Consider the following 108593-nt stretch of genomic DNA (forward strand, 5'->3'; position numbering starts at 1 on the left):
TATCAGGTAAAGGCCAGTGTGAGTAACAGAGTGTATCAGGTAAAGGTCAGTGAGTGAGTAACAGAGTGTATCAGGTAAAGGTCAGTGAGTGAGTTACAGAGTGTATCAGGTAAAGGTCAGTGAGTGAGTAATAGAGTGTATTAGGTAAAGGCCAGTGAGTGAGTTACAGAGTGTATCAGGTAAAGGCCAGTGTGAGTAACAGAGTGTATCAGGTAAAGGCCAGTGAGTGAGTTACAGAGTGTATCAGGTAAAGGTCAGTGAGTGAGTAATAGAGTGTATTAGGTAAAGGCCAGTGAGTGAGTTACAGAGTGTATCAGGTAAAGGCCAGTGTGAGTAACAGAGTGTATCAGGTAAAGGTCAGTGAGTGAGTAACAGAGTATATCAGGTAAAGGCCAGTGAGTGAGTCACAGAGTGTATTAGGTAAAGGCCAGTGAGTGAGTAACAGAATCAGGTAAAGGCCAGTGAGTGAGTAACAGAATGTATCAGGTAAAGGCCAGTGAGTGAGTAACAGAGTGTATCAGGTAAAGGTAAAAATCAGTGAGTGAGTGAGTAATAGAGTGTATCAGGAAAAGGCAAGTGAGTGAGTCACAGAGTGTATTAGGTAAAGGCCAGTGAGTGAGTAACAGAGTGTATCAGGTAAAGGTCAGTGAGTGAGTAATAGAGTGTATCAGGTAAAGGCCAGTGAGTGAGTAACAGAGTGTATCAGGTAAAGGTCAGTGAGTGAGTAATAGAGTGTATCAGGTAAAGGTAAAAGTCAGTGAGTGAGTAATAGAGTGTATCAGGAAAAGGTCAGTGAGTGAGTAATAGAGTGTATCAGGTAAAGGCCAGTGAGTAAGTAACAGAGTGTATCAGGTAAAGGTCAGTGAGTGGGTAATAGAGTGTATCAGGTAAAGGTCAGTGAGTGAGTAACAGAGTGTATCAGGTAAAGGCCAGTGAGTGAGTAACAGAGTGTATCAGGTAAAGGTCAGTGAGTGAGTAACAGAGTGTATCAGGTAAAGGTCAGTGAGTGAGTAATAGAGTGTATCAGGTAAAGGTCAGTGAGTGAGTAACAGAGTGTATCAGGTAAAGGCCAGTGAGTGAGTAACAGAGTGTATCAGGTAAAGGCCAGTGAGTGAGTAACAGAGTGTATCAGGTAAAGGTCAGTGAGTGAGTAATAGAGTGTATCAGGTAAAGGTCAGTGAGTGAGTAACAGAGTGTATCAGGTAAAGGCCAGTGAGTGAGTACCAGAGTGTATCAGGTAAAGGCCAGTGAGTGAGTAACAGAGTGTATAAGGTAAAGGTCAGTGAGTGAGTAACAGAGTGTATAAGGTAAAGGCCAGTGAGTGAGTAACAAAGTGTATCAGGTAAATGTCAATGAGTGAGTAATAGAGTATATCAGGTAACGGTAAAATTCAGTGAGTGAGTAATAGAGTGTATCACATAAAGGCCAGTGAGTGAGTAATAGAGTGTATCAGGTAAAGGCCAGTGAGTAACAGAGTGCATCAGGTAAAGGCCAGTGAGTAACAGAGTGTATCAGGTAAAGGCCAGTGAGTGAGTAACAGAGTGTATATGGTAAAGGCCAGTGAGTGAGTAATAGAGTGTATAAGGTAAAGGTCAGTGAGTGAGTAATAGAGTGTATCAAGTAAAGGTCAGTGAGTGAGTAATAGAGTGTATCAGGTAAAGGCCAGTGAGTGAGTAACAGAGTGATCAGGTAAAGGTCAGTGAGTGAGTAATAGAGTGTATCAGGTAAAGGCCAGTGAGTGAGTAACAGAGTGTATCAGGTAAAGGTCAGTGAGTGAGTAATAGAGTGTATCAGGTAAAGGTAAATGTCAGTGAGTGAGTAATAGAGTGTATCAGGAAAAGGCAAGTGAGTGAGTCACAGAGTGTATCAGGTAAAGGTCAGTGAGTGAGTAATAGAGTGTATCAGGTAAAGGCCAGTGAGTGAGTAACAGAGTGTATCAGGTAAAGGTCAGTGAGTGAGTAACAGAGTGTATCAGGTAAAGGTCAGTGAGTGAGTAATAGAGTGTATCAGGTAAAGGTCAGTGAGTGAGTAACAGAGTGTATCAGGTAAAGGCCAGTGAGTGAGTAATAGAGTGTATCAGGTAAAGGTCAGTGAGTGAGTAACAGAGTGTATCAGGTAAAGGTCAGTGAGTGAGTAATAGAGTGTATCAGGTAAAGGTCAGTGAGTGAGTAACAGAGTGTATCAGGTAAAGGCCAGTGAGTGAGTAACAGAGTGTATCAGGTAAAGGCCAGTGAGTGAGTAACAGAGTGTATAAGGTAAAGGCCAGTGAGTGAGTAACAGAGTGTATCAGGTAAAGGTCAGTGAGTGAGTAATAGAGTATATCAGGTAACGGTAAAATTCAGTGAGTGAATAGAGTGTATCAGGTAAAGGCCAGTGAGTGAGTAACAGTGTATTAGGTAAAGGCCAGTGAGTGAGTAACAGAGTGTATTAGGTAAAGGCCAGTGAGTGAGTCACAGAGTGTATCAGGTAAAGGTCAGTGAGTGAGTGAATAGAGTGTATCAGGTAAAGGCCAATGAGTGAGTAACAGTGTATTAGGTAAAGGCCAGTGAGTGAGTAACAGAGTGTATTAGGTAAAGGCCAGTGAGTGAGTAATAGAGTGTATCAGGTAAAGGTCAGTGAGTGAGTAATAGAGTGCATCAGGAAAAGGTCAGTGAGTGAGTAATAGAGTGTATCAGGTAAAGGCCAGTGAGTAAGTAACAGAGTGTATCAGGTAAAGGCCAGTGAGTGGGTAATAGAGTGTATCAGGTAAAGGTCAGTGAGTGAGTAACAGAGTGTATCAGGTAAAGGCCAGTGAGTGAGTAACAGAGTGTATCAGGTAAAGGTCAGTGAGTGAGTAACAGAGTGTATCAGGTAAAGGTCAGTGAGTGAGTAATAGAGTGTATCAGGTAAAGGTCAGTGAGTGAGTAACAGTGTATCAGGTAAAGGCCAGTGAGTGAGTAACAGAGTGTATCGGGTAAAGGCCAGTGAGTGAGTAACAGAGTGTATCAGGTAAAGGTCAGTGAGTGAGTAATAGAGTGTATCAGGTAAAGGTCAGTGAGTGAGTAACAGAGTGTATCAGGTAAAGGCCAGTGAGTGAGTACCAGAGTGTATCAGGTAAAGGCCAGTGAGTGAGTAACAGAGTGTATAAGGTAAAGGTCAGTGAGTGAGTAACAGAGTGTATAAGGTAAAGGCCAGTGAGTGAGTAACAAAGTGTATCAGGTAAATGTCAATGAGTGAGTAATAGAGTATATCAGGTAACGGTAAAATTCAGTGAGTGAGTAATAGAGTGTATCAGGTAAAGGCCAGTGAGTGAGTAACAGAGTGTATTAGGTAAAGGCCAGTGAGTGAGTAACAGAGTGTATTAGGTAAAGGCCAGTGAGTGAGTAATAGAGTGTATCAGGTAAAGGTCAGTGAGTGAGTAATAGAGTGCATCAGGAAAAGGTCAGTGAGTGAGTAATAGAGTGTATCAGGTAAAGGCCAGTGAGTAAGTAACAGAGTGTATCAGGTAAAGGTCAGTGAGTGGGTAATAGAGTGTATCAGGTAAAGGTCAGTGAGTGAGTAACAGAGTGTATCGGGTAAAGGCCAGTGAGTGAGTAACAGAGTGTATCAGGTAAAGGTCAGTGAGTGAGTAATAGAGTGTATCAGGTAAAGGTCAGTGAGTGAGTAACAGAGTGTATCAGGTAAAGGCCAGTGAGTGAGTAATAGAGTGTATCAGGTAAAGGTCAGTGAGTGAGTAACAGAGTGTATCAGGTAAAGGTCAGTGAGTGAGTAATAGAGTGTATCAGGTAAAGGTCAGTGAGTGAGTAACAGAGTGTATCAGGTAAAGGCCAGTGAGTGTGTAACGGAGTGTATCAGGTAAAGGCCAGTGAGTGAGTAACAGAGTGTATAAGGTAAAGGCCAGTGAGTGAGTAACAGAGTGTATCAGGTAAAGGTCAGTGAGTGAGTAATAGAGTGTATCAGGTAAAGGCCAGTGAGTAACAGAGTGCATCAGGTAAAGGCCAGTGAGTAACAGAGTGTATCAGGTAAAGGCCAGTGAGTGAGTAACAGAGTGTATAAGGTAAAGGCCAGTGAGTGAGTAATAGAGTGTATCAGGTAAAGGTCAGTGAGTGAGTAATAGAGTGAATCAGGTAAAGGTCAGTGAGTGAGTAATAGAGTGTATCAGGTAAAGGCCAGTGAGTGAGTAACAGAGTGATCAGGTAAAGGTCAGTGAGTGAGTAATAGAGTGTATCAGGTAAAGGCCAGTGAGTGAGTAACAGAGTGTATCAGGTAAAGGTCAGTGAGTGAGTAATAGAGTGTATCAGGTAAAGGTAAATGTCAGTGAGTGAGTAATAGAGTGTATCAGGAAAAGGCAAGTGAGTGAGTCACAGAGTGTATCAGGTAAAGGTCAGTGAGTGAGTCACAGAGTGTATCAGGTAAAGGCCAGTGAGTGAGTAACAGAGTGTATCAGGTAAAGGCCAGTGAGTGAGTAACAGAGTGTATCAGGTAAAGGTCAGTGAGTGAGTAATGGAGTGTATCAGGTAAAGGCCAGTGAGTGAGTAACAGAGTGTATCAGGTAAAGGTCAGTGAGTGAGTAATAGAGTGTATCAGGTAAAGGTCAGTGAGTGAGTAACAGAGTGTATCAGGTAAAGGCCAGTGAGTGAGTAATAGAGTGTATCAGGTAAAGGTCAGTGAGTGAGTAACAGAGTGTATCAGGTAAAGGTCAGTGAGTGAGTAATAGAGTGTATCAGGTAAAGGTCAGTGAGTGAGTAACAGAGTGTATCAGGTAAAGGCCAGTGAGTGTGTAACGGAGTGTATCAGGTAAAGGCCAGTGAGTGAGTAACAGAGTGTATAAGGTAAAGGCCAGTGAGTGAGTAACAGAGTGTATCAGGTAAAGGTCAGTGAGTGAGTAATAGAGTATATCAGGTAACGGTAAAATTCAGTGAGTGAATAGAGTGTATCAGGTAAAGGCCAGTGAGTGAGTAACAGTGTATTAGGTAAAGGCCAGTGAGTGAGTAACAGAGTGTATTAGGTAAAGGCCAGTGAGTGAGTCACAGAGTGTATTAGGTAAAGGCCAGTGAGTGAGTAATAGAGTGTATCAGGTAAAGGCCAGTGAGTGAGTAACAGAGTGTATCAGGTAAAGGCCAGTGAGTGAGTAACAGAGTGTATCAGGTAAAGGTCAGTGAGTGAGTAATAGAGTGTATCAGGTAAAGGTCAGTGAGTGAGTAACAGAGTGTATCAGGTAAAGGCCAGTGAGTGAGTAATAGAGTGTATCAGGTAAAGGTCAGTGAGTGAGTAACAGAGTGTATCAGGTAAAGGTCAGTGAGTGAGTAATAGAGTGTATCAGGTAAAGGTCAGTGAGTGAGTAACAGAGTGTATCAGGTAAAGGCCAGTGAGTGAGTAACAGAGTGTATCAGGTAAAGGCCAGTGAGTGAGTAACAGAGTGTATAAGGTAAAGGTCAGTGAGTGAGTAATAGAGTATATCAGGTAACGGTAAAATTCAGTGAGTGAATAGAGTGTATCAGGTAAAGGCCAATGAGTGAGTAACAGTGTATTAGGTAAAGGCCAGTGAGTGAGTAACAGAGTGTATTAGGTAAAGGCCAGTGAGTGAGTAATAGAGTATATCAGGTAAAGGTCAGTGAGTGAGTAACAGACTGTAACAGGTAATGGTGTGTCTGACCAGCTAGCTGTGCCTCTGGCTTGTTCCATCTGGGCCGGCCTTCTAGCTGCTACCGTAGGCGCACACCAGGCTGAATAACCCTGGTGAGTCGGTACAGTCAGCAGCTGCCAGCGCCGAACCCCTGGCAGAGGATTAACTAACCCGGAAACCTCAGCCTGTCTGAGTCTGGGCCTGTGGAACCCTGGGTGGAAATTCCACCTAAGGTCTCTGGACCATCCACTGCAACCAGGACCACCTCCAGTCATCTTGACTACGTCTTGCCAGTGGGTACAGATGGGGCTGGTCGAGAGAGTGAGGTTGACGCTGAGCAAATCTCCTTCACTGAAATTCAAGTTCTCTGCACAGATCATGGCACCATACCACCGTCATTTATCCAAATCCTGTGGCAATGTGCAAGCAACGATGCAGCAGACAGGGATATGCTGGAGGCTGTAGCTGCAAACCTGCACGCAGGCGGCTCAGGATATTAGTTGTTCCCTCATTGGATTGAAGCAGCAGTGAAGTCCGGCAGCACCCTGAGCGACTGAGGAGCTCTATTCAGGATCACACTGCTCACCTCCATAGTGAGGAGAGGGTTAGAAAAGGTACCCTAAACATTATCGGCTTCAAAACATCCTGGTCAGCGTACCGCAGCTGGCGGGATCCCATACCTGCAGTCGAAAAACAAAAAAAAATGAAAAAGTGATACCACTCACTGTTGGCGCCTGGAATGTGCACACTTTGATGGACACATCTGGATCAAAAAGACCTGACAGACGCACCGCCTTCGTGGACGAGGGCAGGAGGAGAGACGTGATGTGGGTGTCAACCAACTGGCAAGTCTACCCAAGGGTGTAAACGACCGTTTAATGACTCTAAAGCTCCATCTATTGGGTACAAAGGAGGCCACCATCATTAGTGCCTATGCCCCTACCATGACCAACTCTGACAAGATCAAAACCAAGTTTTATGCTGACCTGGAAGTCATCATTGCATTCCAACTACCAAAGCGCAAGAGAACTTCATGGATGCATCCACGTTCACTTCACTGGCACTTGATTGACTACGTCATCCTGAGGCGGAGCAACCGGCACGATGTCAGGGTGACCAAGGCTATGTGTGGTGCTGAATGTTGGACTGACCATCGTCTCATCATTTCCAAACTTTCAGACACCCCCAAGGAAAAAGACGTATCAAGCATCTTAACATCACTCGCCTACAACAGGAACACATCAGACTGGCCTCTGTTGAGGCTCTAGACCATCGCCTGGAGTCTCTGAGCTTTAAGCATACAGATGCTGAGGCAGACTGGACTGCCCTCAAGACCGTACTGCATTCTACAGCCCTTGAATCACTTGGTGTTCACACACACGTATACATCAAGATTGGTTTGATGAGAACGATGCAGAAATCCAAGCACTCCTTGATGAAAAACATCGCCTGCATAAAGCGTACCTGAATGACAGCAGCTCAAGCTTAAAGAAAACTGCCTTCCTCAACATTCGCAGGGTTGTCCAGCAGAGACTCAGAGTCATGCAAGACACCTGGCTGTGCACAAAAGCTGAGGAGATTCAGTCCTATGCTGACAGTAATAACACCAAGCGCTCCTATGACGCACTCAAGCAGTTCTATGGTCCACAACACTCAGGAACTTCACCTCTCCTGAATGCAGACAGAACAACACTCCTCACAGAGAAGGACAAAATACTTGCAAGGTGGGCTGAACACTTCAGCGCAGTCCTCAACCAGCCATCATGCATAAATGAGGAGGCAATTGCGAGACTGCCTCAAGTTGAAATAAAACAGTCCCTTACTGTTCCACCTTCCATTGAGGAAACCAGGAAAGCCATAAGCCTCCTCTCATCAGGCAAAGCTCCAGGGTCCGATGCCATCCCAGCAGAAATTTACAAGGCTGGAGGGCCTCGCTTAGTCCAGAAACTGACCGACCTCTTCCAGTCTCTGTGGAAATTAGAAGCCATTCTCCAGGAATTCAAGGATGCCTCTATAATCTATCTCTACAAGAGGAAAGGCAATCGGCAGGCCTGCGACAACCACAGAGGCATCTCCCTACTACCAATTGCTGGCAAAATCTTGGCAAGAATGCTTTTGAACCGTCTAAATGTCCACCTAGACCAGGGTCTGCTGCCTGAGAGTCAGTGTGGTTACAGAAAAGACCGCAGAACCACTGTGTGGTGTGGGGATGGCTGGTTTAAGCAGCCACACCTGCCCTGGGTCAAGCTAATTAGACCTGGCCAATTGGATAATTGGTTAAGAATTAGATAATTGGTCAGGCTAATTGGACCCAGGAACAGGAGTGGCTGCACCTGTGCGTAGTTAAGTAATCACTGCGCACATGTTAAATCTGCCATCCCCACTCACACGGGGAGCTTCTCTGTCATGACAGTGTTTAAGATCTGCTCACTTGGCTGTAACATCTTGCCAAACCCTCGGAAATAAATCTGGACTGTTGGAACATCATCTCCCTGTGTCTCTGTGCTGGAGGGCCCCAAGGAAAGCCACTTCGGTGGCCTGTGGCAGGCATGTTTGCCACACACTGACTTAGCATTTACTGCCTGGCAGCTACAGGAGAAATGCCAAGAACAAAATGCTGATCTATATATGGCATTTGTTGATCTAACAAAAGCATTTGACACAGTCAGCTGGGAGGGCCTATGGAAGATCATGGCCAAGTATGGGTGTCCAGACAGGTTCATAGGCATAGTACACAAACTCCATAACAGCAGTGAGGATACTGCAAGTACAGGGTGAGCAACCTCAGTGACATGAGACAGATTATGTGCTCTCTTGGCCAACATAATTATTTAAATCCAAGAAATCAGGAAAGTTGACCAAGCCTAACAAGAGGAATGCTGTTTGGGGACCCAGATAATTAAAGGAGCACAGAGGTATACATGTGCAATGTACACTCATATGTGTGAGTCTGTGCTGAGACACTCCCTGGTTACCATGGGGTGTGGATGCTTACAGGCACTCTGGGCACTGTGCCGACACCCATCAGGCTCTGTACCTGCACCTGTACGGCCTGTTAAACCTGTCAGAGGTGTCGCACTACAGCAGGTGTAATGGGAGCTGGGGATGAGTCTGGATGCTAGAATGGGTCTATCCGAACAGTGTAGGAGCAAAGTATCATGGGACCACAGTGAGGGGGGCAGTGATCTTGTTCAGCCCAGGGGGCCAGGATTTCTCTGTGAAAGTAATGATTTTTGGGCTTCTCAGCACACATAATGACATCATAAACCTGCAACCTCGAAGGACTGTGCTGAAATGTTTGAAGAATAAGCTTCCTAAACACCCTGAAACTCCACTTCAGGTTTGCCTTCGGGAAGTGTGGAAAATATCATCCACACTACATATTATAGCAAGTTATTTTGAGAATATGAGAAATAATTTCATACATCAAAATGTCTAGGATGATTTGTGAATTTTAATGATTTTGTGTTTCAACCTCAATGCTGTAATCAAACTAATCAAGCTGCACAGCTACTACAAGGATTGCATCTTTTGTATCACAAACCAAAGACTTGGCACCCGCGCAACCTTGTATGTTCCTGGTATCCATTGCACGAGAGGCAGATCAGGAAGCATGATGGTCAGGAATTATACGATCGGCCTTCAATTTCGCCCATTGATTCTCAATGCGTTGGTTGAACTATCATATATTCTCAATGGTTCATCCAACGCATCTCTCAGAAACACTCACACCAGAAAAATCATGCTAGCTGGGGATTTTGTTTACTTATTCATCATAATATTTTTAACACTTAAACTATACAAGAAAATAGACATTCCTATTAACTGTCCACAAAAAAGTTCAAACTGTCACGGGTGGAATCCATGCTAGTTAACTTCCGCTGAATAATTAACTGGAAGCTGGCAAATAATAACTGCAGTTGAAAAATGACAGTCTGAGATCAAACTCTGCCTCTCAAGAACTGGATCAAGGGCCCTGGAATCCCAAATATTGTGTGTTCCAGTCAGACCACGTAACACCAGGTGTGTGTTGTATGAGTGTCTGAGACGTGTATTATGCTCTGGTGTGTGGCACAAGCACTTAGATCATGCCTTTGCTCTGGTAGACACAGTCACAGAAATAGGTTTAGTAAGTCCATAATTGGGATCTATGGTTTCAATGTCACATAGAATTTAATGACCGCACTGATGTGAGCAGGGGTTAAATTGGGATTTGGGAGGTGGGTGGACCCTGAGATCCGGTGAAAAAAGGTACAAACCAATGAATGTCTCAGCTCAAAATAGTTGTATCTTTAATGTATTGTGCACATAATTGTAATTAAGGAAAACAATGTTTTAAAAAGAATGTATACTATTGATGCAAGTTTTTATATAATATATTTCAAGTTTATTCAGTTTCATTAATGCTGAGAATTTTTTTTACCCACGAAAATAATCGGTCATCCTCCTCTTGTCCTCACTTTCTTCCTCCTTTATCCATCTTAAACTGGTGAGGCGCAAAACTTTCCTTCCATCCACCCGCGTCCACCCCCAATTTAACCCCTGGATGTGAGTACAAACCAGATACAATACTCCCTGGGTCCTTTTCCTGTCGGCAAGGTCATTCACAATGTGAAAAGATTTTTTCTGCCTTTTCACCAGTAGCAGGATTGCTCTACTAAAACAGGACAGGAACCAGCCCCTGAGGGAAGGGCAGCAGTAAGAGTATATCCATCATGGGGGGGGGGGGGGGGGGGGAGAAACTCAATACAGAATGTTCACTTATCCCCCCACTCTCTCTGAAAAGAGGTAGCGCCTTTAGTTCTCTGAATGTAAGGGCACGTTTGTGTCCTCCAGAGAAAGACAAAACTCAAAACAAAACAAAGACAAAAAGACAAAAAAAGATGTGTAACAGCATCGCCAGTGCAGAAAGTATAAAAGTTTTGCCAAAAACATATTCATTTATATTTAGAACATTTTGACCCCCATTGATTATTTCACGTTTTGCTGTGTTTTTAAGACAAATTTAAATATATTTACTTTTTCTACTCCTCTATAAGCAACTCTGCATAATGTCAAACTGAAATCAAGTATTTAGGTGTCTTCAGAATGAAATAAAAAATCAAACATTGAAAATGACTTAATTGATAAATATGCACCCCCTTTGCACTAACTTTGAGCCAAGTGTATTCAATTTTTCTGCGAGATTACATTAAATGTGCAAACAAAGTCAACCTGTTTGGTTTCAAATCCACATTTGTACAGAATTCTGTACAGAATTTTGAAATAGTGTTGTTGAATGCATGTTTTGGATCATAAATGATATTTTAAATGTAATATGTTGGTTAAAGGGAAACATATCTGTATGTATTCAAACTAGAATCAGAATCGTATTTTATTGCCAAGTACGTTTACACATACGAGGAATTTGGGTCAACACACCGAGGCAGCCATCTGCGGCGCCAACTTATTAGATGAGAAATGAGAGAACAGGAGGAAGGAGGAGGAAAAAAAAAACAGTCCTTTCAATGAAACGAGAGGGCACTCGTTTCATTGAAACGAAGAAAAACCTCAGCACATAGCAACATCATAAAAACATTACAAACATTACAAACATTACAACAAAACTCGAAGACTTGCACATGTGGTAGGGGGTAGGGTGTCGGGGAGGGGACGTGTCGCAGCACAGACACTGGGGGGAGCGCGCAGCCGCTCAGGCGCATCGCATCAACCCTCAGCAGACTGCACTGTAACGGGGGAGGGAGGGGGGGTGGGAGCCAAGAAGGCGTTGAGTAGGAGGTGGTGTGTGTGTTATCTTCATGTGTGTGTGTGTGTAAGTCCATGGACTTCATCTCCACCACAGTCTCAACATTGTCTCTGCCGTCTGATACTGATGACGAGGACACGGCCGTTGCCGTGGAGACGACCTCGAAGAGTCCTGATCCAGAGACCAAGTTCCATAGGAGCAGGGAGGTGGGGGCAGGGCCGAGCATCTGTCTGCATAACAATCCAGGAGAGTGGAGAGATATCAGCCTTCCAAGGCCGATGTAGGGGAGCCAATGAGGATAAGGATTGTTTTGGGTTCAGGCAGACTTCTGCATTTTTCGTCTACCTTTAGTCCTGTGGTTCTCTCAGCGTTGTTCCAATCATCCGAATTAGTGGCCCATTTCAGTGAGCTGAACCGACAACTTCTCCAAGTTGGTATCCGTCATGCGAATTTGCGATCCAATCGCATCCAGTTTGCGATTGAGCTCGCAAATCGCTTGAGTCTGAGTGTTGACAGCCCTGCCCGTTCCCTCAATGGCGGGCAGCTTCCCAATTAGTGCTGCCAACGCCTTTGGCATTTTGCGATAAATCAGGATGCTGCCAGCTCCAAACAGCAGAAAGCCTGTTATCATAATTCCAATCAAGTAAACGTCTTCAACATCCTCAACGGAAAGGATCGACAGGCACACGACCCTCCACTCCTTCCAGGAGTCCATCGTGTATCCGGCTGAAAACGTTCCGTCAGGGCAAGAGGGCTCTCCCTGACCCGTTCTTCTCGTCGAGAAAATACTATCAATTGCGTTGAGAGACCAGTTGATCAGATCCATGCTTTTAGGTTTCGGAAAGGTGTGTTTCGGAAAGGTGTGTGGTAGATAGCACTGTCACCTCAGCAAGAAAACGAGTCCCAGCCAGGGTCTCTCTGTGTGGAGCTTACATATTCTCCCCATGTCTGTGTCTTCCTCCCCCAATCCAAAGACATTCAGGTTAGGCTAATTGGAGAGAATGGTGTGTGGCCTGTGATGAATTGAGTCCAGAGCGTATTCCTGCCTCTTGCCCAATGCATGCTGGAATAGGCTCCAGCCCCCCATGACCCTGACCAGGAATAAGTAGGTTACATAATGAATGCATGGGAAATACTTATATCCAGAATGATTTACAAGCCAGTAAGATAAAGATAATTTTAGCTATATAGGATGAATTGCAGGAATAATAATATGAACATACAAGTATGTACAGAACAGCCAATAAGCTCAAATATGCAACTGCAAAATATGACTGTACAATCAACAGTGTTATAATATTGGTAACAATGAACCTAAATAGCATGAGCACATCGTGAGCTTTGAATTATAAGGTTCTATCTGACTTTTTTGTCGAAATTGTAGTATAGTGCCTACTCCAGATTGGAAAATGTGTATATTCAATGTGTGTAGTGTAATGCACTTACCTTGAGTTTAGTGGTCCCCACCAGGGTGGGCGCTGTGGGCGCTGTGGGCACTGCCTTTCCTCGGAATTCCGACACTAACCTGCTGAAGAAGAGATGCAGCATTCACTGTTAGTAGCATGTCTATGTTCTCAATTGAAGTGCAAAATATATAATAAGACTCGGACATCTCATTTCAAATTATAACATATTTTTGGCGACGAGATAAACTGGAGGTGCATGCGGATGACTGAGGATTGAGGGAGAGAGTCGGTGGATGCGCTGGAGACTGTGCCAGGCAAGAGACGCAGGTCTGAAGTTGAATGGAGGAGAGAGGGGAAGGAGTGAGAGAAATGGGCGCGATTGGGACATTGAAGGCATTCGATTCCAAGGTACAAACATGGGATGAATATTGTGAAATTTTGGAGCGGTTTTTCATAGCTAATGATATTGATGATGCCGTTAAGAAAAGAGCAGTGCTGATCAGTGCTGTAGATCCGGCGACGTATGGGCTAATTAAAAATTTGCTAAGCTCAGAGAAGCCGAATGAGAAAAGTTTTGATGCCCTAGTAAAGCTCCTGAAGAGCCACTTTAATCCGAGACCTAGCGAAGTTGTTCAAAGGTTTAAATTCGACTCTTGTTCCCAACAGCCTACAGAGACAGTGACAGAATACGTAGCCGAATTTCGGAAGATTACGAGTGACTGTAATTACAGCGCCACTTTAGAAACCATGTTGCGAGATCGGTTGGTGTGCGGCATTAAAGATGACAGAACGCAGAGGCGGCTGCTGGCTGAGCAAAACCTAACGTTTGAAAGTGCTTTGAAGATTGCATTAGCAGTAGAGACTGCAAATAAAAACGCTCAATACATACAAAGCAAGCCAGATGCAGTGACCTGCCACAAAATTCATGAGAAAAACAGAGGCCCAAATCAGTATAGAAAAAACAACCGTGATCCAACTAATGAATGCTACAGATGCAAAGGCAAAGGACATGTTGCAACTGAATGCAAGTTTAAACAAGAGAAATGCCATAAGTGTGGTCAAATTGGCCATATAGCTAGGGCATGCAGAACCAAAAGCACTGGTCAGGTAAAGAAAAGAGCAAGTGTCAGAAAAAACCAAAACTCATAGAGCACATAAAATGGAAGATAATACAGAAGATTCAGATGAGACTGAACAATCTTTTTCGCTGCACAGCGTACAGGATGAGGGACTTAAAAGAGTAAAACCGTTTCAAGTGTGGTGGAAGTTGAAGGGCAGCCTATGGCATTCTAAATAGACACCGGAGGCAGTGTAACCGTAATGAGCGAAGAAAAGTTCAAGGCTCTGTGGGAAAGGGCAAAAAACTTGAAATTGAAAAAAAACAATGCGTTTGAAAACGTACACAGGGGAGCCCATCAAAATCAGTGGAGTAGTGTCAGTCAAAGTTAAGCACCAACAACAGATGAAACATCTTCAAATGGTGGTGGTTGCAAGAAAGGGACCCAGTTTGCTGGGACGTGATTGGCTAAAAGAAATCAGAGTTAACTGGGCAGAAGTCAAGTACATGCAAAGTGATGCACTGTCATTGAGTGGGGTCCTCCAGAAGCACAAAAGTATATTCAAAGAGGAGTTAGGGAAGCTGAAAGGAACTACTGCGATCATACACATTGCAGAAAATGCCACTCCCAAGTTTTATAGACCTCGCTCAGTGCCATATGCCATGCACTCGAAAGTGAATTAAGAAATTGAGCGCTTACAGAAAGAGGGCATCCTCAAACCTGTCAAATATTCAGAATGGGCAGCTCCAGTGGTACCAATCCTGAAACGTGATGGGAAGATTAGGCTTTGCGGAGAAAATGACAGTCAACCAGGTGGCCTCACTTGACCTGTTCATGTCATTGGTGGGTGGACAAAAGTTTTCAAAATTGGACATGAGCCATGCGTATCAACAAATTACACTGGATGAAAAATCACAGAAATATCTGACGATAAACATACAGAAAGGGTTGTACACCTACACGTGCTTACCATTTGGGGTCTCATCAGCACCGGCGATTTAACAGCGAACAATGGAGAATGTGCTCCAGGGAGTGCCGCAGGTGGCCGTCTATTTGGACGACATCTTAGTCACAGGTGCAACTGAGCAAGAACATCTGCAGAACTTAGATGAAGTACTTAAGCGCTTGGAGGAAGCTGGTCTGAGATTAAATCGCACTAAGTCTTCATTCATGGAGCCAGAAGTGGAATACTTAGGTCACATAGTAGACACACAGGGCCTACGACCCATGGAAAATAAAATAGACACAATTGAACAGGCACCAGCACCAACAAACATCACTGAGCTAAAAGCATATCTAGGCTTACTTAATTACTATGGCCGATTTCTACCAAACCTGGCAACCACATTGGCATCCCTGTATCAGTTGTTGCGAAAAAATCAGAAATGGAGATGAGAAAAGCCACAGGATGAAGCTTTCCGAAAATCAAAAGTCATGCTGAGATCTGCAGATGTCTTTGTACATTACTCGTCCGACCGTGAGCTCATACTGTCCTGTGATGCCTCATCTTATGGAGTGGGTGTCGTCCTAGCACAGCAGATGGAAGATGGCAGTGAGCGACCATTGAGTTTTGTGTCGAGAACATTAACTGAGGCGGAGAAGAGATACTCGCAATTGGACAAGGAAGGACTTGCTGTTATTTTTGGAATACAAAAGTTTCACAAGAGTTTGTATGGACGGTCTTTTACAATCTACACAGACCAGAAACCATTGATCACATTGTTCAAGGAGAGAAAACAAGTGCCGCAGATGGTTTCACCCCCAGTCCAGCGATGGTCTCTCATGATGAGAGCCTATGAGTACAAGATCCTGTACAAACCTGGAAAACAGCATGCAAACAGGGACGCGTTTAGTAGGCTCCCATTGCCTAAGACTGGAGAGGAGTCAGAAACAGCAGACCATTTGCTTATGCTGGATTTCCTGGACCCAGCACCACTGACTGCAGCACAAATCAAGATATGGACAGCCAAATATGTTATCTTATTGCAGGTACTGTGAGGGAGTGAGGAATCTCGGAAACTAAACGCGACTGAGCTATCCACCTGAGCGGAATAACCACTAAGTCTTGTCGAGACAAAAGGATAGGGGGAAAAAATAAACGAAAAGAACAATACTCCTAGGGGAGACTATCTCAAAGAAAAAGCTTTAGGGGCCCGAGAACAGGGTGAAAAAACTAAGGCTTAAGGAGTATTGAGTAAAACAGAAACAACAGTCTGAAAGAAAGGAGAACGTGAAAACTTTAATAAAACAGCCCTCGCCCAGAGAACTGTCAAAATAATCACTAGAGAGTAGTACAAAGGAGCAAGGACAGTGGTGCTAACTTTGTAGCCCACAATCCAATCACTTCCAAGTTCAGTTCCGCAGTAACTCTTTGCATGAACAAAGGACGCAAAAGAGGAACTGATCTAGTACTGAACAAACACAGAATCTCTTACCAAACAGACCAAGTTACCGACTTTTGTGTAACGCAAGTGACACTAAATCAAGGCTTAATGGTTTGCTTGGGGTTTAAATAGAGCTCCAACAGGTGCAAATCGTAAACAAAGATTTGCACGCCTATAATTCAATGAGAAAGGCCGTAATAACTGAAGAAAAGGCGCAGGACAAAACCAATGGCCGTAATAAATGAAGAAATGACGCAGGATGGAAAAGAAATGGTGATAACACCCAAAACCATGACAGGTACATGACTACATCTTGAAAGGATAGCCAGTGGTGACAGATCCACAAATGTAACCGTATTATTCATACAGGCTTGCACTCAGTGCGCGCGATGGATGTGTCTTGTGGGGGTCAAGAGTGGTAGTACCTCCTCAGGGCCTCAGTCTGCTACTGAAGCAATTGCATCAAACTCATGCAGGGACATCTAAAATGAAAGGACTGGCAAGATCTTATGTGTGGTGGCCGGGAATGGACCTGCAGGTGGAGGGAGAAGTGAGTGCATGTGAAGAGTGCCAAAGGAATGCCAAAGCACCACCATTGGCACCACTCCATCCCTGGGACTGGGCAGACAAGTCATGGTCCAGATTGCACGCGGATTATGCAGGCCCATTTTTAGGGAAAATGTTTTTAGTGATAGTCGATGCTAATTCAAAGTGGATGGAAGCACATGCTATGAGCTCGTCAATGTCACATGCCACAATTGAGAAAATGAGACAAACCTTCAGTACTCATGGCCTACCTGAGTGTCTTGTCACGGACAACGGCGCGTGTTTCACTGGGGTGGAATCCTACAGCAGAATGGCATTCGGCATGTCACCGCTGCCCCGTATCAACGGTTTGGCAGAAAGAGCGGTGCAGAGCCTGAAGACTGGATTAAAGAAAACACCAGGTGACACCCTTGAAACAAAATAGTCAAGATTCCTATTGAACTATCGAATCACACCCCATGCTCCTGCAGAGATGCTAATGGGACACAGACCAAGAATGACCTTTGATCTTCTGATACCGGATCTGAAAGCCAAAGTCCAGGCTAAACAACAGCAACAAAAGGAAAGTCATGACCGATGCACCAAAATGAGGAACTTCAAGATATGGCTTCCTGCTGTCATCCAAAGCTGCACAGGTCCAGTATCCTACTCCGTATAGGCAGTATAGGCAGTAGTCAAAATTTACGTTGACCTGTTGATCAGATTAGAGCACTATACATCACAGCACAACCGACACTGGAACCAGAGCAAACACCGTGAGAAGCAGATGACAGTTCAGTGGAGGAAGAGTCTGTTCAGCCTTGCACATCCTCTGAGGCCCAGGACACCTCCCAGGTGTCATACCGCCAAACACCTGAAAAGACTGTCATTCCTTCACCTACCTGTCCTGCAACGCAGCGCCAGGGACCAGAGACTGTTGTCAGACGTTCTGAGAGAGAGACACCTTCCCAGGCATCTTCAGGACTTTGTGAGATAAGGGGTTGTTTGTAAAAACAAAAAACAAAATAAGTTGTTGATATGTGTTACAGCATGACAGATGTTGATTTAAGTAAAGAAGATCTTAAGCATAGTAATGTTAGTGTATGCTGTGGGGGAGTTTACATTTGAGTTGATTAAGACATGTTGGACATAAAAAGATTGTTCGTGCTACAGGGGAGTGGGTGTCAGCCTAAGGAGAGGGGGGTGTAGTATAGTGCCTACTCCAAAGTGTCCCTGAGCAAGACACCGAACCCCCAATTGCTCCCAATGAGTTGACTGGTACCTTGCATGGCAGCCTTTCACCATTGGTGTGTGAGTGTGTGTGTGAATAGGTGAATGAGAGGCATCAATTGTAAAGCGTTTTGGGTAAAAGTGCTATATAAATGCAGTCCATTTACCATTTACCAATCCAATCACACACTTGAATCAATAGAGACGGACCAATCAAAAGCTGCCTCTTAGCTATGTTTTGTAGCAGCATGTTATGCTCCCTTAGCAAACAGCATAATGGCGCGCAAGCCAAAACATAAGGAAAACTTTTAACTAGTGATGTTTTAACTTCTGTCAGGGTCTGGGGTGGGACTCAGAAGCGGACCAGAGTTAGTAGAAGATGCGATTTATTTTGCGAAGCACAGAATCAGAAGCAGTCTCTTAATCAAGTACAGGCAGGGGTCAAAATCCGGGAAATCAAATAGACAGGGCAGAGGCACAAAAACGGGAACCGGGGGGCAGGTCGATTAAACAGGCAAGGGACAAAAATACCAAGGCAAGGAATAACACAGGCAGGCTAAACTCGAGGTCGGAAACAAACAAGCAAAAGTCGAAAAACCAGGAAGGACAAAAACACTAAACAAGGCTGGAAAAGCTATTCGAAAAATCAGAAAAACGATCTGGCAAAGAAAAAAGGTGCACACAGAAACTAAATAGCAACGCCAATGAGTGAAGATGGGATGCAGGTGAGGAAGGTAAGTGGAGGCTTGATTGCAGATGCGGAAACCGGTGGAACTGGGGCGGGGCGTGGGCGTGGACAGGAACCAGGAACCTAAGGGGGAAAAACAATAACAAACGCACACCCAAGCACACGAACACAGAAAACACAACTGCAAGCGAAAACAAGTAAACTGAAAATAAAAATAAATAAACACTAGAAAATAAAAAATAAACAAAACTAAAACGGAACACAAGGAGAATCAGGCAGGATTCCTGACAACTTCACTTTTTAATGCTGAGAATAGTACTGAAATGTGAGTAGGGATTAGGCAACACTACAAAGTTATTAGTATAATTACTAATGATCGCTAACGTTAATGCTAGCTAGCTAACGCTAGTTAATAAATGAGACAAAGTTTTAAAAAAATGATACCATGTCATTCTACAGTCAATATCTGGGACTAAATATTGAATAAATATACTACCTTACCATTAGTTTTACGCATAGAGATGTCCCTTTTGAGACTGCGTGGTCATATATTGTCTTGGAAATATATGCGCATTTGTGATGCCTAGGTACCTTCCAAAATAGCTGTGCGTAATACCACACGTGTTGTTTACGGCGTTGTCGCCCTTTTTAGTACAGTCTGGCTTGATTGACAATTCATTTATTCAGTAGGTGAGAGTATAAGCTTTCTAACGATGTATAACATAGCTACTGTTTTTGCTTTTGGAACAGCGTTTTATAGGTCAGCGTAACCAAAGTTTTTCTAATCATCGCATTCACTTACCCATTCACTGTATGGTAGTAGTAAAAGACGCTGAACCTAATGAAATGTTGTCAAGGATTTTTCGTAATTTCTTGGAAAATACTATTATTATTATTGAGGACTTCTGGGCATAGCTAAGCTATATGTTTGCTGATAGACCTAGCTGACATCGTTTTCTGGTGTAAGACAGAAGCGGATAGAAATGTATCATTGATTTACTGTCTCTATACTGAAAACAGATAAGATTTCATCATTGCTATGTAAGTATTATTGCTCAAAATATTTCGGTTACATACGTTATTTTTGAAATTGAGTGTCTTTAAAGAGGTTAGTGGTATTTTATAATGAGGATATTTCACACTGTAATGCAAGCGTTCCTTGGTAGTGTAATAGTTTTTGTGATGCTTACAGCAGTGAGCGTGTTGGAACATTGCCAAAACGTGGTGGATGGTTGAATATTGTTTTCATGTCATCCCATCCCCACACAAGAAAACATACCAAAGTATAGAAATACATACAAGAGTTAATTATGACACATACAGTTGCAATCAAAATTATTTAACCCCTGTGGAAACTGTAAATATTTGTAAATGTATGCTTTTTGGGGGACTTGAAACTAAAAAAAACAACATGTATGTCACTTGTGTGTTCTGTTAAAATTCAAAATAAAAATGTATTTTTTAAGATTTCCGAGTAGCATGTAAATTTTGTATTCCAGCCATATCATAAATATTCAACCCCCAATCAATATCACCATTTTTAAAATATTTGCTGGTCTGTAGAGTGACTAAATTTTGTGGAAACACCTTAGGGAATCCATAACAATACTGTTTGCTTCACCTGTAATAAACATATAAATCCTACCGATGCACTTCTTCACATCAATTTGAAGCTGACTAGCAAACATGCCAAAGACAATGGAGCTCTCTCAAAAGTTAAGAGAAGAAATTATTTCATTGCATAAAAAAGGCAATGGATACAAAAAAGATCTCCAAGATATTGAAAGTTCAAAGAGACACAATTGGCAGCATCATAAGGATGTTTAAAAGTCATGGAATAGCAGTAAACCTACCTGGACGTGGAAGGAAGAGTAAAGTTACATCAACAGGCATCAGGCACATCGTAAGAACTGTTGAGAAAACCCCTCATATTACTGCCAAAGGCTTACAGGATGACCTTTTGAAAGCTGGAACAAAAGTATCAGTACAGACGATAAGAAGGATATTGAACAAGCAAGGCCTTCATGGCCGGACACCTCGCTGCACTCCACTCTTAACCAGTAAGCATATGAAAAATTGACTTGAATATGCAAGACGTCATTTAGATAAGTCTATGGAGTTTTGGGAGAATAATTTATGGAGTGACGAGACAAAACTGGAATTGTTTAGACCCATGGATAAGCCGTATGTCTGGCACAAGAAAGGTGCAGCTTAGTGACAAGAAGAACACCATCCCCACAGTCAAGTATGGAGGCGGGTCAGTCCTTTCGTGGGGGTGTTTTGCTGCTTCTGGTACTGGCAATCTTCAGCGTGTGACTGGCACCATGGATTCCTTGAAATACCAGGCCATTCTGGAGAAGAATGTGATGCCCCCAGTGCATAAGCTGAAGCTTGGTGATCATTGGACTTTGCAGCAAGACAGTGATCCCAAGCATACATTCAAGTCAACCAAAGCTTGGTTCAGGGAATAATCTTGGAATGTCCTTGACTGGCCTTCTCCCCAGATTTAAATCCCATTGAAAATCTTTGGTGGGATTTGAATAAGGCAGCGGCATCACGAAAACCAAAGAATATCGGTGAACTTGAAGCATTTGCACAGGACGAATGGGCCAAGATTCCAAAAGAGAGGTGTCAGAGGCTTGTGAGCACTTATAGTAAGCATTTATTGGAAGTTATAAAAGCTAAACGATGTTCCACAAAGTACTGATTTTGGGGTTGAATAATTTGGTCATTGATTTTTGAAATTTCATTTTTTTCCTTATAACAAATAGTAAACTCAGCTATATGTTTTCAAAATCACTTGAACATGTTCTAATAAACATGCATTTCTGTTTACAAAGGCCTTAGTTGATACATTGTCATGAAATTTAATTCACATCACAAAGACATCTTATGGGTTAGAGGGGTTGACTGCAACTGTATATATAAATTTAAAGGTACATCAATTGTTCATGTATCTCTATCAATGGATGTTATTATACATAAAATTATACAGATGGGTCGTTCAATTAAGTTTTTAACACGGTGGGTATGATGAGGGGTCTGGAGGCGGGGGCAATTTTATATTTCTTATAATTCTGTGACTTTGTACTCTATATTTCAATAAAGAAGTAATACAATTTTGTCTTCTGGGATTTCTCTGAATAGAAAATATTGAACACATTATAGAATAGAATACAACGTTATTGCCTATGTGCATGGTTTAAAGTCCTGACCCTCGCCTACACTGCAGCGAACAAGACAGCCCCTATCTACTTGCAGGACATGATTTGATCCTATACGCCTGCTTGACCACTCCACTCTGCAGCAGCAGGGCGCCTTGTACCCCCTCCCACCCGAGTAAAGGGATCACAGAGCTTCTCCACTCTAGCTCCCCAGTGGTGGAATGAACTCCCTGTCCCTCTTTGAACCTCTCCCTCACCACCCATCTTCCGGCGTGGTCTGAAGACTCACCTCTTCAAACTATACCTGGACTAACTACCACCACTCTATATATTTCATTCTAAATCCCCCCCCCCCCTTTCATGGCACTCGTTACATGTTCCCCCATCCCAGCACTTTTTCGTAATTTGTATTTGTCCTAATATTGTAGCTTGCTCTCCTGCCTAGTTGGCTTGGCAGAGGTTAGGTCAGAATAGTGCTCACTGTATGAACTAAACTGTTCTTGGCTAGAAATAGCTGTACAAAATAAGTATTGTATCTTATTGAACCTGTGTTTTGTAGTTGTCCATGACCATGAAATGCACTTTTATACGTCGCTTTGGATAAAAGCGTCTGCCAAATAAATGTAATGTAATGTAATGCATGGCAATTAATGTAATTGAATGCTATTCAGTCATAAGGTGATTCAAAACTAGTAAATTAATCTTACATTTATGTCAAATGATTTCAGATTTCCATTTAAATTGAGGGTTCATCGTATTAAACAGTTAGAACATCATACGATGTGGCAAAATAACAATTACAATGAATTATCACATTACATGAATGTATGCTATACAAGATAATGTTTTAGTAGAGCAACTTATTTTTTGCTAAAGATGTCTTTTATCACCCTTTTATATATTTTTATTACATAAATCTTTTCAATCAAAACTAAGCTATTCTCAGTGTAGTGTCAGATAGAACCTTATAGAACCAAACACAGATTGGCCTTATAGAATTATATGGTTCTATCTGCGTTTTGACCCTCTTAAAAAATCCAAATTCTACATGTCCTAGGATTTTTATATTCTGCACATAAAGTACCTTTAGGGTACTGGTCTTGTTGAGCTGTGAAGGTGGTTTACACTACATAACAGTTTGGCCAGCTGAGATGTGAAAACTTTGATGCTCAATATCTCAGAACTGCACTCAACCCAGATTAGTGTTGTGTCATTCGTGAACGATTCGTTCAAAAGAACGAATATTTTGGGTGAACAAACTGTACTGAATCACTTCGTGAAACAATTAGTTCGCGAACGTGAACATTACATTACAGGCATTTAGCAGACGCTCTTGTCCAGAGCGACTTACACTATACATAGCATTTTTATGGATATATACTGAAGCAATGCAGGTTAAGTACCTTGCACGGCAGTGTCCTTACCCAGGAATCGAACCTACGACCTTTCGGTTACAAGCCCAGTTCCTTACCCACTGTGCTACACTCCGTCCTCTGGTAGTTCACTGACTGATTCGTTCACTGAACGTACTACGCCCGCGAACGACAGAACAGTACACTTGCCCAAATCGTTCACAAACGACACAACAGTACACTTTCCCAAATCGTTCGCGAACGACACAACAGAACACTTGCCCAAATCATTCGCGAACGACACAACAGTAGTTTGTTTGTTCGTCTTGCTGTAGCGAATGCAAGGAGCGAGCAGTCTCTGGGGAGGGGAGTGGGTACGGTATGGAATAATGGATAATAAATGGATAATAATCAAACATCACTGTCAAGTGTGCTGTTTATTTTCAATGAAATAACAAGACTTTTTAACATGTCTGAAAGTAGGCTAGCCAGGGCTACTATTTTATCGACCACATTTTATGAGAACACGTGATCTACTTAGCCAACGTATATCAGGACTTATTATTTCAAGCAGCCGTCAGAACAAGTCACGGTAAAGAAATCCCCATCTAGGGCTAAACAACCCATTTTGGGAAATGGCCACATGAAACACATTCTTTCAAACTAGATTGTGTGGAATAAAATCAAAACAAAAACATTTTATGAAAATGTGTTTGGTTCTTTGGCTATTACATATTCTGTAGGGAAATGCTATGAGAGGTCTGTGAAAGAGTGTGACATGCTGAGCAGCCTCTGTGAAAGAGTGTGTGACAGGCTGAGCAGTCTCTGTGAAAGAGTGTGTGACAGGCTGAGCAGTCTCTGTGAAAGAGTGCGACAGGCTAAGCAGTCTGTGTGAAAGAGTGTGTGACAGGCTGAGCAGTCTCTGTGAAAGAGTGTGTGACAGGCTGAGCAGTCTCTGTGAAAGAGTGTGTGACAGGCTGAGCAGTCTCTGTGAAAGAGTGTGTGACAGGCTGAGCCTTCTCTGTGAAAGAGTGTGTGACAGGCTGAGCAGTCTCTGTGAAAGAGTGTGTGACAGGCTGAGCAGTCTCTGTGACAGGCTGAGCAGTCTCTGTGAAAGAGTGTGTGACACACTACATTGCAACACTACTGACAGATAAAGGTGAACTATTTTGTGAACGCTGAAAAATATCACTTTGCAATCATTTGCATAATTTAAATAAAATTTCAGTTTTTTTCCCCAGGATATATGTCAGTACACACACACACACCTCCCCTTTTCTTCCCCCTTCCTACTGTATAAGCCCCCCCCCCCCACCCAAAGACAAGGACCATGGTTCTTGAAAGAAAAGCATACATAGGACCTAATGCTGCTCTGGATACAGGTAGCTTATATCATGGCTTATATATGACTTGTATTCCGAGTGCTTACAGCTTTGAAACTCCTTTTATTTCGTTTTACAATGTCAAAGCCTTTTAAAGATAGGCTAATCTTAACTTCCCCGCATTTCTGTCCACTTTATCCTATAATAAAGTAGATCATGGGAGAGCAGAAAATGAAGAATGGTTGCTAAATATGGTCTCAGAATGAAACAAAGTTCGAACCGATCAAATGTGAAAAGAACAACGTGTATGTCAATGACATAGAAAATAGATTGATTGGATATTGCCAAGAATAATGAATGTCTAAAAAAGAATGTAACTTATTAGCCTACATGCTGATAGAGTGAATGCACGTGCACACGAGGGGAGTCAAATTTAGGCAGGGAGTCAAATCTCGGCACAACACCGGCCGCTGGCATAAACACTCTATGTGGTTGTTTAGGGCCACAACCGCTGGGGGGGGATAGGGGGGCGGGGGGCACATGATCCAATCTTTTTTTTTCTTTTTAACTAAATAACGTTATTTGTTTATATATTTTAATTATTTTATTTATCCCCTATCCCAAAACTAGCATTATTAATTTAATATGGAATGAAAAGAGAATATTTTGTAACACGTAAGAAGAATAATAAGCAACATGCAGTTGAACGCAATCCAGGTTTGAGACGCATGTCTGTCATTGTAGTCTGCAGAATCATTGCAGCTAATGTTGGCTGTGCTGCTATCCTCTGTGCTTGAAGTAGCATCGACGATGGCATTATATTGTTGCTAATTATTTGGACCGAAGTAGATGTAACTTTACTCACAACAGCTGCTACTGCATCACCGGCAGGGGTTCCCGGTTTCACCTTTTATTTTGTTTTTTATATGTTCCGTGGATTTTGGGTGTTTTGCCATCATGTATAAGATGTATTATTGAAGGTAGCACCATGGATGAATTACAGAAGCTTAGCACAGGTCCACTGTAACATCAAAAAGCTCGCACAAGTTTTTTGCACAAGTTTTTTGAGTTCCTTCACCTTGATGCTAGCCATAGCCAATAACCGGAAACAGTCACGCTCACGATAATAATAATAAAAACAAAACAATTGTCAGTTGTACAGTTTAAAATAAATATATTTATTTCTCTTAAATATGCAATGTGTTTTTTTTACTCCCACATCCCACCCTGGCACCTGGGAGCGGGGGTGCTGCAGCACCCTCAGCACCCCTACTTCCCGTGGCTATGCTGCCCCCTCCCTCTCTCCCAATCTCCCATTCGCAACTTATTTTGATGAACCGAGTAACACAAATGGCTCCTAAAAGAACATTTCTGACTGGCACGCAAGGGTGGAGGATGGTAAAAAGAACACAGGATAAAGGTATGTGATTGTTTGTTATGAATCTGATTAAATGAATCTGACAGTCGTTTTTCTTACAACATTGAAGTTGTGTTTTTGAACAAATTAAACAGAACATAAAAACAGTTAACACAGTTAATTTTAACCTGGCAAGCTGGCTAGAAAGTAGGCTAATAAATGCATTATAACATTTAGATGATGATTCTTAAATGTTTTTCATTAGAACATGCTGTACGCAGAGGGCCGTTTCAGGTTGACCCAGCATTCACCTTTCCGAGAAGGCAGGATGGCAGACGTTTTCATCACCACTGCACATACAGGACACTGGTAAATGAGGAAAAAATTAAGCGGAGCTGGCTCGTCTACTCCAGGAAAAACGATGCAGTTTACTGCTTCTGTTGCAATCTGTTCTCCAGCAAGACATACAAGTTGGTTAAAGAGGGACTGTCAGACTGGATGAACATTGGGGCCTTGTTGAAAGCCCATGAAAACAGCCCTGATCACACAAAGCATATGGTCACACATGGAAAGAACTGGAGCTTCGACTCAAGAAAGGGAAGACAACTGATCAGGTCGAAATTTCCCTTGTAGAAGCATCACGAAAACGTTGGAGGGAGGTTCTCAATCGCCTGGTCGCCATTATTCAGTCATTAGCAGAAAGAAACCTGGGTGTCAGGGGAACTGTTGACACTTTGTACAGTCAGAATAATGGCAATTTCTTGAAAGAGGTGGAACTTTTAGCCAAGTTTGACCCAGTAATGAGGCAACATGTCAGCCAAGTTGAAAGTGGAATGAATTCTCATGCCACCTACTTAGGCAAAACAATTCAAAATGAACTGATTACTTGCATCAGTGACAAAATTATGGAGAGAATGGTGGCTGAAATTAAACTGTCCAAATATTATGCCATAATTTTGGATTGTACCCCAGATCTCAGCCACCTGGAGCAAATGTCTGTGGTGATCAAAACAGTCAAGCTGGAAGAAACACCTGAGATCACCTTTTTGGGCTTCCTGGTTGCACCCGAATTGACAGGTCTTGGGTTGTCTGATCTCATTTTCAGCGGGCTGGAAGAGCTGAACATTCCCTTCAGTGATTGCAGAGGGGAATCATACGACAATGGTGCCAAGACGAAGGGTGAAGAACCCATGAGCCCCCTATGTCCCCTGTGGGGCTTATACATTGAATCTTGTTGTGGCTGATGCTGCCAAGAACTCTATAGATGCTACCAGTTTCAAGTCAAGTCATCATTTATTTAAAGTGCATTCCACAGATGTCTCAACACACTGTACATTTAAAAACATAAAAGATCTTAAAAATGTGTTTCAAGTTTACTTTAAAAAATATTAAAAGAACTGATGGGGGAAGAGCATTCCAAAGGTAGGGAGCACGGTATTGGAATGCTCTGCCCCCATGATTTTTTTTTTAAAACCAAGGAACTGCTAAAAGTCTGGCATGTTGGGAGCGTAGGGTGCGTGCTGGTGTATGTGGCCTGATGAGATTGGTGAGGTAAGATGGTGCCGATCCATGCAGTGCTTTATAAGTAACAGCAGCAGTTTGAAATCTGATCTAGTGTGAACTGGTAGCCAGTGGAGTGAGGACAGGATGGGATTATGTGGTCATATTTTCTTGTTTTTGTAAGGATTCTGGCTGCAGCATTTTGAACAAGTTGGAGACTTTTAATGGTGGTTTTAGGTAGACCGGAGAAAAGGACGTTACAGTAATCTAACCTGCAAGATACAAATACGTGAATCAAGATTTCGGCATCAGTCATTGTTAAGATTTTAGAAATGTTGCGAAGATGACAAAATGCTATCTTAGTTGTGGCCTTAATATGAGTCTGAAATGAGAGGGACGGATCAAAGATTACACTTTGAGATTTTTGACTGTAGAGCTCTGTGATATTTTACAGCCGTCAAGGGTAATGGTTCAAAAAGATGTTTATGCTAACCTGACTAAGCGTTTTAGAAGAATTTTGTGATCCACAGTTTCGAAAGCTGCGCTCAGATCAAGTAATAGCAATACTGTGGATGAGTCAGAGTCAACAGCCCTTAAAAGGTCATTTACCATATGAGTCAAAGCAGTCTCAGTGCTGTAAGAAGACCTGAAACCAGACTGAAATTCATCAAAAAGGTTGTAAGTAGATAGATAATTAGAGAGTTGATTTGCTATGGCACTTTCTAATATTTTCGATAGAAAAGGAAGGTTTGAAATTGGTCTGTAATTGATAAGAACTTGAGGATTCAGATCTGTTTTTTTAAGCAATGGATTAATTATAGCAGTTTTAAAGGCAGAAGGAACTAAACCAGTGAAGAGTGATTGGTTAATAATATTGAGCATTGGGGTAGCTAAAATTGGAAGTAGCTCTTTAAAGAGTTTAGTAGGGATGACATCAAGCACACAGGTAGTAGATTTAATGGAAATGACCAAATTTGTGAAGGTCTCAAGTGAGATTGTATTAAAATTCGATAAAATGGAATTAGCCTTAGTCTCACTGATATGGGACATTACAAGGTAACCGGATCCCTGTGTCACGGGCTGGGCTATGCTAGTGATCTTATTTCTAATGGAGTCAATCTTGTTTACAAAGAATTCATTAAAATAATTGGCACTAAATGGAGCACTGTTTGAGGGATGTTTTCGTGTAAGTCTGACAACAGTATCAAATTGTCATGGTTGTGCCTCCTCAGTTTCCACCTGTTCCCACCTTCCCATAGTTTTTGTCCTGTCTCACATCCCTTAGTTTGGTCTGCCTGTGTATGTCTCATTATTCAATTATTTTCTGTCTCGTTATTTAATCATTGTTCCCTGAAACGGGAAAGGGCGTTCCCCAAACTGTTGGGGAAGCACATAATTGTCTAGTATTCCATTGTATGTTGTAGCATTGAGATTTGCCTTCACTGGAATTAAGGGGCCAAGCCCACACCATGAAACCAGCCTCAGACTAAGGGGTGTAGAGTAACTGTGAGTCATAGAGTGTAGCATATAGAAGAGTAACTACAGAACGCAAATGCATTGAATGTATATTGCTACACTATGAGAAATGAAGAATTACAGCTTTGAAGGAGTACCATGGTGATTTTCACACTTTCTCAGTTTTATGTGCTATTTTCACAAGAGGCATTGAAGAAACGCAATGAGTAAAGTATTAAATATGTCCGTTCTGTATTTTTGGAGAAATATGCATTTTAAATTTATCGTCCTATTTTCAACCGGTTGAGAAAGTTGTCAACTTGGTGCGTCACGAACACAGTAACCACTCCCCATTCCACGCCCCGTAAACCCATGGATAACTCGAGACCCATAGTTTGCGCCGCTGGCTTACAGGCAAGACAATGCAAATATTTGACTAACGTTAGGTTCACTTAAATTAGAGTGCCTTTTAAGGACTATTAGATTATTTCTGGTTATATTCATTTAGCTAGCTAGCTAACGTTAGCTAGCTAGGTAGTTTGCTTTCATAAGGCAATGTTATCGATAACGTTAGCTAACTAGTTTGCTTTTATGAGGACATTATAGTTGTGCTTTTATCTTAACTTGGCTAGCTAGATAGCAAAAATTGTAATTGGACATAAGTCAACGTCCTTACCTTAGCTATCTATCGATACTTGATATACTACTAAGCTAGCTAGCTTGTGAAAAGTCTCCCAAAAAGAGCGCGTGTCATGGGGGTAGCTATGGTAACGGGGCACGGTCTGTCAATCATAGCTAACTGACAGTTCTCATTACCACACCCAGACGGTTCGGGTGAACTGTTATAGTGGGAAATGTAGGCTTAGAAAAATAAGTTTTAAAGTACATTGAAATGACTGAATAATAAAAAAATTATGCACATTTGTTTTGTTGTTGCCTAAAGACAACTGGGAAGTGTCATGTTCAACCACCATGTTACTCCTTTAACAAAACTCTTAGAATATTAGAAATATTAGAATAGATGTCAGAGTGGTTTGGGAACTATATTGCAGTCCATGTTGATAATCTCCTGAAGAACCTTATACTGAAATAGAAAACAAAAAAAAAACTGGTTCAGTTTACTTTTCTATCTATCATTGATCATGGTGACATATTGTATAGGCCTACATGGGGTCTCAATATGGGGCAAGCTTCCCTTCTGAAGCCTGTTTTCTTTCTATGACTGCACTTCTTAGCCACACTCACCTTTTAATGATTGTTCTGTATTCAGAAAATGGAGACACTAGCATTCTTGGGTCATTTTAGATCTCTTGCCTGCAATGCTGTGATAGAAGACTGTAATTAAGGTAAGGTTGCAGGTAAGGTGTGACAAAATGTAAAACATGAATGGAGCGTCACAATTTATTTCCACCTGAAACTGGTGTGGCAGCATTGCTGTTTGGTGAATCCGATATAACAATTGAGAGAAAACAGGATCAGAAAAGATCTATGGCTTTTGATGAGTGATCTTCAGGTGTAAGCACTTGAATGACAAATGAACCAGAATCACTTTGTGATTCTACCCTTAAACCAGCAGTAAAGAAAACAGTGATTTCCTGCATTATGTTCCATCCATCACATTTCAAGATACTTTCTAAAGGAAAATTCCAACATTTTTCCACCATGAAAATACTTGCCTATAAAAATAAATAGACAGCCATCACCCACGATTACTTAATTTCGAATAACATTCCTGTGATCCAAAGTTGGACGTCAAAACAACGAATTGATTCCAATTATCAATCAGTGGTTCACATTATCTATTTGTATACATCAATTTGTGTTTCTGAGCAGAGATAATGTGAAATTTAAGTTGGATAAACGAAGGTAAGGAAGGTAAAACATGCCCTTTATGTGCATATTGCAGCCTACACATTTAATTTCCCCCCAAAAATTTCCGTTTAAATACATATATAATTGCACAAGGTGAATATTCCCAGACTGGCCAGGAGCAGGAAGCAGCTTGGCGGAGATAGCCTTCAGTCGGCCTCTCCATCGTGCTGCTGCCACTAATGAAAGAATTTACTATTGTTTCTTTGCTGTCAATTTTTATTTCATACTATTTTGTAAAATAAACAAAACATTTCACACCACTTCAACAAAGCTTTGTTCATTTCAGACATGCACTTACTAAGATACACTCACTATGGAAACAGCTTTGTGGCCAACCAGCTCTGCACCCTCACGCATTTTGTGCCTCTGTAACCTTCATGCAATCATTACATGGTGCATTGTAATGTATCACCCGACCCATCCAGACATCTGAAACACATTTTTAACATTCCAAAGGTTCATTCAATCATTGACCTATCTTTGTCAAACGTACAATTGAAAGCAAGTTTCTGGTGTGTTTTGGACACCAAATTGACACGCACCCCCTACTGCGTGGCCCAGCCCATGTTGACGCAAACGGGTTTATTGCAGAGCATTAAACTACCAACCCTGGCACAGGTGAAAAATTCCATTTGAGGGAGACTAAACTACCAATTCTGCCTACGCCCAGTAGCATTTGTGCTTAAGACACCAAAATAGGGCCTTATTGTTTTATGTATGTTCTTGATTAGCCCAGATAGGTTGCAATGAAGACAAACATGTGCAATGAAGATGAGATACTTCCAGAAGCTTCTAGAAATTTGGTTTCAGGGAATTCAGTGGTTTGTGATCTATAAAGCAAAAAAAAAAAAACAAACACTTCAAGTAGCTCCAAAACAGATTGTACAGTGCCTTTATGTTTTCAAAGGCTATACATGAACATGATTTTCTATATCATGCAGGTACTTATATTCTGGACCACAGTGCTCACAGGTTGCATGCCCCAAAGGAAATTGGATCAACCAAAAAAGGTTAAATTAGTTTTTCTTAAGAATAAACAGGTAATGTAAGGCAATGCATGTCTAACCTCTGGTGGAAAAATGTCACTTTACAAGCTCCTCTGGAGTTAGACAAAGTTTTTGAACCTCCAAATACATTAAAATAAATTAACACACCAAAACCCCCAAGAGAGTGAACAATCCTCATAAACTGAGCATAACATTTTTGGGATTTGACTGTACAAAACATCTTTTCTATCTGCCTATCCAAATCTAACTGAATGCTGGCTAGTCTTTGAAGGTTACTGGGCACAGGGCAGCTTTGAATGCTGAACTTCGGACAGTTAGCTAATAGTCGGAAACTTAAAGCTTGAATAGCGTACCTCCTACGGAGTGTTAGATCTTCGCCCAGAGTAGCTTAAAAAAAATAGAAATGGAAAAATGGAAAAATATCTAAGCAAAATAACAAACTTATATCCCGATGGAAGAATTTTTAGTCCAGCTGGGAATATATTAACTAACCGGAGCACTATACGGTGAGCAGAAGGCAAAAGCAAGCAACTGGATATGGAAACAGCCAATCGGATGATGACCGAAAAAAGAGACAAATGCAACAGTGACAAATGTAGACGTAAACTTACGACTGGGGTCATAACAATAGGGACACTCCCTGCGTAACACACAAGCATGTAGGATCACACCAGTGTGTAGGGACACTCCCTGTGTAACGTGAGCTGTGAGCATGTAGGGACCCTGCAAGTGTGTAGGAGCATGCCCTGTGTAACACTGCTGTGACACAGGGACACTCCTTGTGTCATAGGATGAGCTGCTCTGAGCAGGAACTGTCGACTGCATTCTTCTGCCAGGGTGTAGTCATTACTTTCCAACCGCAATCACTCAGAGGAGTCAACCGAGGTTTGTTTGTTGTGGGAAATGAAAGTGCATTCCTCCACAGGGTGGAACTCTGACAGAGGAATAAGGTTAGCCCTGCATGGGGTGGGTATGTGTGTGTGTCTGTGTGTATGCGTGTGTGTATGAGCATGTGTGTGCGTTAGTGTGTGTGTGTGTGGGAGAGAATTTGTGTGTATGTGTGTGTTTGTGTGTGTGCATGTGTCTTTGTTTGTATGTGTGTGTGTTTGTGTGCGTGTGTGTGCTTGAGTGGGTGTACATGTATGTGTGTGTGTGTGTGTGTGTGTGAGCGTGTGTAAAATTTTGTGAGTCCATCTGTGTGCAATGCACTTTCATGTGAATTCCAGAAAGGTAACATGCTTTCACATTTCACAGAGTCTTCAGGAATGTAACTGCATGTATTCCATAAGTAGTTGCATTAAACCAAAATAATGTGTACCACAAGCACACCATGCTTTTTATGGTTATTATGAAATACAAGCAACATACCAAACTGAATTTGGTCGTAAATACAACATTGAGAATACTTCAAAATATAAATTTACCAAAATCCCATTTATCCCCTCCATAATTTTACATAATAATTTCAGGCGGCAGTGTAGTATAATGGGTAAGTTGGTCTTATAACCTATAGGTCACAGGTTCTAGTCCCTGCTAGGACACTGCCATTGTACCCTTGAGCAAGGTACTTAACCTGCATTGCTTCAGTATATATCCAGCTGTACAAATGAATGCAATGTAAATTCTGTGTAAAAGTTGTATGAGTCGCTCTGGATAAGAGCGTCTGCTAAATGCCTGTAATGTAATAATCTTCCACATGGTAATCTCCATAATAAACTCAATTTATTACTATTGGAAATATTATTACTAGAACATGTCTGGTGTTGTGTATGTAATATTGTTTTTCTGCCTTGTGTGCTTCTATTCCTGATTTTGTTTTTATATTTTAAACCAAAAGCTGAGGGCAAATTTATATCATATGTTTAGTGGACAATAAAGACAATTTTACTTAAGATTCTGTTTTTGTGAGTTAACGTTTCCAGAGGTAAATTCATTGAATACTTTTTTTATATCCTGAATTTCAAGCCATTCTGACAAAATGCATAAAGCAGCTGTTAGAAAGAAAGCAGCTGTTTTATGTGATGTTCACATGACCACTTTTCAACATTTGTGATATCATCACAGCATTGGGCAGAAATGTAAGTGTATCCTGAGTTTCTGTTTTGTAATTTGCTGCTGTACTTTAAGCTGTGGAATCCCTGTGTAACTGGGTGTGCCGACGGTCCCCAATGGAAGGTGTGTCGCCTGGCTGCATTTTCAGTGGCAGAGCTGTTGTTTTTCTCACTGTAGAAGATGTTTCAGGATGGGCAATGTGTTGCAATCCTCTTAACATTAGATCTCTTCAAAACAATCCCTTGTCACAGATTCTAAATCAGACTCTGCCACAAACTAGAGTCACTGTTTGAATGTTAGACCATTCCAGCATTACTATACTTTTTTTCCATCCAATGGCTTCCCTTACAGACCCAGTCTGTTGTAAAATCATTGTTATGTCCATGGTCTCATTTTATTTTATTTTTTTAGTTTTTACCCCAAATTCAGCATGTCTAATTATATAAGCTGGGTTCATGCTGAAATCTGCCTGACTGGCCCCTGCAGAGCTGCCAGCCACCGTCACTGGCACGGTTGGAATTTGACATGACATTGTGGGGCCCATCCACACACTGGAACAGTGCCTTAACAGATACCAGACTGTAGGGCCCATCCATGCACTGGAACAGAGCCTTAACAGATACCAGACTGTGGGGCCCATCCACGCACTGGAAAAGTGCCTTAACAGATACCAGACCATGGGGCCCATCCACACACTGGAACAGTGCCTTAACAGATACCAGACTGTGGGGCCCATCCACGCACTGGAAAAGTGCCTTAACAGATACCAGACTGTGGGGCCCATCTACACACTGGAACAGTGCCTTAACAGATACCAGACTGTAGGGCCCATCTACACAATGGAACAGAGCCTTAACAGATACCAGACCATGGGGCCCATCCTCACACTGGAACAGAGATTTAACAGATACCAGACCATGGGGCCCATCCACACACTGGAACAGAGCCTTAACAGATACCAGACCATCGGGCCCATCCACATACTGGAACAGTGCCTTAACAGATACCAGATTGTGGGACCCATCCACACACTGGAACAGTGCCTTAACAGATACCAGACTGTAGGGCCCATCCACACACTGGAACAGTGCCCTAAGAGATACCAGACTGTAGGGCCTACCCACACACTGGAGCACAGCCTTAAAAGATACCAGACTATAGGGCCCATCCACACACTGGAACAGAGCCTTAACAGAATGAGCCATCAGGCAGCCCTCACTTACATATTTGTTTTTTACAGTACTTTTATGATGCTACATGATACTTACATGATTGGTGTTAGGAGCACGTACAGTCCTCTAAAAATATATATTTGAACAACAATATATGAACAAAACATGTTTTGTTGGACCATGCATTAACAGATGAGCAATGCCTGGTGTCTTTGATACAGCATATCCAAATATTTAATTTCCCAATCTTTACAGTTTACAAGACATCCAAAAATAGTTTTAACTTCCATAAGACCCATTTTTGTGCAAAAACAACTGATGAAGGCTAAAGCAACTTTGAATTTCCTTTATTAACAGTAAGGGCTGCACTTCTGAGGCCCAGAGCACCACCTGTATCTGCTGCAGTCTTCTGGCTCCCAGGTGACAGCTGGCCACACATGTGGACACCTGGGACAGCTCTCTTAAAGGCTCAGACCAAGGCTCAGTTGAGCTGCCTCAGGTGTCACACCAGGCTTTGTTCTGGCATGTTCTATCGCAGTGCAAAGAGCACAGGAGCTGCTGAGAACTCACAGGTTCCCACTGGATCCACCCTTTCGGAGCAAGTCAAACAGGCTTTTTAAACTTCCACAGGCAGTTTCTATTCACATATGCAGTGGACAGATTTAAATCCCAGCACCTGCATGGCAGCCAAGGCATCCCTGTTACTTAAAACTCAGCATTTGTTGAAAACGCAGTAATTTCTTTTTTTTCTTTGAATTTTTTATTATTTTAAAAGAGTAAACATACACACAGACATAGATACACAGAAATCAGTTAAAGGAAAATTTAAATAAAATTAAAATACATAAAAATAGTAAATAATCTATATATATCAATATATGAATGACAGAGATGTTACAAAGGTGAAATCTGGGATCACAATTTCATAGGTCAAATAATGTCATGACTATTCTGGAGTCAAATCTAGGGAACATTGACATTTTCTTGGTCAGTTCAGCCACCTTGGACCATTCAGAATGTTCCTCATTATACAAGTCAATAAGGTATGAGGCGCACCTCTTCATTACCAACATGTCCAAGAAGGACCGCAACCACAGACAACTGTCCAACAGATCAGCATTTTTCCAATGCTGTGCAATAATTCTTTTGGCTGTCATACAACCAGTGGTCAACAGTCGTTTGTGATGCTTAGGCCATGGGCCTTGAGGAATAATGTTAAGGAGGCACAATAAAGCATCCCTGGTAACCGTCCAGTTCAGGAACACACCAAGTGAACGAGTCACTTTCTCCCACAAAGCTTCAATAATTGCGCATGTCCAGACCATATGATAAAAGGTCCCCCTACCCTGTTGACAATGCCAACATAAATCCGTATCCAGCAAACCCATTCTGTTCATTCTCACTGGGGTGAAATATATTCTATGCACAATTTTATAATTAATCAATCAATCAATCGATCATTTTTTTTTACTGATTTAGAGACCTTATGGAGATTATTCCAGACTGAATCCCAATCCTCTGCAGCTAGGGACACTCCCAGGTCTTTCTCCCAGTTGTCTTGAATGGCACTCCATTTACCCCCCACAGAACCGATCAGCATTTTGTAAATCTTGGATGCAATGCTTTCTTTATGCTCAATCGTGGATTGTAGATCACCCTTTATTTTTTACAGCTTTGGTATAGTCACTGCTTGGCCCAAAAAGCTTGATAACTGTGACCTTAACTGCATGTATGTTAAGAAGTCTCTGTCCTGCAACCCATATCTGGCCTTGGCTTGTGAGAAAGTTCGTAATTTCCTACTGTGAAGCCCCATCATATCCACCAGTCTTTCAATACCCTTTGTTTTCCAGTTATCATTTTTCAAGGGCTTTCCCCCCTGAGTAAACCTATAGTTATCCCACAGGGGGATATCCAGTGAGTTGTCACACTGAAAACTAACCAGGGTTTGAAATATTTTTGTAATTTCACAGGAGAAATTAATCAGGGGGTTCTGCATTATTTTCTTACCAAGGGGTGAAAACCATAAGCCTTCTAGGAAAATCTTGTGTTCAAGATTATCTATTAGCTCCTGTGCTATAATTTCCCTTGCAATGTCTATGGATTTAGATCAATAACCCCACTTTTTAATGGATACCTAGTATTAAATGCTATGTAATATTTATAAATATCTGGTAGGCCCAGGCCTCCGTGCCCTCTGTCTATATGCATCTTTATACGATTAACCCTGGGTTTCCTATCGTTCCAGATAAATTTCCTAAATATTATGTTGACTTCTTTAAAGAACCTCGTATTTATTGGGAGGGGAATTGCAGAGATGAGAAAATTAAGTCTGGGCAACCCATTCATTTTCAGAGTGTCTATCCGACCCCATAATGAAATGGGGAGGGATTTCCATCTCTCCAAATCATTTTTGATGTCAATTAATAAATTCTTAAATGGGGCAATATCTTGTAAGTTTTGAGTATTACCCCTAGAAGTCCATCTAAAAGGCAAACTTCCAATAAGGGCTCTGGTGCAGTGTACATTCAATGGCAAGACTTCAGACTTTTCCCAATTAACCTTATACCCTGATAGAGCGCCAAAATATTCGGAGGCCTCTAGGACCTGCTTCAAGGAGTCTTGTGGGTTGGAAACAGTGAGCAGGATATCAGCAGCATAAAGACTGATTTTCATCTCAGTTCTCGGCGCCACTATCCCTCGTATACTCAGATCGTCCCTGATCAGAGCCGCTAGTGGCTCCAAAGTACAAAAAGCAGAGGGCTTAACGGGCAGCTTTGACGGCAGCCCCTCTGTGGAGAGAATGAATCCGATGCTGTTAGTGTATATTCTAGCCTATGGGGAAACATATAATAAAGAGACGTGTTGTATAAAATTGGCTCCGAACCCAAAATGCTCCAGAGTTCTGACTAAATAAGGCCATTCAAGGTGGTCAAACGCCTTTTTGGCAACAAAAGAAACTGCAACAGAGGGCTCAGCTGAAATTTTAGCATAATGTATTATATGCATTAACTTTCTCATGTTGTCAACAATCTGTCTAGTTCTAATAAATCCAATCTGGTCTCCATGAATGAGCCAAGGGAGCACATGCTCAAGTCGTCTAGCTAAGATCTTTGCATACAGCTTCACAGTTAATAAGTGAGATTGGACGACCCACTGCATAGGGTCTTTATTGGCCTTCGGCAATAGGGTAATAAGTGAAGATTGCATTGATTTAGGTAGAAGACCCTTCTGTTTGGCCTCTGTGAAAACTCTATGAAGTTTGTCAGATAATATGGTCTTCTCTATCTTTGTCAGATAGCGAGGGGAGATTTACCTTGCTAAAGAACAAATCAAAGTCAGATGATGTTGGGTCCACTTCAGAAGTGTAGAGTGTTTCATAGAACTCCTTGAACCTGTCATTAATATCTTTTGGGGTTTAAAGGGTTTCTCCCTTCTTGGATAGAATAGCAGGGATCAAACGCGTGGCTCTAGCTTTTTGCTGTCGGTGGGCCAAAAGACGACCTGCCTTATCCCCACATTCAAAATACTTCTTAAACGATGCAGATAATAATCAGTATTTTTATTTAATATTTCACTAACCTCTGTTTTGGTTTTCAGCAGTTAAGAGTAAATCTGGTCATTTTTGGGTTCTGAAAAGGCAGTAATTTCTATTTTAATGTGATTTGTTTTGTGTCATCCATGACAGAAGATGATACAAAAGTAGACTGGATGGAGGTAGTGTTTGTAGGTTTTCAGGTTTTCAGGTTTTCCTTATTTTCTAATCTTTTTAGATTGTAGCATAACATTGACTGCCCATTTTTTTTCTTTTGCAAGGTCATCTGTCTGTTGTCTAAAAAGGCTCAACAACTGAAATGAGGCAAATATTAGCAGCTGTGGGGACATATGCAAACGGAAGGACTGACCATCAGACCATGACTGCATTATCAAAACATGCAGCAATAAACATTAATCCTGAAATCAGCTGCCCTTTGATGATTCTCCTAAACTGAGCCAACTCAACCAAATAAAGCAACACATGAAAGAGAGAGGAGGCAGAGGTTGGAGAGAAAAAGAAAAGGAGAGACATACAGTGCCTTCGGAAAGTATTCAGACCCATTCATTTTTCCCACATTTTGATACATTACAGCCTTATTATAAAATTGATTAAATTCATTTTTATTCTTATCAATCTTCACACAACCCCATAATGACAAAGTAAAAACTTTTAAAATTTTTACAAATTTATTAAAAATAAAACACTGAAATATCACATTTACATAAATATTCAGACCCTTTACTCAGTCCTTGTTGAGGCACCTTTGGCAGCGATTACAGCCTTGAGTATTCTTGGGTATGATGCTACAAGCTTGGCACACCTCTGTTTGTGGTATTTCTCCCATTCTTCTCTGCAGATACTCTCAAGCTCTGTCTGGTTGGATGAAGGAGCGTTGCTGCACAGCTATTTTCAGGTCTCTCCAGAGATATTCGATCGGGTTCAAGCGGCTGGGCCACTCAGGGACATTCACAGACTTGGCCTGAAGCCACACCTGCGTTGTCTTAGTTGTGTGCTTAGGGTTGTTGTCCTGTTGGAAGGTGAACCTTCACCCCAGTCTGAGGTCCTGAGCGCTCTGGCGCAGGTTTTCATCAAGGATCTCTCCATTCATTGCTCCATTCATCTTTCCCTCGATCCTGACTAGACTCCCAATTCCTGCTGCTGAAAAACATCCCCGCAGCATGATGCTGCCACCACCATGCTTCACCGTAGGGATGGTATTGGCCTGGTGATGAGCGGTGCCTGGTTTCCTCCAGACGTGATGCTTGGCATTATGGCCAAAGAGTTCAATCTTGGTTTCATCAGACCAGAGAATCTTGTTTGTAATTGTCTAAGAGCGCTTTAGGTGCTTTTTGGCAAACTTCAAGTGGGCTGTCATGTGCTTTTACTGAGGAGTGGCTTCCATCTGGCTACTGTACCACAAAGGCCTGATTGGAGTGCTGCAGAGATTGTTGACCTTCTGGAAGGTTCTTACATCTCCACAGAGGAACTCTGGAGCTCTGTCAGAGTGGCCATTGGGTTCTTGGTCACCTCCCTGACCAAGGCCCTTTTCCCTTGATTGGTCAGTTTGGCCGGGTGGCCAGCTCTAGGAAGAGTCCTGGTGGTTCCAAACTTCTTCCATTTAAGAATGATGGAGGCACTGCGTTCTTTGGGACCTTCAATGCTGCAGAAATTTTTTTGTACCCTTCCCCAGATGTTTACCTCTAAATAATCCTGTCTCTGTGGTCTAGGGACACTTCCTTCGACTTTGTGGCTTGGGTTTTGCTCTGACTTGCACTGTCAACTGTGGGACCTTATATAGACAGGTATGTGCCTTTCCAAGTCATGTCCAATTAATTGAATTTACCACAGGTGGACTCCAATAAAGTTGTAGAAATATGATGTTTCAGTTTTTAATTTTTTATAAATTTGCCAAATTTTCTAATAACCTGTTTTCACTTTGTCATTATGGGGTATTGTGTTTGGATTAAAGAGAATAAAAATAAATTTGATCAATTTTAGAATAAGGCTGTATTGTAACAAAATGTGGAAAGAGTGAAGGGGCCTGAATACTTTCCGAAGGCACTGTAGTTTGTACATAGTTTTATTATGTAACCACTGCTTTGACAACACAAGTGCCAGTATTTGTCATGCCAAGCACTTTGAAATTTGAAAGAGAGAGAGAGACCCTGTATCAGAGAAACCTGATAGACCTTGCTGCAGTCCAATTTAGAACACATCCCAACAGCAGGCCTGCCATCGAGGTGATTACACATCATACTGAATGAACAGTAACTGTTTGTGTTACTGTGTGGCTGTGCCCTGAATAGTTTCCTGGGGCGGGGGGGAGGGGGGGGGGGGGGGTGGTGATCTTATTATGCTGTTCTTTTCGACTGTGACATTTGTGGACTTGAACTGTATTAAAATTGAAAGCCTGTGTGGAGGAGCCAGCCGCGGTTTGGTCTAACACCTGTCCTGCGCACCTGCAGCCTCCTGTTGTGTGGAATATTTACAGTATGACGCCTGCACAAAGTAAACACACCTTGGGGTGGAATGAGGTAGGAAAAGAACCAGCTCGACTGCATTTCCACCCCCACCACAGTCCACCCGGTGTTGGGTGGAGCCTCCCCACCAGTGACCCAACCCATGCTCTGGAACGCTGCACAGGGTGGCTCACGAAACTCAGAGCAGGGCGGGTCACACAGGGCAGGTTGCACGGCGCTCAAAGACACCCAGGAAAGACGGAAGCTTATCCACCAAAACTGCTGCCCATGTCAAACCACAACCAGTTCGCTTCACTGAACTCATTCGTTTACCATCTGAACCAAACATGTCATGACCGCCACCAATTTAAGTGATGGTTTTAGCTAGCATTTACAGATTATAACCGCATATACCCTTACAGGCACTCATTCTTCACCTGTTTTGTGTGACACACACATCTGAACAGTTTTTGGTATTCATCACAGATTGTGATGCTGATTGTGCGATTAGAGTTAAATCTAATAAAAAACACACTTTCTATAACTCATTAATTCAAACGGGCTAAATCTAGGCCTGCCATTAAAATGACACCAAGTTACTGTACTACAAACTATATAGGCTATCTTGCCTCACCGAAATTAAATAAGCTGTATTCCAAAGCAATGCTACCCAATGTTTTCTAAATTGTTTTAAGTCCTGCATGCCATGCCATTAAGTTTAATGCCTTAATTTTTTCAAGCTACAATAATCCCACCATTAATTTCCTGTATATCTGTTCTTCATTTAGTTCTCAATCTGCAGTGCCCTCTCAGTACTATAACCCAAAAGAGAAAAGGGTTATTTAACAAAAAAAAATGAAATAACTGTCTTGTCTAAATAAGCCTGAATTTAGATATTTGATTTTAACATGAATGAAAAATTACTCTGTCACTGCTGTGTGGACTGGGTGATGCGACACTGTTGTTATGGTTCCTGAAAGCTGCATATCATAACAATGTTATGCATTGTAATGGAATGCTAATCAAAGGCCTGTCTAACATTGGAGGGCATGGTCTCACCCGAAAGCACACTGACAAGGGACAGACAATACAATAAGCTCTTCCTGGATGACAGCCAATCACATCACATCACATGAGCAGTAATCAGGCTACTGATGCCAAAAGTGAGCATCAGAGGTCATGTGATTATACCTGCTCCCAGTGAATGCACTCTTTTTTTCTGACTCTTTTCTCAATGACAGACTGTATAAAATACTTTGTACATGTACCGAGCTACATTCAATTCTCCAAACTGGAGAACTTTAATTATTCAGTGGAATCAAACCAAATCATACCTTTCTCAAATTATACATTTCTTTCCCCAAAAATGTGTCACAAATATTCACACCCATGTCAATACTTCACACAGGTAACACTACTGAATAGACTTTAATAGTGTTATAAAGATTGGGGGACATATTGTGGTGGAATTTTGATCACTCTGCCATTCAGAATCTTTCAAGACCCCTCAGTCTGCTCTTTTGGTCTGTCCTCTGCAATTCCAACCACAAATGTTTGGCCAGTTCAAGTCCAGGCAGAACAGTAACTTTGTGATCAGTTAACCATTTCTTGGTTGAATTTAAGGAATGCCTTTGATCATTTGTGACAGGAGCCAGAAAACCAGGCTTAAGTGCAGAAAAGTTGATTTTGAGTTTTTTATAGCATATGCAAGCTGAAACACAGAGCTTCAAATAGATGGATCATACATGGAGATTGGACAAATACTGAGGAAGTTGTGCTGTTTTGAAGTTAGACATTTATGCTGAATGGGCTGCCAGAAAACCATTCGCTTCCAAAGATTGACAAGGGATTCCCAAACTTTTGTGACATATTTCCTTAGCAACCATGTGTTTAAATAGATATCAGTTACACCAAATTACACATAATGCATTGTGGTGGTATATTATACCTATTTGATGTTGAATGCATGGAATACGTAAGGAATAAACCACAACAACTAGAAAGGTTACAATTCCTGAAGGAATTGTGTGGGCTTGCTTCAAATTCGAACTGGCACTGGCCTCAAGCTCCAACGCGGGTTGTAGCTGTGTGTCCGTAGCTTCTACTCACGAATGCAGGATAGCATCCGTACGCGCTGACTAGAGCCGCGTTTCCACCGCTGGAACTAGGGTCTAAATTTAGTTCCGGGGGCTTTATTTTACCCCCAAAAAAGTTCCTGCTCGGGGGGGTAGTACTTTCCAAAAGTACCGGAACCTTTGGGGTGGGGCGCAAGCGCTGAAAATTTCTGATTGGTCGACTACTTGCAGTGTTTTATTTCAACTGCCATGTTTAAAAATCTGCAGCCGCAAACCGATTTATTTTCATATTAACTTCAAATCAAACTTGTATGTTATGCGGCGCAGTAGCCTAGTTTTGGTTATAGCCTGGAGGACGTAACAACAATTCAAAATCGAAAGAGTAATGTTGCTCCTTTAACTGTGTTAGAATGCTGGATTTTGTAGCGCATTGATTTTAGAATTGTTAAAAGGCCGAGGTATCCCTTTACTTCATTTATTTTTACCATGTCAATCCGTTCATTCTTGTCACTGGCACTATCTAAATTCAGCTCAGTAATTTGGCGGAGAGCATTAGCCACGTTACCAGCGTTATCACACATGAATCTCCTGTGACACTCGTAAAAAAGTAGACTAGATTGTAAACAACACAAGGTATTTCCTGACTACTTATGCAAGAATGTCATGCGGAATGGTCATTAATATGGATGTCCAGCCCATTGTCCTGCCCCCTCGCAACAAGCAGACAGAGAGAGATAGAGAGAAAGAGAGTTAAATTATTTAACCTTTTCTCATGTTTACCGATCAAATACGAGTTTGATAATAAGGTATTAGAAAGTAGACATGTTTAAGAAGTCATTTCTGCAAAAAACCGAATTTTGGTGAAAAAAGTGTTTACAACTAAAACGCGATTTCTGGAGAATCACCTCGTGCGACTTAAGTCTGGGTTCAGTGGCTCCCATCACATTTTTTTTTTCAGAAAGATCTGTGTATAATATATAATATAATATTGGAAAGTGGTATCTTTAGTAACCATCTCCAGGCTTGTGATGGTCAGCCCTTTGGCTTTCTCCATGGTGATGGATAACATATGTGCTACCTCATCTACGCTCCAGTGAAACAGGAAGCAATGGAAAATTAAAATTAAAAAAATTAAAGGAAAAACCTGAATAAATGAGTGGAGAACCATAACGAATGCAGATGCTTACATACAGCTGTACTGCGTCACACAATTAAGCAATTGACATCCTATGTTGTGGCACGTATAAAAACGCTGAACAGGCCCAATTGACCTCGATTTTGGATCAAGCTGCCAAGAAGAAAAGATCCAAGTGACTAGGCAGGAGCTTCAGTCACAAAGACTGCTCAGCTGGGTAGTCTTTGTATAGGAACAGTGAGTGACTAAAGTGACATCTGCATTTAGATCTATGGGAAAAACATCAGTAAATAGGGTTGAAAATTGTGGTCAAAAGTGCACATTCAATGACCATGATGCTTGTGCATTAGTGCAATATGTATGGAAAAACAGAAGAGCAACTCTTTCTCAGGTAACTGAGAATGTCAATGCAGTAATCAGACTGTCAGCAAGAACAGTTTGTGAACAACTACATAGAGAGGAATATTATAGGAGGTTGCAGTGCATAAACACTCATTACGAAGACAAATGCACATTTGCTATAATGAGTATAGTGCTACAAGAACCATAAGCACTGGTCTACACAGATGTGGAAAAAGTGATCAGTTGAGTCATCTTTCACCATATTCTCGACAAGTGGGTGAGTGCACATGTGGCGTACACCAAGACAACGGTACAGGCCTACATGCTTGACCCCAACAGCGAGGGGGTCTGGTGGCTCTATTGCTGTGGTGGGGCATTTTCGTGGCATGGTTTGGGTCCACTTGTCCCCTTAGAAGGAAAGGTCACTGCAAATCAATACAAAGTTGTTGACCTTTATTCTGCAATAAAACAATTCTATCCTGATGGGAGTGGTCTCTTCCAGGATAACAATGCCCCCATCCACAGGGCACGAGGGATCACTGAATGGTTTGATGACTATTGGCGCTTTTCCACCGGCATGGTACCGGCTCAACTCAACTCGACTCTACTCGCTTTTTTGGTTTTCCATAGGGCAAACGTTGTGGATAGTACCTGCGGCTTATGAAAATGATGTGAATCATATGCTATGGCCATCGCAGTCACCAGATCTCCATCCAGTTGAACACCTATGGGAGATTTTGGACCAATATGTTAGACAGCACTCTCTACCACCATCATCAAAACACCAAATGAGGGAATATCGTTTGGAAGAATGGTGTTCCATCCCTCTAGTAGAGTTACAGAGACTTTATAGAATCTATGCCAAGGCGCATTGAAGCTGGCCCAACACTGTACTAAGACATTTTATGTTGGTTTTTTCTTTAATTTGTCACCTGTCTGTATATTTCCATGCCTAAATGACACTTTAATGCAAATTATGCTCAAAACAGGGCGTGTGCATTTCTCAAAGATGACCAAAAAATAACCTCTCACGTCTCACAATATGCATGGATTATTTAAAACAACCTGAAGTCTGGCAGCAATGTGGATCTTCCACACAAGGGTATCACTCTTTGGGTTAACAAAGACGGAAATGATTCGTAATTCAAGTAATTAATTAAAACTTGCACAATCTAGGCCTGCCATTAAGGGTAGTGACTTAAAATTGGGCCAAGTTACAGAAAAAGTATTGGCTATCTTAGCTCACACAAATTAAACATGCTGTATTCCAAAGCAATGTTACCCAATGTTTCCTAAATTATTTCACGTAACTTTTCCCTGGGTTTTTTAATTTTACCATCTGAAGAGAATGTGGTCATTGTGTGACATCAAAGTGTCAAATGGCAATCATTTATAGTGGTGTACAGCTGTGTTACAACTATAAAGTCTGTAAATGACTACACTATATATCTGAACTATTGTCTGCATCCAGTGTTTTGGGTGTATGAGAAGCACATCATGAATAAAAAGCGTTGTTGTTGGTTGTTGGTGTTTGTGGTCTTGTTGATCAGAATAATGTGTTCACAAATAACATTAGCAATTATTTTACATTGTAGAAGAAATTATAATATAAATAAATGCAACCACATAAAACATGCAAACATGCATACATTCTCGCTGAAAGAAACACATAGGCATGGAATCAGTCATTTTTCCTTTACCATGAACAACAAATAAATGACTGTGATATTTTTAAATGGAAGTGTTTTAATGGGGTATTGTGCACACGACAGATCTATTAATTGTTTGTATGTTGGCAGAGGATCTATAGGGCTTGCTAACATTAATTTAGATGTGGTGGCATTTGCAGGGTGGCTACAGTCAGTAGCCTAATTCAAACGTTTTAAACAGTAGAAACACAGTCAATTCCTCACTTAAAGAAAAATAAACCTGCTGTGAAAAAGTTCATAGCGTATGGCTTCCCCTTTGTGATTTCCTAAACAAATGTTTTGAATATAATTTGTTTATATAGGCATTGTGATATAATTTGAATATCAATCAACATTACATAAGAAAATAAACTTATGAACACTTACTAATAGCCATTAACAATGAAATTAACCATCAATATCTTGCATGTTGTTTGCATACAACCGGCAGTGTTACCTAGCAGAGTGAATCACAACGCAGATTTCCTTGCCTAATGTCTACATTTGCTCTGTCGAATCTTTGGCAAGCTAGTTGATGAAACTTGGTCAAAATTCCAAAAGCAAAACTAAACAAACAATAGGACATTCCTTTGCAAAAAGGGACGTTCTTTATTGTCGTTGTTTGCTCATTCTTTTAAAGAAGGTAGACGACCATTTCTGGGTTGTAGAGTGTTCAAATAATAAGAGAATGGATTTCAGAAATATAAATTTCTGAGTTTCCCACAAAGATTATACAGTTCAATTTTTTAAAGGCAATTATTAGTTAGCAAGGAAGCCAGTGTAATGAGTAATAAAAGATTTGAGTCCAAGGTAGGATTTGAACCCGTGCTTCTCACCTGTCTGGATGGCAAACTAGTGAACTAGCCATGAGGGCTGCAAAGTTTTAAAAATTATTATTATTTTTTAAATGTGTGTACTTTTATATATGTCAAATTGCATGTGTATCTGATGTTTTTTTGGCTGATGTCCATTGGGGAGATGTATTCTTTGTGGGCCTGGAGCATTTTCTGATGATGCAATTTCCAAGAAATAGTGAATGCTGTGTACCTGCATGATTTTTACACAAAAGTTGTGTTTGGGCTGCTGCAGTCAAAGAAAGACAACACACCCTTAATGAGAGTAGCAGAAACCTGTCTGACCAACCGAAGCATTCTGCTAGAGATAGGACAGCTTGTGTGGAGTGACTGTAACCATGCCAATGGCTCTTTATTGTAGTATGGGCTCAACAGCACCACAGTGTGGATAAGAGAGAAACTGAAAAACAAGTCATTGTACCTGTACTCCTTTACAGAAGTACAACCATATTTATAGCGGCTCAAGACAAATCCAAGCACTTTTATCCAATGGTAAATCCAAATAAGTTTTAATAAATGTTAAGTACCATGATAATGCCATAGGAAAATTACTCTGGCATGATATACAGTGTGCTCTGTAATGTTCGTGACAGACACTTTTTTAAATTGATTTGTCTATGCACTCCACAATTTTATATTTGTAATCAAACAATTAACGTGTGGTTAAAATACAAATTCTCAGCTTTTATTAAAGGGTATTTTGTAAAACAATTTTCCATATAGAAATTAAAGCACTTAATAAATAGTCCTCCAATTTCATGGATAACTGGCTTCACAGGTGTTTCTGATTAGTCAGATGTGTTCAGTTGCTTCCTTAGTGCAGGAGCTTTTAGTATGAAGTCTTAATTCTGATTAGTGTGGCTGGTGTTTGTAAACACGAGGACCAGTGTTGTTCTAATAAATGTCAAGGAAGCCATTATGAGGCTGAGAAATAGAAGAAAAAGTGTCAGACATAGACTAAACCTTAGGCATACCAAAATCAACTGTTTGTATCATTAATGAGAAAGACAGCAACGGTGAGCTCAGAATTCACAAAGCGCCTGGTAGGCTAAGGAAGACCTCTACAGTTAGTGACTGAAGAATTCTCTCCATAATGAACAAAAACCCCACAAAAACTGTCCAAAAGATCAGAAACTCTCTTTAGGAGACAGGCGTGGATGTGTCAGTGACCACTGTTTTACACTGCAAGAAGTAAAAACCTGTAGTTAGCCATGAAAACAGGATGGCCAAGTTACAGTTTGCTAAGAGGTACCTAAAAGAGCCAGCAGATTTCTGGAAAAAGGCCTTGTTGATATTACATTACAGTGCATTTATTTTATCCAAAGCAACATACAATAAGTTCATACCAATGGTCGTTGGAACGATAACAAAACACAGGTCCAATAAGGTACAATACTCATTCTGTCCAGTTATTCATAGCCACAAACACATTAAGTCTAGTTGACACAGTAAGCATAGGCTAGGTAAGTTATGGTAAGTCAAAGTCATGTAAGTCAATCTAGGAGGCATGACGACAAGCTACAACATCAAGATAGCAATACAAGTGCAATATAAGTATTGGATGGAGATACAAGTGTACTATGAAAGTGCTAGAGGAACAAGTTTGAAGGATACAAGTGAGAGCGATCCTAGGTTGAGAGTGCCCTACAGAGTAGTGATAGTTAGTCTAGTTAGTTTTAGATTTAGAATTTTTACCTTTTTTCTTGGCACAGTATTGCTTTATAAGAATAAAGTTATTGCTGTTGCAATTATTTTGTTGAGAGTTTCACTAGAGAAGAGGCTACTAATAGACTGGAAGGCATATTCAGTACTCAGAATGTCTTACTACCTTCAAGAGCAGACTAAAGACTCATCTCTTCAGGCTGCACCTCTCACCACCCCTCCCTAGCCTATAGTTTAGTTCAATGTACCTAGTTAGGCTAATGCAATCACGTTAGTTTTTATTTGGCAGGATTGTTTTTGTCTGATTCTGATTAGGCAAATGTGATTTCAGTGCCAGTTTGTACTTGGCAGGATTGTTTGTTTGTTTGCTGAACAGGTTACCCTACAGGGTTGGAGTCCTGATCTATGTGGTCACTTCTGGCACTACGATCTTTACTTCACTCTAGTGTGTTTCTTCTGCACCTCTGCACCTTGAACTGATGCACTTGTTGTACGTTGCTCTGGATAAGAGCGTCTGCTAAATGCCTGTAATGTAATGTAATGTAATGTAATCTTAGGAGATATTGAGATAGAGATAAAGAACTACTGGATAAATTATGGTTGAGGCCAAAGGTTTACATACACCTAGGCTAAAGATATTCAAACTCAGTTTTTCACAACTTTGCACATTTCATGTTACCATCCATTTCTTTTGGCAAGTCAATTAGGACATCTACTTTGTTCACATCAGAGGTAATTTTAAAACAAACGATTAGAGACAGATTTATTTCAGTTTTAATTCACTATATCAGAATTCCAGTGGATCAAATTTTTACATGCACCAAGTTGGCTGTCTTTAAACAGTCTAGAAGATTTCAGAAATTGATGTAATGACTTTTTTTGAAGCTAGTTGACCGATTGTCATAATTAGGAGTTAATTGGCATCTCTTGGAAATAAAGTAGATACCCTAATTGACTTAACACAGGAAATGTACAGTAACATGAAATGTGTGGAGTTGTGAAAAGTTTGAGTTTGAATGTCTTTAGTTTAGGTGTATGTAAACTTTTGGCCTCAACTGTACATATCAAAAGTTTGAAAGGTTCTGCAAAGGGATAGTGTTATTCAAAGTGCTTTTTAAACATTTGAAAAATTGAGTTTTGTGTAAAAATGCTTGGGCAACTTTTTTATTGTTTGCAACACCATCTGACACCAAACAGACCAAAACCAGAGGTTTGAGGAAACGACGCACAATGCAACATCTTCTGTTTCTGAGGAAGAGACTGATCTTGACGGATTTAACCAGGCTTGTTCATTAAATATTTTTGAAATTTTTAAACATTGTCTAGTTATATTTAGGTCATGTATGTTATGAACTGTAGCCTGTGTAGTATGTTGTGACTGTCTTATCGTTTTAGTGGTTAATGTGACCTTTCAAAATAAAACCTTTTTTTGTGTTATTGATCTGTTATTATTACACTGCAAGTGAAAGCTTCTGTAAATCCAAAGCAAAACCACTATAAGATAACTATAAACCATTAAATGGCTACATGTATGAGGGTCTTTAAAGGCTACCGCCACAAGAACAATTTCAAACATGCAATATAGTCCTCTTGACAAGTATGTCTCAGACAGTATACAAAACGTATAGCCCAACAGACATACAGTGCTCAGGTCACTCAGAACTGTGGGAATCTGAATACCATGCAAGTAATGACATTCTGGTTTCGGAACCTTAGCTGATGAGAATGCAGAAGCGGTCTTTGTAGCAGGGCATGATGCTGACGAGCCAAACGATACATCATGCTGCAGCGGACACACCAGACTAACAACACAGATGGCTGCATTACAGCACCAATGGTTAATGGCCTGAAGCTGATTCTCTCCTGTCTTCTTGACATGACCACTGAAAATCAGCTAAAGAGTGGTCTGGCGTGTGATTATGACCACCCCAGCCAGTAGCACCACAGCAGTCAGTCTTAAACTGGAGGCATTCTACTTTCACGACAACTTTGACAAGCTTGTCGCCAAAGTGCAGACACCATGGCTGGGGAGCCTGCTTTCCAAGGCACTCAAAGTGTTTGGTCTGTAACCACATCCAGTGCGCATGAAGGGAGCTGTTAACACAGCTGTTTTAGAGTGCAAGGATGAGCCGCACATCCGGGAGAAGCTGCGGGAAATCAAACAGACAGACATAGGGCCCAGCAGTAGGAATGAGATTTGAAGGGATTTCTGAGAGATCGAGGGTGCCATGCAGGAAAACCTGTGGGATGAAAGGTCTGAAGACGGGCAGCCCCAAGTGCTTCACAGTTATGCTATATGTGTATTTTGTATTTTGACTTTTTAGCAGATCAGCTACTTGAGACATCAAAACTAAGCCTCTAAGCACAAGCTTCCTAGTCAGTTGATTGTGCTCTCTACCTTAACCAGCCACACCCTTCTTCTTTCTACTTTTCCCTCCATTTCCTGGACTCCTCCCCTTCCCTCCAACCTATCTACTCAGGGTCCTAGATTGAGCCGGCTGTGCTAAGAATAATTTAATACGAGTATGAGTTAGACAAAGGGAAACAGAATTCATACAACACAAAACTCATGGACCATTAGGGTTACAAAAGGAGTGAGACTCAGTCTCAATATTTAAAATAAATCAATATTTAAGTCTCAATATTTAAATATTGATTAAAAATGCACCTCTATGCTCAGGCTTATAATCAGTTATAGTCTGGAGACAGGGTGGGAGACGCCTGTAGTCATAGAGCTTTGTGGGATGGCAATCCTTTCCTTACTGTCACCTGTCGATCAGCTGTGACTCGACTTTACATGGGTTGGCTCTTGATAGGTGGGTATGGTTGTCCACCCCTCATGACTGCATGGGTTCTCCATCCCTGTCCTAGTAGCTATGCAGCCATATATTACTCCTGGTGGGGTCCCCCCAATGCATACTACTGCCACTTTACCCACTGTCTGCTATATTGCAAATTCCCTAATTGCTGTTTCTACCTTCCTCCCCATGCTGCTGGCGGGGCTCTTGCCCCAGTCTTCGAGAGTGCTTTGAGAGTCGTCTGGTCTCCCCCACCTCTGCGGTCCAGCCCCTCTTTCGTCATCGCCTAAACCCTGCCCACATCTGTCGCCACCTGCTGCTCCCCATCACCGCCACCCGGCCCCACCCATCATGTGAGCCACATCATAAACCCTATAAAACTGGCTGATATGTTGGTCACCAGTCGGAACCCTGAGCCGACCAGAGGAGGATGGGTTTCCCTCTTGAGCCTGGTTCCTTCCGAGGTTTCTTCCCATCTGCCACAGGGAGTTTTTCCTTGCCACTGTTGCCTTAGGCTTGCTCCTGTGGGGGTTTAGGCCAGGGTTGTCTGTAAAGCGTATTGTGACAACTGCTGTAAAATACGCTATACAAATAAAATTAGATTGATTGATTTGATTGATACAATACCATTACCATTGAGCTGAAATTGTATATAACAAGAACATAGCTTTCAAGGCCTCCAAATTTCAAGTCTCCTGTTTATATTTAGGCATTGCAAACTAATTTATTTTTGAAAAACAACGTTCTGAGGCATAAAACAAAATTATTTCTTGCCAGTCTGTAACATTTTCAGCTTGTGTACTCAAAAATGAATCTTTTGTTTACGCAGGAGAAACAATACGTGTACTTTCATGCAAGCCTAACAAACATCATTAGAAATGTTATTTCATAAAATGCTTTTCAGTTGTCACTATAATATCTTGCCACCGGATGGCAGTGTACTTGACAGAACTTATACTGTCTAGCTCAAGTTGTTGCTGGCACAAAGTTGGGTCCCATCTGCTATACTGAAGGACTGCTTGCCCAGTACTCATCAGAGAAGCTTGTAGGTGGACTCATCTTGTTTCAAAGAGTCTATCTGAACCGGAGATAATAACAGTCATATGTACTTTCGGCATGTTTATAATGGCAAAACAGACAACAATGATAATTCTAAGTAAACTGCTAAGTAAACAATGGATATGCTATTGATTCTTCTCCGTGTTAGCACATTTGTTAGATTAAAAACTGCCATGGATTTTGTTCCCTGTACTCTTTCCATGATACTGGATACTGACTTTCCCATGATTGGTGCCATCTGTGGATTTCCAAAATTCATAGAAGTTGAGGACCCCCCCCCCCCCCCCCCCCCCCCAAACCTATTTTGCCACATTGCCACTTTTTTAACACTTTCAAAGTGTTAAGCACCTTTAGATAGTAAGGTAATGTCAGGCGAGAGTGTAAACAATATCTATCTCACAGAACAATTTAAAAGTGAAAATACTTTCGTGGGGCAGAATATACGCTCTCTCGCTCTTTGTAAATAAAACCCAGAATAATCTGAAATTCCCACATCTCCCTTTGTACTGCTCTTCTGTCCCTACCAGGAAGGTCATGTCGTGTGACAAGCATGTTACTTCGAAAACACACTAATTTAAAAAAAAAACAAAACAAAGCCACTGAGTAAATAGTATTTATTTATTAGCGTACTTCATATTCCCAAAGTTGCAAGAAAAGTGAGTATTAAAAGTTTGGCTTGTTAATTTCAGTTCCACTGCACATACTTCACTATTTATTACTTTCCTTTATGTGTCAATTTACTGTAAGCAAGAAATAAAATTCAAACAGGCCCATTGAACTTTATTTTAAGTAATGGCCTGTCTTATAAACTACCCTACCTGATTATAATGCTAATTTAAGTGCTCTTGTATGCTCATTATAAAGAGAACGTCTGTACTTCATAAGAAAATTATGTAAGCAGTGTAAAATAAGTAGCATTTTTTTCTTTGTTTTATAATCCTGTACGCAAACCCAATACCATTGTGCTTTCAGAGCCTTTTCTTACATCCCAAGTGCAGGAATCCAATCCTATCATGCCTGTGACTTGGCTAAGATGAGGACAGGAGATAGGTGCGGTCAAGTGGCTTGATACTCCTCCGGTAGTAGACCATCACTCCAGCTAGCACGAGTACTGCTGCAACAAATAGCCCAGCGAAGACCAGGGTGCCTGCGTTTAAGCTCTGGTTAGCACTGGAGCTTCTGTCTGAAACTATGAAAAAACAGATCATTAGACATTTGAAAGCATAGAACTGCACAACAGATTACAGAATTATACACTCCAGACCCACAGAACTATGCACCACAGACCCACAGACCTGCACCACAGACCCACAGAACTATGCACCACAGACCTGCACCACAGACCCACAGAACTATGCACCACAGACCCACAGACCTGCACCACAGACCCACAGAACTACACCACAGACCCACAGAACTCGGCACCCCAGACCCACAGAACTGTATAACAGACCCACAGACGTGCACCACAGACCCACAGAACTGCACCCCAGACCCACAGAACTCTGCACCACAGATCCACAGAACTGCACCACAGTCATACAGAATTATACACCCTAGACCCACAGACCTGCACCACAGACCCACAGACCTACAAAACTGCACCACAGATCCACAGACCTGCACCACAGACCCACAGAACTCTGCACCACAGATCCACAGAACTGCACCACTGTCATACGGAATTATACACCCCAGACCCACAGACCTGCACCATAAACACACAGACCTGCACCACAGACCCACAGAACTGCACCACAGACCCACAGAATTATACACCACAGACCCACAGACCTGCACCATAAACCCACAGACCGGCACCACAGACCCACAGAACTGCACCACAGACCCACAGAATTATACACCACAGACCCACAGACCTGCACCATAAACCCACAGACCGGCACCACAGACCCACAGAACTGCACCACAAACTCACAGAATTATACACGACAGACCCACAGAACTGCACCATTAACCCACAGACCTGCACCACAAACCCACAGACCTGCACCATAAACCCACAGACCGGCACCACAGACCTACAGACCTGCACCACAGACCCACAGAATTATACACGACAGACCCACAGAACTGCACCATAAACCCACAGACCTGCACCACAGACGCACAGACCTGCACCACAGACCCACAGAACTGCACCACAGATCCACAGAACTGCACCACAGACCCACAGAACTGCACCACAGACCCACAGAACTGCACCACAGACCTACAAAACTGCACCACAGACCCGCAGAATTATACAAAACAGACCCACAGAACTGCACCACAGACCCACAGAATTCTGCACCACAGACCCACAGAATTATATACTCCAGACCCACAGAATTATACACCACAGACCCACAGAACTATGCACCACAGACCCACAGAACTGCACCACAAACCCACAGATCTAAGCACCACAGACCCACATAACTGCAACACAGACCCACAGATCTGCAACACAGACCCACAGATCTAAGCACCATAGACCCACATAACTGCAACACAGACCCACAGATCTGTACCACAGACCCACAGAACTGCAACACAGACCTACAGACCTGCACCACAGACCCACAGACCTGCACCACAGACCCACAGAACTGCACCACAGACCCACAGAATTATACACCCCAGACGCACAGAATTATACACCACATACCCACAGAACTACAACAAACACCCACAGACCTGCACCACAGACCCATAGAACTGCACCACAAACCCACAGAACGGCACCACAGACCCACAGAATTATACACCCCAGACCCACAGAATTATACACCACAGACTCACAGAACTGCACCACAGACCCACAGGACTGCAACACAGACCCACAGAACTGCAACACAGACCCACCGACCTGCACCACAGACCCACAGAACTATGCACCACAGACCCACAGAACTGCACCCCAGACCCACAGAACTAAGCACCACAGACCCACAGAACTGTACCACACACCCACAGATCTGCACCGCAGACTCACAGAACTGCACGACAGACATATGGAATTATACACCACAGACCCACAGAACTATGCACCATTGACCCACAGAACTGCATCACAGACGTATGGAATTATACACCACAGACCCACAGAACTATGCACCACAGATTCACAGAACTATGCACCACAGATTCACAGAACTATGCACCACAGACCCACAGAACTGCATCACAGACCCCCAGATCTTACTGGAACTGGTGTGCCTCTGCAGCTGCAGTGGCCCCTGGGTGATGATGTGCTTGTGTGTCTGGAAGAGCAGCTCCCGTTTGCGTCGACTGATTGGGTTGGACACACAGCCCTGCGCGCACCTGGACTGGGAGCTGGTAGCATCACACATGATCACACTGCAGCTGATGTACACCTGTAATACAGTCACATGATCACTCTACAGCATATGTACACCTGTAATACAGTCACATGATCACACTGCAGCTGATGTACACCTGTAATACAGTCACATGATCACACTCCAGCTGATGTACACCTGTAATACAGTCACATGATCATACTGCAGCTGATGTACACTTGTAATACAGTCACATGATCATACTGCAGCTGATGTACACCTGTAATACAGTCCCATGATCACACTGCAGCTGATGTACACCTGTAATACAGTCACATGATCACTCTGCATCTGATGTACACCTGTAATACAGTCACATGATCACACTGCATCTGATGTACACCTGTAATACAGTCACATGATCATACTGCAGCTGATGTACACTTGTAATACAGTCACATGATCATACTGCAGCTGATGTACACCTGTAATACAGTCCCATGATCACACTGCAGCTGATGTACACCTGTAATACAGTCACATGATCACTCTGCATCTGATGTACACCTGTAATACAGTCACATGATCACACTGCATCTGATGTACACCTGTAATACAGTCACATGATCACACTGCAGCTGATGTACACCTGTAATACAGTCACATGATCACAGCCAGGGGTCACAAGGGGGCTCCAGGATGGGTGTGGCAGTTTGGCTGCTTACAAAATGAAAAACATTTGCTTTCTGACCATCACCTCACCTCTTCAAACTCTCCACTGAATTTGAAAGCTTGAATTTCAAACTTGAACTCAGTTTTATTTCCTGGGGAAATGATGAGGGTTTCATCCAATGCACAGCTGTAAAACAAGAACATGTGATGTCATCTAAGGAACAGTCAACATTTTGAATGAGTCTTTTGAAAACATAAGAACGTCCTTTGTGTTGTTGTGAACAAATCTTCTGTATGACTCCATTATGCAAAAATATATCTTTAAAAGCTGAGACAGCATTGTTTACTCCTGTTTCAGTCCCTCCAAGACTCTTTTCACACCTGTAAGGCTTCTTAATACAAAGCTGTGAGCTCAATGTGAACAAAGCAAAGATTTTGTGTTTCTCCAGCCCTCATTCCCAACCGATCGCTAATGCAAATATTTCAACTACTACATTTCCCCATTAACTGGGGAATGGATCAAATAAATGAATCATAAAAATATTTGGGAATTTGGTTGGATGAAAAGCTCAGATTTAAAACCAGATTGACAATTCCTTAAAAAATAATGCAGAACGTGAGACTGTTCCTTGACACAGTTCCTTGTGCTTTATCACAAATGCAAGGTCTCTCAGTCTCTATTGTCATCTGTATAAAAGTGCAGGCTCAGCCTCTTTAAGTTTGACTTACCATTGTGATCTGTATGAGAGTGCAGGCTCAGCCTCTTTAAATTTGATTTACCATTGTGATCTGTATGAGAGTGCAGGCTCAGCCTCTTTAAGTCTGACTTACCATTGTGATCTGTATGAGAGTGCAGGCTTAGCCTTTTTACATCTCTGACTCACCATTGTGATCTGTATGAGAGTGCAGGCTCAGCCTCTTTAAGTTTGACTTACCATTGTGATTTGTATGAGAGTGCAGGCTCAGCCTCTTTAAGTTTGACTTACCATTGGTATCTGTATGAGAGTGCAGGCTTAGCCTTTTTACATCTCTGACTCACCATTGTGATCTGTATGAGTGCAGGCTCAGCCTCTTTAAGTTTGATTTACCATTGTGATCTGTATGAGAGTGAAGGCTCAGCCTCTAAGATTGACTCACCATTGTGATCTGTATGAGAGTGCAGGCTCAGCCTCTTTAAATTTGATTTACCATTGTGATCTGTATGAGAGTGGCATGTGTTTCAGTGGTAGTGGTGACGTGTTTCAGTGGTAGGTGGCATGTGTTTCAGTGGTAGGTGGCATGGGTTTCAGTGGTAGTGGGTAGCATGTGTTTCAGTGGTAGTGGGTAGCATGTGTTTCAGTGGTAGTGGGTGGCATGGGTTTCAGTGGTAGGTGATATGTGTTTCAGTGGTAGAGGGTAGCATGTGTTTCAGTGGTAGTGGGTAGCATGTGTTTCAGTGGTAGTGGGTGGCATGGGTTTCAGTGGTAGGTGATATGTGTTTCAGTGGTAGGTGGTATATGTTTCAGTGGTAGTGGGTGGCATGGGTTTCAGTGGTAGGTGATATGTGTTTCAGTGGAAGCGGGTGGCATGTGTTTCAGTGGTAGTGGGTGGCATGTGTTTCATTGGTAGAGGATGGCATGTGTTTCAGTGGTAGTGGGTGGCATATGTTTCAGTGGTAGTGGATGACATGTGTTTCAGTGGTAGCAGGTGGCATGTGTTTCAGTAGTAGTGGGTGGCATGTGTTTCATTGGCAGAGGGTAACATGTGCTTCAGTGGTAGCAGGTGGCATGTGTTTCAGTGGTAGTGGGTGGCATGTGTTTCAGTGGTAGTGGGTAACATGTGCTTCAGTGGTAGCAGGTGGCATGTGTTTCAGTGGTAGTGGGTGACATGTGTTTCAGTGGTAGCAGGTGACATGTGTTTCAGTGGTAGCAGGTGACATGTGTTTCAGTGGTAGCAGGTGACATGGGTTTCAGTGGTAGGTGGTATGTGTTTCAGTGGTAGTGGGTGGCATGTGTTCCAGTGGTAGCGGGTGGTATGTGTTTCAGTGGTAGATGAAATGCGGTTCAGTGGTAGCCACCACTTTTCCACTTTTCTGAGGGGAAAGGTGTATGGTTGACACATTTTAGACAATATAGACAAAGAAGAAAAATAAAAGTTTTTAAGGATATGAACTTTGCAGCTCTCACCCATTTTTGATGATGTCGTAAAACAAAGCGTTGTTTGGGTTGTCGTCTGGGGTGGCCTTGCAGGAGTCCACAAACAGCACGAGATTTGAGAGAGAGGAATGACCATGGATGCCCACGTGAATCTTATCCAGCAGCTTCACTTCTACAGGATAAGAGGTAGGGGCAATTTTGCTCTGGAAAGTATTGTCAGTATAGAAATCAAAGGAGAAGCTGAAGCTGCCAAAGCCTGTCTCGGTGAACACATAATCGGATTTGTGATTCCTGAAGTTGGCCGAAACGTAAGCCTGTTTGGGATAGCTGCACGAGAAGGGGATCTTGACAAGATTCCTCCTGGTTATGACTGAGGTCTCCTTGACAGAGTTGATCTCATTTTTGAACATGATGTGGTCACCATTATCCTATAGGTATGAAAGAGTAAGATTATTTATTTTTCATCTGTGCTCATTAATTTGTAATTGAATGAAAAATAAAAGTAAAGTAAATCTTCATTACCAAGATCTGTGTTCCACAGGAGCTGAGAGAGAAAGTGGCCATTATGTGGGTTTCATTGGAATAGAGGGAGCAGGTTGGGTCCTTTAGGTGTAGTTGGCTGGCCTCCACTCCCTGCATTCTGTCCTTAGGCAGAGTCATGGATATTGTGCTATCCATGCAGGAGATGTCAGCATCAACTGTCAGGGGAGTTCAATGACAAACTTGCTGTTAAACCCATTGGGCCTCATTCACAAAACATTTTTTCAATTGTTCTTTTGTTCATGGTAAATGTTCCTATGAAAAACCAATGTGGGATTCATGAAACATGGGCTGACCTTTTATCTGTGCATATCCCAGGTGTATCATAGGATGAATGCCAATTGTTCATAAATTGAATGCGTACCTGTGCATGTTGATTTGCATAAGGAAACATCCTAGCAATCCTAGCATGTCACCAGCTGGGTCGTGTGCTGACATCAGCCGTTCATCCCTCTCCACAGCCATCTCTGCCGTATATGCACAGCCCCTTAAGACACGCAGTCTCCCCAAGGCACGATTAGCCAAGTAATCCAAAATCAACAAATATGTGTTGAGTTTGGCTGTGCATTTGTGGGTCTTTATATATCACTATCAACCACCAGAAATCACTTTTATCAATAAACTAAATGAATTACACACGTTCACAAGGTTAAAATGAAATTAAGAGGAAAAGTACATGAGAAACAACACATTGTAAACAAGAAACAAAATGTGTTCATGAAAAAATGAAACTAAACCAAAACTACCCAATCTCTTCTTAAAACTAGGTAAAGCTAATCTTTCAATGAAATCAAAAGCTGGTGAAAAATTTGAGGCTATTCAGAAAGGTTAAAATCAATAGCATAGGTAATATTAATATATTATTCTATTGATATTCTAATTGTATCGATAAACACTTGTTAACATGAGGTCTGTAACTATTTTAAATGACTTTGCATGAATAATAAAGCACTATAAATAGAAACATCTTCTCCCTGTTTCTAAAAGCACTGATTTTGGATCTTATCGAAGAACAAATTCAGATAAGGAAAAAATTACGAATGCAGAAATGTTCAAATGTTCATGGAAGCATTTGTAAGCACAGTTAACAATCAAATTTGATCGTACCCATGTTTCGTGAATGAGGCCCACTAAGTACATATTTAGAACCACAGTAAGTATTAGAAAACTTAGTATAATGACATGTCTGAAATAAAGTGAACCCATTACCTGACAACAGAGTGTCCCTTTCAACGATCACAACGATGCATCTCATCTCAGATTGACTGAAAAATAGGAGACCAAATGTCAGTTGTTGAGAAAATACAGAAGAAACATGGAAATAAGTGGAAATATTTACCTCTCCCTCGTCTCTGCAGTGAAGCAAACAGGAAGGTGCTGGAAAACATCATTCTCCTGAGGCGTCCAGGTTACATACACTTGGACAATTCCATTGCTGTCATTCTGGAATGAGTTCTTAGTCATGTTGTAAGGTCCACTGAGCTGAAAGTCATATATCCTGTTGGAAGGACCAATAACAAGCAAGTTATGCAGTATGTCACAAGAGCCATGGCCCTGGGTCTGTCTTCATCTAGACAGTTTAGCTATTGTGACGACCCCTCCCACTCTGCTTGTGGCTCCTTGTGTGTGTTTTGCCTGTGTTTTTCCTGTTCCTGTGTAGGAGGTGTGTCAGGAGGATGAGCCACACCAGAATCAATTCCTCCTGATTGCAGAGACGCAGAGGTGTGTCAGAAGGAGGAGCCACACCTGAATCAACTTCTCCTGATTACTATATAAGAGGGCTGGATATGTCTCTCTCTCTCTCTCTCTCTCTCTCTCTCTCTCTCTCTCTCTCTCTCTCTCTCTCTCTCTCTCTCTCTCTCTCTCTCTCTCTCTCTCTCTCTCTCTCTCTCTCTCTCTCTCTCTCTCTCTCTCTCTCTCTCTCTCTCTCTCTCTCTCTCTCTCTCTCTCTCTCTCTCTCTCTCTCTCTCGTCTGGATTTTGAGCTGGTTCATGACACTATCGGCTGACGACCTTAGCGAGTCACTTATTCCTAACTCTCCTCCAAGATTACTTAATTCACAAGATATTGTTTATGTAAAAATTCCATGTCTTATGAAACAATCTCCCTACGTATGTGCATGCTTCAGACACACTGTCTGTCTTTAAGTTTTGGCTTAAAACTTACCTCTTTATTCAGTCCTATAGCTAGCCATTCCTAAAGTCCTATAATCCTGTTAAATGGTCAAGTATAATCACAAAGTCTATGAAATTAAACACGGATCTCTGGGCTCAGTAGGGAGCTTATGGTTAAGTGTCAAGCTCGAATCAATGGAGCAGACATGCTAGTTAGCTCAGCCCCAAGTGTCAAGCTGGCCTTTACGGAGCTGACACACAAAGTTGTGACGGGTTCAGAGTGTTTCTCCTCTGGAAGTAGTGAAGCCATATGGTACCAGGCAACATTAAGGGCATAGGTTGTTTATGTACAATGTCAAAGGTGATGTCATTAGCGAACAAAGATAGACCTTCGCAGATAGGATGGACATGCGTACCCAGACAAGGCCCCAGAGGGTATTTAAACCAGGCTAGAAGACCAGTGCACAAAATTGTGTTGGTTTCAGTGACCTTCCGCTGGCCAGTATGATTACAATAAACTTTTACTTTCTTCAGTAAAGTGTTTGTTGTCTTGGTGAGTTCCTGCATCGTCCTGACTTTGATTTCACAGGAAGAAGCTGTGTCCTAACAGTAGCTTAGCATGAAGTGTTAAAAAAAATGGCGGTGCGCAGGACGCAGCGGCTCCTGCGGATCCCGACACAGTGCAATGTTTTCTTTGTTTTCTTCATTATTTCTATGTTAGTTTTAAGTTTATTTACAAGTGTAGGTAATGCTAACCTCCTACAGCCGTCAGGAACTTCTAAACCTCAGAACTGATTACAAACTCCTCACTACTATCACAAACAATTTCCCCATCGATTTTGTCCGCTCACCAGTCTCGCAGTGGAAGCGTAGCCCCTGTCGGGAGCGTAAACAGAAAAGGGGGAGGCGGGCCGGGCTACAAGCAAAGCTAAGCAGCGCTCCCTTCAAAGTTTCCCTCCCCAGCATCTTCTTGGCCAATGTCTGATCGTTGGATAACAAAATGGATGAGTTAAAACTCAGGCTATCCTCTCAGAAAAGGCTGGAGTACTGCTGTGTGCTGATGTTCACGGAGACCTGGTTCAGCAGCAACATCGCCAACTCGGCTACCGAGCGAGCGGGCCGCACAGCTGCCTGTTCCTGGCCCCAGCTTACAAACCCCTCATAAAAAGGGTCAAGCTAGTAGTAAAGACAGTTAGTGTCTGGCCAGAGGGAGCAGTCTCTGAACTCCAGGACTGTTTTGACAAAACAGACTGGAGTATTTTCGGCACATTCAGCCACCCATGGCTCTCATATAGACATTAACGAATATACATCCGCTGTGCTATCCTACATTAACTTTTGCACTGAGGCCGTCACAACAAAAAAATCAATCCGCAGCTTTCCAAACCAGAACCCCTGGATGACCAGTGAGGTCCGGCAGCTGCTGAAAGCCTGTGACGCAGCGTTCAAGTCCGGAAAATGCAAGGCCTACAGCACAGCCAGAACTAACCTCAAAAAGGGCACCAGAACGGCTAAACATAACCACACCTTACAAATAGAGGACCACTTTCACCACAACTCCAATTCCTGGCGCATGTGGCAAGGCATTCAGACTATCATGGATTACAAATGCTCCAACACCTGTTCCACTGTCCACAATGCCTCCCTCCCAGACAAGCTAAATCTTTTCTATGTCTGTTTCGACCAGGACAATACTGACCCAGCCACCAATACCCCCACCCATCCAGGAGACCAGGTGCTCACTCTGACCATCGCAGAGGTCAGAGGATCACTACACAGAGTGAGCACACGGAAGGCTGCTGGCCCAGACGGCATACCAGGACGGGTCCTCCGGGAATGCTCCGACCAGCTGGCTGAGGTCTTCACTACAATATTTAACCTCTCACTGTCCCAGTCCACAGTCCCCACATGCTTCAAGACTACCTCTATCATCCCCGTCCCCAAGAAATCATCACTCACATGTCTGAATGACTACCGACCCATAACACTCACCCCCCTTGCCATGAAGTGCTTTGAGAGACTGGTCCTGCCCCAGATCAAAGACACTATCCCCCCACACTCGACCCACATCAGTTTGCCTACCATCCCAGAAGGTCTACAGAGGACATCATTGCCACTGCCCTGTACTTTGCCCTGACCCACCTGGAACACATAAACACATATATCTGGATGCTGTTCATAGATTACAGCTCTGCTTTTAACACCATCATCCCCTCCAAGCTAACCACCAAACGCCTCTCCCTTGGACTTAACCCCTCACTCTGTAACTGGACCCTGGACTTCCTGACCAACAGACCTCAGTCTGTTAGGTTAGGTAACCTCACCTCCTCCACCCTGACCCTCAGCACAGGTGCCCCTCAAGGCTGTGTTCTGAGCCCCCTCCTCTAGTCCCTCTTTACCCATGACTGCCTGCCAATTCACCACTCAAATTCAATAGTAAAGTTCACGGACGACACCACAGTTGTAGGCCAAATCACTAACAACGACGAGACGGCCTACAGGGATGAGATCCTACATCTCACATCATAGTGCGCCTCCAACAATCTCGTCCTCAGTGTGCAGAAGATGAAGGAGCTGATCGTGGATTTCAGGAGGTCCAAAAGCTGCAGCCATCTCCATATATATCAGCGGGGTCGAAGTGGAACGTGCCCCCAGCTTTAAATTTCTTGGAGTCCACATCAGCGAGGACCTCTCCTGGACATTAAATACCTGCTTCCTTGTGAAGAGGGTCCAACAAAGCCTGCACTTCCTGAGGAGGCTGAGGAGCACCTGTCTATCTCCCAAAATACTCTCCAACTTCCTGACTCCAGCATCCTGACCAGCTGCATCTCAGTGTGGTACGGTAACTGCACATCAGCAACTCTCTTTTCGTTTGAATATGTGCCTGCACATTGTGTTAATGACAATAAAATTGAATTGAATTGAAGTGTCAAGCTGGCCTTAACCATGTCTTCTCTGTTTCTCTTTCCACGGGGCTCCTTCCCCATACTGCGCCCTGAGTTCATCGACCGCTCCAGCCTGTTTCCTCAGCCTGAATCCACGGGATCGCTCCAGTCCTGTCCTTCACTCCATGGTCATGGACTGCTTCAGCTGTGTTCCTCCCCTGCCCATGCCTTTATGCTGTCTGGAGCTCCAGGTTCATCATTCGGCTCCTCTAAACTGCACTATTATAACTATACCATGTGGTCTTCTATTATTCCTGTTAGCTTTCACCTCAGCTGTAACCTGTGTGGCGTGGATCAAGGCATGCCCCCGCAGTGCCCCTCCCAGCCAGAAATGCATCAGCTCAAACCTGTCATCAGGCCAGCTGTTCAGGACCTGGCACAGTGCCACACTATGAAGCCCAGCCACAGGACCCTGGAGAGCGGCAACCTGGAAATTCCCCAACTCCCTCACTTGCAATCAACAAACCTGAAAGCAATGAGTAGACACAGCTGCCGCCACTCCAGGGAAATGGGCTGGGAGCTTAAAAGGAGGGCCTTGCCTCCCTTGAGTGGAGGGTTTTGTGTTTGCAGCGGAGCGTTTTAATACTTGTGTGTGATTTTGTTTGTATTTCAGAGTCCGGTGGAGTCGCAGGACCACATCCCTCTTCCAGCTTTGAAGAGGGATTTTCACAGCTGTCTCCCGGGCCCAAGAGTTCAAAACTTTTTATCTCAATCAGATCCAATCAGATTTTTAAATCCCATATTTTGTGATCCAGGATCAGACAACACAGCCAGATTTTGTGCCAGCATTTCAAAGCAATTCACGATAGGATCACCCTGATCCAGATTCAGACTTTTCCAGATTACCAGATCCTGATTATCAGTGCTTTAAAGCACTGGGACATTGCTGAGAAAGATTACAATTTTCTAACCTTCAAATTATATATAATATTCGAAGGGCTTTAAAGGTGTAATATGTAACTTTTTGAGTGTCAATTTTTATGGCCCTACAAATGTAAACAACCTTTTATTTTTTTTATTTTTACATCTAAAACTATCTTTTAGCTTTGACAGCTCTTGATACAAGGAATAGCAGTTTGCAAGTGCTAACATTTTTGTATTTGATCTAAAAGCCATAAAAGGTTTGTTTGTAAACATTAAAGCAAAACAGCCATTGTATTGTATCTTGTATTTTGATAAACGTATTACTTGGATGAATGCACTGTTCTGAGAGGTAGGCTAAAGGCCACTGTAAATGTGACAGAAAAAAGTAAATTAAATTTTTGCAACCATTGAGCCTACAAACAATGTGTTATTTTAATTTACAAACTCTACCATCTTAAAATGTATTAAAATGTATTTTGAAATGAATCATATACTATATTTTGTTCTGGTAATCCACTCTAAATCCATCCTTCTACTGGGATCAAGGTAATCCTGATTTTTTGGATCAAAATTATCCCAATCCTATGTTAAAATTTTGAATTACGCATTTTGAAGATTCGATCCAGATTAAAGCTAGGATTCGATTGCCTGATCTGATCAGATTCCAAAGTGATCCCAATCCTGTTTTTTGGTTTTGAACTATCCATTTGCAGGATTTAATCCAATCCGATAGTCAAAATCTGATCAGATCACTTTTGAACTCCTGGGCCCCGGTCATCATCACCACTAATTTCAGTTACTTTTATTTAATTTAGAAAAGAAACTTCAATTGTTGAGAACGGTTTTGTTTTGTCTACAACTTTTGTTAAATAAAAGGCCCTGTTGGGCTATTTTTCCCCAAACCTTTCTGTGCCACCCTAACTGCACTGTCATGCCCAGTGCGGTGCCACACCTGCTTAACCCATTTTATTTTCTGTCTGCTAATTTACACCAGGCTGGCCAGTGGAGGATGGGCTCCCCCTCTATAGCCGGTTTCCTCTCGAGATTTCTTCCCATTGAGGAGTTTTTTCTCACCGCTGTTTGGGGTTTTTTTTTCCCCACTGGTAGTTTTTTACACTACCGGTCAAAAGTTTTAGAACACCTCCATTCTTCCAGTTTTTATTGAAATTTACGCAGTTGTCTCAATGTACTCTGAAATTAAAGCATAGAACAAATAAACAATTGGAGATTAAAAAAAGAGAAATCATGGTTCTATTTAATACAATTTATTCTAATTTTTTGACTCATCAAAGTAGCCACCTTTTGCAGATATAACAGCTGAACATGCTAGTGGCATTCTTTTTGCAATGGAAATCAAATATTGTTTGGAAAGATCTTCCCAACACTGTTGCAGAAGTTCCCACAAATGTGTTGCACTTGTAGGTTGCTTTGCTTTCACCCTTCTGTCCAGTTCAACCCAAATCAGCTCGATTGGATTAAAGTCTGGAGACTGCTGGCTATTCCATTATTTGAAGCCTACCGTCTTGTTCTTTTCTCCTAAGGTAGTTCTGACATAGCCTGGAGGTATGTTCTGGGTCATTATCTTGCTGTAGGATTAACCCAGACTAACTAGGCATTAACTAGAGGGTATTTCATGGCACTGCGAAATGCTGTGGTAGCCCTTTTGGTTCAGGGTGCCAGTTACTCTGTGCAAGTTTCCAACTCTGGATCGAGAAAAAGAGCCCCAGACATTCACGCTTCTTCCTCCATGTTTGACAGTTGGTGTCACACACTGAGGAACCATCCTTTCACCTACTCGACGGCATATAAAAACCCTGCGTGATGAAACGAAGATTTCCAATTTTGATTCATCGGGCCATAAGACCTTCTACCAGTCTTCAGTAGTCCACAGCTGGTGCTTCATGGCTCAGGAAAGCCTCTTTTTCTTATTTAGCCATTTTAGCAATGGCTTTCGTACTGCCACTCGTCCGGTAAAATCTGCAGCTCGAAGTCTTCTCTTTACAGTTGAAACTGAGTCTTGCTTACTTTGACCACTGTTAAGCTGTGTTTGAAGCTGTTGTCCTGTGAGCCCCCTATCACGCAAGCTGTTGACTCTCAGAAACTTGTCTTCTGATTCTGATTCTGTGGCTTTGGGTCTGCTGGACCTCTTACTGTCATAGTTTCCTCCAGTTTCCAAGTGCCTTTCGATAGTGTAGGAAACTGTACTCAGTGACACCTTGGCTTGCTTTGCAATTTCTCAAAAAGAAAGACCTACACCTTTAAGGGTTATAATTGTCTGTTTGTCTTTGTCATGCTTCTGTGTTTGTCTGCGTTTCCTTTTTGGGCCGCCAGATGGTGGCACTTCAGTTTGTAGTTCTGTTCCTTTTCCATGTTTAATTTTATTATTGTTTGCAGTTATTCAGTTATTGTTTTTTGGTTATGTCTCGTTTTCCCTTCCCTCTCTGTGGTCTGATTGTGCATTGTGCCGTCCTGTGTCTCGTTAGTGTCTTGTCTTTTTAAGTTCTTTTCTTCCCTGATTCGGATCCTTGTGTTTCTGCTTGTGTTTCTGCCCTGTGTGTTTCCGCCTGAGAGAGCTCCCTGTGTGTTTCTGCCCACGTTCTGTTTTCTAAGTGTTTTTGGATTTTTTGTTTTTGCGTTTGAAGAACTTTTTGTTTTTGTGAGTAGCCCTGCGAGGCCTTGCCTTGGTTTCCTGTTTTTTTGTTACATTTTGTGATTAAAGTCTTTTTTGGATTTGCCTTTGAAGTTAGAGTTTTTTACACTCTGCGTTTGGGTCCTAACCCCCCTTTCCCGTGACAGTCTTTCTTTGTTAATTGCCTTTTTCTCACCATTATGATCGCAATACACTACTTCCTGCAGTGTAAAATTGTCCAAATAATGCTTCAGAGGGTGTAGTAATACAATCTGTTCCAACACTGATTTTGTACAGCCAGAGGGTTTGTAAGTAATCAACAAAAGTTGGGACACCTGTAGGAATTGTTTGCATCAACTTTCAAGGCTTAATTAACTTCCATTGCTGCAGAAAAGCTGTAAGTTGTTAACCCATTACTTGTGCCACTTACTTTTGTACCCTTTCAGGTCATTCGCTGAACTTGAACTGCTTAAATTTCAATAAAACTGGAAAAATGGGGGTGTTCTAAAACTTTTGACCAGTAGTGTACCTTATGTGCTTGCTATCTGAGGGTTCAGGCCTTGCTCTTTTGGCTCTGCTTCTTGCCTTGCTACTCGGTAAGCGTCTTTGTGACAGTTTTCTGTAAAAAACACTATACAAATAAAATTGAATTGATATCCCTCCATGACCTACCCCAATCACCTTTTCCGGTCATGTCAGATGATGTCTGGTCACAGTGTGACGCAAGTAGATCTAGTTTGTGACTTCCTGAGTCAATATCTTTGCAGCTATAACAAAAATTGTGGTCTAAATGTCTGAACAAAGATAAGATAAGATACTTCACTATTTGTCCTTAACACAAACGTTGTCTCTTTTCTGCACACAGTTAGGCAAATCCATGCATCACTGAACTCTCTATTCTGTTTGTGAATAAGCTAAAATGAATATAGGCCACACTCACACATTCTGTTACATTCTAGCAGGCATAGTTGTGCAGTGGTATGATGTAAAAACAGAGGCTTACAGGGAATCTGTTGCTTGTGCTCGCAGGGTGAGGGTGAGTGGTTGGCCCAGAACAGCATAGTGGACATCTCCATGTACAGGGGTGGGAAACAGGAACTGAGGCCTCACAACTCCAGAGCCACAGGTCGCCAACGGGGAGCCAACTGAAATCACGAAGAGGCCCATTTTGGGTTCATCACTTTTTACTATGTACAGGCCAAAAGTATTAGGCCACCTTTTTTTTGTTTCTTTTTAAACCTTAAGTAGAGAAGTTTATAGATGTGCGATTATTGAATAAACATTTCTACCAACAAACAGATGAGTTTTACTTAGTCTTAGACACCGCTTTCCTCAAAATAGCCTCCTTTGGCGTTAACTGCAATTAAACAAATTATTGGAAGTCAATACAATCATTTTGGGGGAGGGAGGGAGGTGAAGGGGTAGTTAAATTGAGAGAAATCTTATTCACCTGTGAGTTTATTTTAAAACCACAGGTAGCCTAATACCATTGGCCTGTAGTGTAAGTAAAATAGGCACTAAAGCTGCAAGAAATATGGCAAAGGCAGCAGCATTAGGCTTAGATGTGCAAGTCCAAGTAAACATATTGTGGCAAGGTTGTACACCGGGTCTTCTCCTGTCAACATTACTTCCCATCAGCTAGAACCTTTTGAGTGTATACTGAACACTGCACCTGGAAATCTTAAGCATCTTCGCAATTTCTCACTGGGAATAACCTTTTAGTCACAATGTTTACTCGGCCCCAAACACCTAAGCCAAACTTCTTCTTTGCCATATTTCTTGCAACTTTAGTGCCTATTTTACTTTGCATGACAGCCTACAGGTATTACACTACCTGGGATTTTATTTTTAAACTTAAGGTAAATAAGATTTAATTCAATTTCATTCCCTGGTATTAGCTCAGTTCACCTACAAACTCGATAGTACCTAACACCGTAACATGCCTGGTCTTGAAAACCCCAAAAGTCTCTGCCTCTACTTCATGAGGTACTACATGAGCAAGCTATTCCACACAGTGACTACTCTCTGTGTGAAAATATACTGTCTAACACCTTTTTTGTTAATTTCCATTTATACCCTCTCGTTTTACTAACAGAACTCAACCTGAAGAACCTGTTGTTCACATTGTTAAACCTTTTATAATTTAAAAGCCTCAATCAAATCACCCCTGTGTCTCCTCTTACAAAGCTTGAAGAGATTAAGTATCTTATGTCTTTCCTCATAACTTTTATCTTTCATACCAGGAACAAATTTGGTTTCCCTTCTCTGAACCTTTTCCAGAGCCTGTGTATTGTTCTTGTATTACAGTCCCCAGAACTGCACACAATACTCAAAGTGTGGTCAAACAAATGTATTGTAAAATAAGGATAATGTGGATTTATATTGGGTACTTTTGGCTGTATATCCCAGCATCCTGTTGGCTGTTTTTACTGCTACACCACAGGATCTAGAACCTGAAAGGCTTTGATCAACCATGACTCAACCATGAAGTTTTTTTTTTTTTTTTCAAATTGAGCACATTCCAATTTTGTTTCTCCCATAATGTAATCTTTTTTGTGTTTTTATTTCCCACATGCAGAACAGAATCTTCTTGGATTACTTAAGTAGATTAGTGCCCAATTATATTAGTGAACTTTTTCAACTCCTTGTCCCCAGAGGCCTCTCAGATCAAAATTTGAAGGAAACTTGTTTTTCAAAATAAGAAGACAGCACATACATTTCTTTTACCATCAATTTTATCGAATCATCAAATGAAAACGGAAAAAAGTCAAAAATGTAAAATAAATTTTTTTAATCCCATACATTCAGATACATGTGTTTTCTTAAATGCAAAGTGTATAAAAAACAATGTTAATTTATACTGTTTTCCTTTTTGTACCTAGAAATTATATTTAGATATTTCTAATGAATGGGATAATCCTTATAACAAACTGTCACAAGAAATGGAGTTCTTTTTTTGGCCTGTTTTTTGCCTGAGCTTTACTTGGCATAGTGATAAGCATAGAAATACTGCCTGTTCTTGCTCAGACAGAGATGTATATCCCACATTTCAGACAGCAGATGTGTGAGAAATGTGGAGTTATGTAGTACTTGCATCTTTGCCAATCTTTGCATCTTTGTTGGACGAGAGAAAATGCCATCTCATCACACAACTGGTTGTTGGCCTTTATAAAATAAACTAACAATCAATCAATCAAACAATCAATTACTTTTTCAGTAGAGAGAGACAAGGACAGAAAATAAATGTTGCCATTCTCTTCTGACAGTCCAGAAAATAGTATATCAGCTAGGTCTGTCAGCAAACATATGCCTTAGCCATGGTCAGACGTTCTCAAGAATAATCATATTTTCCAAATAATGAGGAAACTCATATTTATTCCATATTTATTCCCAGATGTTGACAGTAGAATGACATGGTATAATTTTTTTTTAATTGTCTTGTTTATTTAGTTATTCAGTGAGCAGCGTTTCCACTGCTGTATTGATATATCTCAGGGCTATTGTTGGGCTTATCTTGTTGCTATGACGGAATAGAATTTTCAGTGGTGAAAGAATATTTTTATGAATGCCCAGATAGACACTATTGTCCAGTGTGTCATGGGTGGGGGGTGTAGTTGCAGATGAGACTGTAGGGAGGCGGTGCTTGGTAAATGGATAAGCACAGAGCACAGAGACAGCACCAAATTAAGCATGGATATCTATGTTGTGATTCAGTCCGCTAGGTAACACTGCCGGTCGTATGCGAACCAGCGCAAGGTAATGATAGTCATTTTCACTGTTCATGGCCTTTAATAAATGTTTATAACTGTATTTAAATTATATAACAATGTTCAATACATTTGTTTCGGGAAAGTCACAAAGGGGAAGCCATAGGCTATGACTTCCTCACAGCAGGTTTATTGAATTTGACTGCGTTTCTACTGGTTTTTAACTATTTTAACTAGGCAACTGTAGCCACCCTGCAACTCCACTTTTCTAAATTAATGTTAGCAAGCCCTATAGATCCTCTACCACATACAAACAATTAGTAGGTATCTCTTGTACACAATATGAAACACTACCATTTAAAAATATGACACTTGAATTTATTTGTCATTCATGGTAAAGGAAAAAATGACTGAATCCATGCCTATGTGTTTCTTTCAGGTAGAATGTATGTGTGTTTGCATGTATTTATGTGTATGCATGCCTCTCTCATAGCCTACTTGTATATGCATTGCTATTATCACTTACTCATAGCAAACACAGTACAAAAAGAAATTCTATCTGAAGAAAAGATGTTTTCAACATACAAATATTCCAAGTTACTCACACATTCAAAGCACTGTCTATACTGTAACTGTCTATTCATTCAACTTTGTAAAATCTATGCCAGCCATTAAAAGTAATGATAGCAAAACTGGGTCAAGTTACAGGAAACAATATCAGCTATCTTACCTCACACAAATTAAACAAGCTGTATTCCAAAGCAGTGCTACCCAAAGTTTCCTAAATTATTTCAAGTAACTTGGCCCTGTGTTTTTTCATCTTACCATCAGAAAAGAATGTGGTTGTTCTATATACAGAAGGCATTGGGTTGTGTGTGTTGTATATAGAGAAGGCGTTTGGTTGTGTGTGTTGTATACGGGGAAGGTACATACTCTCAACTGCAAAGTGCAAAGGTAGTTGGCTGAGAGGAACAAGGTTGCTGTTGTTCACAGACAAATCCAGTGGATTTCTGACAGAAGAGTCCCCATTACTGTATGACAATGTTATGGCTTGAGTTGGGTAATCTTCCACCACCATTTTAAACACGTGCACGCCTATACTTGGTGTGTTGTTCATTTGTAGAGTACAGAGAGTCTGTAAAAGGAAAATGGATGTTGATGCATAGACACTTGAGATGGTTGGGGTTTATGAACACCATGACATTGAGTATCATAGGTCATCAAACATTCACTTGTTCAGATAGCAAACAAAACACTATAGTATTCAAACAGCAAAGGGTTCTATCAGTTCTATATTGGTGAGGGGCACATTTTAATTGAATGGTTTGGCAACATCCATACCCTCAGAAGGCAACATTAGTGGCACTCTTAACATAATGCCACTGAATGAACAAATTCTCTTCATATTAAAGAATTTCTTTCCTGCAGTGAGTGCTGTCTTTCTAGATGACAGCAACATGTGGAGGGGGATGAGAGCACAAGTTGTCACCCAATAGTATGAGGATCATAATGTTGACACTACCTATATGTCCTTTTCAAGTTACCAGAATCTGAACCCAATGAACATTTATGGAATATTCCAGAACAGCACTTAAGACAGCATTTTCCACCTTCATCAGCTCTGTGTTCAATAACTTTTTTGTGTGGGAGCATGATGCGTTATCCATTCTGCAGAATTCCAGATGCTGGCGACTCTATGTCAAGGTGTATAGAGGCTGAACTGGAGACACCATCTAGTGAATATGCATTAGTGTTTCCAGATTCTGTAGACAATCCGTACTTTTCCACACATTGTGTATGACGTTCTCAAAACTGCATTAAAGTGAATGAGATCAGCTTTATAGCTATGCCTTAATGTTATGACTTAATGTGCTTGACCTCATTGAGAGTGAAGTTTGGATGTTGAAGGCAGGAATTCTTCTCACACGTGTTGGCTTGTTCAAACCGGCATCTGACTTGATCCCCGTCCGGATCATGGGACAGAAGTGGGAATGTTGTGAAACAATTTTGGGCAATTCTTCACATCCAAATGAACAAAACAAAAAATACCAGTCAGGGACAGAGAGGTTAGAGGTGCTTTCAATATGAAATGTTTAAATGGATAAAGATGATGAGGATGTTTTAATTGAGTACATGAAATTCAACAATAAAATAACAACAGGAAAAAAATACTTAACGAATTTACAAGGCTTTTGTGTCTCTTTTCTTGATGGAAGCAAATTACACACCAACCTGATAGTTGGAACAGTTGTCATGACAGGAGATTTGTTGAGGTTGTGGGTGTCAGAGCGCGTCCCCATATCCACTGTGGTGACCAGTGTCCAATCTACTGCATTATTGAGATTAGAAACCCAGCAACAACCTGTGTCTCTGTTACAAAATCAAAACAGGGGTTATGTGATTGACATAACCTTAGAAATGCTATTAGCCAAGTGATATTGGCTTCATTCACTTGACATACCCATAACATATAATATAAACATAAAATTAAATGTTGAGTGAGACCTCAGTGTGAATGGTTCATCACTTGGAAGACTTCTCAGAATGAGACCCTCAGATTGACACCAGAGGCGCTGGTCTGAGACATCCTTGTCTGCGTCTGTCACTCCAGCAAGAATGGTCTGCCCACAGTCTCCACTTCCACAGCCCCAGGAGAGCTGGTGTGCACACGGCCCTCTGTAAGACTCTTTGTAGTGGAAGCTCACCTGTAATTGTAATACATGTCATCAGTCATGGCTACAGAGACATCTTCAACATTTGTGCATGACCAGACCAGCTGTTTACAGAAGTCAGAAGTTAGCTACTGTTCCAGAAAGCTAGCACCCATCCATAAGACAGCCCTCAGCTTCTCTCTCTTCATTGTAACGCACTCTGAGTGTAAGAAAGGCACTATATACACTCACCAGCCACTTTATAAGCTACATGTGGTTGTTAACACAAATAGCCTGCTCCTCCAAACAGGGAATCATGTGGCTACAAGTCAACATAAAGCATGCAGGCCTGATGAAGACGTTTTATTTTTTGTTCGACCACACATTAGAATCGGCCAAATGTCTGAATCTAAGCGACTTCGACCTTCATAAGATTGTTGGTACCAAACGTGCTGGTTCCAGCTTTTCAGACACAGCTGCCCTCCTGGGATTTTCACGCACCACTGTACAGTTCCCTGAGAGTGGTGCGATAAACAAAAAAACATCAAGCAGAAGTTTTGTGCCCAAAAATAACTTGTTAATTGGAAAGGACAGAGGAAAATGGGCAGACTTGTTCGAGCTCAAATAACAGCTGTTTACATCAGTGGTGGGCTGAAGGGCATCTCTGAATGCACAACACATCAAACCTTGAAGCAGATGGGCTACAGCAGCTAAATGGGGGTTTCCACTCCTGTCAGCTAAGAACAGGAAGATAAGGCTACAGTGGGCACTATATCACCAAAACTGGATGACTAGAGATTGGAGAAACATTGCCTGATCTGACTAATCTCAATTTCTACTGCGACATGCAGATGGTAGGATCAGAATTTGGCATGAGCAGCATGAATCCATGAATTCAACTTCACGTTGTGTCCACAGTGCAGGCTGGAACATGAATGCAAATTCAGTTTACTCCAATGGCCTGCCGAGTCCCCAGATCTCAGTCCAAGAGAGCACCTCTCGGACGAGGAAGAACAGGAGATTTGCAGCATGAATGTGTGACAGAGAAATCTGCAGAAACTATGTGACACTTATTAAGAGGGTCAGACCATAGCAGGGTAAACGATAAGGGAAATGGGTAGGGAAATGTACTGCAAACCGATCAGTAACTCCGGTCCCTATCTGCCTATCCAAATCTAACTGAATGCTGACTAGTATTTGAAGGTTACTGGGCACGGGGAGGCTTCGGCCACTGAACTTCAGACAGTTAGCTGATAGTCTGAAACTAAAAGCCCCAATAGCATACCCCCTGCAGAGAGTTAGATTTCCACCCAGAGTAGCTTCAAAAACATTAGAAGAAAAATAACAAAGCAAAATAACAAACTTGTGTCCTGATGGATGGATTTGTAGTCCAGCTGGGAACACTACAGAGCTCTATATGGCAATCAGAGGGCAACACAGGAGTTGAGATTGAGAACGAGTGAATAGTCAAACACGAAATCCAATCATCAAACAAAGCAGAGGGGCTAGGGGAGAACCAGAACTGAATACGAAAGCGAATGGTCAGGAACGCAAAATCATGGGGCAAATAAGCTAGAAGGGCTAAGGAAAAAAAATTATAGTTGAAGGGAATGAGTCAGTGGTCATATATGAGATCTAATCAGCGAACAAACCAGAAGGACTAGAGAGGAATTGGAATCAAACAAAAAATAGGGTCAAATATGCAAAGTCAACCTAAGCAATCACTATAGTATACACAATACACCAAGCACAAGTTTTACTTTTGTCTGATATTCATCCTTTGATTTAAAATCCTTAAGTATATAGTGTTGGGAATCTTCTCCTGTATGGAATCAAGTCAGGAAAGGTGAAGTAACACACTAAGGACCACTTTCCAATTGAAAAGGTTTTATTTTGATGCGCAAAGGGACACTCGTCACGGTGCCACGACAAGCGTTCCGTACGAATCTCAAGGAGACAGTCACAAGTGAAGGTTTAAGTTTTCTGTTGAGAGGTGTGGTGATTGCCTAGTGTGAACATTCCCAGGAAGGAATATACATTGAACCAGACTTCCCGGGGACATCCAAATGGTCTGCTGCTGGTGACACCCATTTGATCTGTGGCTATTGTATATCCTTACAAACAGGGATTGAACTCTATTTGTGGCCATTTGTCTCTAACAATCGGAAGCAGTTACAGAGTGTGAGTGTGGGAATGTGTATTCAGAATGAAGTTAAGACACAGGAAGGAACTTAATTTTTCAAACCTATCAATAGCAAAGAATCAATTTCACTTGACCATTCCCATATTTTTGGCAGACAATGGAAATTCAAGGCATTATTATTTTTATTCATAAAACATAGTTGTGGTCCTGGATGCTGATGTCAACAGCCTACAGCTGTTCTAAAATACATGATATAGAAACAGGTATGACAAGACACACTTGTCCACTTTACTGTACCAATGGTAGTACCATCGACAGTTGCTAATATTACTGTTCTGATAACTTTTAGCATTAGTTAAGCTACATTTGAAAAAACCCCCAATAAAAATTATGGTGCGACAAACCAGAACAATAATATGGACAGTTTAAGCATTACTTTTATTAACAAAACACAGTTACAGCAGCTGTCTACAGATGATATCAAAACATACTTCTGAAACTTATAGTGTGTCGTTTGTGCCACGTCCACTGCTTTGTACATTTATCAGTTATGTAAATGGAAACATCCAGATTAATATACCGTATATGAAAGTGAAGTTTCATGTCAACTGATTCTAGTTTTTCTGTAATTTTATAGCAATAGAGTGATTGACAAGGCTACTTCTTGTCATGTTTGCACAACCAGGTATGAGAGTGTGTAACATTTGCTACCAACTATAAAATCCAACGTAAGTGTTTGCTAAAATGAGCAAGGAAGCATTTTAGCTAACTAATGTTAGTTCATGTTGCCTATCTTCCCTCTGCTTTCAATCGCCACACAAAAGACAGACTCCCTGTCGAGGCAGTGGATTCTCATTACGACATTTCCAGCAACCTCACATTAACTATTTATAAAGTAGCAAGTCATCAGACCAGAATAAGCTCCACCAAACAGTGGAAAGCACCCAGAATCCATGTGTGAGAAGTTGGCACAAACGTGGCACAAATGTAGCACAAACAACAGGGATCATTTTAGAGAAATTCAGAGATGGTTGGCGTGCTGTGTGATGTCATTGAGCAAAAATAGAATGTTTACATCTAAAAAAAAAAAAAAACTATAGCAACACAAACAACACATTTTTACAGCGCAAACTGCCACAAACATCGCACAAACAAAAGAGACCATTTTGATGCAATTCGGAAATGTCTGCGGTGCTGGGTGTTATCATCACTCAAAAACAGAATGTTTATCTAAGAAATCATTACAGCACAATTTTTTATGCCACAAACTGGCACAAATAAACAAAGAATATAATTTTGAACTTTTAAACACTTGAGGTGCCAACTTTCAAAAGCCGCATATTCAAAAGCCATTCTCCAGGCTAAAAATTGTGCCCATGGTTATGCAACATAAGATAAGCACACACAGACTTCTAGGCAGTATTACTGTGATGTCACACACAAACAACAAACATGGTAGACACAATTAGTTCTTTGGTGGCTAGCTAGTTAGCCATCAGTTAGCTGGTTTCTCTTGCCACTACTGATCTATTCCCAATGAGTTGTTGTGTTGCTTGGCAAAAATTTAGTTAAATGTTAGTATTTGGATGGCAGGTATGCCATCCAGCCAAGTTACGCCTTGGCGGAGCAGCATGCCCCAAACCTATACAGCACCGAGAGTCAGGCAATTTTCAGGGTTCCCCACAGAAATAACCACAAGAGCCACAGACTCTCAGCCTTTAAAAACATTAATTTCTGTACATTGTGACCCCATTTCTACAGAGGGAATTCATAAACCACTTCACATGTCTGCACAATAAAGCCCCAAACTAAGGGGATTTTGTGTTTTCTCTTTCGTCTTTTTCTTCCTGCCACAAATGCTCCTAGCCCAAAAGAATGTCTCCCTGTTGGTACTTTTACATAGATCAACCAATAAAAACATTGGATTCTAACATAAAATGATCATAATATACAAGTGCGCACGTTTAAAACTACATCTTTGCATCTCTGATGTCTACTTCCCTTGTAGCCTAGTGGGTAGTGCCTTTGTCTTTTGGTTGGAATTGTTTACAGGACTGAGAGACCAATTCAATTCCCCTCTCCAACTGCAGAAAATCTCTAAACCCAGTACACTGGCTTGTTGGCTAACTAAAAAATACAACATTTAAACTATTGCTTTTGCATCTGTAAAATCTTTCCAGGACAGTTCCGCTTTCAGCATTTTCAATGTGTTTAACGTTGGGTACCTTGTGTGTGAGTAACTGCCCATTCTTGTACGTTGAAAAACGTTTTTCATGAAATACACACTCACCGGCCACTTTATTAGGTACACCTGTTCAACTGCAAGTTGCAAATATCTAATCAGCCCAATCACGTGGCAGCAACTCAATGCATTTAACCATGTAGACAAGACGATCTGCTGAAGTTCAAACCAAGCATCAGAATGGGGAAGAAAGGTGATTTAAGTGACTTTGAAAGTGGTATGGTTGTTGGTGCCAGACGGGCTGGTTTGATTATTTCAGAAACTGCTGATCTACTGGGATTTTCACGCACAACCATCTCTAGGGTTTACATAGAATGGTCAGAAAAAGAGAAAATATCCAGTGAGCGGCAGTTCTCTGGGCGAAAATGCCTTGTTGATGGCAGGGGTCAGAGGAGAATGGCCAGACTGGTTCGAGCTGATAGAAAGGCAACAGTAACTCAAATAACCACTCGTTACAACCGAGGTATGCAGAAGAGCATCTCTGAACGCACAAGTTGAACCTTGAAGCAGACAGGCTACAGCAGCAGAAGCCTACCCGGTACTAGCAAGGTGTACCTAATAAAGTGGCCGGTGAGTGTACATATTACTGCAAGAATCTTTTTGTCTCTCTGTTAGGTGGGGAGGTGCCGATTGTGTGAATGCACCTGGACGACATCACAGCTGAGAAGGGACGGGGTTTTCCGCAGGAAGTGCCCGAGGAGGAAGGTTTGAACTATTGTTGCTAAGCCGGTTTTTCTGACTTTATTTCTGATTACAATACAATACAATACAATAAGCTCTTATATAGCGCTCTTCATGCATCCCAGGGCACTTTACAATAAATAAAAATAAATAAATAAATAAAATATAGAAATAAATAAATAAATAACCTAAGAAGTCAAAACTAAGATGAATAGGCACGAGAACAAGTTTTAAGATATGATTTAAAAGAACCAAGAGCGCAGCTAAAAGCTCTTCCCCCAACTGTTTTTAATCGGCTAAAAGTTTAGCAGTAGCTGAACGCAGGGTACGACAGGGAACATAAGGTTCAATCAAATCCTTCAAATATGAAGGTCCAAAGCCATGCAATTCTTTGTAAGTAGTCAGCAACACTTTAAATTCAACCCTGGATTTAACAGGGAGCCAGTGCAATGATTTAAAAACAGGAGTGATATGCTCTGAGCGGCGTGTGTGAGTAAGTACTCTGGCTGCTGCATTTTGTACTAATTGAAGTCGCTGTAACGTAGAGTCTGGTAGGCCAGTAAACAAAGCATTGCAATAATCAAGCCTAGACATTATAAAGGCATGAACCAGCATTTCGGAATCTTCCTTAGACAGGATTGGTCTCAATTTCACAATATTGCGCAGGTGGAAGATGTCTTGACTACTGAGTTAATGTGGGCATCCAGGCAAAGCTCAGGATCCATTATGACTCCCAGATTTTTTATGGTTTATGATTAAAACGACATTGACTTTGGTTTTGCGGACATTGGGACTTGTTAGCAATAGGATTGGGTATTGGGGGGAACATTTTGTAGGAATATCGACCGACGGCCTGTATAGGTCCGGAACGGTATTCTTGCACTGTTCCTTACAAACCCTGACAAAATGGCAGAGAAGGAGACGGAGGGTGACAGCAGCAGCCTGGAGTATAGTGGGGAAGATGAGAGGAGGGTGAGTGAGTGGAAAAAGGTGGGGAGAGGGAGTAAAGAGAAGGAAAATAAACATAAGAGAGTGAGAAAGGAAACAAATAGGGCACATGGCACGGAGAGTGAGGGGGGAGGGGATGGGGAGAAGGACCCGAAGGCAGGATTGCAAACGATAAATGTAGTAGTGAGATTTGAGGGAGAGGGGGGAGTAAAGAAGGTTGATCCGCTGATGTTAACAAAAATCCTTAGAAGTCAGGTTGGAGAAGTGAAGTATGCGAGGGTTTTGGGAGATGCTTATAGGGTGCGGCAATGAAGAGGAAATGGAGAAGGCAAAGAAATTGGGTAATGTCGGAAAATACAAAGTATCCAAAGTAGTAAGAGTGGGGGGACAGGGGGCCGGTGGATGCAAGGGAGTAATTTATGGAATACCTATTTCAGTTAGTATGAAGGAGCTGGTGGAGAACTTGAAGGTGCGGAATAGATCTGTCAAAAATGCTAAAAGAATGACAAGGGGAGTGGAAAAAAAGAGACTGAGGCTATTTTGATAGAGTTTGAATCAAAGGTTCTCCCAAATGAGATATTCTTTGGATTCATTCTTTGATTCATTCCAAAGCCAATGAGATGTTTTAACTGTCAGGAGTTTGGGCATGTGGCTAAGATGTATAAAGGGAAGACAAGATGTGCTAGATGTAGTGGAGAATATGAATATGGAAAGTGTGAGGGAGTGGGACCAAAGTGTTGTAACTGTGGAGGGAATCACAGTGTTGCTTATTGGGGCTGTGAAGTGATGAGAAGAGAGTTGGAGGTGTAGCGGATTAGAATGAAGGAAAAAGTCTCTTATGCAGAGGCAGTTAAGAGGACTTGACAGGAAAAACAGGATAAGGAACATGGCCACAATAAAGGGCAAAGGACAGTCTATAAAGAGCAGGATGATAAAATGAAGATGTGGATAGAGAAGGAGAGGTTGGTGATCTTTATAGCAGGAGTGATAAATGTAGTAGAGGGGGTTAAGACTAAAACTGAAAGGATTAAGAGAGTTGTCATGGCAGTAGAGCGCCATTTTGATATGGTGGGTTTGAAATGGGAAGAAGTGAGTGAAAAGCTCATGGCGGAATCCAGAGTCCAAGTCATCAAGTCTAGAGTCAGCATGAGGTGGTTGTTAATTCTAACTATTTTGATATTCCAGTGGAATGCCAGGAGTTTGATAGCAAATGGACATGATTTTAAGCAATTTATAGACAGTCGGAAGGAGAAACCAGACATTTTGTGTGTTCAGGAAACATGGTTGAAACCCAAATTAGATTTTGTTATGTATGGATATGTGGCAATTAGGCAAGATAGGAAAGATGGGGGAGGAGGGGACTGTGTCACATTTATTAAACAAGAGATTCCTTATAGAGTACTGGGTATTGGGAACAAACTGGAGTATGTGGTGGTGGAGGTATGGGTGGGAAGGAAGGAAGTAGTGATTGTGAATTATTATAACCCTTGCAAGAAAATAGAATTGAATAAGCTTGAATAAATAGAAGGGCAAAGTAGAGCAAGCATTGTGTGGTGTGGGGATTTCAATATACACAACACACTGTGGGGGAGTGAGAAAACTGATGTTAATGGCCAGGTAATAGAGGACTTGTTAGATGAGAAGAATTTAGTCTGCTTAAATGATGGAAGTAAAACAAGAATAGATGTTAACACAGGAAAGGAGTCAACACTAGATCTTACATTGGTCTCAAATAATATTGCCCCCATATGTGATTGGAATGTGTATCAAGAGGGAACCATAGGTAGTGACCATTATCCAGTCCTATGTACGATAAACATAAATGCATCTGTGACTGAAGTGGACAGGAGAGGAAAATGGGTGTTTGAGAAAGCTAATTGGAAGAAGTTTAGGAAGCGAGTGATGAATATCTGAATCAGATTAGTGGTAATATGACCATAGAAAATCTGGACAAGGAAATTAGGAAAGGTATTAGAACAGCTGCAGTGAGATCCATCCGTAAGAGTAAAGGCAAAATAAAGAGGAAGGCTGTACCATGGTGGGATGATTCATGTAAAGAAGCTGTTAGAAACAGAAATAAGGCATTTAAGCTATTGAAAAGAACCCATAATTTTCAAGATATGATAAAGTAAAAAAAAAAGAACAGGCGGTGGTAAGGAGGACAATAAGACAGGCAAAAAGGGCGTACTGGAGAAAGCTTTGTGACTCTATTGGGAACACAACCCCAGTAGGAGAGGTGTGGGGGATGATCAGAAAGATGGGAGGGGACAGGAGGGAGTGGAATTACCCGATGTTAACAGATGGAAGCGAAATAGCAGTAACTAATAAAGAAAAGGTTGAGTTAATGGCTAACGCTTTTGTTAAGGTACACAGTTCTAATAATTTGTCTAAGGAGGGAAGAAGGGGTAGGGAGAAAACAAAATATGAAAACATGGAGGACTTAAAGAAAAAGGAAAATACTGAAGATGAACAGAATGCTCCATTTACTTTGTTAAAATGAGTTAAAATGGGCGCTGGCTAAAGCTGGTATGACTGCACCAGGGAAGGATGGAATATGCTATGTGATGATAAAACACTAAGTGCAGAAGGTCTGAACAAATTATTACTGTACAATAAAGTGTGGGAGGAAGGTAGAATTCCTGTGAGTTGGAAGGAGGTGGTCATTGTTCCCATAAGGAAGCCAGAGAAAGATGCAAGCAAACCAACAAACTATAGACCAAATAGCCTTAACATCGCACATATGTAAACTAATGGAACAAATGGTAAATGAAAGAATGATGATTTGTTTAGAGAAACAGGGTATAATTGCAGGGTATCAAAGTGGATTTAGGAAAGGAAAAGGTACTTTGGATCCAGTATTGTGCCTAGAAGATGAAGTAAGGAAAGCGCAAATGAATAAAGAAACAGTAGCAGCAGTTTTCTTTGATGTAGAAAAAGCATATGATGTGCTATGGAAGGAGGGGCTTTTGATAAAGTTACATGCAATTGAAACTGGAGGTAAAGTTTTTAATTGGATAATGGACTTTTTGAATAAAAGAACCATCCAGGTAAAGATAGGATCTGAAATGTCAAAAAAGTATGAGTTCGAAAATGGGACACCGCAGGGGAGTGTAATAAGTCCTATATTATTCTCTATTATGATAAATTACATTTTTGAAAATGTAAAGATAGATATGGGAAGATCATTATTTGCAGATGATGGGGCTTTATGGAAAAGAGGGAGAAATTGGAGCCATATAATTAAAAAATTGCAAGAAGGAATAAATCAAGTTGAGATGTGGGGGAAGAAATGGGGTTTTAAGTTTTCAGTTGAAAAGACTAAAGTAATGTTCTTCACAAGAGAGAGGATTACAGGAAATAGTCATTTAAAACTGTATGGAAATAATTTAGAGATAGTTGAATTATTTAGATTCTTAGGAGTATATTTTGACTCCAGATTAACATGGAGGGAATACATTAAAAGTATTGAAGATAAGTGCAAGAAAGTATTAAATGTGATGAGATGCCTTCTAGGGTTGGATTGGGGAGCTGATGTACCATCCTTGAAATATATATATATGTAGCACTAATTAGATCAAGGCTGGATTATGGGAGTGTAGTGTATGGATCTGCAGCAAAAACTCTGCTTGGAAGATTAGATCCAGGCCCGGGCCCTCAGATTGTGCATAGGAGCAGTAAGAACATCACCTGTGTGTGCTCTTCAAGTTGAGGCAGGAGAAATGCCGTTGTGTTTAATAAGGAAACAGCTCGAAGTCAACTACTGGATTAATTTGAGAGGACTCTCACGCAGCAGCACGCAGAGGCTGAGCCTATCTGTCTGGAGCTTACAGTCACCACCAGTAAAATTACACTTCTCAACTCCGCTTGTAAAACTGGCTTGAATGTTATTCTCAGCACGTTGAAGACCTAGTGTTATATATGAAATGACGTGCACGAAAATACGGGACAAACTGTGGGACGTAGCATTTTACTTTGAAATCCGGGACAATCCCGTATTGTACGGGACAGGTGGCAACCCTAGCGACAGGGCACTCCGATTTCCCGGCTGTCACCAACCCTGGAGTCTTGGAGACTTTGTTCCGAATGCCAAGGATCAATTGAAAATGACATTCCTCACCGGATGGTCCAAACGGGACTCTCTTGGAAATGTAAGTGTGTTGGCTATATTACATTACTTTACATTACAGGCATTTAGCAGATGCTCTTATCCAGAGCGACGTACAACAAGTGCATTAGTTCAAGGTGCAGAGGTGCAAAAGAAACACACTAGAGTGAAGTAAAGATCGTAGTGCCAGAAGTGACCATATACCGTCACTTATACCGTATAATACCGTAGTATACTATATACCGTAGTAATGTTAGTGGATTGTATAACGTTATCGTTAGCTAATGGAAATCCTAGTTTTGACAACTGGTGTTCATGTGTGGTAGTCTATGCATGTGTCTCGCTGAAAGTAACGTTACCGTAAAATCCTGTGTTGAACACAGGATTTTACGTATAGGGCTTGGCGCATCAGCGAAACTAAAAAACTGTAACGTTACATCTCTGACACACGAATGAAGTTAGCAAGAGTGACAATCGAAATGATGCCTAGAACTTTTATGACATAGTTTGCCAATATCTGCATGAGCCTTAACAGAATGTTTTGCTTCACTTCTTCTCGATTTTGCCGCGAAACGAAATCGAAGAAGAAGAAGAAAAAAACGGAAACTGTAGCTACTACTATGTGGGCTTCCACTAAAAAATAGGTCTTTGTTTCTAACGTTAGAAATTTAAAATTAAATAACTAATCGAAAAATGAAGGACGGAGAATTCATTATAAGGACAATATCAGTCATGAGAAGCAGGGACGTGTGTTTACAATGAGTCTAACGTGGAGTTTGATGTTGAATGGGCTTCTATTGGATGGGGGGGGGGGGGGGGGGGTTTGCTCAAAAATCTGCAAATATCTAAATATTGAGGCAAGCAACCTAAAAACCGTCTGGGATGCACACAAAACTCTGGGTAGGTGTGAAAATTAGCCCAGAAGTGTTATAAAGCGCAATTCCCGTTTAAGAGAACTGGATTTATAGGAAAAATCTGACAAACCGGACACTGTAGGAGTTAACTAACTCCAGAAGATGGCAGTAATGCAACACCAAGGATGCAAGCTGCCGTTAAACCCCAAAGAAGAAGAAGAAGAAGAAGATGTCTCTCTGTTAGCCAGTGTGATACCAGCTGACGCCAGTAGATGACAGTGGCCGCCTGTCAGTGTGAGATTCTCAGGCACAGGACATCTTGCTTGGTAGCAAGCTTTGCTCGAATACTAGCAACAAGCTAGCAAGCAACCGGAGAGTGACTGTTTGTGTATGTGGTCAGCTAAAAGCTTTTATGTTTTATTTGCAGGTAAGACTGAAACGCGACTTTTCAATAGTTTACTTATACATAAGAATTCCTCTTGACTGTCACGTGCTTATACACGACAATGTTGTAAGATAATGTTGGTTAAACTTGTTAGTAATATAACTAAATTCTGTGCTAGCCGCAGCACAAATTTTCAATACTTTTAGTATACGTACGAATTCCTGTCAACTTTTACATGCTTATGCATGAGAATGTTCGAAGATAATGTTGGCTAAACTGGTTAGAAATATATCTACCTTCTGTGCTAGCTGCAGGCTATATTGTTCTTCACATGATTAGTTGGCTACAGTTACAGTGGGTTCTTCACAAACCACGTTATAATGCTCATTTATACTTTGTAAAAACGGCCCTTCATTACTTTTCATGACATTAATCATTTTTGTTAGAGAAAAAGAGTGCGATACAGAACAGTATTGTAACGTTCTACTGGAATGCTAGAAAGATCAACCAGCTGCATACCTGCAAACTAGTCGCTTTTCCGCAAAATTCGCCATTTTGAATCTAAAATTGGTCATTTGTGTGATTTGTGTAGATCCCTTGAGTTTTGGAAATTTGGGGGGGGGGGGGGGGGGGGGTCTGGGTCTGCGAGAACAGAGCATAGACTGTAAAAAAAAAAAAGATAAAAAATATGGACAAAGCTACATTGACTCTCCGTGGGTCTGAAAAAAACGTTTTGACGCCCGTTTGTGGTTGTCCATTTCTATGGTCCATTTGGAGCCAAAACCGGAATGAATACAGTGTGATAAGCCCCTTTTCCACCATAGGGCCGAACGGTTCTGAGCACGGAGAGGAACGGTTCCAATGGTGTTTCCACCTGATAGTTTGGCGCGGAACACTTACAAACCATGCCCAGCACGATATTTTCGGCACGGTTAGCCAATACAGCAGTGAAAACGCTGCTCACTGAAAAACGAAATAAATGAGACAAAGTTTTAAAAAATGATACCACTTCATTCTACAGTCAATATCTGGGACTAAATATTGAATAAATACATAACCTTACCCTTGGATTTACAAATTGGGGGTGGACGTGGGTGGACGGCATCCACCCACCTTTGGTAAATAAATAAATCATTTTGACCGGCAGTTTTACAAATAACTATGACAATCCAGTTAATTTAGGCTCCAGTCCATGTGTTCCCTCTAGCCAGTTACTCGCTCAACCAATCAAACACCCAAAGAAAAAAAACTCAGGAGGAACAGTTGTTTATATAGACAGGCACAGAAAAAAAAATATTGTTGATTGTCTTGATTGTTTGGAAGCGAACGCGGTAGGTAATTTCATCTATGCAACTTTTTAAAGAGAGATGAATAAACAGCCCCCACGAACGCCGGCTATTATTAACGGCAACTTTGATTGCTTGACCAAAATCAGAAGGTTGCTGGTCACCAGCTAAGCTAGGATTGAATATTTCCCACATACATAACGTGACTGGTGAGTTGAAAATTGGTGGGGCGCAAAACTTTCCTTTAAACTAATCATTGATCTCAACCTGTTTTCATTAGTAATTTTCCTTTATTATCAAGCGTGCCAATGATCGGAATAATCAAACGGTAAGTGGCCTAACACACAGCGTCTTCATACCGTGTTAGGGTAAATCAAATTCAATTTATCCGTTAAAAATCTGTTTTAATCACCAAGTAGTCTACACTTAACAAACAAGATACACCAGTATGTTATCTACCGTGTTAGCTTTCAGAATAACAAGCAAAAACAAAACCTGCATTTCAATTTTGTTTACAATCTACACATTGCAGATATTTGCCATGAATATGAGTGCTGAGAAAGAAGTGCATGTATCTGCAAATAATGTTGATTAAAATGTGCACAATTTCGTACTGCAAATGAAAATAAATGTAGGCTATAAGGCCTAGGCTACTCACTAAAACTGCCTATTTGGGGAGAGCTGGCTATATATGATAGTATTGAGTAGCCTGTTTTGTGGATTAATTGTATTGATACTGAAGGAAAATCAGGGGAAGATTCCGCCACTGATTTTCCGCCAGTAATTAAAACAGATTTTTATAAATCGCATTTATCATTTAATCTCTCTGACACAGTGCGAAGAAGCTGTGTGTCACTTTCCAATTGATTAGTCAGATCGTTTGCATGCTTATTAATCACTGAAAATTAATTTAAACAGTTTGAGATCAATGATTAGTTTATAGAAAATTTTGCGCCTCACCAATTTTCAGCTCACCAGTCGCCGCTGGTTTTATTTTGTTTCAATTCGACCGTTTAAGAAAGATAGATAAAAGAGGAAGAAAAGGAGGACAAAAGAGGAGGATGACCGATTATTTTCATGGGTAAAAAAATTCTCAGCATTAATGACACTCAATAAACTTGAAATATTTTGTGTAAAAGCTTGCATCAATAGTATACATTCTTTTTAAAACATTGTTTTCCTTAATTACAATTATGTGCACAATACAATAAATATACAACTATTTTGAGCTGAGACATTAGTTGGTTCGTACCTTTTTTCACCCACCTCCCACCAGATCTCAGGGTCCACCCACCTTCCAAATCCCAATTTAACCCCTGCTAGTATCTAGTCTGCAGGTAATCACAGCACTAAATTAGTTAGCATTCGGAGCAGTAGTGTAGTGCACAGACTCATCCTGTCAATAGACCACACTTTACAATACGTTCTCTTCGGCTGAAATGCCTTGCAAGTGCTTTTACTCAGTCCTATAAACAAAGTCTTCTAAATCATGTCTAACCTGTTTTTCAACAACTGACCTACAAAAGAATTTAAGGTGCTCCATCAATTATTATTTCCTCTTAACCTCGCCTCACCCTTAAAGCTTGTTCATTCAGTTGGAAAATGCAGATCATTGTTGGGCTGCATGGCCTGTTCACGTCATTATGTTATGTTATTACACTGCTTTACTATTAAAGCTATACCTTTGCAGTGCTTTTCCATTAAAGCCATACTATTACAGCACTTTCCCATTAAACCCATACCATTACAGTGCTTTCCCAATAAACTAATATCATTACAGTGCTTTCCCAATAAACTAATATCATTACAGTGCTTTCCCAATAAACCAATACCATTACAGCAATTTCCAATTAAAGCATACCGTTACAGTGCTTTCCCAATAAACCAATACCATTACAGTGCTTTCCCAATAAACCAATACCATTACAGAACTTTCCTATTGAAACCATACCATTACAGTGCCTTCCCAATAAACCAATACCATTACAGTTCTTTCCCATGAAACCCATACCATTACAGTGCTTTCCCAATAAACAAATACCATAACAGTGTTTTCCCAATAAACCAATACCATTACAGGTACGTACGTATTTTAAAAGGTACGTACTGAAATAGTTCCATTCGAGTGTCGTTTCACAGGCATAAAAGTCATCAGTCCACCCTGGAAGTCAAAGGTGTGGGTCTGAACGACCAGAAAGCTGAGCAGCAGTGTAGTGCACAGACTCATCCTGTCAATAGACCACACTTTACAATACGTTCTCTTCGGCTGAAATGCCTTGCAAGGGCTTTTACTCAGTCCTATAAGCAAAGTCTTCTAAATCATGTCTAACCTGTTTTTCAACAACTGACCTACAAAAGAATTTAAGGTGCTCCATCAATTATTATTTCCTCTTAACCTCGCCTCACCCTTAAAGCTTGTTCATTCAGTTGGAAAATGCAGATCATTGTTGGGCTGCATGGCCTGTTCACGTCATTATGTTATGTTATTACACTGCTTTACTATTAAAACTATACCTTTGCAGCGCTTTTCCATTAAAGCCATACTATTACAGCACTTTCCCATTAAACCCATACCATTACAGTACTTTCCCAATAAACTAATATCATTACAGTGCTTTCCCAATAAACTAATACCATTACAGTGCTTTCCCAATAAACCAATACCATTACAGCACTTTCCAATTAAAGCATACCGTTACAGTGCTTTCCCAATAAACCAATACCATTACAGTGCTTTCCCAATAAACTAATACCATTACAGTGCTTTCCCAATAAACCAGTACCATTACAGTGCTTTCCCAATAAACCAATACCATTACAGAACTTTCCTATTGAACCCATACCATTACAGTGCTTTCCCAATAAACCAATACCATTACAGTTCTTGCCCATGAAACCCATACCATTACAGTGCTTTCCCAATAAACAAATACCATAACAGTGTTTTCCCAATAAACCAATACCATTACAGCACTTTCCAATTAAAGCATACCATTACAGTGCTTTCCCAATAAACCAATACCATTACAGCACTTTCCAATTAAAGCATACCATTACAGTGCTTTCCCAATAAACCAATACCATTACAGCACTTTCCAATTAAAGCATACCATTACAGTGCTTTCCCAATAAACCAATACCATTACAGAACTTTCCTATTGAAACCAATACCCTTACAGTTCTTGCCCATGAAACCCATACCATTACAGTGCTTTCCCAATAAACAAATACCATAACAGTGTTTTCCCAATAAACCAATACCATTACAGCACTTTCCAATTAAAGCATACCATTACAGTGCTTTCCCAATAAACCAATACCATTACAGCACTTTCCAATTAAAGCATACTGTTACAGTGCTTTCCCAATAAACCAATACCATTACAGTGCTTTCCCAATAAACTAATACCATTACAGTGCTTTCCCAATAAACCAATACCATTACAGTTCTTTCCCGATAAACCAATACCATTACAGTGCTTTCCCAATAAACCAATACCATTACAGAACTTTCCTATTAAAACCATACCGTTACAGTGCTTTCCCAATAAACCAATACCATTACAGTGCTTTCCCAATAAACTAATACCATTACAGTGCTTTCCCAATAAACCAGTACCATTACAGTGCTTTCCCAATAAACCAATACCATTACAGAACTTTCCTATTGAAACCATACCATTACAGTGCCTTCCCAATAAACCAATACCATTACAGTTCTTGCCCATGAAACCCATACCATTACAGTGCTTTCCCAATAAACAAATACCATAACAGTGTTTTCCTAATGAACCAATACCATTACAGCACTTTCCAATTAAAGCATACCATTACAGTGCTTTCCCAATAAACCAATACATTACAGCACTTTCCAATTAAAGCATACCATTACAGTGCTTTCCCAATAAACCAATACCATTACAGAACTTTCCTATTGAAACCATACCATTACAGTGCTTTCCCAATAAACCAATACCATTACAGTTCTTGCCCATGAAACCCATACCATTACAGTGCTTTCCCAATAAACAAATACCATAACAGTGTTTTCCCAATAAACCAATACCATTACAGCACTTTCCAATTAAAGCATACCATTACAGTGCTTTCCCAATAAACCAATACCATTACAGCACTTTCCAATTAAAGCATACTGTTACAGTGCTTTCCCAATAAACCAATACCATTACAGTGCTTTCCCAATAAACTAATACCATTACAGTGCCTTCCCAATAAACCAATACCATTACAGTTCTTTCCCGATAAACCAATACCATTACAGTGCTTTCCCAATAAACCAATACCATTACAGAACTTTCTTATTAAAACCATACCATTACAGTGCTTTCTCAATAAACCAATACCATTACAGAACCGTCCCATTAAACCCATACCATTACAGTGCTTTTCCAATATACCAATACCATTACAGAATTTTCTCATTAAACCAATACCATTACAGTGCTTTCCCATGAAAGCCAAACCATTATAGTGCTTTCCCAATAAAGCTGTACCATTACAGTGCTTTCCCAATTAAGCCATACCATTACAACACATTCCCATGAAAGCCAAACCATTATAGTGCTTTCCCAATAAAGCTGTACCATTGCAGTGCTTTCCCAATTAAGCTATACCATTACAACACTTTCCCATGAAAGCCATACTATTACAGTGCTTTCCCTTAAAGCCTTAGTAAGCAAAGATTGTACTTCCATTTCTTCCTGCATGGCTGTCTGTTCAAATGTTTTAAAAGGTACGTACTGAAATAGTTCCATTCGAGTGTCGTTTCACAGGCATAAAAGTCATCAGTCCACCTTGGAAGTCAAAGGTGTGGGTCTGAACGACCAGAAAGCTGAGCAGCAGTGTAGTGCACAGACTCATCCTGTCAATAGACCACACTTTACAATACGTTCTCTTCGGCTGGAATGCCTTGCAAGGGCTTTTACTCAGTCCTATAAGCAAAGTCTTCTAAATCATGTCTAACCTGTTTTTCAACAACTGACCTACAAAAGAATTTAAGGTGCTCCATCAATTATTATTTCCTCTTAACCTCGCCTCACCCTTAAAGCTTGTTCATTCAGTTGACATTCATAGTTTGATGACAATAGCTTTTACTTTATTTTTTAACAGCATTAAACAGCATGTATAAACTGTGATCACATGTTTCTGCCTATACACAATAGCCTGCACACAGGGTTACATACACCCACGTGACAGTGGCATGCATATGACCATAGCAGGCTCCTTTACAGTTGAGGCCAAAAGTGTACATACACTTAGGCTAAAGACATTCAAACTCAATTTTTCAAAACTCCACACATTTCATGTTACCATACACTTCCTGTTTTAAGTCAATTAGGGTATCTACTTTATTTCCAAGAGGTCATTTATAAACAATAGCTAAGAGACAGATTTATTTGAGCTACCCCCATGCTTCACAGCTGGGATGGTGTTCTTCGGATGAAAAGCCTCACCCTTTCTCCTCCATACATAGCACTGATCATTATGGCCAACAGTTACATTTTTGTTCATCTGACCAGAGAACACTGCTCCAAAAGACTATGTCTTCATCCTGATCACCTGCAAACATCATTCTGGCTTTTTTATGCCGGTCTTGGAGTAGGGGCTTCTTCCTTGTGCGACAGCCTTTCAGGCCATGGCCATGTAGGATTCTCTTAATGGTGGATGTAGATACTTTGGTACCTGATGCCTCCAACTCCTTCACCAGTTCCATCATTGTTGTCTTGGGGTTCATTTGAACCTTTCAGACCAAAAATTCATTCAGGCCTGGGAATTCATTTGTGCCTCCTTCCTGAACGTTGCAGTGTGTTCAGTTACGATTAAATTTTAAATGAATTAATAAATACATAACGATACATTTTCTGGTTTTGTATTGTGTTTCGTTGTGATTAGCTTGTTAAGTTGCTCCCCCCATCCTTTGGCTGTTGAACATTCCTGTTTTTGCCGCGAATGTTGCACACGCAACCTGCTTTGCATTTTATTGGCTGTTGTAGGCCAGGACATTCCTCTTTAACATTTAATTACATTTTGAACATTGAGCATTTACTGGACTTTGACTGGTCTGTATCATTTTTCTGTGTCGTTGTCTGTAGCGGTAGGCTAATTCATATTTATGAGGAAATAATTGCTGGGCCATAGGCTGCTGCTATTGTGGCCAAAATATTTTTTTCCTGTACAATCGCCTAGGCTTGTTTGATCCATGAAAAACGCAGTATATGCCCCAAAATAAAAAGAGCATGCCAAATTGTTACGAGATGTAGGCTACTGAGGTGAACAGAGAAACAAAATGTAGGAAACAGGATAAACAAGGAACAGTTATTTAATAAAATAAGCATGATTACAAAGAGTAACAAGAAGCACAAGAGACCACAGCCAGACCAAGGCACTGAATACTAAAGATTAGACAAGACACATAACAAGTCATTTGCTGCCCTCAGGTGGCAGCCAAGGGTTATGACACATAGCTAGAATGTAGTTCTTGTCTGAAAATTTAACATCATAGGTAGGCTTGTTTGATTAAAAGAAAAAAATAACATAATATCACTAACATCAACAAATAATAACCTACATTTGGGGCTGATAATTCAGTTGTTGTTTGAGGGAGGGGGGAAGGGGCGGTGGGGCAGTATGGGACTTCACCATTCGATGTGGGGGGTTGGTCTTCTAAACTGTGCCTCTGTGTATGTGACTCTCTGCTTGTACCTGTAATGTATAATCTATTAAAACCACTCTTTTCTGTTTATCTGTCAGCTGCCCAGTATATCTCACTCTTGTATCACCAAGGCCAAACTTCATGGCGAAATGCCAGCGGCGGTGTGACTGACAACGTGCGAGTGGAAAAGTACTAGTGTGAAGGAACAAAGGAGTGTGTGTCCCTTGGGAAGTGTATAAATCGAACACAGACAGAAGCTTATTCGAGATTTGCTTCCTGAGCTCCTGCGAGAGCGCCTGAACTTTGTCTGCTATTTGTAGATATAATAATAGGCTTGAAGTTTGAAGCATTGTCTCAGTGTCCGTCAGTACCGTGGTTCCTTAGTCTAGGGGTATGATTCTCGCTTTGGGTGCGAGAGGTCCAGGTTCAAATCGCGGAGGAGCCCTTTGCACGTGATCCATCGTTCTCACAGGTGATTTTGCCTCAAGGCTGAGAAACATGGAGCTTTCAGTGTAGCATATTCCAAACTCCAGGGCCTCAAGCAGAATGAGAATATCACAGAACTTGTGGTTACGGCTTTATATATCCGAACAATGCTCAGGAGCATTCACACAACGGCATGGAACACATAATGTACTTCTGCAGGGCACGGTCAAAAATGAATAATGTTCTTGCGACAGCAGAGGCCTGGTAGTGTCCGAGAGGGGGCCAGAGGGTTTTTTGAGGACCAGTACCACATAAATCCCACAGACGAGGCCCTCATGGACACCTTCCTTAGCTGCCTGGACATATGCCTGAGGGATTAAGACGAGGAACCTGAACTGAGCACCGAGGGGCTCACCAGGACCGTGTGCTCCCTTAACCAGCATAAAGCTCCCGGCTCGGATGGAGTCCCAGCTGAGTTCTATCAGACTTTCGGGGATCACCTGAAGAAGGATGTGGCAAAAGCTCTCAAGGTGGTGTACAGCGAGAGACAGTTAGGGGTCTCACTGAGCCGGAGCTCAGTGTCCCAAAGAAGGGGGACCTAAAGAAGAATGTGGGCAGGGGGGTCCCAGACATTGTTAACATCATTCTTGTGCAGAGCCTGGCCCCATTGGTCCAGAACACGCAGAAGGTTGAGAAGGCCTCTGATACCTTTGCCAGGTGCCATGTCACTCCCTTCTTGAGAGTGATGGGCTGGTGCGTGCTGGACTTAATGGCTAATAGACGGGAAGCCCCTTATGTCTATTGGGCTATAAGGGACTTTGCCTTCAGGACAGAACTGTCTGGGGCCGGCTTGACCTTGTGGAGTTATAAAACAGTTATGGCTCATTTGAGATCTAACTCGAAAACGCAACACAACCTGAGGGGCGCGCTGGCCCGGGACGCAAAAAATGTCTGGGCAATGCGTCACATAAATAATTAACCAAAAACAAAGACGTTGCCTGGACGTCCTCATATGCGTCTCCCCGCAAAGGTCTTCTTGTACCAACGGTACTTTGCTCTCACTGAGCGCTGCCTCCACAGATAAACTGACTCAGAACATATCCATCATTTGTTCTCAGAGTGCTCCGTGGCCGGACGGGTCTGGGGCCTTGTAGTCTCCTCTGTCGGTCTCCCTCAGCAGGCTGCTGCTAAGGTCCTCCCTGAGGGCTGAGGCTCCCTCTACGGCTCCAGTGAAGGCTGTAAAACCACCAAGCTCCAGCGTCAGTGAAGAATAGTCAATAGCATCAAGCAGGTCCTGTGGGAGGCGAGGAACATCAAGGTCTACCAAAAGACATCAGTGTATCTGATCACTCCCCTGAGGATGGTTTAGAACCTCCTCCTAGACGGCATTTTGGCCCACATGCAAAATAACAAATCCCTTGCAAGAGAGAAATGGGGGGTGGACCATTGGAGAGAACCGATCATTTAGTCCACCCCCTCAACCACAATGTTGAAGTTAGTGGCTCGTTGGTCTAGAGGTATGATTCTTGCTTCGAGTGCGAGAGGTCCCAGGTTCAAATCTCTGACGAGCTATTAAGAGACAGTATTGTCTGTGACAGCTAGTCCATTGCGCTTATGGTAGATTTTGTGTCAAGGCTAAAATACATTGCAGTGTGCTCTCTCAACTGCCCTTTTGGAACCTCCTGGAGAAGGATGTGGTAGAGGTGTTTAGGGTGGCGTACAGGGAGGGGCAGTTTGGGACCTTGTTGAGACAGAGCTCAGTAGCTCTTGTCCCAAAGAAGGGGGACATGAAGGATCTGTGAAACTGCCAGTCGTTCAACCTCCTCTCAGTTTAGTATAAGATCATGGTGAAGGTTGTAACGGTTTGACTTAAAGTTGCTGGGGTACCAGTCAGGTCGGGGCCTGACAATTTTAATACTCGTAAATAGTTTGGTCCAAAGTTTTGCATCACAAACTAAACAATAGACAGAAAGATATATTATGTATGTCTGCTCACATGTGTCTTCCCACTATGTCTTTTGTGTATAATCGGCACCTGGCCTTGACTGAGCGCTGTGCCCACGGATGCACTGACTCAGAGCATGGACACCATCTGTTCAGGGAATGCACGGTGGCCAAGCGGGTTCTGGGGCCTTGTTGTTTCCTCAGTCTCTCTGAAAAGATTGCTGCCAAGGTCCTCTCTGACTGCTGTAGGCATCCTCTGCGGTCCCCCAGGAGGCTGCAAAATAATTCTGCTCCAGCGTCAGTGGAAGATCATCACCATCTTAAAGCAAGTTCTGTGGCAGACAAGGAACATCAAGGTGTATCAAAAAACATCAGTAGACCGGGTCACTCCCCGGTGGAGAGTCCAAAATCTCCATCAGGACGGTCTTGTGGTAGGTGGTGAAATTCAGAAAGAACAAAAACTTGGCGAGAGAGAAATGGGAGGTGGACCATTGCAACACATCTACTATTAATTGGTGAACCCAGCACAAGTTTAGAATTTCATTTTGATTTTTATAATTAGATTTTAACCACTACTGTGTTTTGGTTACGTTCTCATTTTGATGTTTTTGTATGAGGACTTTTGAGTTGACGACCTTTTAACATGCAAAACCAATGAAAGACAAAGTAGATGAAACCATAATGGCAACCGTAGATGAAACCAGTTGATACTTTAAAGGGCCCTGATGAGTAACATAAGCAAGTTAAGACTATACTTTCAGGGATCATTTCTATAGTTTGAAGCTGAGAAATGTGTTTCGAAAGTGTTTGGTCTTGCTCTTTCATGATGATGAAATATCGCATCCCCTTCCGAGCGCAAAATAGATTGAGAGTATTGAATTTTTAATCAACCGCTCTCCATCATTGATGACCGTTCCAATTCTGCAAAGAATTTGGAGGAAAGGGGTGCATTCTGAGTGGTTGGCCTGTTCATTGTTGAAATTAAAAATGATATTTTTAATATGACAAAGCTCTTTTGTTAAAGTGTTATACAAATTGAATTGAATATTTTGTTGGTATATTTATTATTTGTTTGCTGTGCCAATTAGTTGAAACGTTGGTGGTGAAGTACTAATCCGTTGAAAGTGTGTGGTGGATGAAGTCAGCCAGTGGTAACAAACATCGTTCCTGGAGATCTACCATCTCGTAGGTTTTCTCTCTAATCCTAAGAAAGCACACCTCATTCAACAGCTAGAGATCTTGTTGAGGTGCTAATTTGTTTAATCAACTGTGGAAAATTAGGGTTGAAATGAAAACCAACAGAATAGTAAATCACCAGGAGCAGAGTCGTTTATTGCTGAAGCCGAGTATAAAGCCAGGATGTCCAATTTTATCAGAAAATGGCCAGTGTGGGTGCAGTTATTTGTTTTAGTCCAGCACGAAGACACCTGATTCAACATATGAAGATCTTGATTCAACACCATGATTAGTGAAATAGTTACATCAGGTGTTGTAGCACTGGTCTAAAACAAAAACCTGCAACCAGCTCTTTTCAATTGAGATTGGACACCCCTGATCCGGGGCTTCTGCCTTCGAAGTGCAGTGACATACAGGGCTGCCCAACCCTGTTCCTGATGATCTGCCTTCCTTTGGATTTTTGTTTCAACTCTAATTGGACACACCTGATTCTACTAGTCAGCAGCTCAACAGGCTCTCTACCAGTTGCTTAGAGGGCGCATTGTAAGAGTTGGAGTGAAAACCATGTGACAAAGGAACTGTGATTTAATGGTGTTGATAGTGAAAAAAGTTTTAGTAATAATAAGGCATTTGCATTATGTACTGTGTATGTTCTAAACCAGGGGTAACCAACCTTTTTAAGCCCAAGATCACTTTTCATTCCAAAATGTAAGCCGAGATCTATCACTCCAATATCTTCCAATTAAAACCCACTTACCACGAGTAAGACTGTTCATTGTCATATTTATTTTTGCAATTTATGTTACGACAGGCTCAACGTACGTGTATACATACAACCAAAGAAAGACACAGTTACACAGTTATCTGTTCAATGCACAATATTCATATTTACGGTAGGCCTATCTGTTCAATGCAAAATATTCATATTTACATTATCTGTTCAATGCACAATATTCATATATTATATATATAACTAACATAACAACATCGATATGGCTGAGGGTTCGGCGAGAAAGAAATCAAAAACGTATTATTTTTCCATCCGGAATGGGAGCATGAATTTCTTTTCATGTCAGCGAATGAGAAGACATGCCTCATATGCCGACAGGTGGTAGCTTTGCCAAAACGTGGCAACCTGGACATTTCTGTAGCTGCCTTGCTTTTTTCTGTAGGCGCAATGAAAAGCGAGTGGATACGAGTCTTTGAATTTAGCATGGGTGGTAGCATGATGACCGCTCCAGGTTGCCACGTTTTCACAAGGCTACCGCATAAGGCATATTCTTCTCATTCGCTGACGTGAAAAGAAATTCATGCTCCCATTCCGGGTAGAAATATTACGTTTTTGATTTCTTTTTCGCAGGACCCTCAGCCATATCGATGTTGTCATGCTAGTTAAGGTTGGCATCGCTTGCAACTCCCGCCGTAAAAACTGTTAGCGTTAACGTTATTACTTCCTCGACCCTCGTTACGTGATTTGTTTACCCCCACCCACAATATCACGCAGCCATTCATAGACCTCAGTGTATTAAATAACCAATTAGAGATTGTAAGATAACATATGACCTATGTGTGATTCAAATCAACAAGCCAGAGCTAGGTCTAAAAAGCTTGTTAAAACAACCAACCAACCAGAGCATGAAAAAACTTTTTATTTGTTTATTTTTTATTTATTTTATTATCATTATTATTATTATTTTTTTTAGAAAATGCTAGGGATCGACAGTGAAGATCGACCAGTCGATCGCAATCGACCTGTTGGTTACTCCTGTTCTAAACTGTGCCTCTGTGTATGTGACTGTCTGCTTGTACCTGTAATGTATAATCTATTAAAACCACTCTTTTCTGTTTCTCTGTTTAAGCCCCTGCCAGCTGCCCTTAGGGAGGCGCCAGTACATCTCGCTCCTCTTGTATCACCAAGGCCAAACTTCATGTCAAAATGCCAGCAGCGGTGTGACCCACAAAGCCATGGCTGAAAACGTGCAAGTGGAAAAGTACTAGTGTGAAGGAACAAAGGAGTGTGTGTCCCTTGGGAAGTGTATAAATCGAACACAGACAGAAGCTTATTCGAGATTTGCTTCCTGAGCTCCTGCGAGAGCGCCTGAATTTTGTCTGCTATCTGCAGATATAATAAAAAGGCTTGAAGTTTGAAGCATTGTCTCAGTATCCATTGGGACAGTGGCTCGTTGGTCTAGGGGTATGATTCTCGCTTTGGGTGCGAGAGGTCCCGGGTTCAAATCCCGGACGAGCCCTTTGCACGTGATCCATCACTCCCGCAGGTGGTTTTGTCTCAAGGCTGAAAAACATCACAGTGTGAGATCTTGAGAAAACCATGGAGCTTTCAGTGTAGCATATTCCAAACTCCAGGGCTTCAAGCAGGATGAGAAATGAGCATACCACAGAAATCGTGCTTACGGCTTTATATATCCGAACACCACTCAAGAGCATTCACACAACGATGGGGAAAACATAAGGTACTTCCGCAGAGTTTTATGAGGACCTATACCACTGATCTGTGGCTCAGTGAAACCCCCAACTGTCTCTCGGTGTACACTGTCCTGAGTGCTTCCGCCACATCCTCCTTCAGGTAATCCGAGAAAGTCTGATACAGCTGAGCTGGGATTTCATCTGAGCCAGGAGCTTTATGCTGGTTAAGGGAGCACACGGTCCTGGTGAGCTCTTCGGTGCTCAGTTCAGGTTCCTCGTGTTAATACCCCAGGCATCTGTCCAAGTATCCCAGGACGGTGTCCATGAGGGCCCCGTCTGTGGGGTTTATATGGTACAGGTCCTCATAAAACTCTCTGGCCACCTGTTACGATCCAGCATGTGTTTGTATCTTTTGTCTCTCTTTCTCCCTCCCTCTCCACTTTTTCACTCTATTCTAGGTTTCTGTTACCCATTGGCTGCCCAGATTCTTGTTATCCATTGGCTGACCAATCTGAAGCAAGCAGCCAATCAGAAGCCCTCTTCCTCTTTAAAAACCATGTCACTTCCTGGTTCTGTCTTTTTCACTCTCTATTTTGCTGTTGGCCTGCTGTGATTGTCGTGTATATCATTATTGTACTGTAGTTGTCTCAAGCTGCCAACTTTGTGTGTTTGTGTGATATGTGGAACTGGACTAGGTAAAGGGCCCTACACATTTTGCTTTAAGTAGGTATTTGATTAAATACAGTTAATACTGGCGACTTTTGACTGATTTATTCAGTTATCAGGTACCGGCTTTATATCATTTGGACCCAATGTACGCATTGCAATAATGACATGCTGTTGTGCAAGCGTAAATTGAATTTCATCTGTCATTTTCATCATTTTCAACACCAGCCTTTGACCAGAAGTGACTGTTTGCAACAGGGCAGGCTGATGCCCAGGCGATCTAATTGGGGACGTGTCCCACATGTACAATGTTTCCAATTCCACAAAGTTCATTTTAGAAGGACTGGTTAATTATTTTTGTGTTGGGAATTCTAAAATATGCGATGCTATGCGCGTAACAAACTGTTTTTAAAACGGACGATGCACCCACCTGCAGCCGATTGCAGGAGTGTCTTCAGTCACCGCGGAGCGTAATCGTCCCTGTTATTTGCCCCAGGCAAGTCCATTTACTAAGTGATGTTTACATGGCTTAAAGTTGTCAGGCACTACACTGGATTTCTGGCATACAGATGTTGTAGATAAACAAAATATTTATTTGCCTGCTAATGCAAGTTCAATAATGCAACAACAACCACTGCATGTGGATTTCTGTTTAGGGTGTCTTAACCGATCACGTTCAGCTGTCCAATGCAATATTCCAGTGGTGTTCCAGGGGACAGTGTATAGACCTCTGTGGCACATCCGGGCACTTTAAGGTGCATGCCCCCTTTTGGGCGAAGACAATACAGCGCTTTGAACTTTTCTGTGTTGCTGCTAGCGGAGTGGCAGAGAAGTCTGAAACAGTGCAGTGCGCGACATTCCTGCATGTCGCAGGAGAAGAAGCCATAAAAGCGAGTAACACATTTGCTGTTGATGGGGCGACGTAGCTCAGGAGGTAAGACCGATTGTCTGGCAATCGGAGGGTTGCCGGTTTAAACCCCGCCCTGGGCGTGTCGAAGTGTCCTTGAGCAAGACACCTAACCCCTAACTGCTCTGGCAAATGAGAGGCATCAATTGTAAAGCGCTTTGGATAAAGGCGCTATATAAATGCAGTCCATTTACCATTTGCTACCCCAGAGGGACAGAGAAACAAGATAGCTGTGTTAAAACAAAAGTTTCAAGAGTATTGCGAGCCCAGGAAGAACTTACCTTATATTCGGCATATGTTTTTCACCCGTGCTCAAGCTCCATCCGAAACGATAGACCCCCACGTCTCGATCCTAAGAAATAAAGCGAAAGACTGAATTTGGTGATCTACACCAGCGTTTCCCAACTGGTGTGCTGCGGCACTCTGTTGTGCCGTCAGACGAAGTCAGGTGTGCCGTGTGAAAAATCGTTAAAAAATTTTTTTTCAAATGAATTAAAAAAAACTTAAATGAACAAATCCTCTTCACAAAAGCCAAAATAAATGTCATTAAATGCATATCGCTTAATTAAAACCCCAAAAGTGTGTGTGAATGCATGTGTGGGGGGGGCTGCAGGATGTTTATTTTTTATGCTTTTGAGAGTCGTGTGCCATGAGACTCTGTATATTTGGAAAGTGTGCCACAGAAAGAAAAAGGTTGGGAAACGCTGATCTGCACAATTCACTGATACGTGACAGGATTGTCTGTGGGATACGAGACGATCAGAGCCAGACTGCTGAGTATGGAGGAATATTTCCGACAAAATTAAATAAATAAATACATCATGAAATGTGAGCATAAATAATTAAATGTGGCACGAAATGTACGTACCGTATTTTCCGCACTATAGGGCGCACTGGATTATAAGGCGCACTGTCAATGAATGGTCTATTTTCGAACTTTTTTCATATATAAAGCGCACCGGACTATAAGGCGCATTAAGCGAAACAAAACAGTCAGATAAGTCAGTCAGTCAAACTTTATTAAACACGTTCACAATAACTCTCAACATTGTTCAAACGTTAATAAGCGTATTCACAATAACTCCCAACCTTGTTCAGTTGTAACACGTAAAAAAAACACAGTCTGATACCGCTAAATCAAACGTTAGCGTATTCACAATAACTCCCAACCTTGTTCAGTTGTAACACGTAAAAAAAACACAGTCTGATACCGCTAAATCTAACGTTAGCGTATTCACAATAACTCCCAACCTTGTTCAGTTGTAACACGTAAAAAAAACACAGTCTGATACCGCTAAATCAAACGTTAGCGTATTCACAATAACTCTCAAAATTGTTCAGTTATAACACGTAAAATACAACACAATACACTCACTTTTTCAGTTCATTCCTCGTCCACAAATCCCTCAAATTCTTCATCTTCAGTGTCCGAGTTTAACAGTTGGGCGATTACGGCATCCAGCATGCCCGGATCCCTCTCGTCATTATCCGAGTCAGTGTCGTTGCTGTTACCTGGCAGTTCAGTGATGATTCCGGCCTTCATGAAAGCTCGGACCACAGTTGAGACTGATACCTTAGCCCAGGCATCCACGATCCATTGGCAGATAGTGGCGTAAGTCGCCCGGCGCTGTCTCCCTGTCTTGGTGAATGTGTGTTCGCCTTCTGTCATCCACTGCTCCCACGCAGCTCGCAGTTTAGCTTTGAACGCCCTGTTGACACCAATATCTAGCGGCTGGAGTTCTTTAGTTAACCCACCCGGAATGACGGCAAGCTCCGAATTAGTTTGCTTCACTTGGTTTTTGACAGCATCGGTGAGATGGGCGCGCATGGAGTCGCAGATCAATAGGGACGGATATTTGTGGAAAAAGCCATCCGGTCTGTTGACGTAAATTTCTCTCAGCCACTCTCTCATGTTTTCCTCGTCCATCCAGCCCTTCGGGTTAGCTCTGATGATGACACCGGCTGGAAACTTTTCTTTTGGCAAAGTCTTCCTCTTGAAAATGACCATGGGTGGAAGTTTCTGGCCATTAGCCTGGCAACCGAGAACTACAGTGAAGGATGACTTCTCGTTCCCTGTGGTGCGTATAGACACCGTTCTGGTCCCTGTTTTCTCCACAGTGCGGTTCACGGGGATATCAAAGGTGAGGGGAACCTCGTCCATGTTGGTGATGTGCTCTGGCCGGATCTTCTTTTCAGTGATCTTGTTTTTGCAGTATGCGCAGAAAGTGGCCAGCTTTTCTTCGTAATCTTTTGGCAGTTGCTGCGAGACGGTAGTTCGTGTGCGGATGGAGAGATTACGTCTTTTCATAAAACGAACGCACCAAGAAGGACCGCCTCGAAAGTCATTGATATTCATGTCCCGTGCTAACGATGTTGCCTTCAGTCGAATAGAGACTGTAGAGACGCTTCTACCTGCTGTTTTTATACACACACACTGTAATATTATACTGTAATACTGTAATATTATGGTGAAGCACAGTATGTATTACTCCGCGACGCGCCTGACTACGGTAGCCGTAATGCTGCAAGCGGTGCGGCTTTGTAGTTTACCAAAGTCGTACTAAAACATTTTGACAGAACGCTGTGAGCGCCGTGTACCACACAAAATCGCTTCGAGGTCAGTAAGCACAACCGGAATTAATCCATATATAAAGCGCTCCGAATTATAAGGCGCACTGTCGTTTTTTGAGAAAATTAAAGGCTTTTAAGTGCGCCCTATAGTCCGGAAAATACGGTATGTATTTATTTAATTATTTATGACACTACGTTTTACATGAAATAAGGCTTGAAATTAATAGATCTCATGGAGTTTAATGCCATAGTTAATTCCTCAAGGTAGCACGGTTATGAGCATCATATGGGGGCTCCAACAACACACCTCCAGCACAGCCATGTTGAATTAGGGATGAACAATCAAATCAAGTCCATGCACCAATCAAAAAACAGTACTCGCTAGAGCCCGCCCTCCCAGCTTTGATGGGTGAAAGTTACGGTTTAAATGTAAAGCCTTATTTCATGTCAATGTATGCTGATGATATGGTTCTTTATGCACATGGTGAAAATGCAAAGCAAGTGGCAAATAAACTAATGAAAGTCATTGATAAAGTGGTACAATGGCTTGATAATTCCTGTCTGACTCTAAATGTGGGGAAAACCATCGGAATGTACTTCTCCATTAAACAAAACAAACAAGTCCCCCCAGACATTTTTATACGAGGTGAAAAAAATCTAAATAGTCAGAGAATTCAGATATCTCAGAATTATTTTAGATTCTACTCTGACTTTTAAAGTGCACATAAAGAAGATGACCAATATAATCAAATTTAGTTTGTCGAATTTCAGATACATAAGGAACTATTTATCAACGGGTGCATCCAAGATCTATATGCATCAATTCAATTCAATTCAATTCAATCAATTTATTTATTTGTATAGCGCTTTTAACAAAGGAGCTTTGTCACAAGGCAGCTTTACAGAGAACCGGCCCACAAAGAGTAAGCCTAGGGCAACAGTGGCAAGGAAAAACTCCCTGACTGATAGCAAGAAGAACCCTTGAGCAGAACTGGACTCCAGTGGGAATGGGAGGGGGAACCCATCTGCCGCGGGCCATGCCATATGCATGCCATGGTCTTTGCACATATGGCCTATTGTATCACAAGTTGGTCACAAGCTGGGGAAACCGCAATAAGACCTCTTCAAATGCTTTACAAACAAGCTGTTAAGATATTGGACAAAAAGCCAGCACAATACCATCACTGCCCTATCCTCTCCAAATACAACCTATTTAATGTGGAAAACTTCAGAAAATACTCTGATGACTGTCTTGTGTTTAAAATCATACATGATTTGCCTCCCCCACCACTTAAAGATTTCATCATGCTCTGTGCAGACCATAACACCAGGGTCACTCAAACCTCAACTAGAGGTGATGGTGTCACTCCCATGCGTCGCACTAAATTCGGACAATCCTCTTTTTCAAATAAAGCAATTTCTCTTTGGAATTCCCTTTAGTCGGACATTAAAAACAACAGTAACTTGCAAGCTTTTGCATCTCAAGTCAAAGCACGGATTAAGGCAAACCAAACCTGCCAACATTAACTCAAAGCAACTCGCACACGCGCACTTATGGATTGTAATTGAACTCATGTACTTCCTTCCTTACTCCTTTTCACCATTACAGGATGTTCCTCTCCTGTCCAAATGAGGATTAAGTCCTCTGTGTTTTTACTACTGTAATGTCATGTAACTGTATTGTAAAGTACAATTTTATGAGTTTTATAGTGTATTTTGTATACTGTGATTGTCCTGACTTTTTTGACTGTTTTATTTGTGATTGTTTTATATGTGATTGTTCTGACCCTGCCCAGGGACTGCAGATGAAAATGAGCTCTTAGCTATATCTGGTACAAGGCATCAAATTTCTATTGCAGAAATTTATGCTAAAAATTGTACATTGTCCCTGTCAAATAAATTGAATAAAGTAAGTGAGTAAGCTCCGCACATCCAGTTGCAAGCTCGTCACATATTCAGGCCACAAGATAGCACCATTGGGCAAAAGGTCACTGACGTGTCAATAGAGGGTATGCATTGACGTCACTTTCCCACCGGAATACGCCCCCTCAGTCGGGACTGAGTGGCAAAACTATAATGGTGTGGGGGTGTTGGAGAACCAGAAGCGACTAATATAGGGGAACGAAAAGCTAACGCTACCGGAAGCGTTTAGCCACAAAGTCCCGAAGGACAAAGGGAAAGGGAAAGGGAACACCCACAAGTAAATCACAAAACAAATAAGATCCTAGGGAGAGTAGCTCCTGCACACAAAGGATCAAAAACAAGAACCAAAAACACGGAGTAAAAAGCCACTCCGAAGGACCACCTTGTCCAGCCGTAAAACTGGCTTGTGAAACCAAAGCGACCCGTAAAAACCAGGGCGAAAAAAGAAGAGGACCAGTGGTACAGAGGCGAGGCTCTGGTACCAAACCCAAAACTGGTCTACAAAGAAAATAGACAACTGAGTCGCAAAACTTACTCAGCGAAAGAAAAACCTGAGACGCAGCTCAGAAAAACGCAAACAAAATACACACCAGGGACAACGTCCCAATACCCACCGGCTCACACGAGCTCAAAAGAAAAGTATGAATACTCTTAAGGCGTCAGAATGCGCACACAGCGCTAAGAGACTGAATCGCCTTAACCCAGGACACAGAACCAACCCACAACACAATTCTGTAACTCGTCCAACGAGCACCTATACCAATGTCGTACCGGCTTTGTGATAATGAGGTTTTACACAGAAGCGCAGATGGGTGTTCTGGCAGTGCTTATAAAGGCACCTCCCCAGGTGAAAATAATTGAGAAATCAGACACCTGGAACCCATTAAGAATTTCTCAAAGGCCAGGTGCCCTCTAGTGGCAGCACAAGGCCACTACACCCCAGAACCATGACAGGACCCCCCCTCTAAGGGGCGGCTCCAGACGAACCCTCAGCCCCGCGTCTGTGGAAGTCCCTTATCAGTTCTGGGTCCATAATGTCCCTAGTAGGGACCCATGACCGCTCCTCCGGGCCATAGCCCTCCCAGTCAATGAGGTACTGTTTACCCCTGCCTACCCGTCTCTCAGCCAAAATGCGCCGCACCGTATAAACCGGGCCCCCCTCCAGGAACCGCGGGGGAGGTGGAGGATCTTCCACCGGAGCCAACGCACTGATAAGAACAGGCTTGAGACGGGAGACATGAAAGGTCGGATGCACTCTCATTGCCCGCGGGAGCTGCAACCGCACCGTGACGGGGTTGATTTTGCGGATGATCTTAAATGGCCCTACATATCGAGGAGCGAGCTTCCGGGACTCCACCCGCAGCGGCAGGTCCCGGGTGGATAACCACACCCGCTGACCCACGTGATAAGATGGGGCCGGACGACGACGCCTATCAGCCAGCCTCTTTTGATTGGCGCTGGCGCGTAACAGCGATGCCCGAACCCTCTTCCAGGTGGCCCGACAACGCCGGATAAAAGCCCCCGCAGCCGGCACGCCCATGTTATCCTCCAACTCAGGAAATAGCGGCGGTTGGTACCCCATCTGAGCCTCAAACGGAGAATATCCTGTGGAAGCGTTACGCAGGGTGTTGTGTGCGTATTCAGCCCACCCCAGGAACCGGCTCCATGTTGTAGGATTTGCCTCTGCCAAACACCGGAGAGTGTTCTCAAGTGTTTGATTTGTGCGCTCGGTTTGCCCGTTAGTCTCTGGGTGGAACCCAGACGAAAGGCTCACCGACGCACCCAGGAGAGCGCAGAATGCCCTCCAAAACCGCGCCACAAATTGCGGCCCCCGGTCCGACACGATGTCCAGCGGCAGACCATGTACCCTAAAAACATGATCAATTATAAGCCGCGCCGTCTCCGGTGCTGATGGCAGTTTAGGTAAGGCAATAAAATGGGCAGCCTTGGAAAAACGGTCTACCACAACTAAAATAACTGTGTGACCCTCGGATGGTGGCAGTCCCGTAATAAAATCCAGAGCTATGTGACTCAATGGCCGTCTAGGAACGGGTAGTGGACGTAACAGCCCAGATGGTGCAAGATGGGGATTCTTATTACGGGCACAGATCGAGCAAGACAGTACAAACTCTCGCACGTCCTTGTCCATACCTGGCCACCAGAATCGCCTGGCTAAAAACTCTTTGGTCCTGTGGACCCCAGGGTGACCCGTGAGCCGCGAATAGTGCCCCCATTTCAGCACCTGAGCCCGTACCTCAGTCGGGACAAAGAGACAGTCAGGAGGGCCCCCTCCAGGGTCAGGCTCCCGACGTAGCGCCTCACGAACAGCCGCCTCGATTTTCCAACAAACCGGAGCGAGGATCTGATTAACCGGAATGATGGGTTCCGGTGGGCGGTCCTCGTCAGATTTGTCGAAAATCCGCGAGAGTGCGTCAGGTTTAGTGTTCTTCGACCCTGGCCGATAAGTCAAAATAAAATTAAATCGCGCAAAGAATAGCGCCCACCGTGCCTGTCGTGAGTTGCGTCTTTTTGCGTCTCTTACGTACTCGAGGTTTTTATGATCCGTCCACACAGTGAACAGATGCTCCGCTCCCTCGAGCCAATGACGCCACTCCTCCAATGCCAACTTGACAGCCAGTAGTTCGCGATCCCCAACATCATAATTTCTCTCGGCAGGAGACAGAGAACGAGAGAAATAAGCGCAGGGATGCACCCTCTGATCCTGGGGAGACCGCTGAGATAGGATGGCCCCAACCCCAAGTTCAGAGGCATCAACCTCCACAATGAAAGGCAACGAAGGATTAGGAGTGATTAAAATGGGTTCGGAGCAAAACCTCCTTTTAAGCTCCACAAATGCCGACTCCGCTCGGGGGTTCCAGCAGAACTGACCCCCCACCGTCTTCTTAGTAAGCGCCGTGATGGGCGCAGCCACGGAGCTAAAATTGCGGATAAACCGTCGATAAAAATTAGCAAATCCTAAAAATCGTTGGACCTGCTTTATCGAATCCGGGGTTGGCTAATTCTTGACCGCAGAAACTTTATCCGGGTCCATTTGGATCTTTCCTGCAGACACAATAAACCCCAGAAACGAGACGGAGTCCGCGTGAAACACGCATTTTTCTGCCTTTACAAACAGGTGAGCCTCTAGGAGTTTGGCTAACACCTGCTTGACATG

General features: G+C 41.9%; 1 protein-coding gene, 1 long non-coding RNA gene and 2 other non-coding genes across 4 annotated transcripts; 3 read left to right on the forward strand and 1 right to left on the reverse strand.

Annotated features, from left to right (window-relative positions):
* Positions 1-53099: 53099 nt before the first annotated feature.
* On the reverse strand, positions 53100-88988 carry LOC118217389. Its single transcript, XM_035399349.1, has 13 exons — positions 88816-88988; positions 73919-74118; positions 73646-73783; positions 73292-73430; positions 72347-72548; positions 68710-68851; positions 60494-60652; positions 60364-60419; positions 59137-59312; positions 58645-59042; positions 56570-56666; positions 55711-55882; positions 53100-53691 (listed from the first exon to the last, which is right to left on the reverse strand). The coding sequence occupies exons 1-13, from the start codon at positions 88933-88935 to the stop codon at positions 53531-53533; spliced, it is 2160 nt and encodes a 719-aa protein (XP_035255240.1). The 5' UTR covers positions 88936-88988; the 3' UTR covers positions 53100-53530.
* Positions 56673-58615, forward strand: LOC118217390. Its single transcript, XR_004763171.1, has 2 exons — positions 56673-57946; positions 58016-58615. It is a non-coding gene; the product is annotated as an uncharacterized LOC118217390 (long non-coding RNA).
* A 7508-nt stretch (positions 88989-96496) lies between the features above and the next one.
* Positions 96497-96712, forward strand: LOC118217450. Its single transcript, XR_004763206.1, has one exon. It is a non-coding gene; the product is annotated as a small nucleolar RNA U3 (small nucleolar RNA).
* A 2392-nt stretch (positions 96713-99104) lies between these two features.
* trnap-ugg lies at positions 99105-99176 on the forward strand. Its single transcript has one exon. It is a non-coding gene; the product is annotated as a tRNA-Pro (tRNA).
* The last annotated feature ends 9417 nt before the right edge of the window (positions 99177-108593 follow it).

Source organism: Anguilla anguilla, chromosome 17, assembly GCF_013347855.1.
Source record: "Anguilla anguilla isolate fAngAng1 chromosome 17, fAngAng1.pri, whole genome shotgun sequence".
Classification (NCBI taxonomy): Eukaryota; Metazoa; Chordata; class Actinopteri; order Anguilliformes; family Anguillidae; genus Anguilla; species Anguilla anguilla.

What these genes read in the sequence shown, in the direction of transcription:
- LOC118217389 (XM_035399349.1), bottom strand. Translation starts at nt 88,935, where the DNA reads ATGAGTCTGTGCACTACACTGCTGCTCAGCTTTCTGGTCGTTCAGACC. An exon ending in CAAACTTCACTCTCAATGAG is followed by an intron (nt 72,549 to 73,291) that starts GTCAAGCACATT and finishes TTCCTTTTACAG; the next exon opens with ACTCTCTGTACTCTACAAAT. An exon ending in TCAGTGGAGAGTTTGAAGAG is followed by an intron (nt 55,883 to 56,569) that starts GTGAGGTGATGG and finishes ACTGTATTACAG; the next exon opens with GTGTACATCAGCTGCAGTGT.